The sequence below is a fragment of the Clytia hemisphaerica genome, unplaced genomic scaffold (genome assembly GCF_902728285.1).
Source record: "Clytia hemisphaerica strain Z4C2 unplaced genomic scaffold, Clytia hemisphaerica genome assembly, whole genome shotgun sequence".
Classification (NCBI taxonomy): domain Eukaryota; kingdom Metazoa; phylum Cnidaria; class Hydrozoa; order Leptothecata; family Clytiidae; genus Clytia; species Clytia hemisphaerica.
The window spans coordinates 750,357-859,672 of record NW_027104551.1 but is presented as its reverse complement, the minus strand read 5'-3'; the positions used below and the strand labels follow the sequence as shown (position 1 = coordinate 859,672).

The following is a 109,316-nucleotide window of genomic DNA, read 5'->3' as shown; positions in this document are numbered from 1 at the left end:
ATCCTCTAATTATATCTTTTATTATTCATGCATGTAACGAGAAATCTGTGTAGCCTGTCTTTGAGACTTTGAGAGGTGTAGGACTTCCAGAACTGCGGAGCCCAAGCATAATTTATGAAATTAGTCGGCTTTGAGACCACTAAGCCTGGATAGCTTTGTATGCGCCAGACTCAGACTTTGAATTACTTTCCTAAAAAAGAACAAGCCCAAAGTTTTTATTTTGCCAGCTTGTCTAGAACTAGCACAGATTGTTGCCACAGTCGCTGAACGGCCTGTATTTTCTGTCCACCCTACGACCATATCACATGGTATGGTTGGTCTAGCAAAGTAGCATTTACTTTTCATTAAGTGAAACACAGCACCGAGTTGGAGTTAGTCCTGAACTCCTAGACGACGGTCAATACTTGGTACACTACTGCGCCTTCACATGGGATAAATCATAACTGGACGTCTATCTTCCATTGTGTCTTTGAAGCGAGCTTCGTTGCCGCATGTATTTTAAAATTGTATAAAATCCGTGATATTCCGTCACAATGCTATTTCTTTGAAATACTTAGGTAAAATGATTGATAGATAGCTTGAAATTTGAAAATCTCTATATTAATATGCTAAAACGTGGTGGTTTACAACGTTTATAAAAAGTTTTGGAAAATCTAACAAGGCTCTACAATGCCTCCTCTTCATGGCGTGAACTTTTTTCTCCTTTTTATAAAATCAAAATCTTATCATCAATCAGCAGCTATCTTTATCTTCCGTTGGTTTTTTAGATGTATAGTGATTTGCTGGATTGGGAACGCAGCGTGCGATGCTGCGCTACGGCTAGTTACTCTTAAGTCACAAAATATTATTTTCAAATTTTTTATACGCTGAAATGGAGAATTCAACTGCGTGTATACTTTTGAATCACTTTGTCATTCCAATTAGTTTTTTTATTGACTTGAAAAAAAAAAGTATGCCAAAGTTGCGAGCCGTGTCATAAGAATATCATAATTTGACTCCTATACTCTCAATTCTATATACTTTAAGGCAGAAGTTCGCGGGCAGAAAGTTTCGAAGACCGAAAGTCGCAAAATTCGCGATTTAAGTTCGCAATTTTTACTTTTTGAAGAAAATTTACAAAACTGTTGGGGTTTGTGAATGTCAATTTTATAGCAATAACTTTTGCGAGGGCTAGGGAAAGTGAATAAAATATTATTTCAAATCTCATTTCGTGATGACGTTACCGCTATCACCACCCATTCGAGAAAGAAAAGGAAGAAAAGTCGAATGAAGAAGCTGGAAATGGAAGCAGAGATATTCGTGAAATGTCTCAGGTGGTAAAAAGAAGCAAAAGAGCAAGGGAATTGTATCACTATCGAGTAATCATTATAGAAAATTACAAAAAAAAGCTTCGAAGCATTTTTAAAATCCTGTCCTTATTTAACTGTCTTGAGAATCTACATCCCCTTATAGCTAGGACGAAATTATTCTTACCCTCTCCCGGCCTTTCCCGAGTCCTCGTTTTATTTAGATTTTTCAGCTTTTAAAACTTGGAAAAACTTTCGCGATTTTTTAGGAGAGTTTCTTTTTCGCGAAATTAACTCTATAACGCAAATTTCTTGTTTAATTTCTTACCGGCAGAAGCTGCCCAAAAACGCGAAAAACGCGAAAGTTTCTACCCGCGAAAGTTCTGCCCTTAAAGTAATCGATATATTATTTCATCGGAGTTTTGAAAAATGACGATGATTTCCATCTGTTATCTTTGTTCTGATATAGATAAAAGACTGGGAAGAGTAGAACAACAGAGACTTTTGTCGAAGTTTTGACGTTGTTAGCAAGGTATTCCCAAGGTAGATCATCGAAACCTATGTATCATTTTATGTTTTAACGAGGCAGCACAACGAAGCTAGCAGGCTTCGAAGGAGAAGGATGTCCAGTCGTTTGTTCATTGTTCTGACAAAGCACAGAGACCGATGATTCTAAAGATTTAAAATCTCACGAGGGGAAAGGAAAATGGGATCACCATCAGCAAGCTATTTCCGAAACAAATAAGAATTTTGAAATTGAGATTTCTTAATATTATACTTAGATTTTTGTAAGAAAACAGAGATATTTTGGACATGTAGCTTAAAGCATTATTTTATATGGCAATAACTTCTTTAAAGCGCTTTTAGTTAAGATTCCTACAGTCTGGCTTCTTCAACCAGCTGAAGGCGTTGTGTTGCATTCATGTAGTTAAAGCGGATATATACAATGATGCATTGGACCAATTATACACCTCTTATAATTGTAACAGTAACCAGAATAGCCCCAAGCAGGTTCACAAATATGGCTCCATCACTAGGCTTCCTACAATGGCCTAGGATTATCGCTTCTCGAAGCCATATTATGCCGTTTTTTGGCCCTACAGACAACACAGATTCTAAGCCCTCTAAATCTCGTTTCATGCATGAACAATAAGATAAAGGAATTGGTAAATTTTGACGGATTAACTCAGTAAATTCTCAAGTTCGGGTATTTCTGTAGTAATCCAAAGCGTTTTAGAACAAGACAAAGCTCCTAGAAGCACTTAAATCTGGTCTGTAAATACACACTGTAACGATTTACATTATTCATAATTCTTTGCATTAGTCAATCTAAAGAACAGATGGTTCTCGTTAAATGTTAAGATGCAATGAGAGAGAATTTTTCCATTAATTATTTGGAATTTCACAGTTTTCGGGATCATGTCTTACCGTAAATCATACTTATAACGTGCTGACCGGACCACATTTAGCCCTTACTTGTTGTTAAGTACCCCTCTGAGTGAGATTACGAAGTAGTGAGTGATTGGTTTCTAAACCCTATTGGAAAACATTTCGCTCATTCATTTCAGACAAAAGGCCAATTTGGAGAGGAAAGAAAAGATCTTTTTTTTCGACGGTAAGGAAATTGTACTCTGGTCTGTAAAATACACATTTATACTGCAAAATTTTTGAAAATTTGCCCACAAACAATTTTTAATGCCTTTTCTAGGAGCACATAAAGCTTTGATATGTTTAAAAGCATATTTCTTGAGATATGACTAAAAGAATTGCCTCACTCCATGAAAGCCCGTCTACAACTGCAGCCAAACCTGAGAAAACGAAAGTGATTTATATCTCGAGATAGGAAAGTTTTCAGACCCAACTTTGTATCTCAAAATTAATCAGTATCAAATTTCTGATCGATTGATATATGATATATGCCTATATTTGGGTTGGAAGGATTTTCAGTTTTGCCTACGGGGGTCACATGACCAAAAATCCGCCATTATGGATACCCAGGTGAGAAATCCAGGTGGCCCAGAAGCTTAAAATATTCTTATTACCATAAGGAACAAGAAAAACCCCAAGAAAGTTAGTCCACCAAATGGATAAGATACTTCCTGGCTCGTACCTGTATATATGATATTTTTGCTGCTTGTTTAATGCTTGGCACAGGTAACTCGCCTGCAGGGACATTTTTCCCTGCAATGCAGGTTCGGCATGATTGGCCAGCTTTCGGCGTATCACTTAGCAGTACTTTCGCGCGCATTTTGATAATTTCGATGCGCGCGCATAATTTATGGAAAAAGCTGACTCTGCAGAAAAAAGGAAAACAAATGAAAATGAAAACATAGATTCATTTTGAAACAAAATGGCTGTTGGCTGGATGTCTAAATACATGTGGCTGATGTTTTGATGTTGTTTTTTAGTAGTTTTGAAAGTCTTTAGAGCTTGTGAAAGAGTTTTTATGGTGAGTTGATTATGTGTGTTTGCCTAGGTTTCCAAAGTTCAGAAAGTCTACAAGTCAACAAGGGTTCACACACAGACTGTTTAACATTCTGTATCAGACTAATCTACCTTCACCAAGCTCTATAATTTTAGAACTTTGTGAGGTGAGGTATTTTTTGTTTTTTCTAAGATTATGAGCTTGGATTCCCAGGCTATAGCGTCCCGCCAAAATACGTATCAAAGATTGATGCTACGAAAGGGCTATATTGTTTACTTGACTCTCAAGCAAAAAAATGCGGTACAAAACTTCCAAAGGGATTCATGAAAAAAATAACCCTGCGCTTTTTAATGAAATTAACATTTTCAAAAATTTTGAGAAATGGCCTAAAATTTGAGCCATAGATGAAAAAATTTGAGCCAAGCCAACCTTGAAAACCAATTTGAAGATCAACTTTCCAAGAAAAAGATCTACAGGGGATGCGGAACCCACCTAGATCCGCGCACCACCGGATAGGCTGTTTCCCGGAAATTTTGCTGGACCTCAAATAATGACCCATTTACATATGCAGAATTATTTTTACTTTAGCGTATAAACCAGGCCTTAAAAATCAAAGCGCTGCCTCGGGAATTGAATGACAAATTTTGGTTGGTTGATTTTGGCTGCTGCACGTTTTATTTTGTTTCAAACTTTCAAGACCCAACACCCCTATTTTGGTACACAGGTAGTAATAATCAAAATCGATTTTGGACCCAACACCCCAATTATAGTACACAGATTGTACATGAAAAATTTTTTTCTCAAACACCCACCCACCCCAGGATACATGCCGCCTTCTTGTACACTGACCCCCCCTGTTTCAGGTTATATTTCTGGTTCACAATCTCAAATCAGTTTTCATAAAATTCATAAAATTCATCAAAGTTCAACTAACCGAAAAGCAACAAAACAACCACAGAAAATTTAAGAGCGAGAGAAGAGAAAGTCCCGAGGGACAGACGCAACAAAACAAAGGAAAGCAAATGGGAATGCGCATATATATAATTACCCTATAATTATAGTAAATAGTAGCATTTACATTAGAAATAAAGGTCCACTCAAATTTGTGTAAAGATAATTTATAGCAAAAAGAATGCACTGCCTTTAAGGGTCCCTTTTTGCATGTTCAGAATTATGCTATAAGGGTTGTAAATTGCAAACTTTAATTCCAGCCCACCCCCTGCCCGTCAAAAAAAAGAAGGTCGTAAAACCAGCTAAACTCAATTTCTTGACTCTTGAAAGCCTAATCCTAATAAGCTTCCCAAAATCTAAGAAAAGTCAGGTTTAGGGGCCCACAGGGGGGGTCAGGATCCAGATACCAGACCCAGGGCCGGGGGGTGGTGTCAATTTTTTTTTTCAAATTAGGGAATCTTTAAGTTGGTATCGATACCAAAATGAGGGAGTGGGTCCCCCTTTTTTCAATTTTTGCTGGATTTGAAATTGGTATCTGACTTAAAATGTTGTATAATGTCAGGGGGGGTCAAGGTCCAGGATACCAACCCAGGGCCCAAAAACCTGACTTTTCGAGATTTGAAAGTAGTAGACACCACCACCCCCTAAATTGGTATCAATACCAACTTGAAAACCCCAATTTTCTAAAAAAGGGGGGACCCACCCCCTAAATTGGTATCAATACCAACTTGAAAATCCCGATTTTTCTGAAAAAGGGGGACCCACCCCCCCCCCTAAATTGGCAATCAGTAAAAATGCAAGAAGCTTCTATGCATAGGATACTGCATACAAGGGACGCTAAACAAAATCTGTGGATGTTTTTATTCAAAGAACATTCCTCTTATTAATCACTTATATTATGTACCACACTTTAGACTCATTCTAACACAACGTAAATTAAGTTTTTTGAACTAAATTGGCAAAATGTATCAAATTCATAAAACTAGTTGGTAAACTAGACTAGATAAAAAACTCATTGTATTAGGCACGCCTAGTCAACATAGCCTTAATGATGAACGTTATGTACAGAAAAATTTTATCACGACTAAAAAAGTTATAAGATCTGGTAAGACTTGATTCAGTTCGTTCAACTCTAGTTTTGAACGAATTTTGGTTGATTGAAAGGATTGAGAGCAGCAAAAGTTAAATAAAAATTATAGAATGAAGAATGCTTTTATATGGAATCAGGGTATAGCGTAAACGATTCAAATAAGTTTTTATACTTACATTATACAACATTTTAAGTCAGATACCAATTTCAAATTCAGAAAAAATTAAAAAAAGGGGGACCCACCCCCTCATTTTGGTATCGATACCAACTTAAAGATTCCCTAATTTTCAAAAAAAGGGGGACCCACCCCCTCATTTTGGTATCAATACCAACTTGACTTTTTGAAATTTGAAAAAAAAAATTGACACCACCCCCCGGCCCTGGGTTTGGTATCTGGATCCTGACCCCCCCCTGATAATGTAAGTATAAAAACTTATTTGAATCGTTTACACTATACCCCTCTTCATTCTATAATTGAAATTAAATTTTTATTCAACTTTTGCTGCTCTCAAATCCTTTCAATCAACCAAAATTCATTCAAAACAAGAGTTGAACATACTGAATCAAGTCTTAGCAGATCTTAGAACTTTTTAGACGCGATAAAATTTTTCTGTACATAACGTTCTTCCAGCAGGGGGGGTACTAGGGTTGGCGAATGAGGGGTATGTGCGGACGGGACCTCTGAAAACCAACCCTTAGAGAGACTAATTTAAAACTTTTTGATTTTTCAAAAATGACAAATTGAAAGTGATAGGGCCATGATATACCTGATTTGGCTTGATTAGTAAATTTTCTTTTTACTTTGAAATAATGTGGTCGGGACAAGGCCGGGTGCCCCCCCGGTGCCGCGGCCCCTGACATAATATAAGTGATTAATAAGAGGAATGTTCTTTGAATAAAAACATCCACAGATTCTGTTTAGCGTCCCTTGTATGCAGTATCTTATGCATATAACTTCTTGCATTTTTACTGATTGTAAATTTAGGGGGGGGTGGGTCCCCCTTTTTCAGAAAAATCAAGATTTTCAAGTTCGTATCGATACCAATTTAGGGGGGTGGGTCCCCCCTTTTTTAGAAAATTGGGATTTTCAAGTTGGTATTGATACCAATTTAGGGGATGGTGGTGTCTACTACTTTCCAATCTCGAAAAGTCAGGTTTTTGGGCCCTGGGTTGGTATCCTGGACCCTGACCCCCCCTGGGGCCCAACCTCAAAGTCGGAACTTTGGATTTTTATAAGCACGTGGTTGCTTCACGTGCGTTTGTTTTGGGAACGCGAAACACAAACGCGAACTACCCATGGGATGTCAGGCCATATTTTAGAAAGGCAGGACAGCGTCCGTTGATGGCCAAAAAGGGCACTTTTGCAGTGTTTTACCACAAAAATGACTGTTTTACCACAAAAATGACTGTTTTTACCGAAATTTTAGTGATTTCAAGAGGGGCAGAGTCCGATAAGCGGACGCTAAAAGGGCCTAAAAAATGGTCTGGATGTCTAAACTTTTCAATACATCTCCAGAACTAACAGCGGAAAATTGTGAGATCTGTTATCGACGCTCTGACATGTCAATCAATTGCGCACGCTGTAAAAAAGTCTCTAGAGAAAAACAAAACAAAACAAAAAAATGGCATCAAGATGTGAGCAGAGTGTGTGTGATTTTAAATTGTTAATTACTTCTTCAAATTATGTACTTTTAAAATGCTTGAAAAATACATTTGGATGGTGAAGTTTGATTGATAAACTTGGTTGAAGTATCAAAACAAACTTGTAGTCAAAGAGATTTAAATAGTAAGTGAAAATACAGTCCAGAAATCAGCCATCCCAAAATTTGACCAATCGTTTCCAAGTTAGAGTCGTTGACGATATCAAATGAAAAAGTTTTCCCCTTTCCCCTAGCTTTCCAAACAAAATTTTCAAATAATTGCATTTGCCGTTAAATAATGCCCTAATCCCGGATGATGCATCTTTTCTACAAAATCTAGCAAACTTCCACTTGAAATTTCTCTTGAAAGTTTAAATGAATTATCATAATTTAACATAGCATAAATGATAACAAACTTATCCAACGTGATTGCAGAGATAATCGAAGATAAATAGCAAGGGCGTCCTGCGGGCGTCATCATGCTCCCGCAATCATAAAAGTAAAGAAAACAACAAACAGCCCAGGTTAACAGGTAAAGTTATCAAGTCATAATGGTAGCCTAGAAGTGCACTTTTTAAAAGCAAAACCAACTTTTTTGACTGGCTATTTTCTTTGGCTATTTCACTCTTAATAAAGCGAAAGACACAAATATAGTTTTCTGATCCGGCATGCAGGAAAAGTGTCAGGACCTGCAGGAATAGTGTCAGGACCTGCAGGGGACCTGGTAGGGTTGCAGGGTATGGGTGTGATTTGGGTGTGGTTATGTACCAAATTGTTTAGGAATTGGGTTATTATCAGTTAGGGTTAGGATTGGAGCTCAAAACAGGCTCCCTGATATTCTCTTAATATAGTCTGGTCTATAGTTTGTACAATATAAATAGCCGTCAATAACACTCTCTAGGCCTGAATTCGTGGTGCAGTTGTTAGAGCATTGGGTGGAAATCAGTGGAAATCTTTGCATTTAGTGGGTTCGAATCCCATTGGTGGCGATTTTCAGTAAATTATTCAATCATCTAAAAAACATGGAAAGTCAGAAATTGTCAAATGTTGCGATTTTATCAGATACAGGCTGTACCATTCTCAATACAATGGCTACATTGTGCCATTCTAACTTTTGATTTGATTTGCAACATCAGCCCGGGTATCAAAAGTTGGACTTATGTTGACATCCATTATCTAATTCTGTCACCCTTAGAGACCAGTCAGATGTTGGCAGATTTCGCCAAGATCTCAGGGGCAGCACTTTTACTTTTCCTAAGAGTAGGGACATGAAATGTTGTGGTAAGTGCCCTCGGGGACAGAAAGTGAAAAATTCAAAAGAATTATCCAGGGTCTGCTTTTTATTGTTGGGGGGGAGATGGTATGTTTTTATTCTGAAAGTAAAAGAAGCTCGCGATCACAAAGTACAATTTGACTTGGTTAGAGTTGGGAGGCCTGTTAGAAATAATGAATAAAATTTTACCACAATTTTTTGACCTACCTTTCGTGGTCCTATAAATTGACCTGTGTTCATTTGTTAGTTAGTTAGTTATTAGTTTTTCTCGAGATTGGCTAATTAGTTTTTTTCTAATTTTTTGTACAAAGATACATATAAACCCTCAAATGTGACAGAGCCCAATTTTTGAAGAAAAAAATTTGGGGGTAAATTTCAGCCAAAAAATTGCAAAAAATAAAGGATTTTCGGACCATTCAATTTTTCTCTTTTTGGACCTACCTGGAGGTCCAATAAATTAACCTTTGTCTGTTTGTTCGTCTGTTTGTTTGTTCGGCTGTCATGTCTGTTACCGAATTTTCTCAAGATTAGCTCATTAGTTTAACCAAACTTATTAATCATTAAATAAGAAATAAAGGATTTATTAAAATTGGTAATTTTTTAGGTTGTATTTTTAATTTTTTGTTGAAAATTAAAGTGAAGTCAGATTCCTTGTTTAATAACAATACCCCAAAGCGACTTTAAATTCTTTATGTTGCTACTTGGAGCAGCCAAAAATATTTTTTGAAAAATTTTGGCTCAAGTCAAAATCATACTGTAAGTTGGTACCATTGTCCTTTTCAAAAATCCACATTGTTATATCAAGTCAGTTTGCATATTTTTTGCAGTTCTAGATTGATTAGGTTTAGTTAATGTTTTTTAGCTCTTTTTTATGTAGCTTTTAGTGAAATGGAATACACCTTTTACATATTAATCTGTGATTTTGTTTTGTAGGCACTGTTGTTAGGCCTTTTTCATCTGTTGGCTGTTGGCAGAGCCAGAAGTGAGGGAATCTATCCCCTTTTCTATTTGCAATAGAACCGGGAGGTTGAATGCTGAGGTGGAGTGCCACACCTACTCTCAGCTCCCAGTAACTTCCAATGTAGGTCAGTTTACTCTTTTGCCGAGTTTGCTGTGACTGAGGATTAAACTCCAACCCTTGGATTGTAAGGCAAATGCTCTACCTACTGAGCATTAGGCCTTACTAGTATTCAAAATATTTTTATGAAATATGTTTTTTTGTAGATTTGTCACCCCTAGGCTTTCCATTAGGGTTACATTAATAATTGCACATTCGTGTAAAACCAATGCCTGATCAACTTTCACTTCATTTCTTTTAGTTTTTGAAATTACCAGCTAGTAAGATAAATTTATAAAAAATGTTAAATGCTTGGAGAAAGTTTACAAAGAAACAAGATGAAAAGCCAGTTTTCCCGATGGGTGTTGCACCTGTTGACCAGAACATGCAACGCAAATATGCTAAAGGGGTGCAATACAACAGTGAGTTATAATTGATTTTACCTACCTTGCAACCTTTTTTTGGCTTTCATCCCCTGGTAATTTTTTTTGAAGTTAATTTTTCATAATTCCAGTAAAAATGAAATTATTGACTAAAATACTGAACAAATATTGAATAACAAATTGTTTGACAATGAAACTGACTACAACATTGAATAATAATTTATTTTTAATTTTTCAGTGAAATTGATTATAAAAGGTGACAGAAATACTGGCAAATCAGTTTTATTACAGCGTCTCTCTGGAAATAAATTCAAAGAAGATTACATTCCAACTCAAGAAATTCAAGTAAGCCATTCTTATGCTTGTTTTCTTAAAAGATTTTATAATTTAGTAAAACTTAGTACTCATCACTCAATAAAGGTCTGTGTGCACCTTTCTTAACACATTCTCTTTAATATTGGTCATATCTTTTGAACAACAGACTTTTATTACTTTCTAAAAGCCAGTAATATTTTCTTTCTAATGGTAAAAATGTCAGTTAAATTTAAAAAATTGAGCACCTAATTAAAATCTTAAAATTATTTGCAACATTACCTAATTCAAAGAAGCTAAAGTCACTCATAGCTTTTGAATTTTGAAAAAATAATTTCGGTACTTTGTTCCCAATAGATTGAACTAAAAAATTGTCTTGGGATTTTTCTTTGTATGGACTTTAACTAGTTAAAATCTATAAAAGTAAATTTTAATGCAATTCTTTCAGTTATCTGTAAATTGAGGATGAACAACTCGATAACAAATAAAATTCCAAGACGCTTTTTCAGTTTGATATTTTGGGAATCTTATCAAAAAAGAATGAAGTCAATAGCTAAACGCTCTATGGGTGACTTTAACCTCGTTAAAAGCAGTATGGTATAATAAAATTCAATTTGAAAATAAGGCTGCAGAGATTTAGGAAGATTTTAAATGCAATAGAAAAATCGTCCTTGTTTTCTTTTAAAGTTTTGAAAGAATTGAATAGTGTTCCCATGAGATGCCTTAAAGATTATTTCGTCAAAATAACAACTAAAATTGGTATGTACGTTCGTATCTAAATGTGCCTTGCAGAATCATGTTTTAGACGCCTATGCGGTTTTTTTACACAAGTGATGAGTACCAAGCTTGGGACTAATAAGAATGAAACAGTAAGCCATTATCAACCAGAACCTTTCTATGAGTTTTATAAGACTTTTTTTGATCATTTTCCTTTCTGCTTATAGGTTGCTAATGTGAATTGGAATTATCAAGGTAAAATTTAATCCTTCTTCAATCAGTAAGAAAAATTGTCAATGTAATGTTAAAAATAATTATCTTATTCGCATTTGAATTTGATTCTGTTTGATTCATTTTTCAGGAAATGGCGATGTTGTTAAAACTGAAGTCTGGGATATTGTTGATAAAAGTAGGATAACTAGTTGTTTTCATTTTCAGCATGTTATGAGAATTAGGAAACGGGGAGAAATATTATCACTGAAGTTAAAATATTAAATGATAGATAAATTTTTTCACCTCAACAAAATAAAAAGTACACTGATCAGAATTTCGTGCTACTGCACTTGTGAAATATACAACATTTCTATGTCATCGAAACCCTAAAAATGTTAGAAAAGGAAATAATTGGTGCAATAAAAAGTTGACGTAGGTAATAAAAGTGCTTTATTAAGAATAACGAATGTATAAAAATAGGTTTTTAATTTCCTTATTTTGTACCTCTTTACTTATTTTGAGAAAAATTAAAAGCTAAAAAAATGAGCTAAATCTTTTACAGGTTATAGACTTCTATAGCAAAATCATGTTACTAAAATTTAAGGCAAGCGAAGAGCAAAATATGATATTGCAATTTTTTAAAGATGGCACAGTATCTCCTCTCAAATTTGATAAAAAAGCTCAATCTTGTGTTCGTTATGGTTATTTCTGATTTTCAACACCAAGACAATATTTTATTTAACTTTCCCCTTAGGTAAGAAGAAACGCACACCAAGTGGTTCACTAAAGATTACTAATGACGACACAGAATCTGAAGTGAAAGTAAGTTTAAAAAAACACAATAAATTTGTCTCTCACCATAATTTTCCCATCCCCTTTTTATAAGCTGTGATATGAAAGAGCCCAAGTGTATTCCAGAATTGTTTTCCATTTGAAAAATAAGATTTATATTTGTTTTTTTGTCTTGAATACATTTGAGACGGAAAAAGAGTTTCTGTATTTTATGTTTAGTTTGATCTGCTGTTGTCATTTTTTCAGCTGTAGCTTGTATTTTCCGCTTTTTCCTTTTTTTTTTCTTTCTACAGGAAAGTAATCCAATTGATGGGATTGCTCTTGATGCTGAATTTATTGATGTATATAAGGGAACACACGGAGTTTTCTTGACTCTTGACATGACAAAAGCATGGTAAGAAAAGAAGTAATAACAGCTTGTTTCGTTTAAAAGAATTCTTGATTGAATATTGTTGAAATTGAGAAACAGCGCATCAACCTCAATTTAAAAACCATCAAGCTGAAAATTACAGTGTGATTCGTATAGACAATCAGTTATCTTGCTTTTGTATTTTACAGGACTTGGCAATATGTTCAACGAGAATTAACAAAAATCCCACTTCATATACCAGTACTGATTTTGGTAAGTCAACTTAAAACAGCCAATTCGATTGATATCAAAATTTACCAAAATTTACCAGTTTTGCCAAATCCAAAATCCAAAATCAGTTTTATTGCAAAATCCTACACCGCTACTGCTTCGTCAGCAGTTTTCTGTCGGCGTTAGTGGAGCGCGAGGTGCTTACATGGGCAGGCGATTTTTTAACCAATCAAATTGTCGATCGACATTGTTTTGCTTTAGCATTGGAAGGTCTTCTATTTCTCAAAATCTTTGCCAAAAGTGCCAAAGATTGGAGTTCGAAAAGCGAAAAGAACACAGGTCTCATGGGAGCAGTGTTTTGTATGGAGGTAAGTCTCAAAAATGTCAAGAATGCCAGATTCACCACATCATTTTTATTTGGCATTTTTGTTTCAAAAATTTTGCCACATTTGCCAATAAATTTTTGTCGATGGAATGCAAAATTGGCATATTTTAAAGTCAATCGAATTGACTGTAATATTATAATGTACTGAATTGATATATCTACAGTGTTCTATAGTGTTTGGAGTTCAGTAGGCTTGTAAATACAGGTCAGTTTTTGCAATTTTCTAATTTCTTTGACAAGGATGGGCTGGAGCTATTATCTCATCGATGAGTCTTTCTTACTGCTTAAGGTTTTTGGCTACTGCGTCTTTCCTTGCGAATTTTTTTTTCACGCTTTCATTTATGCCCGTAGTTTTTTTAGTAAAAATTTGGAGATTTGATGTTTCACAGAAAAGTGCTACCAAGGGGTATTTCAGGTCATATCTTCCGAAGGACTTTTTCTGTTTGCCTTGAAATTTCACAACTTTTTTAACCTAAGGTTGAACTACCACTGATGTAAAAATAAACGTTGTAGCATAAGAAGAAAAAAAGCTCAATTTTTGCATTATTTCGCATATAGCGCTTTTGATTCTCTAAAACAAGCAAAAAAATTTTTCAGGTATTCTTGTTTCCACTGCCAATGATATTTGGATAGACTTTAGTAATAATTGTTGATCTCAGCCAAACACAGCATACCATAGTATTACTTTTTTTTAGGCAAACTTCCGAGATATGGGTGACCACAGGGTTGTGGAAGCCGATGAAATTCTTGCATACATTGAACATTTAGACAGGTAAATAAATCACGAAACATTCGAAAATTCGTTTCAAGTATGCACTCTTTTTTTACTACCTTGTGTGTGGAAACCATATCAATGTAATTAGACTGAATCCATTGAGAGTGGTTTCCATATGGTAGTAAGAAAGAGTGCACATTTTGAAGTGAATGGGTTTTAGCCATGCTATTCACATTTTCTATCTATCATTCTATGACCAGCTTTGTTTTGTAACTTTTCAATAAAGATCAGTGTCTAACTTCTTGACTGGATCGAGCCCGTATAAATTAAGTGTTTCCAGTCAGGTCCAGTTTTAGAGCTGACTAGTCCGCCATCTTGTCTTCAATTCCTGTCGTCAACAGCGCGATTCGAATGTTTTGAAATTCGAACGTTCGAAAGTTCAAGGTAAGTTAGAAAACAACATGGTGGACTAGACACACTTCCACGGGAAATCTGTGAGCAGTCAACCTATCTAGAGTGTAAAGGAATATGAACTTCAACGGTTTTTCTACCCGTTACATCACTACAACCAATCAGCTATTGTAAAAGTGACGTAATTTAAGAAGATATTACAGGGATGTGTATCCTGATCATGCGAAAGCAGCCGGCGAGGCGAACTTTTTTTCCGATGTGTTCTGAAAGCATATTTCAGCTAGAAATTTTGATCCGTTCTAATCAGGTCTTCGAAAATTAATCAGCCAGAAATCTCTAGAAACGATTATGTGTTCTGACGAGACAGGGTTATAATTAAGGTCATCTAACGTGTTATTGTTGCCTAGGTAACCCTAGAAAGCTTCAGAACACATCTTTTAAGGAGACAGGGGTATAATCAAGAAAAAATTGATGTAATCTTGTTGCCTAGTAACCCTAGAAATTTTCAGAACACCTATTTCGTGGAGAAAAACAAATATCTAGCAAATTTGTCTTGGCGAACTGCTTTTCCTAGATTTTAGAACACATCAAACTATAAAGTAGTGATAAGTTTAGGGAGACAAATAATGCGATAAAGGTTTCCTAGAAACCAGAACACATCATTTGTATAAAAAATTGAAAAGTCATAACATGTGGTCTCCTAGAAGATAAGAACACATATTTCTAAAAAATCGCTTCGCCGGCTGCTTCTGTTCATGATATACACCATTGCAATGTCTTCCACAGACCCAACAACTAATTGGTCGCACGTATTGACTGATTTTACGTCACTTACAACCAATCAGCTATTAGGTCCGTGATGTAATGTCAGAAGACATTGCAATGGTGCATATCACGAATAAAGAATCTAAAACCTGACCATCTTTTTAGACCATCCGGCTCAGCCGAAGTGTATTTTACAGAATCTTCGATGAAGGACAGTTTCGGACTTCAATATGTACACAACTTTTTAAATATGCCGTTCCTTATGTTGCAGGTAACCACTTTCACTTTTCAAAGTTTTTCTGTCACGGCCTTCCACTTCCACGGAAAAAAATTCCGATTCTGTTTCGGAAACAACATTCAACAATTTAAAGAATTTACTTATTTTTATTATCAATTACTCTATAATATGTACCCCGATGATTTTCGTGCTCCCTCTTAAAAAAAAAGAATCCCCTGGCCGTCAAATCTCATCTACAATTGGTGTACCATTCTTTACACATTTTTTTATAAAACCTCCCAAAGTGGTCTTTGCGAATCTTTGCGATCCTTCTCTTTGAATATAATGAACATTTTTACTTGCATTTTTCAGAGGGAAACTTTGATGAGACAACTAGAAGCTAACACGTTGGAAATTGATGTAAGAAACTTATTAAAAATCTATTAAGAGTAAACCCAGTTACTCTACGTAGCGTTTCTAAAGAATGACTTTTAATTTGTATGTTTTCTTTCCTTCTCAATCCTTTTGGTGGAACTCGATTTACTTTTCCTTAAGGAGCGGTGGCCGAGTGTTCAAGGCGTCAGCTTCTGAAGTCAGGGGGCGGCTCCTTGTCCAAATCTCCGCTCCTTCAAATGTTCCATTCAGTTCATAAACAGCCGAGCTGTGGACCCCGTGAAAACAATCGAAAGACTGTCTAAAAATTCAAGATTACTGGGTTAAATATCCACTCTAATTCTCTAATTCTAGCTTTTAAGGTTTGTGCTCTATTATCAGGATTTGGCCTAGAGTTTGGGTTGGGCTAGTCGTTTCATCCATTATAGGTAGTTTTCAATTTTCTATCCCTCACACTTTTAATTTAGGACGTTCGTGAGCGGCTTTCATTCAATGCTTCATCGGAACAACAAAATTATGACTTGTAAGTAGCATCTATACATGCTCTATAAAGTGATTCTGACATTTTGCCGCGCTCAACAAACATATTTTTTTCATGTATTACATTTAAGATAAAACAAGTAGAAAGTTTAAGGGATAGTTTCTTTTTCAAAGAGGTTTGCGCAAATTTTGCCATTTTCGGAGAAGCATCCACACCACTTAGAGCATTTTTTTACCTTAAAAGTTTTAATAACTATAGGCTCTTCAGACATTTTGTTTTCCATACAAGTAAAAAGTTATTTTTGTTTCTATTCTAGATTCAAAGAAATGTTGACCGATAAAGTGACTTTACCTCAAGCCATTGAAGGTATAAATATTATAATTTCTCATAGTTTTTTCTACGTTTTCAAGTAACTATAAAAGACTTCTACCAATCCAGAACCAACAGTTAGTTTTTGTTACTTTTAAGGGTGAAATATTTTTTCAGTGGCGTGTCCACTTATTTTATGTCAATACATGTTTTCTCATTTTAATAGCTGACACTGTCGCAACCAACAATTCTTCTCCAAGCACTCCTTCCGTTGAAACGCCACCTCTACAACCCAAAGAACAGCCACAACCATCGTCAACCACCCCGCAACAACCATCACAACCGCCCGTAGTGGTTGCGGCACCTGAACCCGCCCTGATCGAACAGCAACAACAAGCGAAAGAAACCCCTCAAACTACAAGCAAGTTTCAAGCATTTACCAAATTATTTAGCAGTAAGACAGCACCAGTTAAAGGTACATCTTTCAATTTGAGAAAATTATACACCTATTTAACTCTCTCCGATTTGAACTCGAACGGGAAGAAAATTTGTTCGAATAACAGAGAGATTCGAATAATGAAGAGTTTTACCTTGGCGGAATTTCAGAATTACTTCGAATTAAAGAAAGGTTCGAATAATAAAAGCTTGAATTAGCGAGAGTTTTTACTTTTGAGTTGGCCCTTTTCTTTATATGTTTTTCAAGGAACTGTAAACTGAGATTAACCCTTGCTTTTTGCGGATCATTCTAAGGGCTTTTTAGACCTTTGATTACATGGTTGGTAAATTTCATAAATTTCGGTCAGTAATTCCTGTTAGGTATTGAAATCTTTATATTCATCAAGTCTCCATTATACTGTGAACCCTCGTCTTTTTTCAAAAAGATTTCGAGATATGCATAAATTCATATTCGAGATATTTCAACTAATCCAACCACTATTAAAGATGTTGATTTTTGGAAATTACTGAAATGAAAGGAAAAGAGTGCTACACTCCTTAATTCTCATAATTTCTAACTTAATTCACCAATTTTTTGGATACTTTCGAGCAAGCAGGACAGAGTATACCCTATCTGTATCAACGATAGCCACCACCTTAATTTGGTATGTAAATGTCTCTTGCTTTTCATATGGTTTTTCTTAACAGACCTTTTCCTTTCATAGATGTCAACATTTGCTTTCTTTCCTCCTTTAGAAGAACCAACGTTGGACATCTCAGATTTAAATGTTGTTCCGGTTGAAGATTTCAATCCTGGTGAGCTTGATCACGGTTTCTTGGACACTGCTACCGCTTCCACTAACAATACTTCAAAACAAGTAAATAGGAAGCCAAAAAAACTTGACAGGTTGGTGGCATCTTTTATATTTCTATGTCAATTATTCTACTTTCTAATAAAACCAAAAAGTAATTGTCATATGTGCGACAAAAGTTTAAGATGCTCTTATAACTTTATTTGACGCTCTCTAATTCGACATTCTACTATTCGATACAATCCATTATTCGATAATATTGAAAGTAACAGCAACAAGAAACTCTCGTAAACGACGCTCTACTAATCGAAACGCTCCCTTATTCGATGAAAATCCAATCCCCCTTGAAAATCGAATTAGAGAGCGTCAACTGTATAAAATTGCTAAGTGCACTTATATTTCATTTCACATCCAGACACCTCATAGTTTTGACCGAAAATTGCTACAAATATTAATGCTAAAAATAAGCAAATGTGCATTATTCTACAGAGAAATAAGCATTAAAGGAAAGTATTGATTCCTCGAATACCTTATTGGTATTAAATTTCGAGGAAACGTGTTTCGCGTGTATTAAATTTCGCAATTGCCAGTTTTTTGAAATTTTCGCGTGTATTAAATTTCGCGATTCACTAAATTGGACATTTTCAAAAAGTGGGAATAAAGCAAGAAAATGACTGATTTCGCTTGAAACACAACGTATTGGGTGTAAACATACCGAAAATAGTAACAAAACTAGTGACAAAAATAGTAACTAAGTGTAACTAAGTACCCGCGAAATTTTGTAACCCGCGAAATTTAATACCAATAAGGTATGATAGTTTTTAAAAATACGCCAGTCATGTTCCGTAACATTTTGGATATCCAAACAATAGTATTTCTGTTGGACTTACAACTGACCTCTCTTTATCATCTCGTCTTCACAACAATTTTCACTGGTTCAGATTTACTATTTGTCAAGATGATCGAGTTATAAGTTCCTCATACTTAGAATATAGTCTGGAGTGTTGTATAGAACACAGCAGACTTCGATTGTTTTTTCTTTGTTTCTGAATGAAAAGATTTGCAGGGGTTTTATTTTTCAACTCGTCGAATCATCATTTCAACCCATTTTAAAGATTTATGTTGATTAAGCCAAGGATCACCCCAGAAAATCCCTTTCTTATATACAGATACTGTTTCTTGATGAATGTACAATGTAACTGCCGAGGCACGGCAGCGAAACCTGGCTGCTCTCGTGCTTGGTTTACGTCATCTTTTGGTCTTTTTGTTTCGTGTCTCTTTTGTCTCGTTTTCTGTTGCTCTTGGTTTCCTTTGTTTTTGTGTCATTCATTTTGTCTTGAGAATTACGTTCCGTTTATTTTACGCATTTTCCTTTATTAAAGTAATTAATTTGTACATACGGTAATTATCTAGTAATTAATATAAAAACTAGAAGTTGTCAGTAGAAATCATTCATTCACATCTGTATACTGTAAGAGAGATGATGAATGATGAAGTGATATAGTTCACAAACGTTTTTGGTATTTTTGACACTTGAATGTGACTGCTGACGGCTTCTAGCCCCAAAACATTGTTAATTTAGTAAGTATATTTTATTTGTTTAGCATTAATATGTTAGATTTCAGTTTAGTTCATTTGTTTCTTTGAGTGCCTTTTTTCTGTTCTACAGTACCTGGGATTAGAGATTTTCTATAGTTTTGTACATTTTTCTAAAGTAGTTTTGTATTTTTTTGTTCTAGCCTATCGTTTCAATATACCGTTTATCGGAGCGATTGAGTATCAATTTCCTGTCCTGAGATAAGTTTCTTCGGCACCAACAGTAAATTAACAATAACGGGGAAGGCCAGTACAATGTCAGAAAGTCGTGTCCGAAAATATACCACAAGAATGAAGGAGTTTAAAGAGAATGAACTCAAGAGCAACGAGCTCAAATCAAGGCGAGATAATACCATCAGGAAAATGTATAAAGTTATGCACAGTATCGATGAGTTAATATCTCAAGGTGGAAATGTGTCTGAGGGATTGGACCAAGGTCGTGAACTCGACAAAGTATACAGTGAACTCCTCAGTATCCATGAAGAAAGTGAAAATCTTCTCGAATTCGATGATTCCAAAGTAAGCGAAAGCAAGTTGGAAAGAGTCGAAAAGGATCTTGGCAAGCATAAGGCCAAATTCGAACATTGGGTAAAAGGAGTTGATGCGCATCACATAGTCATCCAATCCACTGAAGGCGAGAAATCCACAAACAAATTACCATCTACAAATGAAAGCAAGCCTGCGAATCCAACACCATCTATATGTAATTCAGCAGCAGCAAAAAAATCAACCAAATCATCAAGGTCTAGCAAGTCATCAAAAACCAAGTCATCTAAGAGTTCCCATTCGAGCAAAGCTTCTAGTCTAATGTTGAAAGAAATGGCTAGAATTGCTGAACTTAAAGTTGAAGAAGAATTTTTATTACAAAAGCAAGAAAGAAAAAGATCGTGAACTTAGAGAAATTGAAGAAGCTCACAACAAAATGAAACTTCAATTGGAAATTAAGAAATCTGAGGCAAGAATGTCAGTTTACCAACAAAACCAAGATGAAGAAGGCAAGCTTAGCGAGTTCGACGAAATTACCAATAAGCTGCCAGTCGACGAATCGTACACTATGAACTACATAGAAAGGTTGCAATCATCCATACAACCAGACGAAAAGTGTAGCGTCAACAAGACAACTAAAAACATTAATGATAATGATCAAGTTAATTTACAATCCAGCGATCAAAGCAAAAGTCATCATCACAGATTCAAATCAGTTGACGAGCCTTTCAAAGACAAAGTCAAAGAAGCGGGACCATCAGTCAAATTCCAAGTTGTAGAGGCAAGTCATACAGAGGAAATGACAAAGTTGGTAAAACTAGCCAGAGCACCTGCAGTTAAAATTGACTCTTTTAATGGAAATCCAGTCGATTTTCCATACTTCATAGCGAATTTTACTCAAGCAGTTGACGAAAACGTTCCAGACGAACGAGGCAAGTTAACCAGGCTGATTGATTGCACCACAGGCGAACCTCATGAGTTGGTCAAGTCGTGTGTTTACCTAGACGACAAAGATTGTTATCAACAAGCAAAGGAGTTATTGAAGAAGAAGTATGGCAGTCCACATACGATAGCAAGTGAATACAGAAAACAGTTAGTGTTATGGCCAAAGCTAAAGGCTAATGACACACAAGCATTCGACAGATTCGAAAACTATTTGATCAAGTATCAAGCTTCGATGCGAGCAATTGGCAAGAAGCAGTCAGTGCAACTTAGAACTGATTCAACTACTTCAAAGCAAGATGCCACCATTCCTACAAGAGAGATGGAACAGAAAAGTCTATCAGTCCAGAAGGCAAGATAAAGAGGCAGAGCTGGAAGATTTTATCAGCTTTGTATCAGAAGAAACGGTAGTCATGAGTGATCCTTTCTTCTCGAGAGGAGCAATCAATGAGATGTTGAACCAGCAACAGATGTCAAACAAACGAGAGCACACAAGTTGTGTTATTTCGAAGACAAATCAAGAAGTTGAAACCTTCAAACAAACCGACCACACCTTCGAAGAATTTCAACACGGTGTTGACGAGAAAAATGCTTATGCTGCAAGAAGTCATACACGATCTTGAGAAGTGTCAACTCACTGCGTCTAGAAAAGAACCAGCTTGTCATACAAGATTCTCACGTGTCCAGGTCTGCCAAAGAAACATAAATCTTCATGAACAAGCTACCAACCAACAACACACAACTACCCAACCAGCAACCAACCCCCCAGCCAACTACGATCCATCATCAACTTCAGAAACTACGACCACGACACTGACCACTTGTTCGACAGGTGTGTCAAGGTGTAGCTACCCTTTGCATCGTTGCAGTGAAGGTCCATCATACCAGCAATCCAAACATCTACGTCGAAACACTTGCTTTACTTGACAACGGCTCACAAGCTACCTTCGTAACCGACGACGTCCTTTCCAACCTAGATGCGCCATCCACCGATACTAACCTTGAAATCAACACTGTATCTGGAACCACAACAGAGAGAAGCTCTATAATCAATGGTCTCTGCGTTTGTGCCATTGATCAACCTATACCCTTATCAATCAAGCTTCCGAAAGTGTACAGCCGATCAACACTACCTTCAGACGAGGCTGATATTCCTACACCCGCTCAGCTACAACCATGGCCTTACCTCAACCAAATCGCCAATCACTTACCTAAAATCAGAGGAAAAGTTGGCTTACTCATTGGGTCAAACTGTCCCAAAGCTCTTGAACCAATGGAAATCGTTCATAGTCGAGACAATGGTCCATTTGCTTTCAGATCACGACTTGGTTGGTGCATCACTGGTCAAGTCAAGTCAAATTCATCAAGCACGTCTTGTCATCGAATTCAAGTTCAAGATCGAACCGATCAATACTTTCAAGTCAGAAAGTCATTTAAAGATTTGTCGTTAAAGGAAATGATCATCAAGGCATCCACCTTAGACTTCCACGAATCCAGCCAGCTTATATCCCTGTCTCAAGACGACAAACGCTTTCTCGAAATCATGAAGGACATCAAATACAAGGATGGACACTACTACTTACCACTTCCACTGAGAGATCCACACAAGATAATACCCAACAATCGATCGCAATGTCTTCAACGAGCAGCATGGTTAAAACAGCGACTTCTAAAGAACGATCGAATGTTCAACGACTACAAAGCCTTTATGCAAACAAACATCGAAAAAGGCTACGTCAAACTTGCTTCAAATTCACCAACACCAAACAAGACGTGGTACATCCCTCACCATGGCGTATACCACCCGCGCAAACCAGACAAAATCCGCGTCGTATTCGATTGCACAGCGAAATATCAAGGATACTGTCTCAACCAAGAACTGATCCAAGGACCAGACCTCACCAATCAACTCATCGGAGTGCTGTTAAGATTTCGACAATATCCAGTGGCAGTCATGGCAGACATCGAATCAATGTTCTACCAAGTACGTGTACCAGAAGAATTTCACGACAACCTTAGATTCATTTGGTGGCCAGATGGCGATCTATCGAAGGAGCCCGTCGACTACCAAATGTGTGTTCATCTATTTGGCGCCACATCGTCACCTAGCTGTGCCAACTACGCGTTACGACAGACAGCTGACGCCAACAAAGAAACGTACGGTGACGAAGCATCCAAGTCGTTATATCGAAACTTCTATGTCGACGATCTTCTTAAGTCGTATTCAAATGTATCAACCGCCATCCAAACAACTTCTGACATAACGAAAATGTGTCATTCGGGAGGCTTCAGACTAACCAAATTCATGTCAAACGAACGAGAATTCCTTGCAACCATTCCAGACCAAGAAAAAGCCAAATCCCTGAAAGACCTCGATATGTCTCGTACACAACTTCCATCCGATCGTGCGTTAGGAATGAAATGGTGTCCAGAGAACGATATCTTTACCTACCAGCTTTCAACCAATGAGAAACCACTGACACGAAGAGGGTTGTTATCGTCCATCAGCTCTGTTTACGATCCATTAGGACTTGCATCGCCATATCTTCTCGAAGGCAAAAAGCTTCTCCAACTCATCTGTTCCGAACGATGTGGATGGGATGAACCGTTAAGCTCCGATCAATCATCAAGATGGATCAAATGGAGGAAGGAACTCGTAATGCTTGAACAACTTCAAATCGACCGATGCTTTCGTCCCAAGGAATTCAAAGACGTTGTATCAACTTCGCTTCATCACTTTTCTGATGCGTCTGCAGACGCTTACGGTCAAGTATCCTACCTTCGTTTTAAAAGCAGCCAAGACGAAATCATCTGCAAGCTCGTCATTTCAAAATCAAGAGTAGCACCAAGAAAGCGACCAACTATCCCACGTCTCGAATTGACAGCCGGAGTTATATCAGTCAAGGTATCCTTGTCACTCAACAACGAGCTTGATTTGGAAATCGACAAGAACCACTATTGGACAGATTCTCAAGTCGTTTTGAGTTATCTACTGAACGAAGTCAAACGATTCCATCTATACGTAACCAACCGTGTTCAATTCATTCGTGAACACACCACAATCGATCAATGGAAGTACGTACCATCGAAAGAAAATCCAGCTGATGATACATCGCGTGGTCTCAACCTATCGACCACTAACAAGAATCAACGTTGGCTAAAGGGACCAGTATTCCTTTATCGTGACGAATCGAAATGGCCAACTCAACCCAAGAAGTTGTCAATCGGTGAAGACGATCGAGAAGTAAAACACGTCAAAGTCAACACAATCAAGGTAACTTACGACGCAATCGCCATCTTGGAAATCCGAATCAGTAGTTGGATCAAGATGAAAAGAGTCATCGCTCGAATGCTTCAATGGTTGGTTAGGTATCGCCGAAAACTCGACGTTTTGATCATTCAAAGTGCAGAAACGGTCATTTTCCAATCGATTCAAAGGAGAGCTTTCGCCAATGACATCAACAACCTAATGACAAAGAAACCCATCAAACGACATGGATCACTATGGCGACTTTCGCCCTTTCTCGACTCAAACAGCTTGATTCGTGTCGGGGGAAGGATATCTCACTCGAACGTACCAGAGGAACTCAAACACCCAATCATCCTACCAAAGGAATCAAACGTCACCAAGATGATCGTTCGAGCAGCCCATCAACAGATGCAACACGGAGGAAGAAATGCAACATTAAGTCGATTGAGAGATCAAGGTTTTTGGGTTATCAACGGCAACTCGTTAGTGCGACACATAATTTCGAAGTGTGTCTCGTGTCGTCGTCTCCGTGGAGCTCCGTCAACTCAGAAAATGGCCGATCTTCCAGAGGATCGAACGACTGAAACAGCACCTTTCACCTACGTTGGAACGGACTTATTCGGTCCGTTTATGATCAAAGAACGACGAAGTCTTCTCAAACGATACGGTATCATCTTCACGTGTATGAGCAGTCGTGCAGTTCATCTTGAGTGTGTATCCACGATGGATACAGACTCGTTCATCCAATGCTTGAGACGATTCATCGGCAGAAGAGGCAACATCCGTCTACTACGATGCGACAACGGCACCAATTTCGTTGGTGCAAGGAATGAGCTTGCCAAGGCTCTTCAAGAGATGGATGAACAAGCCATTACTAATTTTCTTTTGAGTTTAGGTGCTGACTTCATCTCTTGGAAGCACAACACACCTACAGCAAGCAATCACGGGGGTGTGTGGGAGAGGATGATCAGAACAACACGAGCAATTCTATCTTCACTGATGATGACACATGGTGAATCACTCAATGACGAATCATTCCGTACACTGTTGGTAGAAGTCGAAGCTACAATCAATTCACGCCCGCTGACAGTTGAATGTATCAACGATCCAACTAGTCTAACGCCGATATCACCATCCAACATCTTGACGATGAAATCCAGCGTGGTAATGCCTCCTCCTGGTCACTTTGTCAAAGAAGACGTGTTCTGCAGACGACGATGGAGACGCGTACAACACATCGCAAACGAATTTTGGTCCAGGTGGCGTAAAGAGTATCTAACAAATTTACAAGCTCGATCAAAATGGTGCAATGCCAGACGAGATCTAACAATTGGTGATGTAGTTCTTATGAAAGAGGACACCAACAGAAACTGTTGGAAACTCGTTCTTGTTCAAAAATTACACAAGAGTCAAGATGGTCACGTTAGATCTGTTCAAATCAAACAAGGGTCAAATACATATGATAGACCCACAAATAAACTTGTTCTTCTTGTTGAAAATGATGTCAAAATTTTGAAATCAAGTGAATGTACTGAATAAACTTGATACTGAAATTTGGTTTGAAAGTTAAATGAATGGTCAATGGTTATGGAATTCCCCGACGAGGAGCCTAACTTTATTTTAGTATTTATCAAAAAAAAAAAAAAAAAAAATTTTTTTGAGTGCATTTTTGTCAAGATGTGTAAACCATCTTGAGGGGAGCCAGATGTAACTGCCGAGGCACGGCAGCGAAACCTGGCTGCTCTCGTGCTTGGTTTACGTCATCTTTTGGTCTTTTTGTTTCGTGTCTCTTTTGTCTCGTTTTCTGTTGCTCTTGGTTTCCTTTGTTTTTGTGTCATTCATTTTGTCTTGAGAATTACGTTCCGTTTATTTTACGCATTTTCCTTTATTAAAGTAATTAATTTGTACATACGGTAATTATCTAGTAATTAATATAAAAACTAGAAGTTGTCAGTAGAAATCATTCATTCACATCTGAATACTGTAAGAGAGATGATGAATGATGAAGTGATATAGTTCACAAACGTTTTTGGTATTTTTGACACTTGAATGTGACTGCTGACGGCTTCTAGCCCCAAAACATTGTTAATTTAGTAAGTATATTTTATTTGTTTAGCATTAATATGTTAGATTTCAGTTTAGTTCATTTGTTTCTTTGAGTGCCTTTTTTCTGTTCTACAGTACCTGGGATTAGAGATTTTCTATAGTTTTGTACATTTTTCTAAAGTAGTTTTGTATTTTTTTGTTCTAGCCTATCGTTTCAATATACCGTTTATCGGAGCGATTGAGTATCAATTTCCTGTCCTGAGATAAGTTTCTTCGGCACCAACATACAACCCTGTGGGGTAAAAAGCTCCACATGTGCTGTACCAAAAGCCTCCACGCTTGTGATTTTCATGTGCTCAACGACACTCATTTCCATTCGAAAAACAACTATCATTGTCCTTCTCCCTCGTACTGAAGTATTCATTAAAATTCGATTCCAACGAATGAATCCCATCGATTAAAGTCCCACCTTTTAATTGGTAATTATCCGACTCACTTTCGACCTTGAAGATGTCGTATTTAGAAAATTTGACTTCATCTTGGTTGGGTGGAAATCGGCCCGCATGGATATAAACTTCATGTTGGCGCCACGTGGTGAGAGAGTGGAGATGCTCGTTTCCAAGCCACATTTCAGTTGAGGCTGATCCGAAACCGTTTTTATAATCGTCCCAATCACGGTCATAGAAATCAACGGAGCCATCAAAGCGACGTAAAAAGACCAGCCAGCCTCCTCCGTCGATCTCCATGTTACAGCGGACTTCTTTTGGTCCACTTGGCAAAGTGATTTTATACACGCCTATAGAAAAATATCAGTATTTTGAAAAAATACTCAAATGCACACAGTTATGAAACTTATTATCTGGAAATAAATATTTTAAGAGCAATATGAGGTAATTATAACTAGTATAAAGCTCTGTTATCATTAACGTTGAGCACTGTTATTGGTTTTGGCTTACATAAAGCATACGAGGTAATATATTTGAAAATGTAAACAAAAATACTACGTTCAATAAATCTTATTGTTGAAGACCGCTTTCGGCAGAAATTGTAATTTTTTGAATTTACCTTGAAAGGACTTATACGCCCAGGAAGCTATCGCATGTAAGGTTAAGATTTTGTTCAGCTTTTTCTTCCTATAGATTTTCAAATTGTGATTTTCAAATATATAAATCCTTGGATGAAAATTAACTTTGATGACAGATGACAGGTGACAGTAGCCGGGCTATCGTGAACATATTATGATGCACTTGCACTTACAGTTTGAGAAGAAAAGGAAAAACAAACTTCAAACCTGTTGCTCTAGCTCCTGCTATATAATGATCCATGCAATCTCTGAAAATCGGAAATGTAACTGAATGAAAAACAGATTCAAGTGCATTTTCCACGAGTGTCAAATAGTGGATAGTTTGGTTATAAAACAATCAAATTCCACTAAGTCAGAAATTTTCTCCATCAGCATCGCAAGACATTTTTGGTCGTAGTGACATTTGCTGAAACACTTTTGGTTTGGGACCTTGATACTTTTGTAAGGTTGTTCAACAGGTCTCTTGTTTCGAGCCACTAGATTGAACTGCTTCCCTTTGACATTTTCCGTAACTGATAGCAGAAGTAACAACGAAATGAGATAAATGTTTCTTTCGTTGAGCATCGTGATGTTTTGAATTGAACTATGTTGCTTTTTTATGTTCTCTGTGCTGAATTTTTTTTCTTCTGTGACTTTTTTCTCAACTTTTCAACTTCTTTTTTAGTTTTTACTTGTCAATGATCTGTATTGATGTTTGATGGTAGATATGAAAATATTTATAATTTCATTAAATCTTAAATCAAAGTTAGAGCATTCAATTCTTTTTTTCGTAATAAATCTGAAAACCGCGCAAGAGATTCAGTTTAGTTTTCATTTTAAATATTCATTCACTGTGAATTGCACCCCTGATGTACGGGACACAATTGCAACTCCGTGGGGATGATCAGCTCTAAAAAGGCTATCATTTCTTCTTTTATATGTTAACGGTGAAATCAATAGCGCATAGTTTGGACTATGAATTTGAATTTCACACCTTCAAAATTGCATCAAATTGCACTTGATAACGATAATAGCCAATCAAATTTTGTTCACTATTGTTCACATTGTCATGTATTCATCGGATTATAAAATTACAGGAATAATCTCATGTCTATAAAGCGACAGATACAAAAATTTGAAACTGTTAAGATATTCCTAACCCTCAAAGCGTGAGGAGACGGACATAGAATTTATCGGGTAGAATTGACTTCAAATGTCTAAAGTTGTTGCATTGCATTATATTCTAATCGATAGAATTTTTACAACATTTAATTCTGGTAATGGCGACCCAATATCTTGGGACGTAAAATAGGAAGGTCTTTTTGTTCCGTTTGTCTCTTCTTTTATCCTCTCAATTTTTTTCATGTTAGTGATGATGATAATGATGGAGGGAATCCTATGGTTGCTGCTTACGAAGATTTCGGTGACTCTGACTCCGACGCTGAGAGGCCGAGTAATAACGGCGTCGCCCCAGTTGACGACCAAGGTATTCAACCAATCAACGACGAGAGTGAGGACGATTTTGAAGATTTCTCAAGCGACGAAGAAGAAGAAGCGAAATCGAAAGTGAAAGTGAAGAAAATAAGTGGGGAAGAAAACGGAAGTTCATCGATCATGGAACAAATTAAGAATAAAAAGAAGTTAGAAAAGCAGAGAAGAGAAGAAGAAGCAATACAAAAGACTCTTGAACAAGAAGTTGTAGTGAGCACCAAAGAACTCGATTTGAACGATAAAGACTACGCGACGCTGGATAGCGATGTAGAAGATGATAAAACTGAAGGACAAGATAATGTAGATATGGTAGTTCAACCTGTTATTAGCACGCCACCCGAAACACCAGATTTGAGTTCTGCCTCTAGACCATCGACAACAAAAGTTGAAAAGGCTGTAGTTGTACCCTCTGTTCCAGCAGATGTTGATGAGAGCGATGAGGATGATGGAACTGAGGCTAATTCGTTCGTGATAGCAGGAGATGTGGACGTGGACGAGAGTTGGATGAACCACAGTAGCAGTGATGATGATGATGATGATGTTGAGGATCAGCCGACGCCTGTTGTGAGTAAACTTTGCCCTTACTTACTTCAGTAGCAACTGGGGGGGTGGGGGGGGGGGGCAAGGGGGGGCTATGCCCCCCCCCCAATAATTTTTTCAAAAATGGTTATTTTGCAAAATACAAAGTTTTTCTTTTTTAATTTGGCATAATTGTCACAATTGAGTGCATTTTCAAACAATCCAGAGCACAAATTTTCAAAATTCCCCCCCCCCCCTCCTTGGCCCTCGCGGTGTCACTAAACTTCAGCCCCCCCCCCCCCAATATGGAAATGCTTCCTACGGCACTGTACTTATAATAAAATCTAAATTTGTTTGAAATTATGACAATGTTTTTTAACGGTCAGTAGAAATTCAGTGCAATTTTCAAGATTATCGGGGAAAAGTAGCACAAGCAAGATTCTCCAATGAGATTTTTCTCTTCTCTTTTCTTTTTCAGGTGATTGCTGACGATATGTAAGTCAACGGATCAAACTACTTTATAATTTTGATTGTTCTAGTGATGTTGATATTATTGGTTTGTGGCTCTGAGCACTTTTTTTAGTATCCACTGCAACGTCTGGTAATAAAAAAATGAGTAATCGAAATTTCTTTTTTGGCTGAGTATAGTCGCTATACTTAAGTGAAAATTTAGATTTATAATTATTTTTGAGATATTTTGTCGTATTTTAGTGTTCCAGACAGCTCAACGACACCCATTGAAAACGGCACCACCAAAACACAAGATAATTCGATCAATTTCAACGTAGATGATTTGGAGATGTTTATGACCGATCAAATGTCCAAAACTCTACCAACTCCTGTCCAAGAAAAAGGTTTTCCTTTATAGAATACATTTTTACTGCATGCTTACATAATATTTATCAGGAAAGTTTTCGAAAGGAGGCCATAATTTCATAAAGTCTTTGCCTGCGAAACTTTTGTCTACGAAACTTTTGCCTGCGGAACTTTTGTCTACGAAACTTTGACCTTTAAAATAGTTATCCTTTGACGGAGGGAAAACTAATATATCGACTTGATTGTATGTTTATACCTCACACCTCACTCTTTTTTCACAGAACCATCAACCAAGTCAACAGACAGTGAAAAACCAAAGAAGAAAAAGAAGAAGAAAACCTCAGTTACTGCTGACATGACCGTAATATTTAGTTATCTTTGGATTTTGTTAGATGAATCCGTATTTCTGATCTTTTTAATATGACATTTTCGCAAAAACATTTGGCAGTCATTATAGAAAAGCCTCTTAAAAATACCTTCAATTGTCAAATATAAACAACTTCAATCTCAATTGGACATTCCTCTTTGGTGATAGTGTTCTTTTTAGAGTAAATGGTAAGCCAGCTACCATAGCTACTTTTACTGAAACCATCTTTGAAATGTGAATTCCAATAATTTCAATTTTTTCTAGCCTTCGGATCCTGTTACAGCAACAGAAAAGAAAAAGAAGAAGAAAACGAAAGTGAAAGTAGAAGAAAACGGCGAAGGAGGAGGAGAACCTACTCCAACAAAAAGTAAAACGAAGAAGAGCAAGAAGGTGGAGGGTGCTGATGGAAACACAGAAACGTCTACTAAGAAGAAAAAATCTAGCAAAAAGAAGACTAGCACTCCTGAAAATGAGTTGGACGCTTTCTTTGCCTCATGAAGGAAGATTTCCTCCCTTTCCGTAACGGTAAACAGTAAATGAGGGTGAACGAGCTGTTTGTGGCCCAGTACCACGTTCTAAATTCTTCCTGAACCCCTGCAATCGTTCCTATGACACACATCGTCACTAAACATGCTATCAAAATATGTCTGTCTGACAACCGTAAAGAATCTTGAGAAACGCACCATACCCGATAATGGTATTCTGAACTAAACCTGTCTCGTATGATTATCAAATAAATTGTTATATATGAAGATGTGAACTTTACGAAGCCCAAATACCATGATGGTAATACTGATATTTATAATTTTGTTCCCGAATCGGTGAACGTCGCTGTGATGTCTAAAAACAACTTAAACCACTCCGCGTACTCTTATTCATATAGTATAGAATTTGTATTTTAATGTTAAATTATGCATTCTAATAAATTTGCTTTTAACTAACCAAAAATAATAATAATGGGTGGGTGGATAATTTAGAAGATTAACCTTTTATCTTAGCCTTTTTGAGGATTTATATAAACTTGGATGGACTTTTCACGACTTCTAACAGCTGCCATAGTATCGAAGAGTAGATAACGATAGTTGATTTTGTCAAAATTGGCTTTGCGTTAACAAAAATTTCACCAAAATTGTTTGAAAAAACCTCTATTTTTGTGTGCACAAAATTTCAGTCATACAATCTGAAGCTATTTAAGGTCTAATTTAAGGTTAGCATCATAGTTCTAGGGTGAAACGTTTTTATTTTTGCAAACATTCTTTTATAGGTAGTGATATTATTATGAAACGTTTGTAAATATTTTCCGATAAATTGTTTTTATATTATTTAGTTATATTTTGAATTTTCGGGAGGGTGATATCAATTGGTTGACAAATGAAAAATATTGCAACTTTATTTTGTTTTTCGTGGTATCTTTGTTTTATTGATTGATTGATTGATTGATTGATTGATTGATTGATTGATTGATTGATTGATTGATTGATTGATTGATTGATTGATTGATTGATAGATTGATTGATTGATTGATTGATTGATTGATTGATTGATTGATTGATTGATTGATTGATTGATTGATTGATTGATTGATTGATTGATTGATTGATTGATTATTGATTGATTGATTGGTATTGACATTCTTTTTTTCTGTTTAGAATAAAAACTACAGCTAAAAAAAAAAAAAAAAAGCAAGGAATGACGGAACCAATAGCAGAGGAAAACATACCGGCAGACGAAAAACCAGAGAAACAACCGGACGATTTCAACGATGATGTGAACTACAAAGACAAATATCGGACATTAAAACGAAAATTGAAATCTCTACTTTACGAGCAAGAATGTTTTCACGAGGAATTACGTAAGATACAACGGAAATGTTTAAGAGTGAGTCGTGACAAGAGTTTCTTGTTCGATCGTCTGTTACAGTATGAACAACCTGGACTTTCTTCTGACGAAGAATTGACTGATTCTTCCGATGATGAAGAAGAAAAACCTCAAATCAGCAAGAAACAGATTTCCAAGACATCAAAACAAAAATCTAAAGCAGTGTCCAATGCAAGTAGTGGATCCAAGAACAGTGATAAGATACGATGTAAACAAATGGAAAACGGAAAGCAATGTTCCAAACTTGTTAGTAAGAAAATCGTGTCAGGGATTTGTCAAACGCATAGACAACAGGCGAACAAGAGTAAAGTTACCGAAACGAAGAAAGAAACATCCTCAAAAGCTGACAACCCCGCCCCAGTGAAGAGGGTGGCTGGTGGCGGGAAGGATATAGGACAATTCCGGGAAGCGATGGAAGCTAGTCAGAAGGAGTTGAGTGATTCTGAAGCAAATGAAGAAGAAGATGAGTTGATTATTGACGTTCCACACTGATAAACTGAAAATCTTTTTCATGAACAAACTAACGTTGGTTTAACTGCTTTCTTTTGATACCCCTTTTTATGAGGATGGGACTTTCACAATGAGCAACGAACAACTGTCTTTCTGCTCCTTGTACACTGATTACCTTGAACTTTATTGCTTTATTTGATTTTTACTTTACAGAACTTCACTATTTGGATAAATTTTTTACCAATGATGTTTTGTGAATCGCTAAAGCTTTTAAAATTATAGAAAGATAATATTCTTAATCCCCAGGAAGAACGATGTCGTCATATTGTCATAATTTGGAATAGAGTTCTGTTTATAGAATACGTTTTGTTGTATTCTGGTAGAATTAGCCCAATAAAGGGTCCAACCCTACAATTTCGGACAGAAGTTCCTTATGGATCTTTTCAGTACAAAGAAATTAGATAAGGAAAGTTTGGTCGCTATTATAATTTCGTCAAAAGACCCTCCAACATGATCCGAAACTGTAAATCTTAAGGGCTCTGACCATAGTCAGGAAATTTGTTAAGAGATTTGAAGATAAAACTTTTTTTTCGGGGTCCTTGAAACTTTTAATAAAAATTTGCCTTTACAAATTGTTTGGTAATATATTCTGTAAAGAGTTATTAAGAATTTAATAATAAAAATAACGGTATAAACTTTAAATATTACCCTCTTTTACAAAAAATGCTAAGTTTCAATGGGTAATTAATTGATACATAGAGAAGGAACTGAGAAGTGAATAATTTCAATTTGAAGATAATTATTTTTTGGGGAATTAAAGGGGAAGGCTCCGCTTACGCTTTTCTAAAATCATATAAGTAACACTATAGATGCCAGGAATCAGCAATGACATTCACCGGATTGGTTACCGGGTGGAAATAATCTCATATCATAATATCATATCACCGGATTGGTTACCGGGTGGAAATAATCTCATATCATTTCACCGGATTGGTTACCGGGTGGAAATCTCAAATAACACCGCATAAACGGATTCACCGGATTGGTTACCGGGTGGAAATAATCTCATATCATAATATCATATCATATCGACCGGATTGGTTACCGGGTGGGAAATATATCAACCGGATTGGGTTACCGGGTGGAAATAATCTCATATCATAATATCATATCATATCGACCGGATTGGTTACCGGGTGGAAATATATCAACCGGATTGGTTACCGGGTGGAAATAATCTTATTGATTACATCATCACTGGCATGAAGAAGATTCAAAATTTTCAATAGAAGCGTAGCGTAGCGAAGCCAACCCCTAAATTACTACTTACATAGAAGACCATATATACTATAAATTAAATCAACTAAATTAACTCCACGTTTATATGAAACTCAAAATATGCAAATATAAATAAAATGACTAACAAACAGGAACTTGCATCCTTTTTATTTTCAATATTAGCAAATAGTAAAGTTATGAAGGAAAGGTGTGGGAGGGCGGGAACCAAGACTTACGATGTTCGAAAGAAGCGTTACTAGAGACTGAGGTATTTTATATATGAGACCACGCACGAGGTCGGCTAAATTTAGAACCCAGACTTTCTGGTCAAAGTAGATCTGGTGAACGCATACGACTGACAGGGTGTAACGGGCGTTTACTAGGGCGCCGGCAAAGACTCTCTTTTCAATTAACCTGAGTTATGAATAACTCCATTTAAAACTTTTTAAAGAATTGAACTATTTGAATATTTTTCGGAAAAATGTTCTAAATTGATATATCACAAATTATAACTGTTTTTCTACAAAAATTTGGGATAAAAAATTGGTCAAAAATCGGTATTTTTAAGATTTTGAGACTAATATATGAGAAGCTTTCACAAATTTTCCGAAAATTTATTTTTAGTTTGTTTAAAGATACACCTTCTAACGCAAACATTTTTTCAAAATGTTTTTTCTTCCCGGAAAATAAGGTCTAAGTAATAATATAAATTGAAATACTCTTCTTCGCAAAAAGTCTTCATTTTCTTCTTCATCAAACCTTTTTCTTTGCGATTTTTCAATTTTCATTTTCAGAATAGTTGGCCTAAGTAACAGAAAATGTATAACATGCCAGCTATAGTTTTGTTGGCGGAAGTGACAAAGTTTCACCAATCTACTTTAAAGGCCGTTTGAAAATGAGTCCCCTAGGGTCGCCCAATGGGGCCCTGGTACTGAACAATTTAATTATGCAAATGTCATAATAAACCACATCCTTTTTAATAAAAGAAGCAAAATCACATCATTGGGAAGGTAAAAAGTCAAACCTTATCCCGGGGTCCAGTCCCAAATCCACTCCTGACCTATGCTAAATCAAAAGCTGAAACAATGGGCTATTCCATTTTATATTCATACGTGGGATGGACAAACACTTCCAGGAGGTCCCAACAAAATGATTTCCAGGGAGTCTAAGGAATGTTTTGATTTTTCCAGGAAGCTTGATTTGAGTTGTTGAATTTTATCTCCAATATCCGTCAAACCGTCTAAAAACCGAAATTCCGCCACCGAAAATTCCTTTGAAATTCAAGATTTTGTCAAAAATTCCGCGAATTTTGAAAAGTTTTTGCCACTTCCGAAATTCTTCACAAGTTTTTGCTAAATTCCGTTTTTCCACACTAAAATTGTCCAATTTTCTGTCTCCGTCAGAGAACCCAATTTCCGTAATTCTGTCTGAATTTTTGCTAAAATCCGCCACTCCGTCCGGAAAAGGGCCGATTCCGCTCCTCTGCTAACCATGAACCCCCATTCCCTACAAGGCGCAATGGGGTTGACTTACCACAAGAATCGTCTACCTATTTATCAGGGTGAAATGATAGGCTCGTTTATTTTCCAAGGGTTTGATTTGAAGAGAACTTTCGGAACTTCCAGAGACATAATTTTAATTTCCAGGGGAGTTAAAAGTTACAAATTCCGAAGAGGCGTAAAAGATTGTTTCTTAGTTCGTCCACCTCACTTTACGGTATGAAGTGCTTTCCAGTGGATCACTGTTCAAAATTGGATAAAAAGTTATTCTAGCTCTTGGAAAACCATTTGTAGTATTTAAGGTGTAAAACACTATTTTAAGCAATAAAAATTTCATTAGCTTAGATTCACCAGGAAAAGCTTCAATCCTTATCTTTTCTCCATTAGGATTCAGGAGTTACCTCTTTCATTTGGCAATTTTTAAGATGCAATCACTCGTGCTCGTTTTCTTTGTATATTATGAATTATATATAGGGCTGTACTGAGAAATATTGCCCGAGGTCAAGTAACGACCGAGCTTGCGAGGTTGTTACTTGACCAAGGGCAATATTTTCAGTACAGCCCGAAAAAACCGGTCATTATTGTATTTGTTAACCGTTTCCTTCAGCTTCGATTGATTTTTAGCGCTTTGTCCAGGAAAAATAGGGTAATAAAGCGAAAAAAACAAGCGAAAAGAGATAAAAAATTGTTATAATTTCTGACGTCAGAAATAAAAAATGAGAGAAATGATGTCAACGCATTTTTCATTTTCCTTTGAAAAAGTGACGTCACAATGAATTTTCCTAACGACGGGCAACTCTGGACAATGTAGGCCCGTCGTCATGCGAAAAGAACCAATAGACGATATCGGCTTTCTGAATTCTCCCCGAATGATTACCCACGATGCATTGCTAGGGTTTGGGTTATCGTCCGTGATTTTTTTTGCGCAATGCATCATGGTTAATCATTCGGGGAGAATTCGGTAAAGCCGATATCGTCTATTGCATTGCGCAAAAAGTCGTGTAGCCCGCTTCGAAAAAGTAACCGGTTAACAATTATTCAATAATCACTGGATATTGGAAGTTACTGACGGGTATAAAGAGTTTTCAGTTTCAGTTTCAAAATGAATTCATTTTTGTACATAAATATAACCTGCTAATTACATTTTCCTGTTCCATCTATAATATTCGTGATGATTCTAAACTAATAAACCGCAGACTTTCTAAAAAATTATGATATCATTATATATTTTGAAAATTTTAAGATTTCTACTTAGTGAAAATTTCGACATTGGGGGAGAAAGATGCTCAGTCACCATTGGAAAATACGATAAAATATCCAAAAGTCTCAAAGGTTTTTGAAAACATGCTCAATTATACTAGGCTGCTGGATTCTTATACAACCTGGGGTTTTGCAGAGGTCAATTCAGACAACAACTACACCCTGATGCATGAAAAAATCAAACAAAGTCAACTTAAAGTTAAATTTGCTATGGAAACTAAAAAAAAAAACGGGACAGATGAAACATAAAACACTTGAACAATTGAAAAAATATTAACTAACTGAACATGTCACGTCATTATTATTAAAACCAACGTTCGAATATCACTTTCGAATAAACTCCCTTGTGAACATCATTCCATTGGAATGCTTTGGAAGCCATCTCCTTTTTAACGGCTACAATCGGAGCAGAAACACGGCGACAATAAATGTAGCGTTGATTGATATAACTAGTGACCTAATGAATAGTTGTGTATTCTCTTAATAATCTCATCTTTCCTTTTTAATATACTGTTTTTCATGAGATCCCGTTTTGAACGATTTTGTTTCATTTTCTTAGCAATATGTAGAAATCTCGTGACAAATCTATGGGACCCTTCATTTAGGGATCTTTTTTCTTCGGTTTACATTGAACTTGCATACAATCACTACTTAAACATCATCCACGTGAGATTAAATTCCTTCAAACATTCTGATCAGAAACCGGATGCTTAAATCCAACGTCTTCTGAGCTGGGGATAATGAACAACGCCAGCCAATTGAACTACGGTAATTTCCTGGAAAGTTAAAAAAAATGATGTAATCGAGCCGAAGGCGAGTCGATAGGAGATAAGAAAAGTTGACCAAAGTGACGAAACATGAAAAAGACTTTCTGCAACAATACATCTCATTATATAAACATGACTTTTGTGGAAAACATTTAATTGAAACTTAAACACATTATGTGCGACTCAATAACCTCTAGGAGGAAGAACCTTTATAAAGTCACTTCTGACCCTTTATCTGTTATGTAGATAATCAAGATAATGTGTCGAAAATTCGAAAAGTCTAAATCTTCACTTACCATTTCAAACAACTGCCCATTATTCACATGAGTTCAACATAATTGGCGGGATACAATCCTTCGACGCCATCGAGGCGCCCTCTGCACCACCCTTGTTCGTCTTCTTCACTCAACTTGGTGAGAATATCATTCGCTTTGAAAGAGAGTTCATCATCCTCGACCTTATCGTAATCATAGAGAGCGCGTACTGGAACTCCTTCTGCTGGTAGTGGTGGTGGGTTATCCCATTCGTCTCTGTGGAAGAAAAAGAAAACAAAATGTCAAATTCAAGATCTTTTGTTAGAAAATTAGTATGCAGCTAGTAAAGGCCAGCTCAAGATTTTAATAAAGTGTGAATCAAAGTCTTTGCCTTTTCTAGTCAAACTACATTTCATGCATCTGGACCTGGGCTGAAAATGAAAAGCTTAAATTTACCCATTTTAGTCCATGATCCTACTGATTATTAGACGAGAAAAGTTTTCGATATGCATGATATTCTGTGACGTGATCTCTTATACGGAAATATTAGAAACAAAAAGTCAACAATGCATTAATCGGATGAAGTGAGCTGTGTCAAACTCGGCGAGACAATTATCCGACTTAGTCATTGAGTTTTGAGGAAAAACAAATAATGATTAAAACCCATGTTAAAAATAAACAGTTATTAAGAACAGATGGAATGTGAACAATTTTTTACGAAGATCACCGCAGTCAACTAAACCACAAGAGAGCTCAGAAGCAAAAAAAACCCTTTTCACTCATTGTTAGAAATTTGTGAGGTCGTCAGATCGTTGAGATAAATCGAACGGCGTTTATGCAAGATGTTTAAATATAACCTAACACCCCATAAAAGATTTGATTATAAAACATGCTGATGCCCATTGCGTAATAAGTTTTTGATAATCTTATAACATTTGAAGGTTGAAATCGTTCAAAAAATATAACAGACTAAGGCGATATTGGTATCACTTTACAGTACGCCCACAAAATTTTACTATGTGATCTGAAGTGATCATTCTTACAACAAAGCATTCAACAGCAATGTAATGAGAGAAATAATATTTACTCGAAAATAAACAGTGAAAAAAATGTGATTAAACAGGGTAGGGTGACAGATTGACATACCATGTCAGAAATATAGCAGAAACCCTTCAATGTGCTTATAAATAAATTGACGTATTAAACTACTTTTAAATCAAGATATATAAGGGGGATAATCACTAATTCACAAAATATGAGAAATTTGAATCGATATCATCATAAAAGAGGAAGAGCAGCCATCACCATGAGTCCATAATAAAATTGTTCGAAGAAAAAATCCAGCATAGAAGTCTCAGTATGAACTTTCGAAAATCGAAAATATCCTCGTCTACAAAATATGATAGAACCACGCGTGACAAACTGATGTCCAAAAGAGGAAATCATGTTATTGTCGAATCAAATATGCTCTAATTACGGAAAAGCCATTAGTTGCAAGAATTTAAAGCCTGATTTAGCGTTATTACAACATGTCATGAATTGTTTCATGTTTTATCAGAATGAGAATCTCTATGTATGAAATGTAAGATCTGAGTAAAGACGAAAGGAATCGCTCATCAATTGTTTGTTTGTTACTACAACAAATGTATCAATTTCGTAAGATTGGTTGCTAATTCATGGGATCATCCCCCCCCAGGAAGATGGGGGGGGAATCAGATTTTGGTGCCAGGGGGGAAGTGAAAATTTCAAGCTTGATGGGGGGAGAAAGGCGAATAGGGGGTATATTCAGTCCTCTACCTAGTGGGGGGAGTAATAGGATAAATACAGACCTTCCTGGTGTGTTTGGGCATTCAGGCTTATGAGCCTGTCTTTCTTGGGATTTTGAGAGTCTTTTTTTTGCTATAGTAGCTTGCGAATTGAGGCGAGTCTGGATCATCACTTCGCAACCCTTATACAATACGGCTAGGGGGATTTCCCAATTGGGGGGAGCACGAATTTTAAAGACAGGTGGGGGGGGGAAAGGCCAGATGGGGGATTTTAGCTCATATTAGGGGGGACCAAAAAGCTGGAGGACGCCATGTAATTGAATTGTGGATGCTGATTAAGAATTGCAAACAATCAATTAGTCATTTAGAGTAATATCTATATCAAGACTTTAAGAACAACTCACCTCCTTACTTCGTATTTTAACTAGTCTGAACACACAATAACCATCGCTAAAGAAAATTTTTGGCAAAATGTCGTGACATTTCTGCCTTACATAAAAGATCAATCAAAAAGTAAATGAAACTATTTTAGTGTCCTATTTTTGGACTAACGTCACATTACAACCAATTAGCTTTGCCTCGTTTTCCATCATTTCTTAGTGTTATATTTAAAACCAAAATAAACAATGAAATCAAGAAAAAAATTCCCTTACCCATCTACATCGTCATCGTCATCGCCATTCATGAAAGGATTCGATTCTTCTGGTTCATTGTTCGGTTGATAAGAAGCCACCTGTTGTGATTGTACGGGTACAACACTCTGTTGAGAAGCTGGTTCATACAATGTATTGGTTTGTTGCTGGAACTGACTGGATCCTGACCGTGGAATAGATGAATTGCTACTGAAACGCTGGTTCTCTGGAGGCTCCACAGCACGCACTGGTGCAGGGAGATCTGGCAGGTCTCCTAATTCCTAAAGCAGAACACAATATAAAGGGTTGAAAGTAGAAAACCAGAGACATTGCATGACATAGAGTAGTCATTATAAAGCTCAGGTTTCATCCTGTCATAAGTTTACTACTATAAAAAGAAACTGTAAACGCAAATATATACAACACATAACTCTCATACATATTCCCATAGAGAAAAGAAAGAGATAACAGATTGATCAATCAAAGTACTGTGTTATTAATAAAAAACTTTGACAATCATCTAACAGTCAAAAACAAGAATAACCAGACTTTAACAACAAAATCCATAAATCTATTATCCTCCTGAACAAGCTGACAATTTTATCAAGAAGGCTTCTCTAGCTTTTTGTCTAAAAGTACAGTATACCCTAGGAGACTTGTCTAAATCATAAGGACGTGGCCTAGGTCTAGTGGCATATCTGCGATTCTGCTTTCTCTGAGTACTTGATAAACTGTTTCTACTCCAAGGGTTCCATTCTGAAGAAGAGAATATCTACGAAAGAAGGAAAGGAATGATATGAAAGTATGATGAAAAATGGGAAAGGAAGTCCAAAGCCACTTTTTCCTAGCCACAACTATTTATAAACTCGTATTACTCATATCTAATGAATTTTACCCTCGAATGTGACACTACTAACATAGAGGCAGAGAAACATACCTCAAATTTGGGCCAGTTTCTTGCCATGTCAGCACCATAGTTTTCGGAATACCAAGTGACGTCATAGCTACTTTTTCCTGCGTATGCTGCATTGATTTGGTTCTCGAAACATTCTTTAAGCCTAGAACACAAGCAGATAAGATTCACTATTCAACTGACCCACCCTTTTCATATTTAGAAAAACAACCTAAAAATTCAATACCTTTGTTTTTTAGTTAGAACAATAAAATGATGAATAGATAGAAACACAAAGCAGGCTAACTTGTGGAAACACAGGGAAGTATGCGCTGAAGACGCATGAAAACTAATAGACTGAAAACAGAACTTTTTCTTCTCAAAGGCTTTTTTTGCAGCGTCTGATAACCAAATTCTAAAAAGGCATAAATAATGGGCTACAAAGATACATCAGTAACTTCTATTACTTACCTAGGATCTTCCGACACGTTGACTGCTTTATGAAATTCCACCATTATCCTTTGCAAAAAATCTTTACGTTCTTCTTCAGCTTTCGAAAATTTTGAATAAACTTTTTTCATTTCATCTTCATACGACTTGTTGATTGGTTCGATTCTTGAAAGTTTTTCTTCATATTTTCCTTGCATTGTAGAGACAGACTTTTCCTGTTTTTCGATAGCTTCCTCCAGTTTCTTTATCTGCAATTAAGATATTGAGGTTTTCTTAAACGTAACCTTTTTGGCCTTTATGCTTGTTTCTTGCATATATTCATGATTTCCAAGTTGAATGACTCAAGGTAAGAAACAGTCTTGTCTGTTAAAAAGAGCTTTCTTGTGGTACAAGTTTTACTCAGTGTTAAGTTTAGAATTTCAATTTTCGGAAATCCAACTGGACGCAAAGTAAAACTTTTTCCTGTAGTACCTTTTAAAGGAATTTTAGAGGAAAGAAAATTTGGCAAATTTTTCAGACTTTACCAAAATTGATGCTTGCAAAATTAAATTCTTTCCAAATCTAGACTATTTTATGCATTTCCTAATTCCCACAATTTCATCAGTTTATACCATCAAACAGGTTTTATGCTTATTGGAAAATGATTTTGGCAAAAAATATCCTTCGTACGTAGAATAAAATCCTGTCAAATTTAAATCTTCCAGTCATCCACCAAACTAATTTCTCTCTGAAGTAAACTTTTCTGATCATATCTTATTAAATTAAATTTTCAACTAAATTTCTTCTTGGATTACAGCCAGCTCGTTTAGGGCGACTTAAAATTGGCTTCTAACATTTATTTCAGTAAAATTTGTACTGTAACTTTGCCTAATGCCGACATACCTTGTCTTATTCCATCATAGCAACTATCTGGTCTTCAAAATTTTCATGGATAAAACCTTCTAAAGTTTAAAGAATTCACTCTAAATACTTTGCAGACCAGATAGTTGCGATGGCGGAATTAGACAAGGATGTTGACATTACAAAAAGCTACGTTACATAACACTGGACAAATGTATTTATTTGAAATTATTTGAAATTTCGAATTTTTGGCATCCAAATTGCCACACTAAACAGTGCTTGTTAGCGCTCTTGTTAAGAAGGTCTGTAAGTTGGTCTTATATTACCATCCTCTATTACTTTAGGCGTACAAAGTTTCACGAGGTCGAAAAATTGTGAAATCTTCGATATTTACTTTCACGAAATTGATAAAAATAATTTTTCGCAAACGTATATATGACAAATATTTTTAGCAGAAAATTCAAGTTTTCTGTGCATAAAACCAGTTTTTTGATCGCTCAAATGTATTCAAACCACAATTCAAGGACTTTTGCATAATATCTACACTAAATCTTATCCTTGTCATCATGATAAAGAAAGATTTGAGTAAATTTTCTTTTCAGATTTTTTTTCGAGCATAAACTTTCGCGAATTATCCTCTCAAGAATTTTCTAAGACATTTACTTTCGCGAAAAGGGCTAAAATTTGCAAAAATCGTGAAAGTTTCTGCTCGCAAAAGTTTGTACGCCTAAAGTAATTCTGTCACCCTTCACTAGAGAAAAGTATAATAGAAAGGTAGGCATCACTAATTTTTTTTCAATTGACACGATTCTTTAGCTCTAGTTTAGACGGTAGACTTTCTTCCCTGCCTATTCTAATTGTTTGAGTAGGCCCAAAGTAAGAAGTTAAAATCTTTGCTTGGAAAAGATTGAAAGAAGACATTGCATTGATGTCAAAAGAGGGCAATGCATTGACTTTAGACAGATTTTTTACAGTCAATGTTTGTTTATCTTTGTCGATCAGCACTATATGTAGCTGTTATAAGTCTTTGTACTGTAGGTTAACCACGAATGAAAACTACCGCAATTGCAGTATACCGCAATTGAGGGAATTTCCCTGACCGTCATTGACCCCACCTTCACTTTAAAAAAGTTGAAATTGGCGTATTTGCCTGACATATTCTAGCTTATTTGTACAGGGTTGGGAAAACCTGTTGCAAATGCACACCCCATGCAAATGCAAGGATTTGCGCAGGGCATGTTTGGGCCATTTAAAAAAAAGTATTAATCGTGAGGCCTGCACATGTTCGGGCAATGCCGTGGGTGGTATATAGTGGCCAGACAGGAAAAGTGATTTTTCATGAAGCGATTCTAACCTTCCTATTATTCCAGTCTCTAAGAAAGGTGACAGAAATAGACTTACAGTACAGTAGTTGATTTTTTGTTACTTTTTACTGTTTGGTTTAAAATTTCATGAACAATTTAGAATTTGATTTTTTTCCATTTTTTTGTACTGTGAAATTTTTACCTTTTCAGGAGGTGCAACATCTTTATTTTGATCAAGATTTAGCTTTGCAGAGTCTCTTGATTTACAGGCAGAATGATAATTCTTTTTTGCACGTTGAACTTTCCCGAATGCTGTAGCCCATGGTTTTTGAGCCTTACCAAATTCTTCATCAAGCTCTTTGTATTCTTTGATACCAACAAAAGCTTTATGATATTTGGACTCTTTTTCACGTTTGATAGTTTCCACAACTTGATTGTGTATTTTCGTCCAGCAGTCCATGTGTATAATAGCCCTATCATGGGCTTCTTTCAATGTCCCTAAATGAGCTGTTTTCATTGTGGCATAAACTGCTGGAGAAGCTTCTAAATGTTTGGACCATCGTTCATGCCAGTCTGTCAACTTTTTGCTGTATTTGGCTTCTATTTCAGCCCTTTCAGTGTACATTTTTATTAAGTCATCACACAAATTATTACTGTCTGTAATTCTTTTACAACATCTAGTATAATTTCCAATTTCCCAAAAGTTTCCTGGACTAACATTATAAGCAGCCATATCTGAAGGTGTCTTAGCTCTTATGGTTGAATTACGTTTTGACATCTCCTGATTTCTTATTCAAACTTCTCTATAACGAAAGAAAAACAAAGAAATTTATCTGTGTTGTTCAAACAAACGAAAATTTTCTTAGCATAAAGTTGTTAAAAAACGATCCCCTTGCTCTGCAAAAAAACAAAACAAACGACAAATTTTGGAGTTTCCGAAGTCCTTTTAATACAAAAAAAACCCTGAAAATGATGCCAAGTAATCATAAAATGATTGAATCAAGATAAAGACTCCATGCCCATCATCCACACCTCAAAAAATTTTGCCACCATCTTTCACAACATTACGGAATAAACTTTTTTCGGAAAATTTTATGCAATAAAAAACCCGGGGGTTAAAACAGGACACTTTCTCTCATAAATTGAAACATTTTAAAAACTCAAAGTACAAAACTTTATAGTTTTTTCAATAGATAAAGTTACGAAAAATTATTTCTAATCAGATGTTATTCCTAAATATTGTTTCAATGAGAAACTATATCAAAATAGTTTATGAGTTAAACCCCCGGGTTTGAAATATTGAAACAATTTTGAAACATTCGAAAATATTCCCGCCAAATAAACATAAACATTTCGAATCTTTCATTATTCGAATCAGTCTACATTTTATTTGGAATCCTCTGTCAGTGCGTTTGAAAATATATCCAATAAAAAAACATTTGGAAGTTCCCATTTCTGGAGCCGGAAAAAAAGTCAATATTATAGAAGATGCCATCAGACAAAAAGAAGAGTCGTTCAAGTAAATCTGAAGAAGCATTTGCTTTTGATATGGAAACTAAAGAAAATGCACCAGCCGAAGGTTTGTGGTAAAATTGTTGAATTCAGGCCCGAGTATTTGAATTAATTTTATCCTGAACACAACAAATGTTTTTTATGGGAACGTCTAAAATTTTTAAAGCCTGTGGATGTTCTTAACTTTTTGAGTTTTTAAAGCCTTAAAATGTTCTTACCATGTTCTTATTTTCACCATCTTTTGCGAGTCCATTATTCTAAGAAAATGGGAGTTTTAGGGGGGGGGGAGTCTTCAGATGTCCGACACTTTCTAGTCCGACAGCTAAAAATTCCGAAAATGCAATCGAAAATTGCGCCAGTTTTCCGAAATAGATTTTGTCCGACAACGAGTGATGAAAGCCCAAATGCACCAACATATTGCAAACCTAGGTTTGCGCTTCGTAAACTGGGTTTATGCTTTAAAACCTAGGTTTACGACGCACTTTACTTTATAAACCTAGGTTTGCCGCTCAAAATTGTTGAAATTGCTGACCAGATCCTGCAGATCAAATCAAATCATACACAAGAACAAAGAAGAGACTGGAACAAGCAAACGGATTGGCCGATGTTAACATAATGCCTAGGACATGTTAGCCACTCAGAGATATCAAAGGCTTTTTGATATACTGGATGGTGTAATTCGGCAGGCTCCATTTTTTGGCTTTGCTTGAGGGGGATAGCAAATCTCTGTACCGTAGTCTGGTTTCACAATCTTGTCTGTGACATGTCTCTTTGGAATATATGTGGTTTCCAGTTATGGAATTCGCTTGTCGGCTCCTATTGGTCAGAAATACGAGAACAATAGGTTCAGGGAAGAATGAGCATGGATTTGTTAGTCATGTAAACCAAAGTAAAAAGCCCTAAACCCACAAACCTAGGTTTAATAAGCGTAAACCCAGGTTTTAAAGCATAAACCTGGGTTTACGGAGCGCAAACCTAGGTTTAGGAAGCGCAAACCTAGGTTTGCGATATTTTTTTGCATTTGGGCTTCCATAGAAAAGAATTAGTGTTTCCGCAAAAAACATTAGTAGCCTGCCTGAATAGCCAGCCAACTAACCATATGAATAAGGCCGTGTCCACTTTAGTCGTAATTTGAAAATATTATTTGTTGCCGGTTGGAGAGGGTTCACCAATTGGTAAAAGTTTAGGTGATTGTTAAAAAATAAAATCGAAGGGACTCCTCAGTGGAGAATTGTTGATTTCTTAGATGCCTTAGTTTGGGGTTGGTCGTCAGACAAAATACGACTCGTCAAAGATCGTGCGACTTTTCGGACAAAAAAGTAGTCGGAGTAGACAAACTTCCGCGCTGATTCTATTTTGTCTGGATTCGGACGGTCGTGGCTTCTTGGTAAAGACGAAAGACAGATCTGGACTTATTTCGTACTTTCCAGTCTCTTGTTCGTAGTTTTTCTGACTTTCTGGTTCTATGTAAGTTATTTTTTATGTTTTCTAACTTACTGAATGACTTACCGACAGATCGCCACCGGTGGGATTCGAACCCACTAAATGCAAAGTTCCGATGATTTAAAACCCAATGCCTTATCCACTGCGCCACGGATTCATTTCGAGAGAGTGTTTCTGACGGCTATTTATATTGTACAAACTGCAGACCAGACTATATTTAGAAAAAATCACAAAAGAGTGCTTGTTTCGAGCTCCAACCCTTACCCTAACTGATAATAACCAAATTCCTAGCCAATCTGATACGTAACCACACCCATACCCAACCCTACCAGGTCGCCTGCAGGTCCTGACACTATTCCCGCATGCCGGATCCGAAAAATAGATACATGTCTTTCGCTTTTACGAAGAAGCCTTCACCGATTCGGTCTGTTTTGTTGTCGGACTAGAAAGTGTCAGACTAGTGAGATGCACCCGTTTTAGGTAACGACCGTACAGTGCGGCTAAAAATTAGGTTTTTGAAATCGGACCCTTATAATGCAGAGAAAATTTAGCTAAACTTTAGTAAATTTTGGCGAAAATTTGACCCTTATGGTGCAATTTCTTGAAAATTTTGGACCATTCTAGGCAAATTATGGTAAAATTTTCCAATTTTTTTACACCCTTAGAGTGCACTTTTCTCATCTTTACTCATTTTTACCCTTAAAGTTTGTACATTCAGACAGTGCACTTTGGGAAGCTTTGAAAAGGGATCCTCAAGGGCCGCACGTACGGTAGGTCCTTTACTTTGAGTGCTTCCCGGAAAATGTTCTCAACTTGTTCTTAATAGTTTGGCCATCGAAGCCTTATGTTCATATATAGTTGTTCTTATAAAAAAACGTTTAATATAGCCGCAAATATGAGAAAATAGTAAATTCTATTCTATTATGGTTGAGTTACAGGAGGCTCTAGGAGTCCATTCTCGCAACTATAGATGCTTTGAGTAAGCATCCCGTCAGCACCTTGAACTGACTACCCAATTCCCCTCACATGGCATGGGTTGACCCGGGCGAAGGTTTGTTCACTTGCCAAGTGAACCGTTGAGAGTGGGAATCGAACCTTGGTCGCCTGTACAGGCATGGCTCCGAATGGGGTTCTAGGTCCCCCCAACAAATTTAGGTCCCCCCTACGATTTAGGTCCCCCCACTTTTCAGTAAGGTTCAGGTCCCAGTTGAAATATAAAGGTTCAGGTCCCTGCAAAAATTACTTTCAAGGTTCAGGTCCCAGCAAAAAAAGCTTCTGTCAGTTCTGGTAGTATTATTACTAGTTTTTTTACGTATCAACATGGCACGTCAACCAACTGAGGAAGAGAAGAACGAATTCATGTACATCATAAAAATGCATAAATATTTGGTTACATATCTTGGCAAAATGCTGATTATACAAGCCACGATGATAATAAATTTCAAGAACCTGAACTACCATGGGCCCCGGGTTGGGATTAAAAGTCGGGGGTCCAAATTGAAAATTTAAATAAATGTTGCCCACCATGGTTGGGCAACGAGAAAATTTTGGAATTTTAAGGGTAGAAATCTGCCATTTTAGCCTACATTTTGATAGAATGTAAGAGATAAGTTCAATAGAAAAATCCTTAACTTATTAACCAAAACAATAGTGAGGGGGTATTTTACAGTTTTCTAATTAGCCCCCAGAACTTTAGTGTAGCCCTTCAGCTCCCCCCACTTTTTTAGGTCCCCCCTGAGTTTAAAAAATGAGACAGCTCCCACCCACTTTTAGGCCAATTTAAGATTTACACCCCCCCAAATAAGTGGGGGGGGGCGGAGCCATGACAGGAATCAAGGTTGATGTTCACTATACCACAACGCCAAAGGTGAAATGTGGTATTACAAATTATCTGATGAACTGCAAAGCCTTTTTCATCTTTTTGATTTATAGAAGCCCCGGCAATAAGTGGGAAAGGAAGAAAGCGACCAGCACCACATATTTCGCATACGTATTCAGATGACAGTGACAGCGAAGAAATTAAAAATGACGAGTAAGAGCTACATTTTCAAACATAGAAAACACGAAGAGACTTTGAAACTCTAACCGGCCGGCGGCCTTATTTTAATTTTTTTGACCATAGGTAGTCGTCTTTCCAGTAAAAACCTTATGTGAAAAAGAAGGTTTTCTTTTTGATTCTTTCTAGACCTTCAACTGGTGTCGAATCTGAGATGAGCACATTGTTGAATAGTTTTGGAGGTAAGCAAAAATATTTTAAAAAGTCGGAGATAAGTTCTGACACAATAAAAACATCACACTCTTTGGAAAGGTTTGCCGGAATATGTACAGGCCCGATGGGACCTTCTTCACTTGATATATTGGCCAAAATAAATCGTCCACAATGATTGTTGAGCTATACTTGATAAAATTTAAAATGTCAATGTATTACTACAAGATCCAATCCCAGTGATATTAAGTCTCTTCATACCGACTATTCGGGAAGAACAGGGTTGTCGTTTCAAAATTAAATAATCAACGCTATAGTTACTTCCATGCATGGACGTTTATCGTTCATTCTCGGATCCTTCTCACAATCGCCTTCTCATTTTGTTTTAGCTGACATCTCAAAGACACTTTCTGCAAAACGAAAGCGTTTGACAACTTTCACAAATGCTTCAATGAAAACAAGCAACCGAAAATACGATGAAATATTCACTACTCAACACGCTGAAAGGTAATACGAGATATTCTCGTTAAAAATAGTTTTATCTCTTCTAAATCGGAAAGTTCCGTCTTAAAAGTTTGCGTATCACCAAATACCAAATACTGTATGTCTTACTTTCTTTGACAGAGAGAAGATGCAAGAGGAATTCGGTAAACAAATTTCATCAGTTTTCACGCAATGGGAAGGAGATATCCAAAAATCGAAAGATGCTGAAGAAAAACTCGAGGTATAAGACTTTTAACTTTGTCTAGCCCAGATGCTCGTCGAATGTCCTTTGGTCTTTTGGTGAAGTGGCCGAAGTGTATCCTATACACTCTTCTCGAGGTGCATAAATTTATTGTTGTCCTCGTTTTCAAACAGATTTTATTGCTATGAAATTATATATTTAAACCAATTTAATTCCCAAAAGGCAAACATTAACTCTAAAACAAAAGTACTTGAAATTCAAAATGTCTCATGAGGTGTAAACAACACAATTATCATTGTGAATATTTAATTTTATAGCAATGAAATCTGTTTGAAAACGAGGACCACAATAAATTTATGCATCTCGAGAAGAGTGTATTGGCAGATAGATTTATAGTAGTATGCTCCTGGAGAAATTGGTACAGCCCGCAGGGTACTAACTCTTATTTCAGAAAATTTTGTCTTAGCCACCCCCTTTTTAGTACCTGGCACTAGCTTTTTTGAGGAAAAAGGGACCCCAACCCCCCTCCCCCTATTTAGAAGCCGATTACCCTACCGTGGTGGTACACACGTATGAATATTACATATTATCAAGCTGTGAAGACAAATCCCGATTTTATTCAACCGAGAACAAGTGACCTTAGATGAAAGCCGTACCAGTCAAACCACGAATGAGAAAAGTATCGGGTACTAACTTTAGTATTAGTATTAGACACCACTAGCCAGCTATGGGTCAGTACGCCGCGTCTGTACTCCCTGTATGAACTCAGAATGATAACACAGGGATGATCAATATTTTGTTTTCGTATCCAGGCAATCGTTCGTCAGTTACAGAAGACATTACAACAACAACGGGTCGTCCAGAACCAAAGACTGAAATCATTGAGAACATTACAAGATCAATACATGAAAGGCTTGAACGATCTGTCTAAGATGCACCGTGAACAGCAATTGAACATCAATGCTGAGCTACGAAAAGATTTGTCCAACTTACAAAAGAAAATGATGGACGATGCGGTATGCTTATTTCCTTTTTCTTATAAAGAACATAGGTGGGAGGGTTTGAAGGCATAGATCCCAATCAAAAACGTGTACTTGCATTTTCAAAGTGACTGTATGTAATCTGGTCCGGTCCCTCTATCCATAGACAGGAGACCCGTTCAACTATTTACATAATCCGATACATATATACAGGACAAGTACGAGCTGTGAGGCAAAAAAAAAATCACAGTGGGAAATTTAGCGCTGTCCTCACTTACTAAAATAAAAACCAAATTTCAGAATTTACGCTTTATCTAAGTATGTAAGTGTGACCAGTGAAAGAATAACAAATTTTGATTGGCTATGTTTTCAACCGTCATTAGGATCTGGAAAATTCAAACCCTCAACCCAAACCATATTATATATTTTGCCATCAGTATGTATAAATAAGTATCCACAGAAGATTCATTATGAAATGTTTTCGTTTCATTTCAGCGTCAAGAAGAAATGGTTAACGTTCGAAAATCACTTCAAAGCATGTTATCCCAAGTTTAAACATAACGTTTCTTTGGAAAAAGCTCATCTAATTCTCCCTAAAATAACTACTATTATATTGGAAAAATTATCGAAAAAATAAACTGCGTTTGCTAGATCATACCAGAACTTCATGCATCTAAAGATGCTTTATTCTAGAATGTCATTTGGTGTGGGATAAATGCGAATGAGATGAATTAACTCATTATTGTTTACTTTGTAGATTGTAGATAGCAGGATTATTTATTTACAAGTTTGAGAACTTTTAATTTAACGAGAATTATATAATTACTAGCCGGTACCCGGCGTCGCACGCCGGTTTAGCTGTTTGCTGAACGCATTTAAAGTCCTTTGGATGTTGGGAAGGTGGCTTAAACACCCCTTAAACACGATGAAATCAAAATTAAAGGGAAGAATTCTCTTCAAAGTTTGACTCTATCCCTCCCGGGTGACGTATCTTTTAACCATATTTTGAAAAATATTTTTGTGGCAAAAATGATCAGAAAGCAGAAAGGGCGCCATTCCCAAATTACACCATACCGGCGACCAGCGACGTCCGAGATGGCTCTGCAATTAGATTTTTTTTCTCGCTTCGCTCGCGTTATATTTGCCGTATTTCTTGATGTTTAGGAAAACTTTGATGTCAAGATAAGCGGAGTGAAATAATAGACATGACACACGATTCGTCGAAAAAAGGCAGCCCGGGGGGTGCTTAGGCAAGAGAAGGAAGGGTATTGGTATATGCCGGCCTTAAAGGTGCCTTTTTTGAAACATGGCAGTTTGAAAAATCGGAAAATCAAACTTCAGTCCCACTAAGAATCGGAAAAACAGGAAAATTTTAACTTTTTGCCCCCAGAAAGATAGAAATTTGGTGAAATTAGTCCCAAAAAGTGAATTAAAATTCACACAATATCCCTTGTTTCTTCTCCTCTTTATTCTGCTAAGGGTCCAAGAGGCAGGGCCGAAAGTCAGCTCGCAACCATAGTCCCCCCGGAAGGCAGCAATTTTATGGTGCTTTTTATAGAATAACTTCGTCATAACTTTGATAACTTTTCAAATTCAACAATGACTTAGATTTACAGCAAAATAATTATCGACATAGATGTTTAAAGGTCCCTTTTTACGAAGAAAGAACTCTAGTTTTTACCGCCTTTTGAATGTATTTTTAATGTTGCTGTTGTTCTAACAAACTTGTCTTGTGATTCTTATGTTTTATTTTATATTTGTTCTTTTCTTTAACAGATTCTGTTTAAAAGATTTTCTTTTGTTTTGAAAAGAATTCGAATGTCTCAAATCAAATAGGTCGTTAATTACATTCGAAAATATAAAACAAAAGAAAAGAAATAAAAAAAAGAAAAAGTCTAATCTATCAATCAAAACAAAGTCTTTATATATCGGTGCGCGAATCTGATTTAACACATTTGTGGAGCAAGAAGCAAAAGTCATCTTTTAAAAGAACAAAACATTGCTTGCGAAATCGAAAGTGACACACAGACAGAAAACAGAAAACAAAATGACATACGCGTTATACTATTAATATATAGATGATAAGAAAATATTGAAATATGTTACACTCTAAATTATTTGCACATAAAAATAAAAACCTCACTTCCAAGCTCCTAAAGTACCTTTCAGTAAGATTATTCTACCAGTTTACAAAAGCAGAAAGTACTCAGTTGGTATTATTATACCCATTCAGCTAAACAATGTCTTCGATTAATCTGTTCCATAACATATGCTGTATGTCAGGAAAATTTAACTTATTTTCAAGAGTACATGAAAACGTTAGTGGCGGACAACAATTGATGTACACAATCGATGAAAACAACAGACGTTTCTTTCAACTTCTTCATCATTTCATCACTACCACCATCTCGAATCATATGGTACAAGCCGGGATGCATCTAAATAAAGACGAGATCCCTTTAGAGTGTCAATTTTGAACAAAGCATAAGAAATCAAATCTAGACAGGAGACCCGTCCTGTATTTTTATAAACAGATGTATACAGCATGGATTCGGGCTGTGAGGCAGGTTTCTGCCTCAAAAACGGTACAGTAGGAAATTCGAATTTAGCGCTGTCCTCGCTTACTAAAATTAAAAAAAAGTTGTGGTTTTCCCTAAGAAAGTGTGACCAGTGAAATAATATAATAACAAAATTCGATTGGCTGTGTTTTCAACTATTGTTTAGAGCTGGGAAATTCAAACTCATATAGTCCAAGCCATGCTGTCCATTTCACCATCAGTTTATAAAAGAAGAAATCATACTGAAGGACCATCAGTCTACTTTAATGGGATAAACTTTCGCGGTTGGGCCTATCCGCGAAATTCAAAAATTTCGCGGGTGGCACTATTGGGTGGTAATATTTTCACGATTTTGTGACTTTTACTGTCAAATCATGCATGTTGGTTGTTGAAATACATATTATTTGCGCCTTTTTGATGCAAGTAACCATTCAAAAAGTATTTATTTGACATATTTCGAGTTTTGTTCACGCGAAATTTAATCCCCGCGAAAGTTTATCCCATTAAAGTATACTAAATCAGGTCGGAAAGAAAAACTTTTATGATTCATCTGACTTCGACAAATTCAGAATTTTGCACGTGGTAGAAACAAATTATCGCATAAGTATAGCAAAATTCCAGCCTATTTTCAAATGTGACCTTAGGGAGTATCCCGCCCGAGCGTATTTTTTTCCTTAGACGGTCGGAAATATCATAAGATGGTCGGAAATATCCAAAACTTTGATTTTTATTCAAAATCGTGGGAAAATTGATGGTCGGAAACATCCCGAGCTTCTTTAAATATGTTTTGTCAGCATATTTTATAAACAAAAATGGTAGAGAAGATGCGAGAAGAGGAACAAAATTTCGTAAAGCCTAGACTAAAGATTCTACTTCTGGCTGAACTTTACTTTCTGATAATTTTTGATGACGCGGAGTTCGGTGGAATATGCTGCATAGTTACTTATCTGCGTTATCCAGTCTATCAAAAACCTCTAAATTACCTCCAGGCTACGTAAAGCCATAAGTGTTAAGGGAGAGAAGAGATACAGCAAGAAGCTTTTATTAATCCAAACAAATAAGCCATGAAGCTAGTTGAATTTCAAGTCAAGGATATTTAAGAAGCTTTACAAAAATCTGTAACGAAGGAAAAGAAGTGCACAATCAGGGTTCACCCAGGGGGGGGGGTCCATGTACAAAAAAGCGGCATGTATCATGGGGTGGGTGGGTGTTTTTCAAAAAAATTTTGCTGTTTAGTACTTGTGTACTATACATGGGGGTGTCAGGGTCAAATTTCGGATTTTCTGCTTAGTATTTGTGTACTAAAAAGCCAAAATCAAATCAAATTGTGATTTATTTTAGATTTTTGTCAAAAATTTTTTTAAATTTTTTTGTCAATTTTCGAGAAAATTTTTTTATGGGAAGAATAAAAAACTTGCCCTAAAGTTTCAAGTTTTTTAGCTTAAAATTTTTATTTTATGAAGGGGTGTAGGGGTATATTTGGTAGTTTTCTGGATAGTATATTGTACTATGTAAGGGGGGTGTTGGGGTATATTTGGCAGTTTGCTTGATAGTATATTGTATTATACAGGGGGTGTCAGGGTGTATTCGAGAGTTTGCTGGATAGTACTAGATAGTATATTGTAAAATATAGGGGGTGTTGGGGTGTTTTTGGGAGTTTGCTGGATAGTATTTTGTACATTTTGTACTATAGGGGTGGGTGGGTGTTTAAAATCGAAATTTGCTACAAAGTACTGATACATGCCGCTATTTTGTACATGGACCCCCCATGGTTCACCAACGTTTGCAAAGAAAGGACTTTTTTTCAAAAAAGAGAAAAGCAAGAACCACTTAAAATCCTTACTTAACCAACCATACATCATTGTCTATTGCATAGACGGTAGATCTATTTGAGAGTCACTATGTTCTGGTGTTCTGAAAACATCCTTCTAGTTCGATTCGCAAACCTCTATAGATATATCTCATATAAAGCCTCTATAAGAAACTTTTTTCGCTAGAGGATGAGCAGAAGCCTAACATCCTTCGTGTGCACGTAGACTTGTTAGAAGTACTTTAGGCGTAGAAACTTTCACGAGCAGAAACTTTCGCGATTTTCGCGAATTTTGGCCCTTTTCGCGAAAGTAAATGTCTTTAAAAATTCTAGGAAGGGCCATTCGCGAAAGTTTATGCTCGCGAAAAATTCTTGACAAAATAGAAAATCTGTAAAACTTCAAACTTGAATAAAATGTAACTTTTATGGCACTTTTTAGCCTGCTAAAAGACTAATAAGTCAAAGGACAAATGTTTCAAGCCAACCCAAGAAGTATTTGTGTCTCTAAGCTATTTTTTAATGTGGAAATTCTCAATTTTACGTCTTGATTCGCGAAAGTTTATGCTCGCGAAAAATATTTGTCCGTCAAATTTTTTAATGATTAATTAGGTCCATAACATCACAAAAACAAGTGGTGAGAAAATGTTGACCATTTTGCTGGTCCCCGTGTATAAGCTTGAACGAGACAGCAAAAATATTCAAATTGAATGAAAACATTCGAAATCTTTGAATTCGCATCTTCTCTTCCATGTTTGTTTATAAAGAAGCTCGGGATCTTTCCGACCATTAATTTTGCCACGATTTCGAAGAAAAAAAAATCAAAGTTTTAGATATTTCCGACCATCTGATGATATTTCTGTTTGTCTAAGGAAAAAAAATACGCCCCGGCCGAACATCATGTGTTAAAGACACATATCTCATATCAGGACAGTGTCTTGCCTATTGTCTACTGATATAAGCAAAAAGTTTTTCCTCTTTCTGATAAAATTTTACTCCGCAACCGTGTCAATCCAATGTTAAAAGGCTTGTGAATTAAAATTGGTGAGTAAGCAAACGATATCACTCTTATTCAAAAACAAAACCTTTTAAATGCGCCAAAACAAAAATTTAGCTAATAGTAGTCGGGGGAATTTTGTTCATTCTTTTAAGTCGCTCGATTTTTTTAGTCAAAGCACTTGTTAAACATTTTTGGGGGGTTAGATTCGTCCTATAGGGAGAAAATGAAAATTATTTAATCGCCCTTCGAAAAAGACCATATACGTTAACTTGAAAAGTGCAAGCGGTAAATAGTAAGATCTTTTCTATTATCATTGGTTACATGCAGGGGTTTTCGAGAAATACTTTGGATTATCTTAACCTACCTGAGTTTGGGGGAAAATTTCTTCAGAGAATTCTCGATCGTATTCCGTCATCTTCAACTTACAACAAATTCTCTCGGACGCTAAGTATAATTGATATGATTCCTGAAAAAAGTAAAAATAAATTTTTAAAAGGAGTAGACCTTTTGCCAAATGCTACCACTGTAAAAAAATTTTTCGCGCGTGATTTAGTTGTCTGTTCACAGACCCAGTATCTACGGCTATTTTCAAAATTCATTGCCGTAGATTGCGCGATAGTGATAAACGTGAGATACACTCTGGTACAGAGTAGAGATTTAGCCACTCGCTATTTCCTGTGCAGTGATCTCGGACTTGTCACCATTTCCGCATGCACAGTAGCGATTTAGTGTTCAGCTTTTAAACCTGACTGGTAAATTAGCGTATCATCCTTAACTTTGCAGGTCAAAAATACAGGTCGTTTCGGTCACTCCTTCGTCCACAAATGAGTAAATGTCGGTGTTATTTTTTTAGAATGTACCTGATGGACTTTTCAGAGATCTTTAAAATCATCTTTTTCGCGATATCTTCTTTGATGTTAGGAATTTTTAAACCTTATTTTCAGAAATGACGTATTTTTCCACGAGGATTCCAATGATATAGGTTTCGAAGTAATTTGGGATGAAATGTTCCAAAAAATCATAATTTTCTGATTTTTACTATAGCAATTTTTTAAAACGGTTTTATCATCTAAACTCTTCGGAAACCTATTGTTGATACCATAAATTTTCAAATTTAAATTTAAGGAGTAGAAAAGGATGAAGAATTCCACAATTTTCGATTTCGGGTGACATAAAAAGTGGAATATTTCATCCTATGTCACTCGTTCGGTTAATATATTGCTATTTTCTGAAAGATACACTCTTTATTATTACACTGATGTAATTTTCATCCTCAAAATAATATCCATTAGTTCTTTAAACATTCTTTTGGACAACCCGTTTTTTATCAATATTTTTGGAATATCTCATCCTTTTCTACTCCTTTCGTCATTTTGCTTACATTTCCTAATAATTTATACTATTTGAGAGTATAATTTCAAGACGGAATCTTTCATAGATAAGGAGTTATTAACTGTGGAATTTTTCATCCATCCGCACATAAGAAAGCCTACATCCTAGATTACTCCTAATTTTGTCTTTAAATTGTAGCTGTTCAACTCATCCAATTAAAGCCGGACTAAAAAAATCGGAATATTTCCTCCTATCTATTTTTCTCAAAATAAATTGAAATACTCATGTAAAAGTTTTCATTAAGAAAGGTTTCCTTAAACAGGAGATACCCAAAAAAGACAATTTGGTACATTCTAAAAAAAAACACCGACAAATACATAAACTCGCTAGTATCTAAAACTCGACTGTTAATCTAGAGCTATTCATGCATATGCAAATCCTCTTTAATTTAGTTGGTTTACTTTAAAAGATAGAAAGATAAATTTTGTAAGAACTAATGTTTGCAATTCATTCTTAAAGAGGCCATTTTTGGCAGGAAGGAATTAGAAAATTTCATTGAATTTCAATACTTTTAAAGGTAATTTTACTAATTCCCCAGAATTTTGTTCCTTACATGCAGGTATTTGACAGCTAAAGGTCAACCATAGATTGGTTTATGCTACAGACAAATTCATGTCATTTCCAAGGCAAATCTTCAAACAGTTAATTGAATAATTTCAATGATTAATCCAGCAGCAGACAGAATCAGCAGCAGACCGGAAAGAATATGTTTTAATTTGCAAAATAATTATTAATTACTAATTAGTTTTCTTTCATCCTTTGAAAAACTAATCTCCATCGCATCTATTTTAATATAAACCAAGAGTGCTTTTAATTAAGTTCCAAAGAAATGTACCAAGAAAATTCATGAAAATTATTCAAAAGTTGATTGCAGCGTCATAAAAAATCTTTAAAATTTCTTCTCAGCTCTAAAAAATCTTAACTGTCCAAATTTCTGGCCGTTGGACATGAATTGCTTGCAATGTTAAAGGGATTATCAGATGATTTTTGATATTCGGCTCAGAGATACCTTTTAGGGTCCTAAGAAACACCTCCAAAGTTTTTGATCCAATTATTTTTCAAAGCTTTTCAAATTTTTACTTGAAAACAATAGAAAGAAATTTCAAAGTCAAATATCTCAGCTTTGGAAAAAAATTGGGTTTGGAGGTGTTTCTTAGGACCGTAAAAGGTATCTCTGAGCCGAATATCAAAAATCATCTGATAATCCCTTTAAGCAACATAATTTTTCATAATTATATCTGATAAAACAACAGACATCAAAGAATTGTATTAAAGTTGATAACTCTCAGCACACACAATTTAACAAGCACACAAAGATAAAGTTCGACAGTACCTCCAGATCATTTCCATCTTCAAGTGGTTAGAATTCTTTTTCAAGATGAGTATACATTATTCAAATTTGAGTCACCAATTACAAGGGAAAGCATTTGATCTTTTGATGGAAAAGTTCCAGCCGAAAGAATGCAGTTATATTCTTGATCTGGGTTGTGGGACTGGTAATAACGCTTTTAAACTTCTAAACAATATCAATGAGAGTGGTCGGGTAATGGGAATCGATCCCCATCGAGAGAGAATCGAAATCGCAAAAAAATCGTATGGTCAATATCAAAAGTTGAAATTCGAGCATGGCTATGCAAAAGACGTGGCCAAATTTGGAAGCAATTTCGATTTAGCCATTACTTCGACTGTTTTGAACTGGATTCCAACAAAGGAAAAAATTGCCACTTTCAAATCCATTCGTGATTGTTTGGCTATAAACGGAGAGTATATTTTCAATTCCGTTCACGTCGAAAGAAAAGATCAAGGACACTTATCTCTTCTCAATCCACAAGATCGTCAAAAACTACACGAACACTATTTCCCATCCACGAAAAGTCAGTTTCATGAATATCTACAAGAGGCTGGTTTTACCAAAATCACCATAGAAGAGATTGAAATTCGTTTTGTTCTTCCCATCAAAATGGATGAGTATTTCCGGTGGATTGCAGCCACGCTTCATATTTTCGATTATGATGAGTTATTGGAAGATTTAAGAACGAGAGAGGAAAAACATTACAAACATTTATTGGACGATGAAGGGAACATAGTTCATCAGTGGAAAATATTTTTCTGTAAATGTATCAAAACTTGATTAATGTGATTCTGAAAAATCATCAAAACATTTCCATCCGCCATTTCCAGACAGGTGCAATACCCGTCAACAACAATTCATCAGTGGAAAATATTTTTCTGTAAATGTATCAAAACTTGATTAATGTGATTCTGAAAAATCATCAAAACATTTCCATCCGCCATTTCCAGACAGGTGCAATACCCGTCAACAACAAACACTACCAATATAATGGGATCTTAAATCCAGAAATGGTCAAACTGAAGTTTTATTTATTGATATTGTTCACTTTATAATGTAACTTTATTTTGCTTCAGATTTATAAAAATGTAATCTTGCGAAAGAAACAGACTATTATATGTAAAAAATTCACCCAGTTAGATGAGAAATAATTTTGGCGATCAAAAAATGACTTTCTTTTATTTTTATTGGCAAAGAATTCAATAGGCTGACGCAACGAGTGACGGTTGAGCATGACAGTTTTTCCCAGTGCCTCTACAAATAGGGGCAAGAAAGGTTAGCTTTTTAGATCTCTTCTTACGACATGGTTTCATGGTAAAAGGGAAAAAGAAAAACATTTTCAGACGAAATTGCATGCCATGTGGGGTTCTGAAGTCAACATTTTCTAACGGGGTAAACCTTCGCTCTGAAGAATTTCATCTTATTTCGCAAAATTCTCAAAATCCATTACCTCTGATGGTATTTTGGGTGAATTCCACTCGCAAGCTTGAACGACAACTTTTTCTTGACCGATATCACTGTTCCATTTACTCCATGTGTATGAACAACAAGATGCTGACACTGCCATGTGTTGGTACAGCGTGTCCACAAATGACTCCTCCTAAAAAAATCATTGAAATATATTGAAAATCATCTTGAAAGTCATATTTTTCGAAAAAAATGTACTGTATTGGTAATAGATTTATTTCGACTGTAAATCTGGTTTTAAAATACTTCCTTAAAAACTCATTTTTAAGCTATATTCATCAAATTTTAGGGCTAGTATTACGATGTTATGGTAGATGTTTGGCTATTACCGAAGCTTTTCATGTACTCATATAATATCATCAAAAAACAGGATACCTTTTTACAAATGCTGACATATTTATCGCCATCACGATAAGGAAACAGGTTGATGCCGACTGCACGTAGCATCTAAAAACAAAATGATAAAAACGTTGCAGGAAGAGCTCAATTAATATGTCTCGAAGGTATGTAGACACTTGCTTCGATAAATTTTCACGGATTACTTGGATTCTGGTGTCATCCACGAAAATAAGTCGCCGCGAAATATTTGAAAATCCATACTTGCTCTTTTCAACGGATAGAAAAGTCCTTCGTGAAAATTATCACCACTTAAGAAAATAAATCCTTGGGAAATCTTTGAAAAGGCTTCACCCGCAAAATCACTTTCTTGTACCAATTTACGATATATCAAAAGGTTAAAATAAGATTTCTGGTATTTTTCTTCGGCAGAAAATTCTGTAGATGAGGTTAACCATCAAGGCAGTCTTTCTGCGATTTTTTGGTTGTTTTAGCACTAAGGAAGGTATTTGCCGAATGGTGTGCACCCTCATGTTTGTCTTATCCCCCTCTATACCCAACTCCCTTCTGTAATGAAATTCTATCCCCCCTTTTTTACAGAGAGTCTGTTTCGAAGGAACTCTTTTGATACAAAAAAAGACAGTGACCTTTTGTATGTGAATAAATTGACCAAGATTTCCAAACCGCTTTTTTTACTCGACCCCCCCCCCCCCCCCATTCATTCCCATCCCAATTTTTTAGGCAAATTTTGGTACCCCCTCCCTAGGCCCCCAGAGAAGTGGGTGCAAATATGACTCGTAAACCCATTGGATTATCCACTCAAAAATGTCTTTCCAACGGTGTTTACTTATTTATATAGCATACAGCACCTGACCCCGAGAATGTAGTAAACCCCGAGAATGTAGGTTTCTCATTTTTTAGCATTGTAGCCCTAACGATAGTTCAACCTCATAAAAATTTGTTTCAGAGCATACTGTTACATCTTACTGATTATTTCTGGACAGAAAATTTTAACTTGAATTAATTTTTTCCAACGAAAATCTGAATGGAAGTTGATTGGATATTACCCGAAATGAGACATTTTTTAAATAAATCCTCTCTTCTAAATCGAAATCTATTGGAATTAAGTTATGATGATAGGGTATTTTTCTTAGTCCTAATGAACTAAGGAAATGGGGAAAATAGTCCATTTCAATATTTACTGTTCTGAGTTAGATATTTTGACGAAAATGTTTGACCTAACTTTTGGGGTTAGTTGACCTACAATTTGGGGGCCTTGATAACCCGACATAAAAAGTCTGTCAAATTATATAAAACTTGTTTGTTGTACTTTTATAACATGAAAGTACTACCTGAGAGATGATTAATGTTGAAATTTTGACTTTTACGACGTGTCCCAGACCCCTTGGGGCCCCAGCCCAATCAGAAAATTTGCCTAAGTTTGGAGCAATAGAATTTCTATTCCAATTTGGACTTAAGTAGAAATTTTTGGACCCGATGTGGGAAAAAGTTCCACCGGGGCTGTGAGGCAGGGGTGTTGTTACATTATTCACATATTTCAACACAGAATGTTCAACCTACAAAATAAAAACAACTTTCTTGTCTCTTCTTTTCGTCCTTCCTTTTACTTTTCCTCATTTGTAGTACGATGAAATTAATATCTTTGTTAATTTTTTGTCAGCGTATATTTCTAAAGTATGAATTTCACTTAGAGAACAATAATTTCCGATGAATACCGAAATTCCATTCTCAACAACCGAATCTTTTCACCTACATTCTGGGGGTTAAAAAGTGAAAAAATCCAATTTTCAGAATAACAAAATGCTCTTTAGAATATTGTTTTCGAATAAAATATTTCTAAAATTTGCTGTTAGAATTAATCTAATTGAAAAAATATCAACATTTTACTATTACTAGATTTAAAGCCATAAAACCAAACCTACATTCTGGGGGCTATAACGAAAATGGGAGTCAACTTCAAGGACCAAAAAAATTGGTCCATCTATCAAAAGTAATGAAACTAACCCCTGGGAAAGGATTTTGGGAGTTCAAAATTTCGTTGAAAATATTTAATATCTTTTAAAATGCAAATCTACATCTTTCAGGTCTGATTCAAATTTCACCTACATTCTCGGGGTCAGGTGCTGTAGAGAGAGAGGTGCTGACAAAAATATTGAAAAAGTAAGCATGTCATCATATTTTTTAGACAGACTTCGATAGATGTAGAATTTGATGGGTGTTTTTTAGTAAAAAGTTCTTGCTTCAAACTTCAGCGAGTTAAAAGACATGTGTTTCTTTAAGCATGATTTGTAACCGGTTACTTTTTCAAAGCGGGCTCCACGGCTTTTTGCGCAATGCAATTGGTTCTTTTCGCATGACGACGGGCCTACACTGCCCAGAGTTTCCCGTCGCTAGGAAAATTTATTGTGACGTCACTTTTTCAAAGGAAAATGAACAATGCGCTGGCATCATTTCTCTCGTTTTTTGTTTCTGACTTCAGAAAATAAAACAATTTTTGATCTATTTTTCCTCAATAAAGCGCTAAAAATAAATCGAAGCTGAAGGAAACGGTTAACAAATACAATAAAGACCGGTTTTTTTGGGCTATACTGAAAATATTGCCCTTGGTCAACGCAACAACCTCGCACGAAGCTCGGTCGTTACTTGACCTCGGGCAATATTTCTCAGTACAGCTCTCACTAAAGGCGTACCCAAGACATAAGTTGAAAAGAAGGAAGAGAAAGTAGAGCCGAATGTACGTGATGTTAGAGTACTATAAACATTGGTATTACTCAAAAATAACTAATGTACCATGTCATATTTCGCTACCACATAATCGTTTCGGAGAATCTAATTGAAACAGATCCTCACTAATTGGAACCATGGTGAGTCTGTGTAAGACGAAAGATGCAACGGTTTTTAATTGGTACAACCTCCATGAGTCATCAGTGCATTAAAATAATCACTAGATTCAAAATGGCTTAACGGAAAATAAGCCTTAAATTACACCACGCCTCTTCATAAAGAAATAGGATTTTCGGGAAGATTTTGCATAGGAGTATTTTAGTATACATGAACTTAAGCACTTAACTGTTTTGTGATATTTTGACATAGAGATTTACCTAGTGTGGCTTTCTCAAGTTTAGCCCCCAGCCTAAGGATTCCTGACATCTTTACTAAGACACAAACACATGAATTTTTGGGGGTTTCTAAACATCGACCAGAAATGGCGACCACGACCAGCGACCAGATAAATTTGGGTTATTAATTATGATGTCTGTAAACTTTGTTACACCGAATATTTTCATTAAGCTGAATATGAGATGCCTTTAGTAGAAATACCTAGATAGAACTTTTCAGTAGGAAAATTTGGAAAGGCCAGTTTTAGAGATATGAATCTAATCATTATGGATTATTAACCGAAAAGCCGGTCTCTCTGGCAAAATATCGACCGAGTTCGCGACGTATTGGAACGAGCGAAGCGAGGTCCAATATGAGCGAACGAGGTCCAATACGAGCGAACGAGGTCGATATTTTGCAAGAGAGACAGGCTTCTGAGGTTAATAATCCATTTATAGCCCTGCAAAAATAAAGTAATAAAAGTAATTGACATTCTAATGATGTCAATTTCATAACTGGTCACTATGGAGAAATATTGACCGGCCACGTGACATTAATCATCCAATCAGTTTTCTTAAAAATGATTGACAGTTGTATTGCAAGGCTATAAATTATTCTATTGTCTTCATGTTGACAAAATGACTAATTTCGACAGAAATAAAAATCTGATAATGAAATCCAAAGCTTCTCAAACCAATTTCAAAAAACTTTGTGCCGCAAATTACACAAAAATGATGATAAAAAAGGATAGAAATTGACACCATAATCAAGCTCCGAGAGCGTCGAAATGGTTGTTTTACGCATTGGGCACGTAGCTCTAAATAGATGAGATAGGGGTGAGCTTACTCTTCAAAAATATATATTTAAATGATAATAGGAGACACTCTACGTTGGAAAAAGGAAAAAAACTCCATAACCCAAATTTGTCTGGTCGCCGATCGTGGTCGCTATTTCTGGTCCATGTTTAGAAACTCCCTGAATTTTTGCATTAGTGTGCATTTATTTAATTTATTTGAAATCATTTTTCGCAACGGGATTCTACTGTTAAGGACTGGAGAAATTTTTGATGAGCGAAATACTAGCGCAAAAGTAAAGGCAGAAAGTTGATAATGAATTTCGGATAAAGAATTTTAAAAGTACGATCAAAGACGTCCTTTTATTAAAATACATCGATATGAAATTGCTGATGCTAAAGCTTTACGTTCACTTGCTCACTAAAAAATGTCACGTTTATTTACAGATTATCTAATTGGGTTAATTTGGTTAATCAGACTGTATGGGACGACCAGACTACAAAATGACAAAAATTAAGCTCTAGTTTAGACGGCCCACTTTTCCAACTGCCTTTTCTAATTGTTAATTAAAGTAGGCATAAAGTTGGCTGTCTAAAGTCAATGCATTGCCTTCTTTTGACATCAGTGCAATGCCTTCTTTCAACCGTTTTCAAATATAGATTTTAACTCCAACTTTGTGCCCACTTTTTGCATAAGGCGAAAAGTGAGCCGTCTAAACTAGAGCTAAAACACGTATAGTTGATTTAGTTTAACCTCTATGTAATCCTCTAAAGACAATGTTGTAGACCAATTCGAAAAGTGAGAATAAGGAAGTGTGCCTCCCAAGAATTTTTGTTATGATGTAAAAAATTGGTCATCAACAGGGAAGTTAACTTTGAGAGAGCAAAAAGTCTTAGGGGGCTTTCCTAATTCCTACCGTACCATAAAAATTGATTAAAAAGCATGATTTAGCTATTATCCAAACCATTAAAAGCTTTTTATTTAAACCAATTAAATCAAGATAGGTCGATAAAATTATATTGATTGTATATATAGAAACAAAATGATCTTGAAATTTTCTTAATTTTGTTTAATCTGAAATAAGGCAAGCAAATTATGTGACCGCAAAGTGTAGGACATTTAGATGAACATTACATTATAATTACGTAGTCATTTGTACGGTAAAAAACGGTGCAAAAGACCGATTAGTCTGAGCGCCAAACAATAGAGGTGCTGTCAAACGACCGAACAATAAAAGAATTTCAATGTACGCATTAATTAATTGAAAGAATTCAAGTTTACAGAAATTTATCTTAGTAAGACGGTTCATAGTAAATTGAACACACGACAAAAAGCTCACGTTCATTCTAAGAAAAGAGATAAGAGATTATTTCGTAGAAGGGCCAATAGCTTAAATACCTGTTGCCCAAGCATATAAATTTCAAGTTGACTTTAAGAAAAACAAGTAAAATTTATTTGAGGGAGCGTCATTAAGAAGACAACTATGGTCAACATGGCAGATGAAACACAACTCGATGTTCATGGTGTGGAAAGTGATATTCAAAAGCTTCAACGAACCATGACGAGTGCCGAACAAAAGAGAGAAATTTTGAAAAATCTTGATCTCTTTGTTCTAGACAATTCATTGAGAGAAACAACTGTCGGACAAATCTTCGGACATACTTTACAAAATAAATGGGAGATTTACAATGAGGTAACTATTAAATAGCTTTCATTTCATATTTAGATACCAGCATGTCACAAAAGTATAAAATGAATAGCGGAAGATCGGGTGCACTTTGAGAGAACTAATCATTGGCTTCTTCTCATGTCGGAAAAAAGTTGAAAAATCTTTTTTTTATTGGACCTTTCCTTTCTCTTGGTATTTCAGGTGAAGAAAGTCGGCTTCAAAGACACCATTGTGACCGCGTTTTCCCACATGACAAGAATCGGAGATACCTTCATCCAAGAACTCAACCAGAATGGAGAAGACATGAGCACCAAATATGGATTTGTGGAGATTGCTGACAGTGATGTCGATGGTGTACCAGTAGACGATCTACCGATTGGTTTACAAAAATGTAAAGATCTCAATCTCCCTAATCCTATTATTGAAGTCGATCTTGCATATTTTGCTTTTGATTATGAGAAATGGACGTTGGACAAGATTTGTAAGCTATTGGATAAACGTATTAAATGGACAAGGCAGAACGTCTCTCAAGATTCCAAGATTTATATCAATTTTCGTGATTTTGCTGACGCGATGGTGAAAGCTCCTGAAAGAGTGTTAGGATTGGTAAGATATGTTTCATCGTACAGACCAAAGTTGACTGGTATATTGTATGAAGAATTGGGCAACAACTTTCCTGAAGAAATGGCAATCTACACCAGGTCTGTCAAAAACATAATGGATTCATGTGGTTACGATGGACATCTGTTGATTCATGTTCATCATCAATGGGGTTTATCAGATGCCAGCGTTTTGGAATGTCTTGTCAATGGTGCCAATGGAATATGGGCAGGAGTATGCGAAGAAGGAGCAGCTATGGGTCACGCTTCTTCTTGCTTAACTTTGATGAATCTGATCAGACTTGGAAACACCAAAGTATTGAAAAAGTACAATTGTCAAGAATTAAGAAATGCAGCCATTGCAGTCACGAAATCAGTGACAGGTGCTCCTCCACCGCCAAAGACAGTTATCGTCGGTGAACGAGCTTTGGATCGCGTTTTCGGTTTTCCTCAATTCGAACCGGAAAACATGGAAGGATTCAGTTTAAACGGATTCTTTGGAGATAAACTGACCATTCGAATAACAACTTTGGCAAGCAACAAAATGATCAGAGATTCTCTCATTGAACACTTCGGTGAAGATGAACAATTCACGTTGGAGATAGGAAATCAAATGAAAGAATTGATGTTGGAAGATTTGCGTGAAAATCGAAAGGAAGAATATCAGAGCTGTATTGGATTGGCAATGTTGTTCGATCGTGCCGGTGGACAACTCACTGGTGCTATGGCTGACACTATTGAAAAGGTAAGGGTCATTCAACTTGCATAAACAGCAAGTGTAACATCGACTTGATGATTCTTTTTGCCAAATATTACAACCGTACTTTCATACTTCGAATATGGATATTGTTTAAATTAATTTGAGGCCTACAATATAAGAGTGTACCCGGAGATTTATGACCATTTTAAAGCATTCACGAGGATACAATAACTGGGGGAGGTGGTAATACTGTATTAGCATCTAATCTTTGTTTCTCTACTTTGCATTTCCAGGCCGAACTCAACAGTAAACACATACAGAACCTCATCGCAAAAATACGTGTCGAATGGGACGAATGGGACCTTCGAGATAATGACCAAATCGATGATAAGTTAGATTTCAATGCATTTTATAACGGTTTTATGGCACCTTACTTTGGTTGTTTCAGATGTGATGAAACGCGAAAAGCTCTTAAAGCTCTGGACATGGATAATGATGGCTGGATCGAATGGAGTGAGTTCTTGGTCTATCTTAAATGGGCGGGTAACGCCCACCCGAATATCGAAACAGCCAGAGAACTTTTAGACGTTGCAGTCAAACAAGGCTTGATTCCTGCAATGCAAGACGTTTTGATTTACAGTTTTAGGGAACTGGTATCGAAAAGATTCAAAGGAAAACTTTCCGTTTTGGCAAATGACGGGAGATATTTCTACAACCCCTCTGTAGTCGGTACGTCTTAGTTTTGTTAATTTCTAGAGGAATTTATCAATCTTATATTATGAAAAGTCTTCCACCACTTTGATGAAAAAATGGCCACATAAGCTCTCCCTAGCTGGGTTTCGATTCCGAATTTTGGACGACTAGCAAATGCTAACCTTTTCCTATGACAACTTGAAAAACTCAAGGATCTTTCTAAAATAATGTAGCCCGAAAAGAAGATAACGATGTAATTATATAAATAGAAATTGATGTAAATGCTTTTGTAAATATTTATCATTTTCAAGAATAATGCAATTTTTCAAACTTTCAAGCCTTGGCCTGCAGAGTCATCTTTCAGAAGTGAATAGGCCTCACAGAAGAGATATACAGCTCTGCATCCAACCTTGTCCAGATAGGGCAGTTGTACAATTTTTTCTAAGTTTCGTGTTCCAACGAAATTCTGAACCCACCTCCAAATTAAACCCTCGGATTCGTACAGACGCCGAGGTTACATAATCTCAGGAAGTCACTTATCCCTTTCCCCATTTCCCCATTTTCGCAAGATTGAAGTCAATATCAAATTATAATTGCTCTTCAGAAGGTTATATGCCATTACCTCTTTTGTTTGACCCCTTTAACTACTTTCAAACCCCTTTTTTAAATTTTACGACTTTGCTATTTTAATATGCTAACGCCATTAACCCCAACCCATTATGTAATCAGGCAATTAACATTTATTTTAGGAGTATGGACCTAGTATATATAGAGGTCAAATTTTATTTGTAACTTGTCTCTTACAAATAAAATTTGACCTCTATATATACTAGGTCCATACTCCTAAAATAAATGTTAATTGCCTGATTACATAATGGACAAGTGAAGTTATATCAAACTTCATTGACTTATTTTTCACAATGTAAGTGTAACATTCATTTTTGTATCTTTAGGAGCTGGTTATGTTAAAGATTATTTTTGTAGGGAACTAACTTTGTCTCAAAGTTCATTCTGCACTCGTCTCCCTTTTGTTTTAATGTATACTCTATCTGATCATGAAATTTAGTAAGTTCAGATGGAGGGCTCGGAAATCCCATTACACCATGTACCCATTGAACCAAATTTTGTTTGAATATAAATTCTCTGTGTTAGACTGTTTCGACACTATCAACGTTTTCCTTCTTTGAGTTTGAACTTCTTAAAAGATGAATCAATGTTTTCAAATCATTTCGACCAATTTATCTAAAACCCCTTTTCAGACTTTCTTTGTTTTGATAAAAACTAGATTTTATAAAGGTAAGACAGGTAGGGCCTCGACATAAGCAAATTATTTTTTATATAATAATTTATTTAGCTTATATATTATAAATAGGACGAATAGCCATTTAGATATATAGAAGTACCTGAGATACAGTTAATAATAATAATGAAAAAATAATTTTTCTTTGTTTTTATCCCAGACAAATTTTTGTGACATCAGAGCGCCACATTCATCAATCCAAAAATTAGATTTCCGTATCCACGGGTAAACTTCAATAAAAAGTATTTTTCAGAGTATTAATTCTGACAAATGTGTCTGAATTTTCCGTGAAAGTTATTTTCCTGAAAGAAGTTTAGATTTGACAATGTAATCGAAGCAGTGGGTGAGTTGGAGCTAATGATTGAAACATCACTCCACCTCAACATTCGATTATCCAGGTCTAGCACAATCAGTAGAAAGGATTCTTTCAACTCTTTTCCACGGACAGCAACTAGATAAACATACTTATTACTACAGAAATGAGACCATGTTCAGACGTTAAGGCTTCGTATCGTTCCGGTATGATTTTCATAACGGATCGAGGTGTTCATATTGGTTTCGGAAAGTTTCAGAGTCAGAAAACGGAGCAGTTCCATTCCGATGGAAATAGTGGAGCGAAACCGTTTCAATCTGTTTGGCTTCTTCTTTTTTGACGTTTCAAATTTTGACGTTCACGCTTGTTTCAGGAACGTTTCGTTTCAGAACGATACGCAACCATAACGTCTAAACATGGTCTGAAACGTTACCTTAATAAGTTCTTGAGGTTTGACCCATTTTCCAACAATGTGTTCTACTTGTGGTTTGACTTCTGGAAATTTCACTGAACACAAATTCTCCTGTGAATGAAATAAAAAAAAGTTAAATTCGTAACCTTTGATGTCAAGATTGTAGATTATTATTTCATTGCAATTAAGCAAATAATCTTAGATAGTAAAATTGTGTCTACTTACTTACCATTACACACCCCGCCACACTAGAAAAAATTCCCAAACTTTCATCCCCTTTGGGGCAAATACCTTACAATAGCTTAGAACAATAGATTTTCTATTCCCATTGGGATTTCGATAGAAATTTTTAACCCTGCTGTGGGAAGAAAAATACCACTGAGTCTGCGACACAGGAGTGTCATGTCCCAGCTGGCACACAACGTAGTTTCAACCTTTATCTAACGTTATATGGGCGTTGTGAACGTTAGATAAACGTTGAAACAACATTGTGTACCAGCTTGGGTGTATAAACAAACCTTTACAACGATGTCAACTTCAATGAAAGCTCCAACGATGGTGAAAATACATTCATTCATTGCAAAAGGTCTGATCGTCCACGTTTGAAAAGGCATGTTCAAATAAATATCTTGCATCAAAGCAAATGTTCCAAAATGCAATGTCCTGAAAAACATCAGTTTGTCCTCTGAAAGAGAAATTATATCCAAATAATTCATTACATTCTGCAAGAAAAACAATTGAAAATCTCGTAAGCATTTCAGAGGTGAACTCTACCTCACTTTTGAGCATTGTGGGAGAAAAATGACCATGAATTATTAATGGAACTAAATTTCTTATCTTAATTACTTTTTCCCTACCAGAGGTGAGACCATATCTGGGACTCGAGGACGTATCATCTTTGGGAAGAAGAATGAGGCCTTCTTTTTTTTTTTTTAATAAGAACAAGTTTGTTCTTATTAAAAAGTACATAAGGCTTCGATGACCAAAACATAAGAATCAGTTGTTAATAACATCTTTCTGGACTTTAAAACAACCAATTTTTATGGAAAATGGACAGAAATACCCACAGAATGGTGAAAATAAGAACATGTTAAGAACATACGCAGGCTTCAAAAATCGTGAAATAAAAAAACGTGTAATTTCAATTATCATTATATAAGAAAGCACTGTACCAGATTCATATCGTATATCGGTGATTTCTGAAGTTTTCCAATGTTGACTTTCTTCATCCCAACGAGCCAGTTGTGGTGCTTCATGCAAGAGAATCTTATCGTCAATACTGTAAGTCAGTAAAATGGCAATTATTAACAAAAATCATTCTGGTCTTAGAATTCATCAGGTTGATCAATTTTCTTTTAGACTGAATGTTACTATGCACCTCAAAATATGTAAAAACCTTGGAAAGTCAATCCTTTCATGTCGTCTAAACATATAAATTTGGGAAAAACTTCATGTTATTCTTTATAGACGCCAGTTGTAGACATTCAGGTCCTAACTAGATAACCTTCCTCGGTACAGTAAAATAATTTGAAATGAATTGAAATGAATTCTAATTAGAGTTATTAATTTTAAATGCCTTTTAAAAAGCCTTACAAAAACCTTCATTTTCCTAGAAAAAAAACATAATTTTTTGTCAGTACTCAATTTTGACCTTGCACCAATTCTATAAAGGTCCCCACAGAGCACTTATCTCGTGTGTATATTATAACCACATCAGTCAAAAATAAACGGGACAAAATACATATTATATGTACCCCTTTTCTTACCTAAAAGAGAAAGCGATGGGCAGATTGTACCCCAGAGCATCTGATTTTCTGGAATGAATACTGACTGTTGATTGGTTAATTGATGAAACACTGGGTTGTTGTGTTTTCACTCCATATGGAATGCGCTGAAGGCTGTTGTTTGAAACTGAAAAGAAGAAGCTAAAATTCTAAAATTGTTAGGTTTTTGTACCGGATTTATTTATTATGGTGATGCTACTTACTTATTATGATATATGCAGACATCGAACCATGCATCGCAATGGAATTACAAATTCGATTCAAAAAACCCTTGGTACAAAAAAACCATTACTCGAAAATGCTTGCTTTAAATCCCAGTCCCACTATAGTCTATGTTTATATTCCAGTGCTATAGAAAAGACGCATCGATCAAATGAGTAATCTAAATTTATCTATAAACTATCTTTAACTTGAGCCTCGATAACTCGAATGTCTCCTTAACTCAAACACGTTCTTCTTGTTATAAAAAGCCTCTAAAACTCGAATTTTATTTTTTACAAATCTTAGTTTCCCTTGCATGTTCCATATTTTGAACATTTCGGCTGGTAAAGAATCTTGTATGTTCCAGTTATGGACATTCCACTATCAAAAGGTATTGCAGCAAACCTTGTTGTATGGTCCATCCGTTCATTTCTTTAGCTTGGTGTGGTAATTCCAGCAATTCCACCATGATAAGTGGACCAATGGGTGAGAAGGAACGCAGATCAATCACATCTTCTTCAACGTAATCTTCGTCATCAATTCGAATCACTTTCTCTTTCTCTTCTATATTCGCAAAAATATTTGGAAACAATTTAGGATTCTAACAAAAAAGTTTAGTTGAATATCAAGCTAGAAAACATAGGGAGAATTAGTTGATGATTGTTTGACCCTAAATAAGGGCGACACAGAACTCAAAAATAGTGAAATACACCTCTGTTTCAACAGCGACCCGAATCTTTTAGCCAATGAAAATGGAAAATCACCGCTGCTTAATGGTTGGTAGTCTATAAGAGTGCCATGGAACCTAAAAATAAGCCCTTGTTTCCACAATGACCTGACGAAAATGTCAATATCTGGGGAGACATGATATTAAAGATGCTAGAAACAATTGTAATTGATGTGGGATTTAGCTTCTATTCAGTGCCGTAGGAAGCATTTTCTTATTGGGGGGCTGAAGTTTAGTGACACCGCGAAGGCCAACCATGATTTGGCCCGAGGGGGAAAATGTTGAAAATTTAAGCTCTAGATTGCTTGAAAATGCACTCAAAACAAAATGCTTTCAAGAAAAAACAAGAAAAACTTTGCATTTTGTAAAATAACCATTTTTGAAAAAATCATTGGGGGGGGGCATAGCCCCCCTTGCCCCCCAGTTGCTACGGCACTGCTATTGTTAAGCATTTAACGCTCCAGGCTCCAGAGAGGATTCGCAAATTTCAGTGTCTTTCCCTGAGCAGATTGAGTTGAAATGTAGCTTTCCGAATAAAACTTCCGTTCAATTTTGAAGTGGGGGATGAGAAATACCTTCTTGCTGATCTGTTGGTGGTTCTGGTTGTATTTCCACTGTCGAGAGAGCTGCAGTGCTCGCTTTCTTTTTACTGGCTTTCGCTGACAAACGACTACTGGAAGGATGTTTTGAGCCTTTATTCGGACTAAGTGTGTATGTCGAACCTGAAATTGAGAATCAATATTTCGTTTAGACTAGTATTTTTAGTAGTATTGCAAGTTTTATCAACTAAACTTTCGTGTTTGAAGCCCTTTAATCATACTAGTCGAAGCGTCCTTCGAGAAAAGCTTTGTGAATTTCTGGGTTGTGTTAATAAACGTGATTTTTTATATTCGCGTAGGGGTGTGTCTATTTTTTTTGAAAAGTTTGACTTAAAAGACTTATAGGAACCTAAAAGGAACCAGGAAGTATACTTGAAACACTTAGAATCTGACCTTCGAACGGGGTCGACGTTTATCCACACAAAAGCCTATTATGAGCCAAACAACAATGGGAAAAATTCTATTCTGAACACTTTCCAATCTTACTGGTCAACTCAAATCTTCGCCTTTCAACACCGAGAAGTATTGTGGGTCTCAACATCTTTAAAAAATAAAGAGAACATACCTTTGAGATTATTCTTGGAAGCAGATTTGTTATTGCTTTTCTTATCAGTGATAGCAAGAGCCGATTTGGAGGGTAGTTGCAATTGAGGCGTTGTTAGGGGCGTCGCAAAGGGCGTGGCCCTCTCCTCACCATCATTGGCCTTTTCGCTTGTTTCGTCGACTTCCTGAAAGGGAAATGAAACAAAGGGAAATGAAACAAATGGAATTTTGAGTTTCTTACGGTGAAAAAGTACTCACTAACCTCTCAGGCAGACCCGTGAACCCAGGATGACTGGATAGACCATTGTTCATGAAGAATATAAAATGAAACAAAGGGGGAGGGTCCTAATTTCCAGGAATGAAAATCCTAAATCAGGTAAAATTTGATTAATATCAGATAATAAAGAGAGAAATAAAGGACTTTTTCGTCAGCTGAAAATAAACCTTAGAAAAATCGAAGAATTTTAACTAAATGAATTTTCGAAATTTGGTCATTATCACTCAGCACAAATACACACACAACGCTTATTTGTCAAGGTATAGAAACGAATCAATACACACAGATACACACAAGTAAGTAAGGCGACCCGAAGGCTCCTCTTTCGATAGCTATCTACCCGAAGGTAGGGGAGGGTGCCATTCTTTCTCCCTGAATTGCTCCACTTACCCTTGATCCTTCTCTTAATTGCTGAGCATCAAGCAGAGATGCATCAAGTACCATTTTGGGAACCTTTGGTATGACCCGGCTGGGGGTTGAGCAGCGTAGCTGGATACTCTACAACTGTGCAACACGGTCGATACACACAAAATATCAATACAATACAAAACAAATAAGTGGAATCTAACCTCAACAATATCAGGAATCGCAATCGGTTTGGGGGGTTTGTAGGCGTATGTACTACATCTGGATGATAGAAAATCATATCGTATGTATAGTGAACGTGTTGCAATGTTAGTTAAGACCATCTGTTTCGGAAGTTCCATGGTGAACCCATCGTTGGGAAACTCCACTTGCTTCACTCTGCAAACAAAAGAAAGGGAATAGAAATTATTGGAAGTTTTATCATGGCTTAGATCAAGATTTTCAAGTTTGATTGATAAATATTTAACTATTTAGGAAAAGAAATCGATTTTTCAATAACGTGTCATAGCTACCAGAAGCTGCAGGGGCGTTCATTTTGCTTCATACGTAAAATTCAAATTAATTCTGTATATTGTTAGCCAAATCCAGTGCCTTTAATTTCAAAATTTCGATTCTGTCACAACAGTTATTACTTCATGAATTGTTAGATTGACAAAGGATAAAATTATGACACCATCAACAATTAAAGACGATTCCAAAAATTACCTTGGATTTCTTGAGGCATTGCCCCACAAGCACATTTTGAATCGAGGACTTTCTTCAACTTGAGAGATATTTAAAGTATCAGAATCAATAGCATGCTCAGGTGTGTGAAGGATATCAAATGCTGACTCATCAAGTTTGGCGAAAATCAGGTTTTGAAGATCCATTGTCGACTAGAATGACAATTCGTCAATTCATCAGTAAACACTTAAAAAACAAGTGATACTTTTATGGACCTACCTGGTTATGCATTTAACAAATATAATTGATATCTACGTGAGCATGACCGTTAAACAATCATTCAGAACAGAAATAGTGACGATCTATTAAAATTAGTCGTTTGTTTCTTATAAAAAAAACGTCTAGAAACCAAAATTTCATGCTCTTGAAATAATCTTTCATATTCAGGACTTCGTGAGCAAAAAAAACATCTTTCTTATTAAAAAATTGAGTAATTTGGCTAAGAACGTTGGTGTATGCTTATTAATAGTGATTCTTATAAATAAAGATGCGTTTTTTTAGCTGAAAAATTATTTTTTTACAAAAATCTGCTCGAGCCATCTTTTACCTACTTTCATGTAAAAAATCAGAAAAAAAGCAACGATCCAATATTTCACAAAGTCCAAAAAACCCTTTTTTTAGCCGATTTGGCCCAAATTTGCCCAAAAACATTTTTTTTCGAAAATCGGGCTCCGTCACATTTAAGGGTTTAAAGTTATGCATCTTTGTGCAAAAAATCATTTAAAGAATGAAAGAGCTAATCTCAAGAAAAGCTAATACCTAAGTAATTGATAATGTGCTTATAAAAAAATACCGAATTCGGCCAGTTTTTCTATAACAACACGCTAAGCAACCAAAATTTCATGTCTAACTTTAAACACACATACTCTCTAAAAGTAAGCCCGCATGAGCAAAAAAAACATCTATCTCATAAATAAATTGAGTAATTTGACTAAGAACATTGATGTATGCTTATTAATAGTGATTCTTATAGATAAACATGCGTTTTTTGAGCCAACAAAATTTTTTTGCGAAAATCTGCTTGAGCCATCTTTTACCTATGATGGTACCCTACTTTCATACAAAAAATCAGAAAAAATTAATGACCCAATTTTTCACAAAGTCTAAAAAACCTGTTTTTTAGCCGTTTTTTGGCCCAAATTGGCCCAAAAAAATTTTTGTTTGAAAATCGGGCTCCGTCACATTTTGGCCACCACCATTTTACACCTTTGTACCAAAAATCAAAAGATTCCTATGATTCAATCCTGAGAAAAGTTGGTAACAGACGAACGAACGAACGGACGGACGAACGAACAAACACAGGTTAATTTATAGGACCTCCACCGGGGTAGGTCCAATAACTTGAGAGGTTGCTAATATGGTGGGATGGCCAGCATTTTAGTTCGCATCAACATTCTGCTTTTATGGGGGAGATGCAGGTGTAATTTCATTCACCATTGCTGATGTAACATCTTTTAATTTCTTTTTTGTCATTGCAAAGAAACCTGATTTAGAAAAATGTAAATAAAAGCCAGTTTGTTGGGTATAAAACTATTTTGTTGTATCAGCTACTTACAACCCTTTAAATAGTTTGAAAGTTTCGATACAGTGATTAAAGAAAATAACCAGAAATACCTCTTTATAAGAATCAATCAATTTTTCATTATTCAAAATATTTTCTTCGTTTTCATCATTTTTCAAAGCCAACTTTGCTTCGTTGAGTTGGTCTTTCAGTTCATCAAGCAGCTGAAAACAAAAAAAATTAACTTAAGGTTTGTTGAAAGAATGGAAAACTTTGCGTTGTAGATGTTAATTCTTATTATACTGCAAAAGGTAATTCCACGTATATTTTCAAATCAAAAAATTGTCATCAGAAATCTGAGGTGTATTCTAAAAGTACAGTGTAACTGTAGTCAAAAAATCTTTACAATACGAAATGAAAAGTTTTGTGAAGATATATTAGAATTACACCTTTTTGTCCAGTGTTTTAAAAAAAAAGTTCTTATCAAAGTAAAATACTCTACGATTGTAATAAAAATGACAATAACAAACTGGGTGAAGAAATGAAACCTCTAATATCATTTCACAATTGGCTAATGTTTCCTTCATCTCAATATTGGTGTGATCTTCTTTGGTAAGATTAATGAAAGTGTTGACATCTTTTTTACTAGATGGATCAGGTCTTCCATCGCAAAGCATGTAGCGATCCCACTACAAAACAACAGAAATATATGATAAATATGACTATAAAGTTTCAGCTTCATCAATATCGCGAGAATCCTCTTAAACTTATACTCAAATTTGACCAAATTTCGATGCTTGTTACAGGGATGAAAATCTATTCTAGAAAGTTCAACTTGGCAAATTTCATAAACAGATAGAACAATTGCAACACACTTCTTCATGGTTAAAAAATATTACTGGAAAGAATTATGGAATCTGGAATGGGATGGGATCTCTTACCCTAATCTTTACCCTAGACTTTTCTCACTGAATAGATAAAAAGATATCAATATTTCATAGCGATCTCAAATGTCAACTTGACAAGTTTCAATGGCTTTTAAAATAGAATAAAATTATGATCGAAAACAACATAAACCTTCTTCTTTTCAATCTCCTTTTGATGAAGGACGTTCAAAAAATTGCTATTCTTTGCTAACTGCTCGTTCAATTCATCTATTTCTGCTTGATGTCTTGCACGCTCCTAGAAACAGGGAAGTAAAGGGCTTTTGGTTAAAGGGATGATCAGATGGTCTGAGATATTTTGCCTGCAGATAGCTTCTAGGATTTTAGGAAAAACCTCTAAATTTTTCGGCGTACTTATTTTCCTAACTCAAGTTATGCCACTTTGAAATTTTGAACCTTTGCTTGAAAACAATAGAAAAAAGTGTGAAAAGTCCCTGAAAAGTCCCATTTTTCGAAATTTCAAATTGGCATAACTTAAGTTAGGAAAATAAGTACGCCGAAAAATTTAGAGGTTTTTCCTAAAATCCTAGAAGCTATCTGCAGGCAAAATATCTCAGACCATCTGATTATCCCTTTAATGTTAGAAATAAAAAGGTGACAGTGCAGTTTTGTGACTGAATAGTACACCTTGAAATTTCAGACCTTCCATTGTAACATTTTGTTTTGCAGTGATTGTTTGTTGACTAAATAGCACACCTTGAAATTTTGTAACTTCCATTGTAGCATTTTGAAGTTTTTAAAATTATAAATATCAAGAGTGGCATTCTGATTGAATATAATAAATTTTTTCAGACACCTTTATGACCTTGATAATCACTTTGATCTTAATAAGCCAAGTTACATAGGATAAAATCATTCTGTTAACTTTACTCACCTGTTCTTCAAATATTCTTCTTTCTTCGCGTTCTCTTTGTTCTCTCTCTTCTCTCTCTCTTTCTTCAAGTTCTGCTTGGATTCGAGCCTCCTCTAAAAAATAATGTTGTTTTATTATAACTGGCGAGAAAAAGATAAAAAATCTATTTTATTCAATATAAAAAATAATTCCTTAAAAAATTTCTTAAAAAATTTGCTATTTATAATTTTTCCCATTGAAATTAGGAATAACCTAGCCTCAAATCAAATAAGTTTTCTCATATAAAAGAAAGTACACTTCTTGATACAGATTATTCCAAAAATAGCTAGACTCGAAGCGTTCTAAAAAGAGAAACTTCTTCAGTTCTCTACTTGCCTTGTAATGCTGATGTGGGGCCCCGATTTGGTCTCTGAATATCTTAAAAATGTACCACAAATTTGATCAAGTTTGTATCTATTTGGCCTGCATTAAACTGTGGTGACTGCACATGTTACAGACCTGTGTGCTTTAGAGCAGCATAGTTCTATTGAACAAATTTAAAAAGATTCCCAACCTTCTTCTCTGGCTCTCTGTTCAGCTTCTTCTTTCTTGATTCTTTCTTTTTCTGCTTTTGATAATTTGCCTTTGCCACCTTTTCCTTTCTTAGGACCCTAATGTGAAATAAAGTTTATAGTGAAAAAGTATTTCCCCAGTCTTCCCTGAAACAAACTAAACAAACCAAAAGAGGTCATTATTACATTCTCCGTAGTTCATCAGTAGGGAAACAACAGCCATTGGACCATTTCATTGCACCGTTAATCTGTCAATCATCTAGTTACAAAGATATAAAGTTACAAAGACTTTGCTTGGGAAATATAGGGAATCTTAGATTCTTACCATGTTAGAGAAATCTTGTAGGCACTTGGTTTCGATTGATTCTTATATTTTTGATCTAAAAACAAAGTATTACTGTAAAAGGGAGATAATCAGTGATAAAAGAAAAGATATTTCTATAATCAATTTGCTTTTTGAAAGGAGACCATTGATATCTCTATATATAATCTTTGATATTTTGCTTTTACAGAAATGTCACATGATTATCTACAGTATATACTTTTTTCATGCTTTACCTGACAGATGATTAAAAGCAAGGTAGGATTTTTTGGTTCCACAAAGAATTATACAAGCTAATTATACAAGAGTGCTAACTCTGACTTCAGACATCATATTTTGATTCAGAAACTAAATAAAAGGATGGATTGTTAACATGCAACAGACAGTTAAGCAATCAACCAAAATTTTTGATTAAATAAGAGAGGGCTTGGATTTGATAGCTTGCTAAATATTATTTTTTATGTGTAAAATCACGAAGATGTACATAATGTATTATGTGGTAATTCAATAGAACTTGAACTAGAACAGATAAACGCGAGGCCAAAAAAAAAAGTAGTTTTGTTTCCGGAAATGCGGGTGACGAAAAAAAATCTCACCCGGGCGGCCGGAAAATATTTTTATTTTTCAATTTTCCTAGAAAAACTCTAATTGACGTGTACGAAAAAATAATCCAGGTTCAATGTCTCTTTACTTGAAAAAACGAAATTTTAAGAAGAAGCTCTACTCTAAGGTAATTCTATTCACAACAACATAAAACAGGAAAGTAGAAAACATTTGTGACAGAAGATTTTCTTTTTCAAAACACAAGTGACATACGTAAATCTTTGAATACAATCGTTAAATGGATCGTAAAATCGTAAAATGGAAAATAAACTCTTTATAAATCTTTTTTATTGCGACGAGCTCGCTGTTTGTTTGCTTTGGCGGTTTGGATTGGACCCCTCTTCATGACTTTTGTTACTACTGTTTTGTTACTACGAAGATCTAAATAATGTTGAGAAAATGTTTTGCGTTCTTTAGCTTACTTGTCTGAAATATTCAGTTTGAAAAAAAGTTTTTTTTCTTCGATTGCACAAAAAAAAAAGTTTTTTTCTATTTGCGGCCGGGTGAGATATATTTTTTTCCAAAAAAAAGTTCACCCGGCCGATTTCCGGAAACAAGACTACTTTTTTTTTGGCCCGACTGTATAGCTTGATCTGTCTATATTAACTGATTGTTTTGGTGTGAGCTATATGACTTGAATGTATTTTTAAGAGCCATTTTCTCAAAAAATCTTTTATATATTTGGTGAACAAGACTGAAAAACTCTTTGAGTTTGTTTAATTTTCTGAAAATATTCATAATGAAGTGTCAAAAAATCCAAAAAAATCCAAATAAACCCACATGACCTTGATTGCACTTTCAATAATAGTTATTTACAGTACCTAAATATGGTAAAAAAACTCAGGATTTGATGAATTTAATTAAGCCTTGATTATTCAGCCTTGGAGCATTTTAGGATTTTCATTTTTTGCAAAAAAGGTTGACTTTTTTATCAAAACAATAAAATTTTAATTTACATTATCAATATCTATAACTGGTAAAATATACTAGTAAAAATTTAAATTGCTCTTTCCAATCATGAGACAAATATTAGGAAATATTATCTGATATAGGGGTTAGGCAGATAGTCCCCTGCCTAGTTGGCGACCAGTCTAGTCTGCGACAGAATGTTTTTGAACCCATAGAGAAACTATACAAAAACAAAACTCTGGAGAATTTCTTTTAGTAGTTATCTTCCTAGACCTATTTCCCGTAATGTGTAAAAAAAATTCTAGAAAAGAAGGAGTGAATTCCAAAAGATCCAAATTTGCACGAAAGCACCCAAATAAAAACATTTTTTTTTTCAAAAAAAAAAAATCAAAATGGCTACATGTTTTCTTGTCTGAAATATTGATAAAAAAGTTGATGCAATCAGCTTCGAAATTTGACGTCTAAATCGCAAATAAGAAGACTAATTGTGATCAAAACATTCCAGTACAGAGAAAAAAGAAGACCTTACATTGCGATCAAAACATTCAAGGGGCATGTTGGCGGTCTTCAACTTTGACAGCTCCAATGCAAAGTTTCTAGCTCCGGTTTGAAATAAAGGAAACCGGTATTATCAATCTTCGGTTGGACATAGAAAATTCCTGCCTTTTTATCAAATGAAGACTCTACATAGACTGCCACTTTCAAAACAAAAATTTTTTTTTAAGAAAAAATGGCGACTTGAAGAAAAATTCTGGAAAAACATGCCGAAGCACCATTTTTCATGCCCTTTAAGCGGCCTGTTATCAGACGCTGCCCCTCTTGAAATTACTTAATATTGGTAAAAACAGTCTTTTTAGTGGACAAACCTTGGAAAAAGTGCCATTTTTGTCCACCAATGGACGCTGCCTTGCCTTTCTAAAATATGGCTTGGGAAGGGAAATGAAAATAGGCTATTTCAAAACAAAAGAATGAGTGAAAAGAAAATTAATACTGGGAAAGTTTATGAGTTTTTTTATCATCATCCTGATTAGTTCATATGGCCTAGCCTGCAAGTAGAGCACTGATATTCTCTTTTAAGCGATCGGTCGCACACTGGTACTTTGGTCGGGAACTGGGCACTAGTAGAGTCCCCTGCCCAGTTTGCAACCAACTTTTTTTTATTCAGATTTTTCACGTTTAACTTTTTTGGAAATCCTTTTCGACCAACGTTTAGACAACTTTGAACATGCTCTTCATGTTTGTTGTGATTTTTGTTTGAAGCGTTCTTCTTAAAATAACAAGTGATACTTTTATGGACCTACTTGGTTGTGCATTTAACACATATATAATTAATATCTACGTGAGCATGACCGTTAAACAATCATTCAGAACACAAATAGTGACGATCTATTAAAATTAGTAGTTTGTTTCTTATAAAAAAAAACGTTTGGAAACCAAAATTTCATGCTCTTGAATGAAATATTCTTTCATATTCAAGACTTCTCGTGAGCAAAAAAAACATATCTATCTCATCAAAGAATTGAGTAATTTGGCTAAGATCATTGATGTATGCTTTTTAATAGTGATTCTTATAGATAAAGATGCGTTTTTTAAGCTGAAAAATTCTTTTTTTACAAAAATCTGCTTGAGCCATCTTTTACCTACTTTCATGCAAAAAATCAGAAAAAAACAATGATCCAATATTTCACCAAGTCCAAAAACCCTTTTTTTGGCTGTTTTTTAGCTGAAATAGTTATGCATGTTTGTGCAAAAAATCATAAAGAATGAAAGAGCCAATCTCGAGAAAAGCTAATACCTAAGTAATTGCTAATGTGCTTATAGAAAAATATCGAATTTGGCCAGTTTTTCTATAAAAACACGCCAAGCAACCAAAATTTCCTGTCTAAACACATATATTCTTCAAAAGTAAACCCTCATGAACAAAAAAACATCTATCTCATAAAAAAATTGAGTAATTTGACTAAGAACATTGATGTATATGCTTATTAATAGTGATTCTTATAGATAAACATACGTTTTTTGAGCCAACAAGATTTTTTTGCAAAAATCTGCTTAAGCCATCTTTTACCAATGATGTTAGCCTACTTTCATGCAAAAAATGATTGAGTCCAAAAAAAACCTGTTTTTTTAGCCGTTTTTTGGCCCAAATTTGCCCAAAAACATTTTCTTTCGAAAATCAGGCTCCGTTACATTCGAAGGTTTATAGTTATGCATCTTTGTGCAAAAAATCATAAAGAATGAAAGAGCCAATCTCGAGAAAAGCTAATACCTAAGTAATTGATAATGTGCTTATAAAAAAATATCGAATTTGGCCAGTTTTTCTATAAAAACACGCCAAGCAACCAGAATTTCATGTCTAAACACACATATTCTTGAAAAGTAAGCCCTCATAAGCAAAAAAAAACATCAATCTCATAAAAAAATTGAGTAATTTGACTAAGAACATTGATGTATGCTTATTAATAGTAATTCTTATAGATAAACATGCATTTTTTGAGCCAACAAAATTTTTTTGCAAAAATCTGCTTGAGCCATCTTTTTCCAAAGATGTTAGCCTACTTTCATGCAAAAAATTAGAAAAAATTAATGATCAAATTTTTCACAAAGTCCAAAAAACCCATTTTTTAGCCGTTTTTTGGCCCAAATTCGCCCAAAAAACTTTTTTTTCGAAAACCGGGCTCCGTCACATTTTGGCCACACCTTTGTACCAAAAATCAAAAGATTCCTATGATTCAATCCTGAGAAAAGTTGGTAACAGACGAACGAACGGACGAACGGACTAACACAGGTTAATTTATAGGACCTCCACCCCACCGGGGTAGGTCCAAAAAACTTAAATTCTGGGTTCAAAGACGTAGAGTCAAGTTACCAGTGCACGAACGGCCCCAGTGCACAAACGAACGTCTTTGAACTTAACAAAAACAACCAAAAACAAACTTCTATAGAATTTCCTTTGTGCAGCAGAATCCTCAAACTATCCCTTGCAATCTGTCCAAAAATTAAAATAAATAGAGTACTAGAACAACACCAAACCAATTTTGAACGAGGCCAAGTAAAGAAAGCACAAACTTCAGGATTTTTGTAAACATGGCTGATCGCAAGAGGAAATGTTTTTTATAAGAAGATTTGCCCAAGAAGAGTTCTTAAAATGACTTACCTCTTTTAAAAACCTGTTATCTTCCACCACACAAAATTTCATTAAAACATGTTAGTTCATTATAATTCAAAATCAATAGAAACATATCATCAGTAGTTGATATCAAAAAGGGTCCAGTTCGCGAATGATCCAGACACCATATTCAAAATGAAGACATTGCAACGTCAAAATATTCAACAGCTGGTGATCTCAATTAAAAGACACTACATTGCCATGCTTTTCGATGAGCAAAAAATTGAAAAAGAAAAACAAAAAATGGACGTCAAGAAAATATTTACAAAAATAAACAGTAGTAATGCTAAAGTTCTTATAAAAAGACACTTTTCTAGTGAAAAGAACGTATTTTTAATAATTTATAATTTTTTAAGTTCAAATACCCCTGTATCATCTCGGAGGAGAGTTAAAGTATTACCTGCGAGTGGCGTGGAGCTCTAATTTTTTCTTTTAAAAGAACGTTCACACGCACTGGCTAGGTTCCTCCTTCGATCATCGCGGACTGGCAGTATAGACTTAAACTCGGGATTTTGAGTACGGGCCGATTATACTTTCAGCAGCCTCTCACCAACTTTTGCTTGCTCTCCTATGCAGCTTCTATTCTAGCAAACGCCCGTCGCCTTTATGTTCCCGCCCTCTGACATGATTAACAGACTAGTTTGCTAGTCTACTCTAAGAGACAAAAATTAGTTTTTTGAAGTTTGCAAAAAAACGCCACATAGAAGATCTGTCAAATTCAGTATGTGAATAGACTGATAGAGCAGTAAAAAATACAACTTTTGTATTTTTGCTTTTTTTTTTGCAAAAGTTCCAGAAATGAAAATAAATGGATAGTGATAATTGAAAACTTCGCATTGGAGCTGTCAAGTTGAAGACCGCGGGCATGCCCCTTGAATGTTTTGATCGCAATGTAAAGTCTTCTTTTTTTTCTCTGTGTCTGGAATGTTTTGATCGCAATGTTAACTCTTCTTTTTCTTACTTTTGATTTTGTCGGTCGCAGACTGGGCGTCTAATTTCGAAACTGATTGCATCAACTTTTTTATCAATATTTCAGACGAAGGAAACTGTATTGAGCTGATTTTTATATGCTTTCTAACATACTCATCGTTTTGGACAAGTATTATTTGAAGTGGCAGTTGAAGCGTTTTTTCTTACGAAGCTTTTTTGTCCACAGGTAGCCAATTTTTTATTTTTTTCGAATTTGGTATTGTTGGAGAGATATTTGTGAGTGGAACAATTTGAAATAAAAAAGTCTTTAAAAAAATTCTAAAAACGAAGATGAAAATGAAGAAGAAAAAAATGAAGATCTTGTAGAGAAGTGCTATAACTATCATTTTCATTTGAGAGATTCTTTGATCTTAGGAGGTCATCACTGTAAAAAATTTCACTACAGTAAAATATTTATTCAAGATAAAGTTATGATACAAAGTTTATAAGTGATTGACCCCAAAAAACAGCAGAAAACAAGAGAAAACAGCGTTTTTAGACGTCAATCAGCTTACAACTTTGTTTGATATCTTTTGACTGAATGATTATTTTTGAGAAATTTTTTCACAGTGATGACGTTCGATAATCAAGGATTCATTTCAGTGAAAATGATAGTTATAGCACTTTTCTACAAGGTCTTCATTTTTTTCTTCCTCATTTTCATCTTCATTTTTAGAATTTTTTTATCGATTTTTTTATTCCAAATTGTTCCACTCACTTTCCAATGATACCAAATTCATAAAGATTGAAGAATTCCTTCAAAAGTTATAGGTAAATGAAAAGAGAGTGCACACTTATCATGATAGTGTGGTCGTGTTACAAAAATACAGGCTGTTTGTAGGAAAAAAATAAGATCTAGCTGAAACTTTCTCCAGACCTTCTCTATAGGATGTTTATACCTCAGGAAAAATTCCCCTAAAATCCCACTGGTGGAACATCCCTTTTTTGGGACATTTCTATTTTCCCCAGGCAAAATCCTAAGGGCGAGATTTTTTGAACATTTCAAACTTATTTCCAGACAATATCATGTATACCGTTCGAAAGCTCTCGAAAAACTATATAGAAGACTTTTAAACGGTTATAGCAGATTTCCCTACCTAACTCGAGATATTTCATGCGCAATTTCCACTTTTCGCCACACTTTGGTCAAAATTGACCATAAATAGCATCTTCTGCGTGAATTATCTTGAGTTAGGTAATGAAATCGGCTATACTCGTTTAAAAGTCTTCTATATAGTTTTTCAAGAGCTTTCGAATGGTATACTTGAAAATGTCTGAAAATGAGTTTGAAATTTTCAAAAAATTTCGCCCTTAGGGTTTTGCCTGGGGAAAAAAGAAATGTCCCAAAAAAGGGATGTTCCACCAGTGGGATTTTAGGGGAATTTTTCCTGAGGTATAACCATCCTATAGAGAAGGTCTGGAGAAAGTTTCAGCTAGATCATATTGTTTTCCCGTAAATTATGATTAACGACCCCACTATGAATAGACTTTAAAAATATATTTCCACAAGCACAAACTCACTTCCTCGTTTTTTCTCTTCGCTCTGTAACGGTCCGTCCAATAGTGTGCGTCCGTATTCAATACATCATATACGCGTTGGACAGAGATGTAATAGTACCATAGAGTCGTCTAATCTCGACATACGTCTTGCAATCTCAACACCGGATCTGTAAAATAATCAAAACAAATCTTGAATGAAATTCTTGGTATCATTCTTATCGAACAAGTTCATCCATCAAACTAGAAGTTCAGTAAACATTGCAAATCCTTTCAATTAAAAAAAACAGCCAAATTATAAGCAGTTTTACACAACACACGAAATGCATGCAAACTTCCTCGTAACTTTCTCGTGTCCATCATTAAAATTTTACAACTTTATTACGCTTCAAGTCATGTGATAAAAATAATTTGCGCGCTTAGTCGACCTGGTTTCTATTTCCTTTTTATTTATTGCAAGCACACGCTCTAGGCGCTAGGAGGCCACGTTAAACTTCTAGGCGCCGCACCTAGCGCACCCGGTCCCTTTTCAAATTCATAAGGAAACCGGGCTCTTTTAATTATTTTCGGGTTCACGGTAAAAAGGTCTACTAAAAAATTCCTCGCGTGCAAAATGTTGTTGTGATTTGGGCATCTTCGTTGAAAGCATGCTAATTAGTTTTTTAGTGATTACTAAATCGTTAAAGTGTTCTTTTCAAATATAAGTAATAACAGTTCACATTTCTCATATTATATTAACAATCTGTGACGTGGATAGAGAGAGAGAACAAATTTAGTGATTGATTGATAACTTTGGTATGTATTTGTTTATGTTTGATTTTTTATTTCGAAGACCAGCCTACAGCTATGTCGAGATTGCAAGACGTATGTCGATATTAAACGACTCTACGGTACTACATGAACCATGTCCAGTACACCTAATATTTATTGAGGCTGATGAGCGTGATTCGCACCTAAAGACGGTATTGCTCCACAACAGTGTTTTTTTCTTCGATTGCTCATTTCTGAAATGGCCGTGAATTTTAGCCATACCCCAGCTCAATTTTTCTCACTAGCTCCGCTAGCTTGTTGTCTTGCATTTCCATTCTCATAAGTTGGCAACTATGAGTACAGGAAATAGGTCAAGGCAGATAACTACCAAAAGAAATTCTCCAGAGGTTTGTTATTGTATGATTTTTCTGGGTTCAAAGACATTCGGTCGCCAACCGGGCAAGGGACTCTAATGATAGATGTAGTTGAATACTATCCACTATAATGATCCGTCGTCGTGGCACTATCGTAAAGCTAGAATTGCTTTGCTCACTTCAACGACTTATTATTCCAAGAATAAGCTTTCAAATAAAGTGAAAACAAACTGAAAGAAGGACTTCAAGCTTGTCTACGATGAGATGGTCAAAAAAGATTTATGTAATGTAAAAACCAAAAGTAAAAGTGAAAAATAAGTTTGGCGTTCTTGCACTGGGCACCCCCCCCCTCTATAGACAGATAGATACCTACCTAAAACAAAAGTTAAACAAAATTTGGACCCAGTAAGTTATATACTTTAATTTAGGTGGCCGCATCTTTTTGATTAGCTTGACTATTAGGCGGTCTCCTTCCTTATATTTTATGTGCATATCATCAGTTTGTATTTTATTTGTAGAGTTAAATGGGTAAATAAACACTTACTTACTTACATTACTTACCATTGATATATTTCTGGTTTTTTTTCGTGTAAAATTTCGCTGATTTTTGCTGTGATTTTCGATCTCATGCGTGCCGCCATATTTGTTTATATCGTCTCGCTTGAGTCTCGATTATCAAAATAAAAATTTTACATAATTAAAGCTATGTGTTCACTGCTAAATAATATTTGAATCATAAAGTATGTAAAAAACTGCTGCTTTAGACTAAAACTTTTAATCTAGAGGCTAATTGAAGCATTAAAATTGAAACTGGGTGTTTCTTTTTTGCTTTATCTGATTTTCTGATTTTTGATTCAATTATCAAATGTCATTTTAATATGCGATTTTTAATCGTGTAGAACGGGCTTTGAACCTACCTCGCTAATTTCACGGTGGCGAAACTTTATTTTGCCAGACCCAGATCTCCCCAAGCTCACAGCAACAGAATCAAAAAAAATACTCGAGGTGGAGACACAAAAATCTCAAAAAAAATAGTAAATTCACAAATACAAAAGCTTCTAAAACAAAATGAGTAGCTCAGAGGAAGTATCGTGGATTTCTTGGTTCTGTGGATTAAGGGGAAATGAATTTTTCTGTGAGGTAATGATTCTTTTTTTAAATTTCTGGCTAGTTGATTTTATACCGTGAATTTGGGTAACTTGCAGTGGAGGCTAACATACATAGCCCTCAAATGACTGACCAATCAAAGCAGCAAAATTTAAAAACAAATGAACTATGCTGCTTCGCTCGCAGCTCTACTCTACCATTTTTGTTTTGATTTAACTTTGTATTTTAAGGACCAGACAGGTCATTCATTTGAGGGCTATGCATCATGTTAGCCTCAACTGCACTGATGCAAGTTACCCGACTTCACGTTATATAAAAATTGAAGTCAACACAGGAGATAAAAAGTCCATGTCTTGATTTTGGGTTTTACAGTAGGACAGTACCGTCAACTGATCTAAGGGGCCGTCGACATTCGACTTTCGAATTTTTTAACGGCATTTGACCAAAAATCAATGAAACTCTAAATTTTCTCCTTCACTTTCATCGTTGTTTCGTCAGCCATCTTTAATATCGCTACGGTACGGCTTCGCTCAGTTTACATTTTAAAAATAACGTAGATAATTTCTAAACTTTTTTCCGAAAGTTGCGCGAATTAGTTATCTCTGTAATCATAATCAAAAGAATAGCGGCATTTCAAAGAAAAAAGACCGACCATCTGCGAAATTCAAGGGCCGTGCGGACCGTCTAAACAAATGGAACACGAGACATCCCCTAACCCTAACCACAGGCGTTTGCGTAGGGTAAAATGGCGAAATGCGAAAATCGAATTTGGCAAAAAAATTTTGAAAAATGACCCTACAAGATTTGACTATATCTTTTTATTCCATGAAGAGATTACTTTCAAATAAAAAATGTATTAAACAATGAATGGGTAAGCTTTCTAGAAATCCAAACATAAATTGCATAGCTTTTACCAAAAAATAGCACTTTAGGATCAGAAACAGTCAAAAACCAGCTTTTTCCAATTTTCTTCGAGTTACAGGAATTAATTCCTTGTTTGTTTTGATCTGAAATTTTCAATAGGGGTGGCCATCATGGTTCCCTTGCTCATATCAGGGGGGGCTCGAGACGGGGGTAAGAGAATTAAAGATTCTAAGTAAAATCTTAATTATCACCCAAAAAAGTGCCTTTTTTATGTCCATATCTTTTAAATAGATTGTCCCAGCCTTATCCCTCTTTCAGTAAAGCTTCCTATACCTTTTGTCCTTCAGAAAAACCAAAAATATTGGCCTTAATTGCTTGCTTTCAGTTCCTGTAGCCAGTAGTGTGACCCCCTGTATTTCTATTTGTGACCCCCTGTATTTCTATTTGTGACCCCCTGTATTTCAGTGCTGCAAATAAGGCAATTTCAGTTGGCCGGTAATTTTTCGAATGTAACGAGCATCTTTGTAGTCATTTATTACAGATTGACTTATTGGATTATTAGATTGACTAAACACCTATTTTAATTTAAAATCTGTTCCTCCTTTAAATAGAAGCCCTATTAAGTATTAATCTAAGCCTCTAATCTTCAAATTTTAACCGGACAAAATGAAAAACTGAGCTTCAGAATGGCCGGTAGAAATTACGAAATGACCGGTAATTACCGGTCACCGGGCGTTATTTGCAGCACTGTATTTCGCGCGGGTTTTTTAATAGAGATGTCACATGACTCAAATCCCACAGTCTTATTGGACTAGAGAAAGCGAAAGTGAAATCGCGCGATCTGATTGGATGAAAAAAGACCGCGGGAGCTGGAAACAAATGGAATTCTCTAGAATTCTCATTCGAAAAACAAAATGGCGGCGAGAAAGGATGTCTTTTGCTCTGGACGAAAGGTTGTAAATTCTGGTTGATTTTAAGGTTTTATCTTATCTTATCTCATTTACTTTAATTAGTAGAGGCTTCTTCAATGTTTGGGGAAGGTAAGTCTGTAAAAGTTATTTGTTTTTCGGTGGAAAAAAGTGTTTAAAAAAGCATTTTTTGTGCTCAAGGTTTATTTTTCTTCGCAAATTTTTGTCTTCAATCTTAAATAGATGAACGAGTATTTGACTGATGCTTATGATTTTTTCATAGAACATAGTAAAACTATTCAGGAACTTAGACCTTTTTACAGAATTTCAAAAAATCTGTTAGTTCTGGAGATATATTGAAAAGTTTAGACATGGGTAGTTTGCGTTCGTGTTTCGCGTTTCCAAACCAAACGCACGTGAACATCGGGTGGTTTGTTTTGGTTAAAATTATTCTAAAAAATAGCGAAGTGAATACTTTAGGTAATGCGACTTTAGCAGATCTTAGTTGATAAAAGGAGGAAAAGTAATATGGAAAGTAACATTTGTATGGAATAAACGTCTCAAAAATCGATATTTTCTGGTGAAAAGAATTGATATGAGGTGAGTTGACCCCTAAAGAGATTTTCAACCTTCCCTTAACGGCACATGGTCGACCCCCTCCCCCCCTTAACGGCCAAATGCCATTAAAAAATTCTAAAGTCGAATGTCGACGGCCCCTAACTTGGGACTGGTTGATATCTGGCCTGTACTTTCACTTACTGTTAAATCTCTTTGACCAGACGATCTCAATCGAACGGAATCGACGATCGAACCAAATCGACCGCAATCGACCGATTGAAATTCGATTGTCGAACGCAATCGAATCTCAATCGAATATTACCGCAATTTTCAGATTCGATTGATATTCGATTGCGTTGGATTGATATTTGATTGCGTTCGATCGCGTTCGATCGTCGATTCATTGACCCCCGGATTGTTCATCGCATGATTACTACGGGAAATCGAAAGTAATTTCTTTCGGCTTGTGATGTTTGAGAGCTTGGATGTTGGGAAGCTGCAAGAATAAAGCCAGACGATCTCAATCGAACGGAATCGACGATCAAACCAGTCGAACAACAATCGAACCAATCGAATATTACCCAGAATTTTGACGTTCGATTGAGATTCGATTGCGTTCGACAATCGAGTTTCAATCAGTCGATTGCGTTCGATTTGGTTCGACTGGTTCGATCGTCAATTCCGTTCGGTTGAGATCGTCTGGCTTTGACAACAAATTTGTTTTGATAACTCTATCAAGTTTATCAATCTTACTTCTTCGTTCCTTTAGCATTATTTGTGCTCAAGGTTTATTTTTCTTCGCAAATTTTTGTCTTTAATCTTAAAAAGATGAACGAGTATTTGACTGATGGTTATGATTTTTTCACAGAACATAGTAAAACTATTCAGGAACTTGGACCTTTTTACATATTTCAAAAAATCTGTTAGTTCTGGAGATATATTTGAAAAGTTTAGACATGGGTAGTTCGCATTTGTGTTTTGCGTTCCCAAACCAAACGCACGTGGCGTGTGTTCCACTACGGATATTTTCATATTTCTATTTAAAAGCCTACTCGGTGCAAAAGAGAAATTGTGTATTTTGGTAATATTAACTCAAATCAAATGACTTGCCGTCGAAGTGCCGTCCCATGTTTTGTCAGATAGTCCCAAGTTGACGGTAGTAAGGTTAAAATATTTTGAAATTTTATGGTGAAAACAGGCCTGTTTAATGATATCTTTTTCTACAACCTAACAGTAAATATTAACGACCCTGGACACCGCCGTTCATTGCACGGAGTTGTATGATTGCGCAGAGTTGTATGAGGGGGCTGGATCTAAATGTCCGGTGGGAATTTTGGGTTAAATTAAAAAAAAACACCGTACATTCCATCAAATTCCCACCGTACCACTTCAGTTTGGTTTGGGAACGCGAACTACCGCACGTGCGTTTGCGTAGGGTAAAATGGCCAAATGCAAAAATCAATTTTGGCAAAGTTTTTTTGAAAAACTACCCTACAAGATTTGGCTATATCTTTTTATTCCATGAAGCAATTACTTTCAAATAAAAAATATATTGACAATGAATGAGTAAGCTATCTAGAAATCATAGTGTCCTCCAGGGTTTGTTCCCCTCACCAAATTCTTGATTTTTTTCAATCTCCCCCCTCTTTTTTTTCCCCCTATGACTTTTCAGTTTTTTAGTTTCCCCCCTCTTTTTTGCTTTCCCCCCAGAGAATTCTGAAAATATAATTTCCCCCCATATACCCGTATAAATTTCTCAAATTTCAACCTGACACAGACGTAAAATTTTGCTGCAAAAGGAATACTAGACAAAATAGAACGAAAATTGGTTAATTTTCAATCATGATCTAATCACATGATATCATGTGGACTGACCTTGGTTGCTGAGATAAAATTGAAGTGATTTCACACTTCCCCCCACCAAATTTGCCAACTATCGATGTTTTCCCCCTCTTTTCCCCCCCCCCTTTACTATTCAAATTTTCATTTTCCCCCCTCACCCATTCAAAACTGGAAAATTGATTCCCCCCCCCCCTTTATAAAGGGGGGGGGAGGACACTATGGAAATCCAAACATAAATTGCATAGCTTTTACCAAAAAATAGCACTTTAAGATCAGAAACAGTAAAAAACCAGCCTTTTCCTTGGCAAAGTTTTTTTGAAAAACTACCCTACAAGATTTGGCTATAGCTTTTTATTCCATGAAGCAATTACTTTCAAATAAAAAATATATTGACAATGAATGAGTAAGCTATCTAGAAATCCAAACATAAATTGCATAGCTTTTACCAAAAAATAGCACTTTAAGATCAGAAACAGTAAAAAAACAGCCTTTTCCTATTTTTATCAAGTTACAGGAATTAATTCCTTGTTTGTTTGATCTGAAATTTTCAGTAGGGGTGGCCAACATGGTTCCCTTGCTCATATCAAGGTTGGTCGTAAATATTATACCTGAAGTCTTAACCATCGAAACATTGCAAATTCCAATTTTGACTATTACATACCTTAATAAGGGAGGAAATTTTTGTGGGAAAAAAATTTCATGGAATTTAATTTCGCAGTTCAATGCTTAAAATTCGGAAGTTTTGCAGAATTTAATTTCACAGTTGAGGGATTTTTTATTTATAAAGAAACCTTTTTTGCCCTAAAAAGACCGATTTTAGAGGTTATGTACCTCTATTCAGCTCTATTTACCTATTTTATATTTAGGGTAGAGTATCCCAAAGCTGATATAAGCGTGCAAAAATTGGAAATTTTCATTGGCCTATGGTAGAATTATGAACGCCATTAGAAATATTCCTAAAGAGGCATAAAAAGGTCCTGCGCTTTTTTCATGTATGCATCTACAAGGCCCTGTCAACGTCCAATTGTCCTTCCTCTAAAATGTAGAAAATGTTTAACACAAAATTAATTTCAATTGCGTTTTTCCCACAGAAGTAATACACTTTTTTTCAAAATGCCACAGCTCAGTCCCCTGTCCATTCTAAGTGCTCAAACTTTCGTTTTAGCTCAAAAATATAGGTAAGAATCTTCTGCAGTACTTCTTTTTAAAGTGGGATTTTTTCTATTTCTGGAGAAAATCTTGATAACATTGTCACCTTCCTGTTTAGGGACATGTTTTTTAATTCTTACCAAAATAGACATTTTGGGAAAAAACCTTATACGGCTTTTGTATCCAGTTGTATTTTACAATCTTATAATATTGGTTATCTTAAATAGTCAAAGAACAACATACTGAAAAATCTAGTTCCAATTCTAATTCCACTTAAAGTAATCCTCTTTCAAAGTGCGGCTCAAAAATGAGCTAAAACTTAGCATTGAACTTCAACTCTACATAACTCTATCAGTTCTGATGCTATGCAGCTGAAATTTTGCAGGGACATCCATACACCTTTTATAAATAATTTCCCGTACGAATTAGCATCTAAAATGGTTGTAGGGCCTAATTGTGAGCAGATAATTAGCACTGGTTGTTGCTTTTTGAAAACCTCTCACTGTGCTAAAAATAACTGCAGTATGGCTTTAATTTTGATAAATTATGTTTATTAAACCCTTAGTTATTGATAAAAAGCTAAATTTGTGATTATAGAGTGATTACAAGGCCTAATTTCGAGCAAGAATTTAGCTTTAGTCTATTTTCGAACTCTGGAAACTTTGATATCTCATATTAGTCATTAAATTTGGAAACATTTATAAGTTCTTACATTTTGTTAAGTGAAATTCTATTCTATAATGTTTACAGGAACTAACTTCTAATAGATTTAGAATAAAACTACTGTATTATGGACCCAAAATGAGCAATTATTTAGCATTTCTTCCATAAAGCTAATTTTTTGCTCTTTTTTAACCATATGGGGTTTTTATTCTTGGTTTTATCTTCATTGTCTATTAGCATGTGTGTAGAAAACTCAAATATACCACTTTTGAAGTTCCAAGGTCCTTAATTAGAGTAAATTATTAGCTTTTCTTTCAAATAGGGTTGCTAATTACAAGCTCAAAACAGGACCATAGAACGGAAAAATCTGGGCCCTTTAACAATTTGCATTCAAAATAACTATCCAAATACCAATTTTTTCAGTCAGATTAAGAAAATTCATGCTCATATGCACAAAATTAGCAATTTAAAATATAGTGTCAAATGCTAAAAATTAGCTCATATCGGGTCACTACAACGGTTTAGAATTTTGAAAAAAGTATTTTTGAGGTCCTGTGATCATAACAAATCACTTTTTTAATATTAAAAACCCCTAAATTGCTTTTTTCAAAATTTTGAATTTTTTAAAATGTCATTTTGGTAAGAATTAAAAAACATGTCCTTAGGAACATTTTTCTGCCTAATTAGGAATCAAGTTCCCAATAAGAAATATCCGTAAAATCTTGAAAAATACTCCAAATTAGGCTAAAGGTCCTGACTGTCTATTGTTGTTTTCCAGCATCTTTATCAAAAATTTTAATTTTCAGAGGGTTGTACCCTTAATTTCAGGGGATAATTTTCATTTTAGATTTCCAGGGGGGTTGGTGAAAACAAATTTTCAATACCCCTGTATATACATTTTTTGGAATAGCCCATTAAACTAAATTAAAGAGCAGTCCTTTTATTAAGGGGCAATCCATAAATTAAAGGACACTATCCCTAAATTAAAGAACAAAAAGATTAAGTTTAGGTATCTTTAGATTGATGTGTCAGCGACACTTGACTCCATTGAAATTTTGTTATTATTACGACTGTCTTGGCTAGTTTAAAATTGAAAAGATTACACAGGATTACAAGGAAATAAAATGTTGAAATGAGTCAGCAAATCATTAGGATTTCTTTTGTTTATCAAAGTGAAACCCTTATCTTCCTAAAGTTTTTACATTTTTGAACTATAAAGCATGTAAAATTTAATTAATTTCTAAATTTTGATAATGTTCTGCAATGAACTGCCAACCCTACTCATATTTTGGTCAGTCTGAAATTTAAGGCTTGTGTTAAGTGAACTTTTTCAAAAGATAACAGGAAGTACGGTAGGTTTTTACATTTAATGCTATTTCTCAAACAGGTCGACGAGGACTATATTCAAGATAAATTCAACTTGACCAGCTTAAATGAGCAAGTTCCACATTACAGACAAGCACTGGATATGGTGCTAGATCTTGAGCCAGGTAAGTCATGTCATCTATTAAATTAATTTGGAAAATCAATCTTGATTGAATAAAAAATTGAGAACATGACTTGGCATATAGCATGACATAGATACCATTTCAATTTTGTCTCATTGGAAAACAAAACAATCATGACTCATGTTTTCATTTCTTCTTATTCTGAAGATGACAATTATGAGGATAACCCAAGCCAAAGTGACTTAGTGGAGCAAGCTGCCGAACTTCTTTATGGATTAATTCATGCAAGATATATATTAACAAACAGAGGTGTTACACAAATGGTAACTATCATTGTTTCATTAATAGGATAATATTTTTATACTTTTACATCTCACTCTATCTTCTATCTATTTTTGTTTCTTCATCCAAAATATCATACTAGATTGAACACAAAACTACTTTCATTGTCTCAATCTCGTGCATTTGGTTTTTTTAGTTGGAAAAATGGCAAAATGGTGAATTTGGACATTGCCCAAGAGTATATTGTGAAAATCAACCTGTTATGCCAATTGGTGAGCTCCTAGGAAATAATTAGAAACACTTTCTTGACTTAAACCTAACATCCATTGGCATATTTTTTTTTCAAACAATATTTAGCAAGTATTTATTTTCTTTTAAGATTCTTTTCATTTATTTTTTCAGCCCTGTGAATCAAGATTGAAAAATGTCACCAAAATAAAGAATTTTAGGATGGCTAAGTACTCAAATACGAACCTAAATTAACAGGACTTTACCCTAATACTATTCTTTAGGCTTGTCAGATGTCCCTGGGGAAGCTATGGTAAAATTATATTGCCCAAAATGTATGGATGTCTACAATCCAAAATCTTCACGTCATCACCACACTGATGGAGCTTATTTTGGCTCAGGATTCCCACACATGCTTTTCATGGTCCATCCAGATTGCCGACCAAAACGAAGTCCAAATCAATTTGTGCCAAGGTAAGTTAATATTGTATTTTCAGGACAGAAAGTAAATATTACATACAATATTGATATTGAAAAGTAGAAACTGTTAAGAAATTAAAGTGTTTTCTTCAAATTAGATCCTTGTAAAACACTGGAATCAAAAATGCTAGTTTTTCATCACCCAGCTGATCCCACCTTGAAATCTGTCAACCCAATAATAAATTTGATGGACATTTTAAACTATCTAGTCAAAACCTTCATTTTGTCTGTTTTGTTTTACCTTAAGGTTAAGAACTGCAAGTTCTCTTCTACCTTTTCCATTTTCCTTTCAAAATGACCTAATTATAAACAGGTTGATGATTTTCATTTTTAGATAAAGCATTTATAGTTTCTCGCTCTTTGTCTTGTTTAGTTTTTTTCTCCCATAGGCAAGAATTTTCTTGACAAACAAAGATTTCCAACTCACTGACCCACCTAAAATCTAGGAACGGGTGATAACAAAACATTTTTTTCTAAATCAAGGTCATTGACTGATAGAAAGATGTAAGGGTGGGTAGAATTCAAATTATTCATTTCCCTGAGCATTCAACCATTTTATCCTTCTAGATTGTTTGGTTTCAAAATCCATCCAATGTCATATCAAATTCAAGCACAAGCCGCAGCCAATAAAGGTCGGCACCAGATACCATCAAGATCACGACAGTCTAAACCGGGACATAAATTTTGATTATGGTTTTCATGTGCACTGTATTGTAAAAAACACCTCTGTAAATTAAATGCTTTTTTAAATGAACAACCAAATTCTCACTTGACTATAGCTGTTTGCTTGGCTTTGCTTATTCAAGGCAAGTTTCTCAAGTTATTTTTTTGCCTTGAAAATGCTTGAATTAAAAGCAATTATCAGCTATCTACTCTAAATAACCAGGTAGTTCAACTATGGTCTTTTGGAGAAAATGGCAGGAGTTATATATAATCATTTTGAAATCAGAAGGTTCATTTTGTGTGTTTGGATGATGCCACTGGGTAGTGAGAACATTCTGGAACAAGTTTTTTTTTCATTTTTATAATAATATTTCATTTGTATTTTTTGTTGTTTGTTCTTTTGAAGTGTTATTTTTATGTCTGGAATCCAAATTGTTTTCCTTCAGTCACAGCTTACCACTCACACCTACTGTTCATCATTAATAGATTTACGAAGTAGTCATTTTAGGAGAGCTTTTTGAAAAATTGTCAAATCTTCAATTTTTTTTAAAGGTTTAAATGCTCCAAAAATTATTCATCAATCTTTCAGGAGATTTTTTGTGTTTCCCTGGAACTTTCTATTTATATACTTCAATTTTTATTTGATATTTTCATTTCATTTCTTAACAGTAGTATGGAAGAGAGTATCTATGAATACATTTTTGTTGACAAAACCTTGTTCTTTCCCAGGGCTTGAAATAACGATTGGGCATCCCGAAATGCTAATTGTCTGATCCAATAATAATTTTTTTAAGCCAATCCAATCCTATTTCTATTTATTTATTAGCATGAACTTTTTACAAGTTATTTTCGCTAATCCTGAACAGATATTTTTTCCAGTCTACTAAAATCGTTATTTCAAGTGCTGCTTTCCTTGTTTAAGTCATTCTGCTTTTTCCAAAATTCCAATTTTCTAATGTAATCTTCAGAGAGCATTATTTCTCAACACACTTTACTTACACACTTATGAAACTACTGATATTTATTTTATTTTTCCAGTAAGCAAAATAAATAAAAACACAAAAGAAAAAAAGGAAAATGTCTGAAAATGACACGGGTAAGGACTGCTTTTTTATTAGTGATTTTTAAATACTTCAAAGCAAGCTAGCGAGTCTCATCTCTCCTGTTTTCCCTTCCACCTTAAGTATACTCTTGACTGAGGGTGTTCTTTCAGTTAAACCAAAGGGGTCATAATAACAATTACAATAATAACTTCCATAAATTTTGAAACACATAAACCAGAGGAATCCACTTTGCGGATCTCATTAGATATAATATTCAATTTCTCTTCTTTTCGACTTTTAGACGATACAAAACGACCAAGAAAGAAAGATAAATATAGAAAAGACAAACGTAAGCTATTGATAGTTAAATTTGTTTTAACCCTTTTTGGCGATCCCAAAAACACGTAAAACAGATGATGCTCGATTGTATGCAATCAAATGTGGTTATATACAGTTGAAAAAAAAGCATGACGTAAAATGCCCCTCCTTCCCTTCATCGACTGTTTTCTGACACATTTCTGATCAGTGTTTTATCCAAACACCTAAATGCCCCCGTTAGACGGTGGCATTAAACTCAATTCAAATTGAGTTCATTGATAAATTCTATAAATTCATCCAATTTTAACAGTTTTAAAGTGCTAGTTAAGACAAAAATATGCTCAGCTTTCTGAACCCCCCACCAGCGGTCCCACAGGGGGGCCCAAGGCGCCCCCAGCCTCTGATATCGCGGCTTACGCCTTTGTTAAAAACTCAATTTGAAAGTAAAAACGGAGGCATTGCTTGGTGCTTGGAAAAATCCCTGCTGATGTATATCTGTTTCTGAATACATCCAAAGAACCAATAATCATTTTACAGAGCTCTAACGTGTTTTTTTTTCAACCAATCTAGCATGGGATCATGATGGTATAGACCATTGGAATGTGGACGAGTTTAAACCTGAAGACAATCCACATGGCATGTTAGAAGAATCGTCCTTTGCTACACTCTTCCCAAAGTACAGAGAAACTTATCTACGTGAGGTCTGGCCGCTTCTGGAGGACAAACTGAAAGAATTCGTAAGTTGATAACTATTACTCATATAAAATTTGTAGCTTTTTGTCTGATTTACGTGTAATCTAAAGTGCTTATTCTCCTTTTGAAATACAAGCAACCAAGTTTGTCTAGATTTATTCATTGGGTCATACCGTCAAACCATCGGTAGGCAGACAAGGGTCATTTTTGGTTGATCTGTAAAATGTCACTTGAAAAACTTGACTGTTTTGAAAAAATAATCAATCTTTTTATTTGATAAAAATTATATTTTTCCAGGGTATCCGTTGTCACTTGGATGCAGTTGAAGGCAGCATGACCGTCTCCACAACACGAAAAACATTCGATCCATACATCATCATCAAGTGTCGTGATCTGATCAAACTTCTCTCCAGAGGTGTACCATATGAACAGGTAAGTTGATAAGTGAACTTTTCTTTTTCATTCAGTATCACTAAAGCCTTTTTTCACATGTACGTAAAATCTTACTTAAGACCTTACGGGAAATCGTTCGTACGGCTGTCTTTTGGGAAATTCCCCACCATTACGTACAGTTTTTATTGATTAAGAGGGTCTTACATGGATTTTCCTTCTGTTCAAACCCTACTTTTAAGGCCTTAAAACACTACGTAAGCTTAGGGAATTTCCCATTCTCTAAGGTCTTACGTAAAACTTTACGTGCATGTGAAAAAAGCTTAAAGCCTTAAAACACTACGTAAGCTTAGGGAATTTCCCATTCTATAAGGTCTTACGTAAAACTTTACGTGCATGTGAAAAAAGCTTAAAAGACAAAATATTATTTAATGATGGACAGAAAATTGTTTTTAAATCTATACTTTTCCTTTTACTTTAGGCTAGCCGTGTGCTAGAAGATGAAAAGACATGCGATATAATCAAAATTCGGAACTTGGTCAGAAACAAAGAACGGTTTATTAAAAGAAGACAGAGACTTGTTGGACCGAACGGGGCAACACTAAAGGTCATTTTTTTTAAACACATACTCGCTACAAACACTTTTTGGACCTACCCCGGTGGGGTGGAGGTCCTATAAATTAACCCGTGTTCGTTAGTTAGTTAGTTCGTTCGTTAGTTACCAACTTTTCTCGAGATTGGCTCATTCAATTTTTCTGATTTTTTGCACAAAGGTGCATTACTATAAACCCTCGAATGTGACGGAGCCCGATTTTCGAAAAAAAAATTTTTCCGGCCGGTAGAACCGGAAATGTCCCGAAAAAAGCGATTTTTTGAGATTTTCTCGAGATTTTATCATTAGTTTTTTGCGATTTTTTGCACATAGATGCACATTAGTACTGCCGAAAAGGTGTCGAAAACCGTTTGCCGTAAAAAATTTTTTCCGGTCTGTAGAACCGGAAATGTGCCGGAAATGGTCGTTTTTTCACATTTCCGTCACATTTTTTCAACTTATTTAATTGTTTCTTTACAGAAAAATGTTCTTTATGATGATGCCCAAAACTTAGCATCGTTTGATTTCCAAAAAAATCATCCTTTGAATCCGGAACTCCTTAAAAATCGCCGGAACAGCCGAAAACCGGCGTAAAACGGTTTTCCTTCATTTTTTCAACTTAAACTCGACAGATTTTCATGATTTTTTGCACAATGATCTCAAATGGCAATGCCCAAAATGTGACAGAGCCCAATTTTCGAAAAAGAAATTTTTCCGGTCGCTAGAACCGGAAATGTCTCGAAAAAAGCGGTTTTTTGAGATTTTCTCGAGATTTTCTCATTAGTTTTTTGCGATCTTTTGCACATAGATGCACATTAGTACTGCCGAAAAGGTGTCGAAAACCGTTTGTCGAAAAAAAATTTTTTCCGGTCTGTAGAACCGGAAATGTGCCGGAAATCGTCGTTTTTTTCACATTTCCGTCACATAGCTTTTTTATTTCTTTTTCAAAAATCTTTTTCAATAGTGTTGATAGTTTCTCTCAATAGATATGCTTTCATTTTCTTTATTTTTTTGTATTTTGACCAGTTATGTCTTATGTGTTTCATTGTTTCAATACTCACTGATTAGTTTGATAACCAGGTAGGTCCATAAAAGTATCGCTTGTTTTCTTACAAACTCGCTTTTCTAAGATTTGTACGGTTTAAATTACCTTAAGAGAACTTATTTTGGCGAGAACTAATTTTGGGGAAATTGGCGAGCGAACTCGAAATTCGCTAAATTCAGTTAACACCAAAATTAATTTTTTAGGTCATTTGCCAAAAAAATCGTTGATTCACCAAACAAAGTTCTCGCCAAAATTAAAAAAATTCCTGATTCGCCAAAATTAGTTCTCGCCAAAATTTGAAAACAATTTTGGATCGGCCCTTCGTCAAAATTAGTTCTAACCAAAAAAAGTTCCCTTAAGGTAGCCATTCAATGAGGATTTTGAACTACTCCATAAGTGTCAATGAATTTGAAAATGATCTGGCTTTTAAAAGCTACGCATTTCATTTTTCTTTCTTTTTGGACCTACCCCGGTGGAGGTCCTATAAATTAACCTTTGTCCGTTCGTCTGTTCGTTCGTTCGTTCGTTCGTTCGTTATTAGCTTTCCTCATGATTGGCTCGTTAGTTTTTTCTGATTTTTTGCAAAAAGATGCATAACTATAAACCCTCGAATGTGACGGAGCCCGATTTTCAAAAAAAAAAATTGGGGGCAAATTTGGGCCAAAAAACGGCTAAAAATCGGGTTTTTTGGACTTTGTGAAAAATTAGGTCGTTAATTTTTTCTGATTTTTTGCATGAAACTAGGGTACCATCGTAGGTAAAAGATGGCTTAAGCGAATTTTTGCAAAAAAATTTTGTTGGCTTAAAAAACGCATGTTTATCTATAAGAATCACTATTAATAAGCATACATCAATGTTCTTGGTTAAATTACTCAATTTTTTTATGAGATAGATGTTTTTTTTGCTCATGAGGGCTTACTTTTGAAGAATGTGTGTGTTTAGACATGAAATTTTGGTTTCTTGGCGTGTTTTTATAGAAAAACTGGCCAAATTCGATATTTATTTATAAGCACATTATCAATTACTTAGGTATTAGCTTTTCTCGAAATTGGTTCTTTGATTCTTTATGATTTTTTGCACAAAGATGCATAACTATAAACCCTCAAATGTGACGGAGCCCGACTTTCGAAAAAAAAAATTTTGGGGCAAATTTTGGCCGAAAAAACGGCTAAAAAACGGGTTTTTTGGACTTTGTGAAAAATTGGACCATTAACTTTTTCTGATTTTTTGCATGAAAGTAGGGTACCATCATAGGTAAAATATAGCTCAAGCAGATTTTTTCAAAAAAAGTTTGTTGGCTCAAAAACGCATGTTTATCTATAAGAATCACTATTAATAAGCTTACATCAATGTTCTTAGCCAAATTACTCAATTTTTTGATGAGATAGATGTTTTTTTTGCTCATTAAGTCTTGAATATGAAAGAATATTTCAAGAGCATGAAATTTTGATTTCTAAACGTTTTTTTAATAAGAAACAAACGACTAATTTTAATAGATCGTCACTATTTGTGTTCTGAATGATTGTTTAATGGTCACGCTCACGTAAATCAATTATATATGTGTTAAATGCATAACCAGGTAGGTCCATAAAAGTATCACTTGTCTTAATTTTTTTTCTATTCATTCTTAGGCATTGGAACTCCTCACAGAATGTTACATACTTGTCCAAGGTGGAACGGTTTCGGCAATTGGTTCCTTCAAAGGTTTGAAGCAAGTGCGAAAAATAGTAGAAGACACGTTGAAAAACGTCCACCCTATATATAATATAAAGGTCGGTAACTTCTGTGCTACACTTTCAAACTCGAGTAGTGTCTTCTAATGTGATTAAAATAATTTGGGTAAATTTTTACAAGAATTTACAATACTATTGTGATACATTTGTAAACCCTTTACTACTGAAAGCTGATAAACTTTATAATTCGTTTTTTTTGTGTCATTTCTAATCCATGATACAGTATTGCTGACTGTCGCTTTTCAATACCAAAATATAGTTTGACCATAACACAAATCCCAGTACTGTAGTTGTGATTTATTTATAACTTCCATAAATAATTTAGATTTTGATGATCAAAAGGGAGCTTGCGAAAGATCCTGTTCTGAAAGACGAGAATTGGGATCGTTTTCTTCCGAAGTTTAAGAGCAAGAACGTCCAAAGAAAGAAAGTGAAGATTAAGGAGAAGAAACCCTACACACCATTCCCTCCTCAACAAACTGAAAGCAAGGTCGGTATTGGTTTTACTTTGGTTATGTTTTAATTTTCTCTTGTGAAAACCTGAAGTTTTCAATAGCTGCAACAGTTGACATAGCACCTTCCCCCTTTCCAGATCAACTATACCCTAAGTTCTACGGTTCTTCAAAATCAAGGTGTCAACTTCCCCCATTTGCAAGTCTGTGTGTTTTTTTAATCCACCCAAATTGATTAGAATGATAGATTGGTGCTTGATCAAGGTGCATTTGAGTTTATCTAGAGTTTTCAGTGCACAAGATACCTTTTCCCCAATAAAGAAGGCTAGACTTTATTGATGTATTGGTTTCTCAGCAAATTTGTTCTTTCTCTCTCACACAGGTTGACAAAGAGTTGGCCAGTGGTGAATATTTCTTGAAACAAGACGAAAAAGCTGCCAAGAAACGACAACTGAAAGATGTATTACAGCATTACTCTATTTTTTTTTATTTCAAAAGATGATACAGTTTGATGCCAATAACAACTGTGCTTTACCACCGAACTACAAAATAACCTTTTAATGTATGAACATAAAATGTCAATGAGCAAAGTAAGTTAAACAGTAAGCTATTGAAAAATCGATATTGTTTCTCTTTTCAGCAAAAACAAGAGGAAGCTGGTCAAAATCGAAAGCGAAAACGCGACAAATCATTTGTTCCACCAACTGAAAATAAGAAGAAAGAAAAAAAGAAAGGTAACTCGCTCATGACATCAAAATTATTGATTATAGCCGTTACATACTTGCTTCATTGTAGATTTTTTCAATTGCATTAAATGTAGTCAGGTTTCTGGCTTCCAACTACCAAGGCTTCCTTTCCAAACTTTTCAATCTTTTAAATACATTCATGATATTCATTTTTTTCATTTAACACGTTATAGCATCCTGCTCTTTTTTTAGATACGACGAGTTTGGCTGATGTCGACGTGGAGAAAATTAAAAAGAAAGTGAAATTCGCTCAGGTAAAAATTAATTCATTTTTCTGTATTCCTGCACTTTTAATTCACGATATTCACGATATCTCATGTTTTGTACGGCAGCACTCGAAATAGCCTGGGCGTTTGCAGAGCATGAATTTTGTTCCCATTTTCTGGAAACCGTAGACAGCATATTTTCAGCAAAGTCTTGTCGCTTTGTCAGTGGTAAATGTTTTTATCCAAAAAAACTTTAAAGGCATTTCTGCTTCAAAATTCAATAAATTTCAGTAAATTTTAATAAAATCATCGAATTTGGGTCAATTCTTTGTTTAAAGATTAATTTCTGTCAAAGAATAAAAATTTTGCTTTGGTCACTGCCCTGTGTCAGAGAGAGAAATTTTGCAATCAACGGCTCATTTCACATTGGGCTCGTTCCAGAAAATGCCGTTCATTGGGGGGGGGGGTGGAGGATAATGTCCGGGGTAGCGAAAATCAAAAATTTGCCTTGTCCGGGGTATTGTGGGTTGTCGCGGGGGGTCAACTGATGCTTGTCTGGGAAAACCCGTTTGTCCGGGGGCCAAAAGTCCGTTGTCCAGGGGTATAGTCTGAAATTGTTATATCCTACACCCCCCTCCCTATATAAAAATTTTTGGAAGCCATTCATAAATTAAAGTCTGCCAGATATAATTGGCGTGGAAACAAGAATGCATAACTTTTAGCCAATTAATTTCGAAATTTTTTTTGCTGGTTTTGAGAAGAAAAAGCGCATATTTGAAAGATTTTAGTTGAAATTGGATTTTTGGCGGTAATTTGCGATGCAAAATGGAGATTTTTTCTGACATCGGTAACGTCATTTTACACCGTGGTATTCAACTTAGTTAGAAGTTTGTCAAATTCAGCAACGAAATAGGGACCGAGAAACCCCTTGGTAGCAATTTCTGTGAAAACAAATCCCACTTATACTAAAACGGGGAGGATAGATATAAAAAATTTTTTCGATCATACACGTTACGATTCTTAATGACCTCAAGTCAACGTGTTTAGTGTTTTGGGAATTACAAGTTCTTTAATGACTTAAAAATAACAAAGGCAATATAAGTTCATGCTTATCTTTTCAATAAAAACAATTATACTGTGATTTCACTTCGTTTCGAAATAATCAATGATACCAATGCACCAACACTTAACACTTTCCAACTTTTAATTGCACTGTTCAAAAATAAAATTATATCTGGACAGACTTTAATAGCTCAAATCAAAACTTTGTATACTTTTCTTTTTCAGAAAAAGAAGAAGAAAATCAGCAGCTCGTAAATATTTTTTGTAAAATTTTAGTACACTTTTTTTAACGAAAGAATTTATCAAAACCAAACCTTGTACAGGACCTTGAAAACCTTGAAAATGAACCACCCAACCTTGAAAACCTTGAAAACTACCAGTTTTCTTGGAAAAACCTTGAAAACCTTGAAAAATCGTTAAAAACCTTGAAAAGCACTTCCTATTCATGAATAAATAAGAGCATTACAAATCAAAACTAATCAGAACCCTTTAGGATTTACTGGAATAACTTGGTAGAACCAATGACTTCATGAATAAGAAGAAGTATCATAACACTTTTCTGAATAAGGTATTGGCTAGAGTCTAGGTTCTTTTCTAGTATCGCAAAGTAAGGTAACCATCCATCCCTCTACTAGCCTTTCAATGATCTAGGCTTTTTCATCAATTCTATAGATTGTCATTGGTTCTACCAAGTTATTCCAGTAACCTGCAGTAACTCCTAAAGGGGTCTGATTAGTTTTGATTTGTAATGCTCTTATTTTTTAATACTAGCTAGGCTTTTCTCATTCATTACTGTATACTAATTTTCGTATTTTAGTTTTTATCGTTATATACAGGTGGGCAAAGAAAGTGGCGAAACAAAAACATGCTAATTGTATGGAAATTAGTGCCATATAGAAATTCTAAGACTTTGTCCTTTTATCTTAATGAAGTCTTTTTACGACATCCTTGAAGACATTACATCGTAGTTTCATAGTTTCAGATTTTGATGAAACCCAGACAAGGGGGGAGTGTTATTAAAAGCTTGAATTTGCTTGCCAGTTAGAGTGGGTCCTACGTAAAGGTAAAAGGTAAAGTTTGCCTGCGGCGCTACAAAGTTCTCTTTGCAATGTTGGGTCAAAGTCATTTCATTAAGGAGGTCGGACTAAACTTCTTAACGGAGGATACCCCGGGGGTCGATTTCTAAACAACGGCGTGTGCCGCCAAAAAATGGCTTTCAAAATCAGACCCCTACATTGCAGCTCTTGAGCAGTGAAAATGTATTTGACTGCCAGACTTGTAATTTATCAGTCCCCAAACACACCCTTACAGTGTACCCAGCTAAAAGAAGACCTTTGTAGTGCACCCTATCAAAAGTACACCCTTACAGTGCATTTCCAGGGTCTCGATAAACCTACCCTTAAGGGCGGCACATATGAATGCCCCCCGGGTAGATACCTATGAGGGGTGGTATTGACCCCTCTAGAAACTGATGTGATGTCTATCAAATGTATGAAGAGGTTTCCAGCGCAACTAACAAAAGAGAAATAGAATTTATATGGCACTAATTGCTCTACAACCAGGGAAGGCACTCAAGATAAACGACCCACCATACATGTGGCTCTATAGGGTCCTTTTTCCAAGCTTCCCAAAGTGCACTGTAGGGTCAAAATGAGCAAAAACAAGAAAAGGTGTAAAATTTGGTAAATTTGCAATTTTCAAGAAATTGCACCATAAGGGTAGATTTTTCCCCAAATTTTCTCAAATTTGGCTAATTTTTATCTGCACTGTATGGGTTCGTCGTTTAAAGGCCTTATTTCTCGCTGCACCTACGGTTTTTAAGTCTATAAGTTATTTTTGATTTCTATTTGCCTCCAAATATTTCTTTTCCACAATGTCTACTAGCATGGAGGTATAAAGAAACAGGAGATGTATGCTATTGTAACCATGCTCGCCCTACGATTAAAAAAATTACGAGGTATGCATGCTCATAATCTCATATATCGTGCATCTTTAATGAGCTCTTTTGTTGATAGGTGAAATCTTATTTATTGGCTGACTTAAGTGTTGGAAATAAGATATGACGAGATTCATTGTTTCTGACATTGGTGTAAGAAAATATTTGGATTAAAAGAGGCCTGTAAACTTTGCAATCCTTCATCAAATGACAAGATTTTTCGATCAACATTTTCTTCGAGGTGAACTCTATTGCTTAATACTTTCCTCCAAAATTCTCCAGCGACTTTTTGTCTACAAATTGGGTCTGAAATTGTGTGTGCTTATACAGACCTTTTTATTTTCTGGCTGGAGAAAATATCTTTTCAAAATAAAATTTAAATATGGATGACGAAATTGAACGCAAACTTATTTCGTGGAGCTAAATTCTATTTTATTCTCGTATATTAGAAGGCTAGAAATCTTAGATGCTGATAGTAAGAATGTTCAGAGCAAACTTGAGTTCTACTAAAAAGTCGTATTTCATCGGGCGAGCCTAGAATTTCTTTTGATTTATTACATAAAAGAAATCAAAAGACTTTAACGACCAATTACCGACAAATTCATCTCCTGTCTTTCTTTATACCTCTATGCTACTAGTAAGTATTTTACAAATCTTATCTGAGAGCCGTGCCAACTGATAATCTAAAAACCTTGAAAAACCACTTAAAAATGACCAAAAAAAACTTGAAAACCTTGAAAATCTTGGAAAAAAATCAGTAGACACCCTGTTTGTTTATGTCTTGCATTCATTGACGTTAGGTACAGCCTATCAGGCTATCTAAGAGGCTATAAATTTGTTCGGCCTCTGACAGAAAAACCCTCTTTGTAAGATGCTTTTACCGCATTGGCCTTTTTGGGAAATTTGAATTCTCTAAACCTAGACCGATATTCTATGCTATCTCGGGGTTAATTTATGGTTGGTATCAGGCCTAAATATAGTGATAAGCCCATCTTCGCGGAGAATTTTTTATTGCCAAATCCGTCAAATTAAGTTCCCGCCAAAATTTATTCCTTCATGTATATGACGGTTATTGTCCTAGATCTAGAGCTTGACTGCAAAGAGGGGTCGGCGAGCTGTTTATTTTACTGGTGGCCTTGGTTAGCTCTTCCAAGAGAACATTCGTTTACTCTTAGGTCTTAGGTTCCTAATAAACGCCAAATAAATGTAAGTTTTCGAAGATTTTCCAACCCCCTCCCCCGAACATTATTAGGACCTTATTATAAGAATATTTTCAGCTGTCAAACAGAGGGCCCCTTATTTTACTCTAAATAGCCTGAGTTTAGCCTATATTTACCTTATTTTTGGGTTTTCAGAAGTACTATTTCCAACCCCCCCCCGTTTACTTGGAACCTAAGAGTATGGGGGAGATGTTTAGGGAT

General features: G+C 35.4%; 11 protein-coding genes across 12 annotated transcripts; 8 read left to right on the top strand and 3 right to left on the bottom strand.

The window, feature by feature from the left end:
* Nucleotides 1–9,984: 9,984 nt before the first annotated feature.
* LOC136822945 (rab-like protein 6) lies at nucleotides 9,985–30,213 on the top strand. The gene is made up of 17 exons (XM_067079246.1): nucleotides 9,985–10,144; nucleotides 10,344–10,450; nucleotides 11,362–11,389; nucleotides 11,496–11,543; nucleotides 12,102–12,169; nucleotides 12,433–12,533; nucleotides 12,698–12,761; nucleotides 13,800–13,876; nucleotides 15,161–15,266; nucleotides 15,585–15,632; nucleotides 16,073–16,128; nucleotides 16,403–16,452; nucleotides 16,622–16,870; nucleotides 17,587–17,737; nucleotides 28,396–29,093; nucleotides 29,747–29,889; nucleotides 30,133–30,213. The coding sequence occupies exons 1-16, from the start codon at nucleotides 10,024–10,026 to the stop codon at nucleotides 29,821–29,823; spliced, it is 2,049 nt and encodes a 682-aa protein (XP_066935347.1). The 5' UTR covers nucleotides 9,985–10,023; the 3' UTR covers nucleotides 29,824–29,889; nucleotides 30,133–30,213.
* Nucleotides 21,080–26,236, top strand: LOC136822890 (uncharacterized). Its single transcript, XM_067079198.1, has 3 exons — nucleotides 21,080–21,265; nucleotides 21,499–26,009; nucleotides 26,168–26,236. The coding sequence occupies exons 1-2, from the start codon at nucleotides 21,080–21,082 to the stop codon at nucleotides 25,453–25,455; spliced, it is 4,143 nt and encodes a 1,380-aa protein (XP_066935299.1). The 3' UTR covers nucleotides 25,456–26,009; nucleotides 26,168–26,236.
* LOC136822886 (ficolin-1-like) lies at nucleotides 26,319–27,667 on the bottom strand. The gene is made up of 2 exons (XM_067079195.1): nucleotides 27,254–27,667; nucleotides 26,319–26,758 (listed from the first exon to the last, which is right to left on the bottom strand). The coding sequence occupies exons 1-2, from the start codon at nucleotides 27,285–27,287 to the stop codon at nucleotides 26,319–26,321; spliced, it is 474 nt and encodes a 157-aa protein (XP_066935296.1). The 5' UTR covers nucleotides 27,288–27,667.
* LOC136822906 (uncharacterized) lies at nucleotides 29,835–30,716 on the top strand. The gene is made up of 3 exons (XM_067079213.1): nucleotides 29,835–29,889; nucleotides 30,133–30,212; nucleotides 30,483–30,716. The coding sequence occupies exons 1-3, from the start codon at nucleotides 29,835–29,837 to the stop codon at nucleotides 30,714–30,716; spliced, it is 369 nt and encodes a 122-aa protein (XP_066935314.1).
* A 1,155-nt stretch (nucleotides 30,717–31,871) lies between these two features.
* LOC136822946 (uncharacterized) lies at nucleotides 31,872–32,858 on the top strand. Its single transcript, XM_067079247.1, has one exon. It carries the CDS (start codon nucleotides 31,908–31,910, stop codon nucleotides 32,586–32,588), a length of 681 nt encoding a protein of 226 aa, XP_066935348.1. The 5' UTR covers nucleotides 31,872–31,907; the 3' UTR covers nucleotides 32,589–32,858.
* A 3,560-nt stretch (nucleotides 32,859–36,418) lies between these two features.
* On the bottom strand, nucleotides 36,419–44,316 carry LOC136822849 (protein kinase C and casein kinase substrate in neurons protein 2-like). Its single transcript, XM_067079161.1, has 6 exons — nucleotides 43,691–44,316; nucleotides 41,366–41,592; nucleotides 40,940–41,060; nucleotides 40,024–40,283; nucleotides 37,647–37,880; nucleotides 36,419–37,359 (listed from the first exon to the last, which is right to left on the bottom strand). Exons 1-5 carry the CDS (start codon nucleotides 44,264–44,266, stop codon nucleotides 37,670–37,672), a joined length of 1,395 nt encoding a protein of 464 aa, XP_066935262.1. The 5' UTR covers nucleotides 44,267–44,316; the 3' UTR covers nucleotides 36,419–37,359; nucleotides 37,647–37,669.
* A 549-nt stretch (nucleotides 44,317–44,865) lies between these two features.
* On the top strand, nucleotides 44,866–52,025 carry LOC136822863 (synaptonemal complex protein 3-like). The gene is made up of 7 exons (XM_067079176.1): nucleotides 44,866–45,067; nucleotides 48,376–48,475; nucleotides 48,629–48,681; nucleotides 49,039–49,156; nucleotides 49,274–49,373; nucleotides 50,147–50,350; nucleotides 50,810–52,025. Exons 1-7 carry the CDS (start codon nucleotides 44,977–44,979, stop codon nucleotides 50,867–50,869), a joined length of 726 nt encoding a protein of 241 aa, XP_066935277.1. The 5' UTR covers nucleotides 44,866–44,976; the 3' UTR covers nucleotides 50,870–52,025.
* Nucleotides 52,026–52,367: 342 nt separating this feature from the next.
* Nucleotides 52,368–88,129, bottom strand: LOC136822844 (dynein axonemal intermediate chain 7-like). Of its 2 annotated transcripts, XM_067079156.1 has the most exons (21): nucleotides 88,049–88,129; nucleotides 86,388–86,533; nucleotides 79,220–79,274; nucleotides 78,897–78,993; nucleotides 78,365–78,456; nucleotides 77,624–77,728; nucleotides 77,095–77,235; nucleotides 76,660–76,770; nucleotides 75,028–75,197; nucleotides 74,526–74,700; nucleotides 73,702–73,864; nucleotides 73,113–73,259; nucleotides 72,216–72,374; nucleotides 71,592–71,736; nucleotides 70,998–71,104; nucleotides 70,344–70,510; nucleotides 69,847–69,936; nucleotides 60,265–60,336; nucleotides 59,873–60,022; nucleotides 56,044–56,145; nucleotides 52,368–52,752 (listed from the first exon to the last, which is right to left on the bottom strand). In XM_067079156.1, exons 3-21 carry the CDS (start codon nucleotides 79,220–79,222, stop codon nucleotides 52,615–52,617), a joined length of 2,334 nt encoding a protein of 777 aa, XP_066935257.1. In that variant the 5' UTR covers nucleotides 79,223–79,274; nucleotides 86,388–86,533; nucleotides 88,049–88,129; the 3' UTR covers nucleotides 52,368–52,614. The 2 variants fall into 2 exon arrangements, with proteins under 2 accessions (XP_066935257.1, XP_066935258.1); XM_067079157.1 differs by lacking the exon at nucleotides 86,388–86,533 and having other exon boundaries at nucleotides 88,049–88,128.
* On the top strand, nucleotides 65,535–68,200 carry LOC136822846 (uncharacterized). The gene is made up of 3 exons (XM_067079158.1): nucleotides 65,535–65,832; nucleotides 66,010–67,152; nucleotides 67,401–68,200. The coding sequence occupies exons 1-3, from the start codon at nucleotides 65,623–65,625 to the stop codon at nucleotides 67,845–67,847; spliced, it is 1,800 nt and encodes a 599-aa protein (XP_066935259.1). The 5' UTR covers nucleotides 65,535–65,622; the 3' UTR covers nucleotides 67,848–68,200.
* A 306-nt stretch (nucleotides 88,130–88,435) lies between the features above and the next one.
* On the top strand, nucleotides 88,436–98,105 carry LOC136822864 (casein kinase II subunit beta). The gene is made up of 6 exons (XM_067079177.1): nucleotides 88,436–88,627; nucleotides 95,966–96,068; nucleotides 96,234–96,349; nucleotides 96,505–96,580; nucleotides 96,821–97,010; nucleotides 97,584–98,105. Exons 1-6 carry the CDS (start codon nucleotides 88,556–88,558, stop codon nucleotides 97,702–97,704), a joined length of 678 nt encoding a protein of 225 aa, XP_066935278.1. The 5' UTR covers nucleotides 88,436–88,555; the 3' UTR covers nucleotides 97,705–98,105.
* Nucleotides 98,106–98,687: 582 nt separating this feature from the next.
* LOC136822854 (uncharacterized) lies at nucleotides 98,688–106,272 on the top strand. Its single transcript, XM_067079167.1, has 11 exons — nucleotides 98,688–98,775; nucleotides 99,024–99,071; nucleotides 99,611–99,777; nucleotides 100,031–100,165; nucleotides 100,605–100,730; nucleotides 103,392–103,532; nucleotides 103,819–103,983; nucleotides 104,328–104,405; nucleotides 104,586–104,679; nucleotides 104,884–104,945; nucleotides 106,185–106,272. The coding sequence occupies exons 1-11, from the start codon at nucleotides 98,757–98,759 to the stop codon at nucleotides 106,212–106,214; spliced, it is 1,065 nt and encodes a 354-aa protein (XP_066935268.1). The 5' UTR covers nucleotides 98,688–98,756; the 3' UTR covers nucleotides 106,215–106,272.
* The last annotated feature ends 3,044 nt before the right edge of the window (nucleotides 106,273–109,316 follow it).

Coding starts and splice junctions, on each gene's coding strand:
- LOC136822854 (XM_067079167.1), top strand. Junction 100,731..103,391: donor CGAACGGGGCAACACTAAAG/GTCATTTTTTTT, acceptor ATTCATTCTTAG/GCATTGGAACTCCTCACAGA. Junction 104,680..104,883: donor GAAGAAAGAAAAAAAGAAAG/GTAACTCGCTCA, acceptor CTCTTTTTTTAG/ATACGACGAGTTTGGCTGAT.
- LOC136822886 (XM_067079195.1), bottom strand. CDS start 27,287: ATGGATCATTATATAGCAGGAGCTAGAGCAACAG. Junction 26,759..27,253: donor AGCAGGAGCTAGAGCAACAG/GTTTGAAGTTTG, acceptor ATTTTTCTATAG/GCGTGTATAAAATCACTTTG.
- LOC136822946 (XM_067079247.1), top strand. CDS start 31,908: ATGACGGAACCAATAGCAGAGGAAAACATACCGGCAGACGAAAAACCA.
- LOC136822863 (XM_067079176.1), top strand. CDS start 44,977: ATGCCATCAGACAAAAAGAAGAGTCGTTCAAGTAAATCTGAAGAAGCA. Junction 49,157..49,273: donor ACTACTCAACACGCTGAAAG/GTAATACGAGAT, acceptor TTTCTTTGACAG/AGAGAAGATGCAAGAGGAAT. Junction 49,374..50,146: donor ATGCTGAAGAAAAACTCGAG/GTATAAGACTTT, acceptor TTTCGTATCCAG/GCAATCGTTCGTCAGTTACA.
- LOC136822844 (XM_067079156.1), bottom strand. Junction 78,457..78,896: donor ACAGAGAGCCAGAGAAGAAG/GTTGGGAATCTT, acceptor ATTATTTTTTAG/AGGAGGCTCGAATCCAAGCA. Junction 71,105..71,591: donor CCCATCGCTTTCTCTTTTAG/GTAAGAAAAGGG, acceptor ACTGACTTACAG/TATTGACGATAAGATTCTCT.
- LOC136822846 (XM_067079158.1), top strand. CDS start 65,623: ATGGTCAACATGGCAGATGAAACACAACTCGATGTTCATGGTGTGGAA. Junction 65,833..66,009: donor AATGGGAGATTTACAATGAG/GTAACTATTAAA, acceptor TTGGTATTTCAG/GTGAAGAAAGTCGGCTTCAA. Junction 67,153..67,400: donor TGGCTGACACTATTGAAAAG/GTAAGGGTCATT, acceptor TTGCATTTCCAG/GCCGAACTCAACAGTAAACA.
- LOC136822945 (XM_067079246.1), top strand. CDS start 10,024: ATGTTAAATGCTTGGAGAAAGTTTACAAAGAAACAAGATGAAAAGCCA. Junction 16,129..16,402: donor GAACAACAAAATTATGACTT/GTAAGTAGCATC, acceptor TTTCTATTCTAG/ATTCAAAGAAATGTTGACCG. Junction 17,738..28,395: donor AAGCCAAAAAAACTTGACAG/GTTGGTGGCATC, acceptor TTTTCATGTTAG/TGATGATGATAATGATGGAG.
- LOC136822890 (XM_067079198.1), top strand. CDS start 21,080: ATGAGTGATCCTTTCTTCTCGAGAGGAGCAATCAATGAGATGTTGAAC. Junction 21,266..21,498: donor ACGAGAAAAATGCTTATGCT/GCAAGAAGTCAT, acceptor CTTGTTCGACAG/GTGTGTCAAGGTGTAGCTAC.
- LOC136822849 (XM_067079161.1), bottom strand. CDS start 44,266: ATGTCAAAACGTAATTCAACCATAAGAGCTAAGACACCTTCAGATATG. Junction 41,061..41,365: donor AACGTGTCGGAAGATCCTAG/GTAAGTAATAGA, acceptor CTTGTGTTCTAG/GCTTAAAGAATGTTTCGAGA. Junction 40,284..40,939: donor GAAACTGGCCCAAATTTGAG/GTATGTTTCTCT, acceptor GTTCTGCTTTAG/GAATTAGGAGACCTGCCAGA.
- LOC136822906 (XM_067079213.1), top strand. CDS start 29,835: ATGTTTATGACCGATCAAATGTCCAAAACTCTACCAACTCCTGTCCAA. Junction 29,890..30,132: donor AACTCCTGTCCAAGAAAAAG/GTTTTCCTTTAT, acceptor CTTTTTTCACAG/AACCATCAACCAAGTCAACA. Junction 30,213..30,482: donor CAGTTACTGCTGACATGACC/GTAATATTTAGT, acceptor AATTTTTTCTAG/CCTTCGGATCCTGTTACAGC.
- LOC136822864 (XM_067079177.1), top strand. CDS start 88,556: ATGAGTAGCTCAGAGGAAGTATCGTGGATTTCTTGGTTCTGTGGATTA. Junction 96,350..96,504: donor ACAGAGGTGTTACACAAATG/GTAACTATCATT, acceptor TGGTTTTTTTAG/TTGGAAAAATGGCAAAATGG. Junction 96,581..96,820: donor TCAACCTGTTATGCCAATTG/GTGAGCTCCTAG, acceptor ACTATTCTTTAG/GCTTGTCAGATGTCCCTGGG.